Source organism: Pezoporus flaviventris, unplaced genomic scaffold (genome assembly GCF_033815535.1).
Source record: "Pezoporus flaviventris isolate CSIRO_AGI_PZ_B2104156 unplaced genomic scaffold, CSIRO_AGI_Pfla_v1 ptg000093l, whole genome shotgun sequence".
Taxonomy (NCBI): Eukaryota; Metazoa; Chordata; class Aves; order Psittaciformes; family Psittacidae; genus Pezoporus; species Pezoporus flaviventris.
This window is the reverse complement of record NW_026892641.1, coordinates 1,331,443-1,475,621: the sequence shown is the minus strand read 5'-3', so window position 1 is coordinate 1,475,621 and position 144,179 is coordinate 1,331,443. Positions and strand designations below refer to the sequence as shown.

The following is a 144,179-nucleotide window of genomic DNA, read 5'->3' as shown; positions in this document are numbered from 1 at the left end:
TTGATCACTAAAAGGCCACTCCCTCCTATGCGGAGGGAGGGGGGTTCTTCAGTAGGCAACTAAAAAGGAACTGTACGGGGAGGGGAATAACGGGACGGTTTCGGGGGACAGTGTTGCCACAATCCTCTCACCCTCTTTTTTCCCCTCTCTTTTCCTCCATTTTACAGACTATAAAATATACATCGTGCATATTTTCAAAATAAATAGTTTTAAAATAAATAAATTTGGGGGAGGGGATGGGGGGGGGGGATAATAAAAAAAATGAGCCCAGAGCCAAATACAATTCAAATGACTAACAATGTCAGCCTGCTGCCAACTCTGTGGCAAATCGGGAGAAAGCACAATAATTCCACATGCTGAGATGGGAACAACTGGAAAGCAACCAACTCTCTAGAAGTCACAATGAAAACTAGTACGGTGCCCCCACCCCCAGCCCCCTCTGCCATCCCTTTTGGAGTCACCCCCCTGTACCCTCCTCCTTCCAGGGATAAAAAAAAAAAGAGATGGAAAAATAAGCCACTAATGTAACAAAAGGAAAAGGAGAAGGAAAAACAACAACAAGAGCATCAATTGGAGCGATTTAAAAACTCAGGGAATGTTTTATTCACTGGTGATTTGGGACAACGCTCCCTGTGCACACACAGACACCCCCCCCCTCCTCCCTGACATGAAAAAAAAGACACCAAAAAATCAGACAAGTTGCTAAGGAGACTTGTGTAAACTCAGAATACAGGCACATTTCTGGCCTTTCCCCCTATATTCCATCTTGTATTCCGATCACGCACCACTGCGGCACGATTGCACCAATGCACTGCATTAATCTTGGCCTTAAACGGGCTGACTGGCAAAGCAAACTGTGTGTATATATCATCTTTCAAACTTAACAAGTTAAAGGGAGAGAGGGTGGTGGTGGGTGGGGAGGGCTGGAGGGGGGGCGGGAACCTTCGTGCTGAATATAAAATATAGGAGCCGAGCTTAGTAAGGGAATTTTAAAGAGGAAGTGTTATCCAGGCGTGTATATATAAAGCTGCAAGCCTCCCCGAGCTTCCTTGCGTCTCTCCCGCTCCTCTCTCTCCCACTTCTCCTCACAAAATCCCCCATCCCCTGGCAGATGTCTGAATCCCTGCCAGATCTAACAATGTCAGACCCACTCGCTGCCACCAGACACTGGGGCTGCAGACTACCTCATTCTCTCAGCACAGTGGGGTCGTATATACATATTAAACAACCCGCCCGATTTCTTTTTGCTTTCAGTTCCTGATGTGCATGTTCCTAAATCATACATTTAGGGATAATATTTTTGCCTTCTACTTTTGGGAGTAAATCAAAGCCTGGGCCACTCATGTCACTGCACAGCACAATCCATTCCACAATCCATTCCCTTTGGCTGGGACAAAATTCATTCAGCACCTGCCTTCTGCTCGTTTTGTACACTGCATTTCACAAGACAAGGATTTCAATCCTCACATGAGGAATCCGGTAATCTACAAATTCAACAGTGGCACATGCAGGAAAAGCCAATTTCATGGGCTGTGCCTTGGAGCTAGTCCTAGAGCACTAGTCGGCTTTCAGGTCTAACTGAGGGCTTATACTGAAGGCAGCATACTCTTGAAGTGGACCCCAAAATGCCATGATGAGCATCATCCTCACTTTATACCTGGGTCAGCAAAGGCACAGAGGTGAATACATTTGCTCAGCCTCAAGAGGGTTTCTATGCCAGAGCTGAGAGTGGTCCCTGCGTCACTTCAGCACAGTCAATGTCACATCGTGGTGCCTCCCATCCAGAAGCATCATCACGTGTTGGGCATACAGGGTGAGATGCTCATTCTCTGCCATGGTACTTGCTGTTCACGTGAGGGACTTGAACCCTGCACTATGGCAGGGGTGAGGGTGCTGAACAGCCAAAAGTCCCATGGGCTTTGTCTCAGCTTCAGCATAAGATGCAAACAGATAACTGTGACTAATGCTCTTGACAAGGCATAAAGGAGGGACAATATGGAAATCTGAAAGAAAAAGTATAGCTGGACTCTGAGCATCATGTGGAGAAAGGAGAGGCTGGCCATCAAGAGCAGCTCTACTGGTATCTTCCACTTAATCTAATGACAGTCTCACTCTTTAGACTATTATCACAGCACCCATTGGGGCCAATTCTGGCAGTGTGCTTTCCTTTCAGCTCCAAATGACAGTATGAGGGCATTACTAACAGAGGAGAAATTTAGAAAGTTTTAATCACTAAATCCGGGCTCCAAAGCAAGTGAATCTGTGGCACTGCACAGAAGTTAGAGAATGAAATATGCATCTTAAAGTGCCTCTCAGTGGGTTAATGCTCAGGTGGTTATAGAGCCCTGAGATTCAGAGGTGCCTAGCATTGCCTCCACTTGTCATTTCTCATTCCTCTTCCATAGACCTGCTGGAAAGTGAACATTTGACTCACCTGACTGCTTATCTTTGTTTGAGAAGAACCACCTGAAACAAAAATATCAAATGAACAAGTTAAAACTATTCATTTAAAAGAAAGGTTTGGCTTTTGCCCCAGCAGATAAGGAAAAAGTGGAAATCATCATAAAAAAAATATTTCTCATATATTAGTGGTTTTCCAAGTTAAACGAAAGCACAAGAGAGAAATATTTCCCTTTTCCTAGGTTTCTCAGTTCCTTTGTACAGTGAGATGCTCCAAGCCCAACAACGTGGAGCCAAAGCATCTGCCCCGCAGGACACCAAGAGCTCAGGCCCACACACTCTGGAATGGCTGAAATGAGGTTTAAGATGATGTTGCACCTTTACTGCTTCTGAAGGAGGTTATCGCTTTGACAGCACAGCCAGGAGAAGGGATCATGCCACAGCTTCTCATAAGCGTCAATGAAAAAATGGGTGATTTTAACTTCAAACCAGCAAAGGAGATGGTACAGACCTAACCAGACACTGCGCTGGGTTAGGAACTGCTCACACACTTCTTTCCCCAGGGTGAGCTGCAGCGGGGAGAGCTGCCTGCAGACATTCAGACCTTCAACCAGTCCAGTTGAGCTGGGAAGAGGATATTTGCCTTCGCCTGTAGCAAGCCATCTGTAGTTTGCCTTTGAAAGCCTCCTACTGCAGACACATCCAGCTCTGCTGAGACTGATTTAGTCTTCCATCACCGAGGTAGACAACTGAGCCCCAAGCAGCCCTGCCTAAAGGAATTACGCTCAATACTGGGTAAAGATCCGAGTGTACTGACTGCACCTGCACCGCCGCTGTCAAAATCCATATGGGCTACAGAGCAAGCAGTCATGTGTGCTTAGCCTGGACACAACTTGAGCACGTTTCCAAGGAAAAGAGAATCTGTAGGTCTCAGACCATTAGACAGATACTAAATACACCATCCAGCCCAGTAAGACAAGGTATTCGCAAAGCATCAGAATGGATAGAAAATTGGGAAGTAGTAAGGCAAGATAGAAGAGGCAAAAATAGGCTAAAGCCACTGCATGAGCAGTACCATGTTCTTTACATGCTTTTCCAGCTCTAGGCCCTAAGGTTTTCAGAGGAATTTCTAGCATTGAGGTTGACTAAGTGGGGCTACATTTTTGTTTTGGTTGCAAATTTGAAGGTACTATTTTTATCCACAAGTCCCCCAAAGCATCTGTTTCTCTCTAGCTGTTTAAGACTTCCTTTATAAGACCTAGTTAGAGGTATATCATTATTTTTAAATGCTACTCTTTGCAGTCACACTTACATTTTATCATCATTACATGTGTCATTATCTGTGTATTTGAACTGTGTAATTTGAAGATGAGGAGATAAAATCCTTGCAGGGGGTCTGAGAGTTACTTCCCCTTGAGCAAATATTTTGGGATAATACCTCCCATTTGGTACAAGCTAGTGCATTCCCAGTGAAAGGAGAAGCAGTCATTTCACAGGTCATGCTTTAAAGGCACCTAGAGAAAGAAATGGTTCGGAAGCATCCACAGGGCAGGCTAAATCCCCAGCAGAGAAGAATACCCAACTCATTCCTAGGTTGTGGTCAACACACAGCCATCCAGAAAAATCTGTACAAATATTATCTACTTTCACTGGAAACACTGTATTCACAGCAAGATCCATTTCTCCCAAGGAGTAAGAGATGGGAATATATCCAACTGTTTCAGGGTTGGACTCTAGGACAGAAGACAGTATGTCTTTTTTAACGAGCTACATGGAGTCACAATTACAACAGACCTGTCAGAGTAGCAGTTTTGGGACGCTTAAGGGTTCGTATAATGTGATGTAAATGCAACTCAGGTCATTTAACTTAGGAGGCCACTTTTTTTTTGCTGTTTCTGTAACTGATCTACTTTGCTGCTACTGATGGCTATGGGGATTTTTATTGCCTCATCACCGCTGTCCCCAGGTGATGGGCAAGTAAATGAGACCCACTCCAATCTCGTCTTATAGCAGACAAAAGATACACTCTTGTTACCTGACAGGCAAGGTACATCCCCGGGAGACTGTATGGCACCAACAGTGGGATGCTGCCTCAACACTGGCAAAGCACCAGGAGACCTCTGGGTCTAATCGGAGACACAGACACTTTCAGGAGTGATGTCTAAAGCTGTATTTCAAAGGGAACTATCAGATGTGTCATGCAACCAGCAACAAGACATGTAGAATTCCAGTTCCTGACAAGCAATGGCCCCAGTGTGACCTAAGGCTGTGTTGGACTTGATACTGTACTAGGATCAAAAGCTGCTATGCTGTCCAAGAGCGGGTCAAGTGCACAAAGTGGTGAACAGTCACATGGTTTGGGTTACATTTTTCACACCTGTCAAGGTTTTCTAGTAAGAAATTTTGTCTTTATACACCCTACATATAGGTATAAATATATATATATATATTGCTAGGAATCCTAAGAAGAAAAAGCCTACCTTCTTCCACCCTGAAGTCAAAGCTGTAACGAAGAGACCAGCCAGGACAAGCAAAGGCAACTTTTAAACAGAGCAATAGTGGTTCACTGGGAGTGAGAACAGCTTTACACAGTTTGTAGGTGAGCAAAACACAGCGGGGGACAAATTCTACTATCCAAACCCAGTTCACAGCTGCTTATCCAAAAAGCAGCTGCCACGTGAAAGCTCAATAAGGCAAAACCAACTCCAGGGTCCTAAGCTGAATAACTCACCCAAGGATCTGCAGGTTTGCATTATGGAAGCGCCACATCATGCCAAGGGAACACTTCAGAAAGTGGATGGAACATATTCATCAGGCATCAGCACACCCTGGCTAACGCTGGGAGACTTGCAGGGCACTGAGACCACAGCGGGTGCACACGCAGCTCACCCAGGCTGCCCAGCCCTACCCAGAGCTGCCACTGCCTGCCGTGTGCCCCCCGGGAGAACGTGTGCACACACCTACACATTCCTTCTGCATTATTCCATGGAAGGCTCATTCCTTTGGCCACTAATTCACTGAGCTCCGAGCAAAGCAGCCCTCTGAAAGCCGGTGCAAAGGCAAAAAGCTTGACTGGCATCTTATCCTATTTGAAAGTCAGGTATAAATCGTGCAAGAAGGACATTTTGTTGTACGTTGCTGTCATGTTTTATATGACTCCAAAACTTCAAACAAGAAACACTACCCCCCAAAAGAGGAAAACTGAGCCTGTGCATTATTCTAGACACACAAACCTACAAGCAGGTACAAATAAATTTAGTATGAAATAGATGCTGACACACCTAATGGAAGTCTCCAGTAACTGTCTTTCCTCCCTCCTAACATGAAGCTGACAAGTGTCCAAATCAGGTATCAGGGAGACAAACCTTCAACCCAGTCTTTTCCATCAGATTTTGACTGTCATTTGTGAAGCACTTCTGATTACTGGAATCCACTTATTTGGAGAAGTGCTGTGTTTATAACTTACAAAAATGTGGGCATACAAAATCTATTCTTTTTCGCCAGCCTTTTAGCGCTGCTCATGGACATTCGTTCCTTGGGCATCTAACTGAACCCAGAGAAGAATGTACCCTAATTTCATTTCCTAGTGCTGCTCCTCCTCAACCACTCTGAACCAGGCTGTTTCTCACTGCCACCAGGCTGAGTAAATAGCATTAATCATTGTGCCCTTCAAACTTGGCTGAGCTTTTGTGCCCTTACGTCCAGATTCTAAAGAGCTCCCCACTTGTAGGCGCATGGGGCTAGAACACTACTTTAAAGTTAAGGCTTTCAGAAAATTACCTGTGTCATCAATCAGGAGCTTTCAGTGTTGTAACTTCACTACTGCAATCGGGAGAGCGGAGCTTGACATTATACAGGCAGGGAATGGAAGCATGGAGGGAAGGAATGATTTTCAGAAGCCGACAGAGGAAGTGCACAACAGAGCCTGGAATTTATCTCACATCTCTTGGTTCCAGTCCAAATGCTTAAACCACAAGATCATCCTTCAGGCCTAGGACACCAACAGAATCTTTAACTCTCGCACTGGAAGATCCTGAAGCATTTTCAGTAGTTGTTTTGCAGCAGAGGTGGCCTCCAACCTTGGACAAGAACTGATCTGAGTGCCCAGGGCTCCAAGAGAGACAGAGTTTGGGACCTGTCTGTTGGATGAGAGCCTACACTTTATAATATCTGATTTGGGCATTTCACACCCCCAACGTGACATAGCACTCCACATATTTCTGCCCCAGCTGTGCTATGACAGTTTGCTGGGATCCAAAAATGGAGATTTTTCCAGATACAGTAACTTACTGAGAGTGTCCCTTGCCACCCCTTCCCTATACAACCTCAAACGGGGGGGAAATGAAACAACCAGAGCTTTGGGGATACCGTAAAGTAGTGAGTAAAATTGTAAAATCACTTGGAAAGAGAATATTTAAGCACAAAACAAGTTTTCTTGGAGAAGATTTGCAGGGAGGAAGAAGGGAGGTTTTCTACTGTGTAAAATATTGCTTTTCAGTATGAAAATACTGTAACCCCATTTCCCTTCAACACAGAACCAGCCAGAAAATAAAAGGAAACATGTTGATCATCATAGCAAGAGTGATGGCTAGGAGGGAAAGAAGGAGGGATGAGAAACATGTGTCTACATGCTCAGTACCAAAGCAAGGAGACTTGAAGCAAAGTAGATGTATATCTGAGAGGAGCCCGTCTTACTGGAAAGGGTGAACATGACCCTGATGGCCTCTTGTCCATCTCCTCTTTGGCCTGAGACTAGAAAAGGGACAAGTGGAACAAATGGGGTCACAGCTTAGCACTTATCATAGAGCCACCTAATAGGGAAAAAAAACCTGCCTCTTTCAGTCTTAACTGACTTAAAGAGAAATCGTTCCACCACTTCAGCTTTTTTGGCTGCATGTCCCCTTAGAACAGAGTGCAGTGAGCATTTTATCTCATCTCCATTTTCTAAATCTAGGTCACCTCAATCCGTGGCTGTGCTGCTAGTGATATGTCTATGATTTGCCACAGCCCTGGCTCGAAGGAACTCATCAGCAACTTAGGAAATGCTAAATGGCAAGCAGCATCTAGCAAATGGAGGAGGATTGATTGTTATAACCCAGTTTCTGCACAGTTACTGAAGGAGATGGATCACCCACCTTTGTAGGCTCACTCAAGGAGGAAAGCCTCAGGGCCCACAACCAAAAGCCAACGGATCTTCAGCTGCTGGACACAGCAACAGGAAACTGCATCATTCGTGACCCCCATGCTATTCCAGTATGGCAACAAAACATTTGCCTCCAGTAAGAGGAAACAGGGATGGAACAGACTGAGAAAGCTGTTCATGCACTGCTGTCTAGCTTTCTGGAGGTATCCTCATGTCTCTGAGATACTTGCAGACCTAAGACCAGCATAATTGAAGCCTCACAGGTCAAGAAATGGAGCCTTTTTCCTTTCCTCGCTCATGTGGGACTGCTCCATGAAAAGGCCTAATGGATGAACCTGTAGGAGATGGTCTTCTTTGTCATAGCAGTGTCTATTGCTGCAGACTGAAAGAGGGAGAAGTACTTTCAGACCTGCTTTAGATTAGGAAGAGACAGGAGAAATAAAAAGAGCATCTGACACCAAAATAAAACTATTTTGGTCACTGCCATCTCCCTTATTCTAAATGAAGCAATTGTGAGCTACGTTTGTTTTGCATTCATAATTAGCAGACAGAACAGATGGCAAAGGCGTCACTTAAAGCCACACGTCCGACAAAATAACCCAGGCTGCCAGTGCAATTTTTCTCTAGGAACAAGGAATACTTTCCCCTCTTCTTCCCATTGAAACATATCCCAAAGAAATGAGGCCAGCAAATGTTTGCATCAAGTAGGGGATTCACCGCAAAAAGGAACCCATTGTGTTGTGGAGTGTGTTGATTACTGGCTGAGTGAGGAAGAAAAGGGCAATAGCGAATGGATTGCTAAGAGAACAAAAAATAGGAATGGAAACTAGTGATACATTGCCAGCAATATAACAAGGGGCTCAAATAAACATATACTCTCTCCTCCCTTCGGTCTTGTGGTTCAGGCATAGGCTGGAACTCAGGACATCTGTGTTTCATTTAAAAGACAGCTGAATAGGAGGATCTTTATCAGTGAAGGTATCTGGTGTTCCACACCCATACCTGACAACTTTTGTATTAAATACATTTATCCTCTCAATACCTACTTCCACTTAAGGATACTGGAATACTCACTAAGAAACAAGAAAGGCACAAAGTTTAACGCATCAACCACTTCATGAGGACAGTTCTATGGCCAAGAGAGACTATTTCACTAGAAAACTAGAGTGTAAAACGCACGTGTGGCACTTCTATCCTGTTTCCTCTGCCACAAACACAGGCAAGGAATGAGATAAAACAACCCAAAACTACATACTACTTGCTGAAAGCATTGAAATGCTGACCCTTGGTCTATTAGACGGACTGTGTTTGGCACGTGACATCCAGAATGCAGGCATGTGAACATCTCAGAGGAAGAACTCCTTTAGGCAATCTCTCCTGAGAGCCCATCTCGTGTCACCAAGTCCCTTTGTTAGGTTCTCAACCTCCTACAAAGCCCAACACTTTAATCATGCTGAATATCCCTGCCTGTTGGAAACAGGAGAGACAGATACAAATATAGTTTTGTTCCTTTTATAGCCTTGTGAGGTCCTTCGACAGCCTTGCTGATGGACTACAAGAGGATTTTGGCACACCGTTCTCTGAGTACTATGGATAAGCTGTTCCTAGCATGCATGGCTGAGCAGTATCAGGACACAGACTGATGAGCAATATAATAAACATCATGAGCCTTGCCTCACTCCTACTGCAAATGCGCTAGTAATCATGAGCTTCCATAGCTACTGCAGTCTCTAAACCTTTCTGATGCTATTAAGATGCTAATAATTGTGAGTCTTGTCCAGCTATCACAGCCACAGGCCTCCTCTCTCAGATACTGCAAATGTGCTAATAATTGTATGCCTCAATAGCTACTGCAGCGCAGAACTCTGCTTTCTCTGATGTTGTAAATACACTAATAACAATGATGCTCAATACTCCTTTAGCCTGCTCAGCTGATCCTCAGCAGAACAATGCCTAGAGAAAGAGCATAGATCTCTGCAAAAGAGCACAGGCTTAGGGAAAAAGGATAGGTGCCTAGGAAAGAGCACAGACCTAAAGAAAGAGAGTTAAGTCCCTAGAAGTGCATGTAACCTAGGACAGAGCTCAGCAGGACCCAGCGTGCTGGAAGATGGAGCACAGCTCCCTGTTATGCTGCCTATGGCACTCACCTAGCAAAGGGGAAGCCTGGGCTCCCATCCCTGCTTCCAGGACTATGTATACATTCTGCATTAAACAGTCAGCAATTAAAATGCACAAACAGTCCTCCAAGCTGTGATCTCAATATAAATAGTCACTGACATAAAACAATTCACTAGTCAAATCATTAGTACAATCACTGGAGGAGGTAGGAAGGTGAATACCCGCCTTAAGACGTAGCCTCTGTCAATACTTAGTTATTCATGCAAACTGGAACAGCGTTGGAGGCTGGAGCTTGGCACACGTTCCTGCACGCTGGATGTGGTTCAAATTTCCTTAAGGTAGGGGGAGGTAATTGAACCGGGGTGTCCCACATCTGAGGTGACCACATGAACTCCTTGATGAAAGGAAGGTGCTCCTGAGACTGCTGCTGCTTTTGCTGCTGCCTACTACTCTTCCTTCACCTGGTCAAATCCAGCCTTTAAAGCTCTGCATTTTGCTATGTGAAAGCTCAAGAAAGACATATTCTGTTAAGCATGGGGGGAAAATGGTGTGGGGGTAGAAGACTCCCCTTTTTGGGGAAGGAAATGTAGATTTTTTCCCCCATAACTCCCCGATTCTGTCACTGATCTCCTTTACTCCCCCTGCCTAAAAATAGCCCATTATTCACACAGATTAATCCCACTGAAGCCAAGGGTAGTTATAAGATTTCTGAAACCTTGGTACACTTCTAATTTGGGTGCCAATAAATTCAGCAGATTAACAGGTGTCAACATATTCATGCACAGGGTTTAATAAATGTCAAAGGCATTTGGACCCGGAATTCAACAGTAGCAGAACAAAGCTGGTATGCTTATTGTAAGCATGAACACAAGTTATTCATCAGTTCACAAGCCATCTTATCATGCTATCTACACCCAGATGTGTTATTCACTATGTTACACCATAGGCATATGTGTGTTCAATATTTAATCTGCAATAGCACTTGGGGACATCAATTAGATGTGCTATACTTTTAGAGCATACTTAAATAGAGAAGGAGAGAGGGATTAATCTTAATGCAAAGAGAGGTATTTCAAATCTCTAAAGGTGAAGCCCTTTATAAGTGGATTGATTGGGTCAATTCACCGTTTTCTACAATGCTGCTGTAAGTCTTATGCATTGTCTGTTATGTGGCATCTGACCATTTCTTCATGGTGGGAACTTTACCTGGTGTGTATAATACCTCCTTCTTCCACAGCGTTAACTTTTGCCCATAGGCAAGATTCTCACAAGTGCCACAAAGTATGCAGTTACCTCATTCTTACTGTCTAATCATAATTTCAAGAGGATGAGGTAACCAATCTCAACACCAATAAACTTATTATCATTGTTCAGCCCAATTTTCCTCCTTTCTTTTCATTTATTCAATTAAACCTATTCACATCTATGGTCTAGCATTAATGCTATGCATTTATGGCACTTTGAATAATGATTCCCACAGTGGGAGGCAGTTCTGAACTCCATCTTGAATTCAAGTCTCCTGCTGGAAAGACACTAACTTGAGATGAGATGTCTGCAGGCAGCTCATGAAGAAGGGACATGTACTATTAGCAGTGCAGAGGTTCCTGGTAACATCTGGCTACAAAAAGCACCTTCATGGCATAAGTCAGGTAGGCTAGAAGTCTCCCAGATGTGCTTTTTCTTTCTAAGCTTGAGCAAACTAGGCTGAGATACCTTAAAAATGCCCAAGCAATTCCCACAGCCTCTTGAAAATCCAGTTTTCTATTGATTTTTGCATTGCTGAGCATGCCACAAAGCCTCAGAACCGTGTGTTACCAGTGACTTTTGACAATGAGACTGTGATATTGCTTGGGGCTTGCAAAATACAGATAAGTGAGTGCCCTGCTTCCGACATTAAGGCATACTTCTTGATAACAAGTTTAAGATTCTTTTGGCTTTCTTTCATCCTGTTGCTATCACTTCTTGCCCCAGTTTCTCAGGGGGGCAGAACTCAAATGCATTCAGACGTACCCATGCCGTAATATATAAAATAATAATAGGTTAAGTAGATAAAGGCTTTCCATCTTAGGGCAGAGAAAAGTATTAGTTAATTAATAATCAAGTTGGCATTAACTTATCTTTTGGCACCTACAATAAAACGTAAATCTAGAATGAGCAGTAGGGGGGAACAATGAAATTAGAAGCCAACAATAGTTTGGTAAATGGATGACAAAATCCAAATGTTCTGCCTCACTGCTGCTAAATTAAGCACAGTGTTATCAGTGCAAAGATTAAAAAAGGAGAGATTTTCCTCTGAACCTTAAGTCACACTTCTTAGCTGCACCGAACATGACAGCACTAGTGAAGACAAGAGAATTCACTCACCCTGAAAATGAGTGGAAATAGAAAAGGATCTGTTCAGTTCTTGATTTCCCCAAACAGGAGTTCTATAGAGTAGAAGAAGAAAGAAGGACATTAGTTTATTGTACGCAGCAAACAAAGAACTGATCCAGCACACCCCCTCCTAGGCACCATCCAGTCCACCTTCACCTTGCTTCGCCTTCAGCCGCTTCCCCCTGTGAGGCACTAGGCAGGGGATTGTAGCCAACCTGCCCTTTCTTTGATACTTCCAAGTAGCAAGTGCTGTACTGAGATCCTGCCTTTGGCTGAGTATTGTCCTGAGAATTGTTTTAGTGTGAAAAGGATGAGAAAGATTGTTTTCCCACCTTCCATCAGAGGCGCTCAGCTGCTGAACGGAGAGGAAAGATCCTCATAATAAGCTGCCTCTTCTCCAATTGATTTTGTTTAGCTTCCTTTTCAGTAAAACTCACTCGGAGAGAGGTCGCTTTCGTATACACATGCGTAATACTCAACGTATGCACCAATTTTAGTATTAAGGGATGTGCATGATACCTCTACCTACAGCCGAACTCTATAATATATACACACTATATTTTTATAGTATTATTAATTACTATTAATTATTACTATTACAGCAGATCATAAACTCAAGTCAAAATAGACCCAAAGCCCATCCAAGCCAAACCACCTCTGCTATAGACATTCTCTGAGATTGTGGACCCCAGTTCCTCATCCATTAAGGCAAGACAGAAAGCACTGCTCTAGCTTCTAGTGCTGTGGGGTGCCTGAGTACTATAGACCCAGAAGTTTTCTAGGCACTAAGATGGAGAGATATGCTTTGATGCTCTTGGGCTCAAAAGACAGATCTGCTCTAATGGCTTCTGGATTAAATAGGTAATCCTAGTCTTTACTATTGATCCATTCTTGGTAAAATCACTTAATCAACCTCTATCACCATCTATTTCTCAGTTAAACTTGATGATACAGTCCCCTCGGAAGAAAAATTGTGAAAACAATTAATGTTTTGTAAAAGGCTGTTAAAAGAGAAATATCACATCTGTCACTTTCACCCCAAAGCCAGATGAGAACCAGCAAGGGAAATGATTATACCCATTAAGGGAAGTGATTATACACATTTCTTGCAAAGATACAATTCATAAACATTCAGTTAGTTCCATGTCAAACATTTTGCAACCACCTGTGGGTGTTTATTTGATCAAAGTAAGCATGCTCCTTCCTGCCCAAGCACAGGCAAATCACCTCCTGGTAAAGGAGACAGTAGGATGGATGTGCGCACTGCTCCTCCAGCAAGCTATTTTATTACCAAATGAACTGTGAATATGGGAAAGTAGAAAGACATCCTTAAACTATCTTTGCACCTGCCTTTAATTCAACATGTCCTAAACTCCATTTGCTTACAAGAGTCTCCCAGGAATCCTGCTCTCCTGAGTCTATAAACCCACTGTTGCCAGAAGGAATAAAGGCACCTGACCCAAGGCAGCTCCGACAGCTGTGTGACACCTGGGGAAATCATGGTATTCCACAAAGCCAGCTTCCTAGATGAAAATCAATGTACTTCTAATCAGCAGGGCAACTTAGCCCACAGCTTCTAACCCAACTGAAAACTTACTACTTCTGTAGATCCATCTATTACCCTTTATATTCTCTTCCCTTCTGTTTCCCTTTTGCCACCAACATGATAAGAAATCCAGCAATTCAGTTCTAATCAAATGCACAAAACCCACCAAGGCCTGGTCTTAGCCACATCAAAGTCCATTCAGAGGCTACATTTTCCCCCAGCTTGTCCAGCCACAGTGGCTCACACATTCACAGTGAGGAGAGGTAAAATGTTTCTGGATCTCTAAAGCAAGGGATGATTTTTTCCCATTGACTCTTGCATTCATTAATTTCATTTCAAGAATGAAGTCAGCCTTTCTTGTTCTTTTTCTTGTTAATGTGGCTGGTTATTTGACGAGTGAAGCATTAGATTTGCGAGTTGTTCTGCAAGCCAAAACATGCTCCCTTTCATTCATAACACTGAGCTGCTCTGCGTTAAACAGCCGATTATCATGAATGAAGTGGGTGTAACTTCCTTGAAATCCTCCAAAGACCTGTCAAAGCAGAGCTACTGCAGCTCAGTTTTCTCCTTGAAGCGTACAGATCATTGGTTTAATTGTTCCACACTGATCTTGAAATATGCTTTCTTGGTTCAAAGCGTTAGGCGGTATCACTTTTTGGAGGAGGAAAAGGGAAGGGTGGAGAATGGTGCCTCAGGATAAGAAAGAGAAGTGGGTATATGTCTCAACCATCAAATTTAGATTTTCTTTTGGAATCTAAATTGAGCTTCATCCATTTAAAAGTGTGTCAGACAAAACCTCACAAATCAAAGCCCTGGCCTGTTTTGCATGGATAATCAAGAGCCTCTGGCTCTTTTTGTAAGTGGAAATGCTTAACCCTAAAGAGAAGAGGACTGATGTTACGGTTAAAGTGCTGGCCAGTGATTTAGAAAGTTTCAATTTGACTCCAGGTCTGCCATTCTCCATTCCATTTCAAACCTTTTGGTGCTATCCCAGTGTTATCACCTTTAGGTAGGAACCTGCTGATTGGTATTTATGAACTGCAGAGGCCTTTGAGCCTGAAGACTGAAAGACTGCACATACAGTAATAAATGTCTATGAACCTGTTTAATATAAAGATCTTTCCAAGGATGGCCATTATATTTAATAAAAAGACCTGCAGCGTCTCAGCTCTTTCTCTTATCACACACCAATGGATGGATTTGGCCAGTAACTAATTGTGATAGCACCACTGACTTTGGCACACCCACTAAATACTCTTCCCTGTGAGGGTGCTGAGGCGCTGGCACAGGGTGCCCAGAGAAGCTGTGGCTGCCCCATCCCTGGCAGTGTTCAAGGCCAGGTTGGATGGGGCTTGGAGCAAGCTGCTCTCGTGGAAGGTGTCTCTGCCTGTGGCAGGGGGTTGGAACTGGATGAGCTTTAAGGTCCCTTCCAACCCAAACCAATCTGGGATTCTGTGAAATATCTGACCCATATCTGATTTCTTGCCTAACATTTTTAAAGCAAGCTAATGTTGACTACGGGAAGCTCAGTAAGGAAAACCATGAGCAATAACACACTTCACAAGGGTTAGTTTTGGGAAACACTAGGGGGAAAGCGGCACCAGTGAAAGCTATTCAAATCTTTGTATTTCAGCTCAGATTTTCTGCTAGGTTTCATTCTCTCACCCACAACTGAAACAACAACAAATCTTGATGGTAGCTACACGACAACAGTTTTTACACATCTCTTAGCAGCTATAACACTAACAAAGGCTGGTGCTTTTGGAAGAAAACCCTAAATATTTGTCCAGCATTTTGGGAACCTCAACCTTAGTAACACATTGCAGCCAGCTCCAGAGACAGTGCTGCTTCCAACCTGCTCCTGCTTCCTTTATCACCTCCCTGCAATGAGGCGATACCCACCTGGCAGCATTCACATGTGATTGGAGACTGTACTGTAATGCTGCCCCCTCTCCTTAGGGCTCCAGTGATGCAAACTAAAGGTGCCCACAGCAGGGCAGGTACTCTACCAGCTCGCCTCTGTAGAAACCCACATCTCTTCCTTGCTTATCAGCAAATGGAAATCACAGGACCATATCCCGAGGGATTATTCTGCTCCCATTAAAGTGAGCAAGAATTTGCCACAGGTTTAAAAAGCAGCAAGAGCTGGCTGACACACAAGCAGGTCTGACAGGTTGCATTTTCCTTCTCATTACTATTACAGGCATGAAGATTCATTTCTATTTATCTTTAGCTGGCATTCGGTCCTGGACTTAGACTGCATCTGTGGTTGCATTGCTGTGAAATGTATCACTACTTATGACTCACGCTGCAAAGGACATATTTGTAAACTGACCCACCATTGACAAAATCCTCTCTTTCTTCATTTGTAGGAGGCGAGATGAGGCATAGGTTCCTCGTCTGATTCATTTCCTGAGGAAATTTTTACTCTCTGCATCTCTTTCAGTCCTTATTCAGTCAGAGAGGAGTGAAGTGATTAATACAAGATCCAGGCTTGACACCGAGTGCAAGGAGGATTCATTCAAATTCTTTTAAAATCAGCGCTTAATTAATTGCTCAGAAAAACAGCCCATTGCCAAAAATGTGTGGGGTTGTTTTCTGCCTTTTCTTTCCTTTTTCTTTCCTTTTTTTTTTTTTAGTCTTTCCCACTTGAGAAAGCTTTTCCAGTTGAGAAACTAATTACAGGCAACGGCACACAGCAAAATGCACGAAAAGACAAATCTGGCACCTTTTGAAACCAACCCCTTCGGAAGGAAGAATTAGCAACCTGGACAGAGCTCCAGGCAACTCCAGCTCTCCTGCGGCTGGGGCTCGAGCTAATTCACTTACAGCCAGCTTTGGTCCTTTCTCACAGCACTGCGGCAATCCTAGCAGAGCTGGATATCTAACGCCTCTGAGAAACACAGAACAATGATCAGACCATTAAAATTGCCAGAAAGAAAAAGATAACACAAAGAGAGCCCTGAGGAAGCTGCAGTAAGTTTTCTTGACAATTTTTATCTACTTGATTATTCATACCAAGGCAGTACTAACCAAGTCCAGATCGGGATGGGGTTGTGAACAATCCCTGGGGCTTGGAAGGCTGTGCAGAACTTGGCACTCGGGATCAGGCTCATTTCTCCGTCCTATTAGGGTGGACAATATTAGCCTACATGATGAGGGAGGGAAATGAGTGTGTCCTTTCCCTTCGTTTCTTCTCTCTCTCTCCCTCTCTCTTTCTCCACGTTCTTCTCCTCTTGTCTTTTTCCCTGCGAGCACTGAATGATGGGATTTTTGACATCAGAGGAAAGTCATCCCTTCTCCACTCCCCCAGCTCCTGTCCGCTTCCTCCTTAGACACGTCTGTTCGTTTGCATACTATATCCCCACTCAAAGAACGGGATCAGCTGATCCGACCACAGCTTCATTTAACTAAGCATCCTAAATCCTGCCCAAAGTAGACCAGACTGACTGGTTCATTCACCCTGGCAGCCTGCTTCCAACAAGCCTTTAAAGTACATTTTGTAACTGTTACATAGCTGGCACGGACTATAGCAAAGTCATTGTTTAGTCAAGGTAAAGTGACCTCTATTTACTTAGACAACTCAGCTGTCTGCAGGGAATAACTGGATTTGAGAGAAGTGAAAACTTGCTGGGAAAGTTTCACTTTGGCCGTGCTGATGGCTACTACAATAAGCTGAATGTTTGGTCAGTTCATGCCCTTTCTCCTGCAGTTTCTTCAGCCCTTTGATTTATTATCTGCAACTAGACAGCAAATGTCCCCATCCAATTTCAGCGAGTCTTTGGCAAGCCAAAGACAGATAAGAGATTTGTTCAAAGAAGGATGTTTTCTGATCCCAAATAAATACCCTGTTGATTATCGTAAGATGCCAGGCACCTGCTATAAGCTGTTTATTCACGTATTATAGAATAGCATTAATTCAATCAGGTCTTTTTCCATATGCAGCTTCTCATTTCCCCCTCACATAACTCCCGGCATCAGTGCAGGAGGGCAAGTTAATTCCAGCTGCACTTGAGGGGACGGTGACCAGGACTGAGTGCAGGGTCAGGATAAGGGCTGGTGTGAGCCGAGCACCACCCCAGGAACCGCGTATGCAGTGACTCAGGCATGACTCTGAGTCACGGCGCTTCTCCTGCTTCCTCCTTTCTGCGGGGGGGCGGAGGTAGGAATTTCCTGCTGGCCCGTCCTTGTAAATCACAACGTCCTGTTGCAGCGATGCTGGGAGGGTCAGTGAGTGGGAGAACTGGAGCCAGTGGCCGGTCCACCTGCTCTGGAGAAGAAGAGATGGGGCATACTGCCCCACTTAAACGCGTACACATCACGTATCGCAGCAGGAACCAGGGTCACCTTGCTCTTCATCTTGCAGAACAGCCCTAATGCCTTCAGATACCTAACAGCTTTATCCATCCAGCAATCCAAGAACCCAGTTATCCTCTTACAAACGAATGACACTGATATAACCCAGGTAATTTCTCTGCCTTTCTTCAAGTCAGCACAAAAAGGAAGAGGAGAATCAAGTCCTGAATGTCTACATAGCATCCCCTAAACCTACGAATTTGAAGGTGAAACCCAAGATGTTTGGTAGAGGTTCTGGGACAAATAGAACCATTAAACACCACCCTGTGAAAGTCTTCCCAGTTGTCCTTCAAAACAGCTGAACTAATTACAATTGCAGCTGGAAGAATTTCACTACCACCAAAGAACTCAAGCCCATGGATGAGCTGTGCCATGATAACCCTGAGAAAAGCCAATGTATAACTGTGAGAAAATGGGCCATGCATAATTAGGAAAGGAAGAAAATACATTAGCCTTGTGAAGACTGATCCAGAATAGCTCTAACCTATCTACTGGTGAAAATCAGTGTTTGGAGTAAGAAACTGAATGATGGTAGAGAGAGATGCTGTCAGAGCTGGTACTACACAGAATTTCTGCTCATAATCCAGGGATGGTGAGGCAGGAACAAGTCTACCTTACACCAGATGCATGTGCAGGAGAGAAAATGAGCTCAGTACCCCATGTCAGTTGTTCTTTCAGGCTCTACACAAAGAACTGGACTGACAGCCAGCACTGATTTACTCCACAGGCTCACCTGCTGCACACCCATATTGTACAGTGTTTAATCAATTTATGTAGAGTAACTGTGAAGTACCACACAGTGACAAATAATACTACACAATAACGTTAATAGCACCTACCACAACAGGATTATGTCCTTTCAATTGTTCTGGTGTAGTTATATGACCCACCACCAAGTGTGGGCAGAGTGGGTGGGACTTTTCAACCTCTCTGTATATATTTTCAGTCATGCACCTTTACACTAGTCTAATTTCATCCTTTCTAGAGCTAACTTCACTCTACCTATCGCCAGGAAAAGTATCACAATGTTCAGCCAATGGAGACACAAATGCACATGCATGTAGGGAGATCACCACTTCAGACCAGGACTGTTAAAAGCACTTTATGACACAGCATTAGAGTCAAACCTGAATGGATTCTGGCACATTCTTTTAAAAGACTATGTTTTCTTGAGGGAGATCAAATGGCTCCAATCTGAATTTCACATCTGGGAGATGACAGCTCTTGGAGCATCTTTTGGAGCATATCGTATCTGGGTATCAAAGACTTCTACAACAAATTTTCATGAGAGCTCTTCTGTCTACAATAGATGTATAACCAAACGCAGTGACAAGGAAACGAAAGCTAAGTAGACCTGACCAAAAATAAGACACTCATTTTTAACAGCCAAAGGCAATTAACCCCTGGAAGCGCTTCTGAAGGACAGTGGATGGTTTGCCATCACTCAGCCTTTTAAACTCAAGGATAGATATTTTTTATCCAGACAGATGCAGTTCAGACAGGGAAACCTTATGGCCAGCACGGCACAGAAGGTCAGAGCAGACCCTGATGAGAATCCTGGCTGACTCCATAACCTCCCCAGCCGTTTACCTACTGACTCCCCAGCGCTGTTCTTGCAGCACATAGCCTTGTTGTTCAGCCAGTCTGTTTCCCCACGGATGACCAGACCTGACCCTGCTTAGATTACAAAAGCTAAAGGGTTCAGAAGTGAGGAAAACAGGAAATCCAAACAGTGAAAATCTCAGCAATAACGTTTCCCAACAAAGACCTTCAGATCTCACTCTCAGCCAACAGCTGTCTTCATGACGTCCGAAAAGGACGATGTTTAGCATGGTGTACACTGTCTTTCTGCCATTTATTTCCACCCTGTTTATTTTCCTATACTGTGACATTTTCCTCCTTGTTAAAGTCTTGGTCATAAATGAGGGTGCTAATCCAGATCTAAAATAACATACATGAGCACACCTACTCCATACGCTTCAATTACATTGGGCTCACAGGATAGAATTCTCCCTGCAGAAAACCAAACCAATACCTGCGCACCACTTAAATTCCCCTTTGGGTCACAAAACAGGATTGAATGCTGCAGAGCCTTTTAATTTCAAGCAAACTGAAATGAGATGACCTGTAGCTCAATTTATTGCACCACAAAGTCTGGGGCTGCGAAGCAACTCAAGCCATTACCCTGTGGGAGAGCGTGAGCCAAAGCTGAAGAGTGAGGAAAGCTTAATTTTGAAGGAAAATGTCATGTTTGCTTGCTTTACTGTTTGTGCACTTGAAAACTTACGCAGATTTCCTGACTTAACCTCATATACATGCAAACCACAAGTATGGCTGTGATATATCCCTGTGAGGCCCAATTTGTGGGTGGCATAAACTGGTGTAGCTCCTAAGCCATTGGGCCATAAGTGAAGACCTTTCATAGGTCTTTACAAAGCCCATTAGAGGAACTTAAGGAGGTTGAAGAGGCATTTGAAGGTGTGGTTGTTTTGCACTCAAATTTCAAATTTCAGCCAATTTTAGGTGAAATTTCACTTTTCTCGGCGGCAGTGCAGGCAGGGCAGGTTTTTGCCATTGCACTGCCATCTAGTGATGCGACTTGGCAAGGAGAATAGCCAGCAAAAGATGGCTGACCACCAGCAAGTGCCTGAGTCAAGTTCTGAGAGGATGGTCCAAAGCTAAATTAAACTCAATTAAACAAAAATAATTGCACAAGGAACACCCAGTGGTGGCCCTCAACCATCTATGGCAAAGAGAAGCATTATGCTACATAAGATAACAAAACGCTTACAATAGAAGGGGTTGTGAAGAAGCTCATCCGTTATCTGGCTGTTATCCATGGTAGGGGACAATCAGAACACGCAAGTTTGCAACTACAAGTCTCAAAGTCCATCTGCTCAGTAACAGAAGCTGCTACTGCTCTACCAATTTATAACTGCCAGGCTTACTTCAAGCAAAGCCTGCACAGACACAAGAGCAACACCTGCAAGAGCTTCAATGCCTTTGGCTATGTTTCTTCCAGCTTTAGTGGATGTGCTCCTCAGTATAACTCCCTACTGCATTCAGTATCAGATCATCTGGGCCAAATTTACTCTCTCTGTAACTGATTTCAGTGGTTTCCATTTTGACAGCCTCTATCCACAGCCATTGCTATGGTCAATCACCACCCAAAAAGGATTCACTAAGCAAGAACATCATACCGCTTGCAGAAAATCCCCCTTATAACCCCCATGCTCAAGGACTGGACACAGCAAAATTAAGGCTTAAACATACGAACCTAAAATGAACTGACCTTTACGAGTTGAAATCCCAGTCCTAATGTTTTACTCATCTTGAGGATATTTGTCCTCAGTGGTATGTGTGTCAGAGGGCGTGAAAGTGAGAGTGTCTTGAGGTTAACAATTGTTCATACTCATAGTGGATGAATCATATGATAACACCACAGCAACATCCTGTATAATTGTTGGGAGCCTCTATTTCTGGCAGTGTGTCCCTTGTCTGCCTCATGAGCAAATGTTATTTGTGCTTTACTATATAAAACCAAAACCAAACAAAATTATACAATAGGACACTATTCTGCAGGCACTAGCCAAAATCACAAGTGCCTAATTGGGCCTTCAGTTACCCACCTCAGTGATGAATTGTGTGATGAAGTTAATAAGGCTGAGATGGATATCTCTGTTCTTCATCTGATTACTACATGAGCAACTCTCCACATGTGAGGAACAATATTTGTGTTTCCTTAGCCACAATTGAACTCTGTGGGACTATCACATACGTAAAGATCTGGGACATTGCTTGTGAAGCAGTGGGTGCTAAGGGAACAAGCATTGTATAGCAGGTCAGAAGATTTATGTTTTCCTTCTGGATGACTACAAGCAAGTCACTCCCCCCTTTTCTCCCTTTTGTCTCTTCAGACCTCCAGCCTGCAGGCTTCACTGCTCTGCGAGCAACAGATATGTGCCAAGAATACACCAAACACCCAATCTAAACACAGCCCTACCTGTGGAAAGCAAAACACAACTCAGCAGGCAATACCAGGGCATCCCAGCAAGTCCTGAGATGCAAGCAAAATACTAAGTAGTTATGCCACCCATAGCCCAAAAAGGCACCACTCCAGCTTGTATCCCCTGTGTTGGCTTTTCAAACACCTCACTACATCCTAAACACCAGGGGCTGCGCAGATAACATACGTGGCTCCTTTGGGGCACATATATGGCTGGTGTCATGCATTCCTCTGTTGGGAAACATTTGCTGTAGGCACTCTTGTAATACGCACACTTAGGGCAGAGGCCAGCTCTTGTTTGTGTTCGTAAGGTGATGGCAGGATTTTGGCTGTGGTTTGAGACTCCGGTTCCGAAGCGCTAACGCAACACAATGCACTGACAGCCATCATTAATGCTTTATCCGCAATCACCGAAGCTTCACTGGGGGAAAAATCAGGCTAATGGTGCAGCAACATTTTTACACGGAATAAAACTTACTTTCAGTGTTTTAACCACACCTCACAGCAGAAATTTACAGGATATTCCCGCTAATAAGAATGAGACTTTTAAAACAATCTAGGGGATTTGCCACACGTCTTCCATTAAAACTAAAATACCCTTGACTGCTTTATGCTCTCTTGAGATTCCTTTTAAGAAATTCTATTTAAAATGAACATAGAAGTGGGCCAGTATTAGAGTGGATCTGAAACCCTTTTCATTGCAGTGGAAGCAGATGGGAATCTGTCCATGTGCAGCACCCGAAAGGCACTGCTCCGTGTTCTGAAGAGACTTTATACTGTTTGTGTCCAAGGAAAAAACAAACAAGCAAACTAAAATCAAACAAACAAGCAAATGAGAGCAGCAGAAAGGCTTCATGAGGTCATGTTTACTATTCTGGCTTCAAATCTTGGGATCATTTGCTGACATTTCGCTGCTTTCAAATCCCAAGCCTTCGTGTGAACCTCGGTCTAACACAACACCACGTTCAGACACCACCTCCCTGGGCCAAGGGTTTCAACCAGCCCCTCGCTGCAAGACCATTCCTTGCTATAAAGTAAGGAAAAATCCCTTCAAACACAGAAAATATCTCCACTGCTGCCTCCTCATTTCCTGGCTGCAGCTGAGACCGGAAATAGCTACATTTCCTGAGCAAGGCCGTTCTCCAGGGAATGTCAGTCCGTCTGCAGCGAGCAACGACTGGATACTAGGGCTGGACTACGGCGTCTCAGAGGACTTTAGATCTGAGCTGGAACACCAGCATTAATACTTAGCTAGGGACACCTAGGAAGATAAGGAGGTGGAAGGGAGGGAAAGAGGGAGCTATAAGGGGCAAAACAAGATGGGAATATAAAAATGTCCTTAAGGAAAAAAGGCATGTAAAAAGAAAGAGAGACAGAGGAGAGCATTATCAACAGCTGGAGTCTGTGCTCAGTGAAATCAGATGTAATTCCACAGCCCCCTGCATTTTAAAAGAGGGTCTCCGCAGCCTGTGTCCTGTATATAGGGTACCTATTTGGTCCTGATTACTCTGAAGTGGGTGTTTTCCTGCAAAGCAGAGTCACGTTCAACAAGCAAAGCAATTTATTAAGGCAACATAAAGGCTTGGTTTTAGTAGAGTGGGAAGAGATTTAATACCCCAGAGGGAGGTGGGGGGAAAGATGGATGAACGCAGATTACTTCTGAGAAACTCTGCAAATAGGTGGAGCAATTCACAATCCAATAAACCCCTGAGGGAAAGCCGTATCCTTCCTTCCCGCACTGGAAATCCATTGTTCCTTGGTGCTTTGCGGCCAGGCAAGTCTAATTATCCAGAGAAGTGTAAAGTCCAAAAGAGTCCATATACCTTTCAGGTAGTCATCTTAGATTGCTCTTGTCAATGGAGAAGCTAAACAGGATTTCAGGGTTTTTACCACATTGTCTTTGCAATGTCTAAGGGAAAAGAGTGCTCCTGGTTACAGAAGCTGAGAGGCAGCTTGAGTCCTGTTCATCTTTAAGCTGTACCCATCTAAAACCTGGGTTTCAGTTCTCGTTTTCTACGTACTTTACACCACAAAGAAAGAGAAACAGACACCTGTAGGGGCAAATCAACCAGCCCTCAAGCATTTCCAGTAGGGAAATGACAGACACTACCAGTTATTCCCTTGAGTAGTAGCTTGGTCTAGAGACAGCTAGATTTTAGATGACTGAATTTAATCGAGAGAAATCACAGAGGGGCAATTTAAGGAATAATAATGATAATAATAACAACAAATAGACTCACACACACATATATAAGGGCCTAACTCCCACTGTAATTAAATAGTAACCTCAAAAAAAGGCTGTCAGTGACCCAAGACCACTAAATAAGTTTGTAGCTGCAAACAGTGAACACCTGAGCGCCGGTCCCTGAAGAAGCAGGCTTGGACTTGACCTCAGCATCATCCTACAAAGAGGACATCAGCTGATAAAACTGTGCTGTGTTTCATTGTTGGAAGTATCAGCAAGACCAGTACTTAACCCAGTGAATCTGCTGAGCCTTCACAATTTCTACCCACAAAACATCTTTGCTTTGGTAATTATCAATCACCCTTATGCAGAAAGGTTCCTCCAATTTTTTTAACTACTCAATCCTTTGAGAGACAGATGAATTTTAATGATTTAGATTATTAACCTAAAGGTTGATCCAGACTGGGAGGAACAGAATAATTTGTTTAATCATTATTATTATTTATAATTATTTAACATAAGGGAGAAAAATATCACCTTAAATGTCATCGTGATGCTTTTTAATTGCCTCAGATGAAATTCAGAATAATCATTACTCTGTAAATGTATACAGATCTAATTTTAAATACCCTAAGATGCTGGATATTTATCTGGAAAATGCAAAGAATGCATATTCATGACTGGATAGGGAGTCAGAAAGACAGAAAAGAATTGATCAATCATTTATTGAAAATTAATTCTTTTCCCAACTCACAACTGGGCTGAAATTTAACATGAAGCAGAAAAATAAGCTGAGCCAGGTAATTTTTCTCAGTCATTCATTCAAGGACTTTAGTGCATGTCCTTTATGAGGAGGCATGTTTTATTGATGCATGAGAACATACTTTTGTGTGGCTATAATTTGTAATACCTGTGTTGTGGAATTGGTACCTCCCAGTCCACCCTATTCATTCCTGCAGGGAGCAAGGGTCTGGGATCAGTTTATAGCCTTGGTTCTCCTACAGAGAGGCAGTCTCCAAGGGCACACTGTGGTACCCAGCACCATCGTAAAGATGCACTCCCTGACAGCATCTCTCCACTTGAAAGAATAGCCTTCTTACTGACAGGAAACCTTCTACATTAAATAACAACTAAACAAAAGGAAGAGATAGCAAGTTCCCCTGGAAATTAGTAAAGGATCCAATGGGTCCAGTGCAAGGTGAGAGGGTAATGGGCTTCACTACAGAAAAGCCCCTGGTTTTGCAGGAGTTCCTGTAGGTACCCTACGCTTCGCCCTTTTCTGCCTCATTCACACTTCATTTTCCAAAGCCCTTTTGTTTTCTAAGCCGAGTTAGATCAAGGCCTCCCCATTTCCCATCACATACATGTCTCCATGCCCCTGCTGCTGCTATCAGAGCTGGGGCACAGGCACTCCGAGTGCCTCGTCTGGGGGAAACATTTGCATTTTCATTGGCACAGGTACAGCATTCAGAATTCTTTCAGGCCAGGCCAATTAAAACAAGCCGAAAACTGCTGAGTGAAGCAGTTTCAGCACGGATCTGCTTACATTCCCCCTCTGAGAAAAGCAGGGGGCCCACTTTCTGTAACTCTCTCCCTCTCTGCACAGCGTGGGCTTTGCTTCCCCCCCAACCCCCCCCTTTTTCTTTTCTTTTTAAGGTGGAATAACTTGTGCCCTTTACACAGGGGCTCTAAGAGATGGATGGCAGGACTTGGGAATGCGGCTTCATTTTAAAACCAGTGCCCAGTCTGTAATACCAATGTGAAGCATGGGAAAAAAGAAGGAAAAACACCGAGCCCAAACCTGGTAACCCTCCACAGCTTAACACACTTTCCCTCCTTCACAACCCTTGCATGGTATTTGCTTAAAAAGGAATAGAGCCACATAATTAGCAATCGCTTGAAGCCTAAGGCTTTTCTACCACCACAGAGACTATTCAATGCGTACTGGCTCTACTAACACAGTCTTATTACTCTTGGGTTTCTTTTTGGACAGCCTCTTTCAAAGCTCGGATGTGTTTTAAATGCATACTGACAGGTTAAAAGATACCATTTTTATACCCCTGAGAAAAAAAAATAAATCCCCTCATCCTACTCGTGCTGTTTTAGTTTGGATTGGGGATCCTCAAGGTGTGAGGTTCTGGGAGCAATGAACCATCTCAGAGAGACCCAGGGAAGGAAGGACATGTGCTTCCAAAGTTGGGTTTCTGCTTACACCCGTTGTCCGGGAAGGCTGGCTAATGGCAGCAGCCTCACTAGACACAGTGGCCACTCTTCCAAACATCTGCATGCCAGGACTCAACGTTAAACAGCTACCACAGAGAAAACACCTGCAAACGCCTTTGCATCAATCTGGGAGGGAAAAAAAAAAACCCAAACAGGGTAATCCAGCAGAACAATCCACAGCACATGGATTTGCATTTGTTTTCATCTCTGAGAATGAGGCTGTGTCAGTCTTACACTGGGGCTGAATTGATGTGAAACATGTATTGCATGTAAAATTCAGATCCATTTAGAGTTGATCTGGATTTCAAACAACCGCAGGACCCAGAGGAATCTGAATCCAAATTTCTTTCTACCCACTTCCACTTAAAATGATCTCACCTTGACAAAGCAGCACTGAGTTTATACAGCACACAATACAGTTCCCATCAGTGCCTGTACACCCAGGAGTTGCTACAGTACTACTAGAAGCTAAGTCATAATGCAAATTGACACATAACCTGCTCACCTAATCATCACCGCATTACTAATATGTTCATAGGAGAAGCAGAGTAGAAACAAAACAGGTGACATCTGGAGTAAACAGTGAAAGGTTTGAGACAACAGAAATACCAGATTTCTTAGATCATCCCTCAGAGAAGACAAATCTCTTCTGTTCTTTTCTTTGCCTTCAGAGCCCTGTTCTAGGAACAAGCTGGCCCAAGGGACTAAGAAACTGGGACACCCTGACTATTCTGGATCAAAATCCTTTTCTATTTCAAAGGCTGCCAGGATGCCCTCTTCAGTGACCTCAACTCATCACCTGCTACACAGGTGACTACAAAGGCCATTTATTGATTTAATTAGGGCAGACAAAGAAAAGACATAATCAATCCCTGAAGTCCCTGGAACATGCCATGAGCATCCTGTGATCCCTGCTCTGCCTCTCTGGAGAACGTGGGATTATTGATCTTTCAAAGCGTGAGCAGATCCCCAACTTTCATAATAATGGATAACAATATCTGATGTTCACATGGCAACTTTTATGTTGGAGGGTCCCAAAGCACTTGAAAAGACCCACAGCCACACACATCTCCCTCCTGTCCTGCTCTACAGCTCCACCTTCACAATGCTCTCTCTTCTCGAATAACCTGCAGGTCGAAATAACTCCATCCCTTTGTCCCAAAGCAGTAATGGTTTGTATTTTTTAGAGCTCTCTCTTACTTCCTTTCCCTCACCAAAGAACCTCATCTAGTCTCCATTTTGATCCATTTCTCCACAGAAAAAGCAAACAGTAACAAGCAAATGTGTATTAAAATGTCCCCCGTGCAGAGAACTCCTCTCAAGGCGTAAGGAAGGACTGGACTGAATAAGTGGTCCTCAGTGGAAATCCAGGTAGCGCAAAAAGGAATATAAAGGAAACATTTGCAACCAAGCTATTTTGGAGGGTCAAGGTTACCACCCAGCTGGGACACTTGGCTTTCTCGAGACACTTCCTAAGGGCATAACCCATGCTGGCATTCCACCAGTTGTGCCCTACTGCTTATCCTTTCTTCCTGGCCCACAGTGGAACAGAAACAACCAAAAAAAGAGGGGATCAGGAAACACTCACTTGGTCATGTCCTGAGCAATTCCCAAGATGCGAATGAGCCCAGGCTTCCTGCTGTCCCCTCAAATATGTTATTTTCCACTCCCACCTTTCTTCCTCCCACTTATCTCCCTCCCCCCCTTGCCTTCTGAGGCTGACTGAGTCAACTAGTGCAGATTAGATGCCAAGCAATGCAGTCTCTGTACAAAGATTCAACTCCCACAGACAGACTAGAGAGATAAAAACAGTCTGGTCAAACACTGTCCAGAGACAGCACAGGGAGAGCTGGGCTCCCAGCGGCTCTGGCTGGGTGATGTCTTGAACTGGTGACACTCCAGCAACTGAACTGCTAGCACTAGAGGCATAAGCATGCCTTTTTCTGCTGCCTATGCTTCAATACAAATGAAATGGGTCACATTTTCCGAAGTACCCACTCTCTGGAGACAAGATCGACTGATGGAAACCCTTATTCAGACATCAAAGACCTGCTGCACAGAGGTGTAATGCAACAGTCTTCCTTTTCACTCCAACCACTTCGCTGGGGCCAGGCACTCCCTGGCAGGTAATGACAAACACTATGCCAGGTACAGGAATGCTCGCATTCCCTGGCTGTTGATATAGTTGTATGCAAACACACCTTTATCCAGGGGTAGATACACAAATCCATTTCCCCTGCCATTGAAGGGTATTCATTTCTACAATGCAAAATGAAGCCAACTTAACAATGAACATGCACAGTGCACAAAGCCACGGTTAGTGTTAGTGTATCTATCTGAACCCACGCAGAGAATCTGTGCAAGTTTGGAAGGTAATGTCCCACAGGAAACGTGGACAGAGCCTACCTCTGCGAAACCTGCTGTAACACCACATACTGTGGGTAGGCAGACCTGCCAATCTGCAGTCGTGCCGTTCAGTCTACCCTTGCAATGCTCTCCTAGCATTTCAAACAGTGCTGTTTCTCCCTTGAATGATACACACAACATCGTGGCATTTGTCAGGGTAAACAGCTCAGTGGCAAAGTGCCTGTCCCATCTGTGAACCTCTAAATGACCCTGAATGCAGAGGTACAGAAAAGCTTTCCACGTTCATTTGGTCTCTCTCTGGTTACATGATAAGAAATGAAGTTGACACAGCAATATAAACATTATTACTGACAACGTTAAGATAGACAGTGGGTACAGGTCAGGCCACGGTATCCAGGGGATACTCTATAACAGTAGCTGTCATATTTATCTCTGGTGTCTTCAGAGCCAGTTTTAGTAGTCAGAGACAGAGCACACAAAAGGACTATTCAGTGCAATCCATGGTCTGAAATAAAACAGATGCGTTGTGGAAGTTTGCAAACTCCCCAGCACAGAAGGTTGGCAGATCTCCGCTCCGTAACGAGGGCCCATCTTCTTGGCAGCATCAGGAGCCCTTCCGTAGCCCTGGTGCCAGTGGTACTGCTCATGCTGTTTAGACGAAGGACAGTCTGGAGGACAAAGCACTTAGCTTGGCAGTTAACAGGGATGCAGAACTAAACCTCAGCTCAGAGGCCACCCGAGCTTTTAAACACTTCCACCAATTTTGGCTGGTAAGGTTTCTTCTAATTTTTCCTCTATTCTGGCAAATTGCCGAGCAAAATTGGAAAGCTTATTGCAGCAAAACCAAAAATCTGGTAGTTTTACTCTATGTAAAATACCTGAGATGTCAGGGTGCAAAGAATGTGTATAGGGGTGAGCTTTCAGAGACTGCAGCATGGCACAAAGCAATTGTGTAATCCAGTAAAAGAGGATGCAGTAAATCAGGTATAAGAACAAGGGCAGTTTCCTATCTGGAAATCATAAGGGAAGATTCAAATGCTTTAATTGGGAAATAAAAGCCATCCCAGTTCAAAACAGATTTCGTACCCATTTTAAGACCAGCCCAAAATGCTTTTGTTTGTAGCTGGTATTTCAGGAATGAGCACAACCAAAGGCACCTGGTCTGGTTTTTACGGACTGAAACGTTTTTGGAAAGAAATCAGATATGATTTGGACAAAAACAATGGAGGCCCAGACACAGAGGCTGCCCTGGGAGAGTATACCAGCTGTCTGCTCAGTTTCAAACCTCTAATCATATTCTTGGAGAGAAAGCAAGGGGACCTGTTAGGGGTTGCTGAGCTCTGTGCTGGGGCCAGGTCCAGACGGTGGAGCCAGCGAGCATGAGTCCTCCCATTGCAGCTCCATCGCCTTGGACTTGAAATTCTGGCACCAGGACAACAGCAAATGAGACCGAGTCTCTGAACAGACACCAAGGGCTGGGAACGAGGCGGAGGGATGGAAAACAGCAGCACGGGCAAAGATGAAATACTGGAACTCAGGAGAACAGCGGGAGGAAACTTGGCAGTGCCCAGATAGGCAAAGCACCTGCTGGCATGGGATGGAGAGGACTGCATTTAGGAGGCAATAGGTCCCACCGTCAGCCAGCATCAATCAGCCCTGCTTCTCGCTGGCAGCCTGGCTGTGCTCAGACACAACAGTTTCACGGCCCCGCTCCAGCACTGATGGCTTGATCCCACAAGCAGAGGCAGTGCACCGCCTGTATTAATGCGATGGGCAGAGGAATCCAGGCTAGTGGTGGTAATGAGAGTGCTGCCCCAAAGCGAAATACATCCTTGGAAAGAAACATAAAACTACTGCCATGCACTTTCCTTCAACTCTAAACCCTCACCAGTGCTTGCAAACTACCCAGCAGCATTCAACAGCCAGCGCACTGCAATCCCTCTCCCCTACAAATCAATTCTGAGAACCCGCTATTCTCCTTTTCAATGCACTTGGGCTTTGTGTTGTCTCACTGTGATGAGCGGACACCACATCTTGGCTTGCATTCATGCCAACCAAGTGCAGGCAATTCATTGAGATGCCTGGTTAATGGCACAGTCTTCTTGGGCTCCACAGAAGATGAGCAGCATCTCCAAAGGTGACACAGTCCATCCCATGGACTCTGAGAGCTTTGTGCAACTAACTTAGGTATTGGTGTTAAACACCAAAAAGTAGGTGGCATGAATTAATCCAGGCTTGTGCACGTGTGGCTCTGATCTCTATACAGGGCTTCTTGTTGCTGTCATTAAGTAGTAAAATGCCAAACATGGCTCATACCAATTCCACCTCTCACTAATATGTTTTGTCAGCTCATCATAATCTTAAAAGAAACCTTTAAGTGCTGGGAGGCATCCTGGTTTCTAATTAGGCTCAGTCAGATTTTGTGGCCTCATGTGCCTATTTAGTCAAGTTAACCTGGCTCATGCTGTTGCTAGCTTCAAACGTATGTACTTGAGATTAGTTTTTCCACTCAGAAAAAGATAAGGTCTACGGTTTCCTCCCCTCAGATAAGCTTAAGAAGAAAAGAAAATGAAGTAATGCCCCTGCCACCCAATATACATGCAGTTCTGTATCCCATCTCCACAACAGCTCCCAAACCAGGACACTCCATACAGAGATATGGCATCATTCTCTGCAGCATGTTTCAAAGCCTGCACAGCAGTGCCCTGAACCCATCCCCTTTCTGCTACGCTCTCAGCTCTTGACATGATCAGCAAGAGAGATGGACTCTCTCATAGCAGTATTCAATCTGCCTGAAGCTTGAGCTGCCTTCTGCACCCATTTATTCCTCTCCACTCACCCTAAGGTATGCGGAGAAGCCAGGACTGTGTCCCAGGCAGCCTAGCCACATGCTCAATGTTAGATAGAACCAGTCTTCAACTGGTTTGGGGTCTGGACAGTAATACAGGATATTCAAGGATTTTGCACATACAAGAGATGAGAATGGCTCTAGTGCACTTGCACTATAAAACACTACACACCTAAAGAGTTTTCAGTCTTAGTGCCACAAATATGCAGTGTTAATGGCTTACACTGGCTTCTCAGCAGCTGAGTATACATAAAACCATGTTGAAGGAATGACCAAAGCACCAGGAAGCCACCAAAAACTGAGTCCTAGTTACAGGAACTGTAAAGAACTTAAATTTCTAATGAGGAGATTCAAATCCTGACTGCCAGATTAGGGAATAACTTCTGAATTCATCCAAGACACAGGTTTGAACCAGCCCTACCTGACCCTATCTGAAACTCTTCCAAAGAAATCAAATTGCATTCAATTTCCTAGGAACTGCCCCAGTCTTAGGTACACATTACTGGCATCCAAAGGCAGAAATCAAAGAACTGGGTACTTCAAGGGGTGAAGCAGAGAGTAAAAGAATTCAAGTCATCACAAAAGAGTTTGACAAGCTGCTGTTCATTGCCACTGTTATTATCTGTACTTTCAGAGATGTCACAGTGTGCTCAGCACAACAAGCATTCACAGATTTTTCCTACCCGGTCAGGTTGAGGCAAAAACCCAAAGGTCATCCAAAAAGGCAGAGAAGTCAAAGCTGACTCAGTCTGCCTCATCACAAAGCACTTTTGGAAACTCCTTTTCATCAACCATTTGCATACTATAAAACATTCCATCTAGCACCATTTTTATCACCATTAAATCCGTATGCAGGGGCTAAGTTATCATGGATGCTACTCACAGAACTCTGACAGTGACTCGAGGGAAAAGGGACTGACCTGTCGTGGTGGTGACATGTGTATTGCACAACACTTGTGTTCCCTTTGAATACAATGTGAACCTTGCCTCAGTAATCCTTCCTTTGTGGTGGCATTCCCTTCTCCTCCAGCTGCCAAAAGGAGATCTGAAATGAACATAATTAACATCCATCAGTTATGGCTTTTTCTTTTCCTTCCTGCTAAGCATCCAAAACCATATCTTGGATAAACAAACAAAACAAAACACTTGGCCTGAACCAAATCCTAGCTCCAAACAAATCTGGAGGAGAAAACGGTGGTTGGGATCTGTCATGTTAAATCAAGTGAAGTAAATTTACCTCAGATGTGTCCATTACTATGATATGTGGACCCCAAACCATTTTGGTGGGTTGGGTAACGTCTTTTGGCATCTTTCAGGATGCAGTTCAAGAGTATATCTGCATTCCAGTTGTGTTTGAGAGCTATTCCAGAGCCAGAAACCTGAGCAGCACAGAGGAAGATGCAGTCTGGTTGGTTTTAGATTAGCAGTCTAGCAATCAGGATCAGAGCATCTCTGTGACCTTGTGCTGTGGCTAACTGAAGTCAGGACTAACTTTGGGATCCCTTTCTCCCCATGGATGTGCCCTTAGGCCTGGACACATCTAACTTTAGGGACCTGCCTGAGGTAGTTCAGGTGAGGGACATCCCCAAGACATTCAGGTAATCAGCATTGAGACTGGTACCTTTGGACATTTCCATCTCTCACCATCAGTTACAACGCTTTGGGGCAATTCAAGCCAGCCAGTGCCTCAGACCTAGCTCTTCCTTTGTGCTTGGTTATCCTGGCTGCTGTCTGGCTCACACCCAAAAATGCAGCACCTTGGGAAGCCTGCATGACAACCCAGTCTTTCCAAACAGCACTGTCTGTAAAGCTGTAAGGACACACGTATATCTTCAGTCCCCACACAGCACATCTTTCCTTCCCACTGACTTCCCATCACTGCTCTAACTTCTAGGAAACACAAGGGATTTGCTCTGGCATGCGGGACTTAAGGGCAAGACATATTGCTAAAATCAAAGAGGGTGAGAGGCTGCAGGGCTCTGAATGGGTTGCCTTGTCTTTGCAGTTTCCACTGAGCTTGAATTTTGCCTAAAAGGGATTAATTAACACTGGACAACCCCACAGTGATTCCTCATCAGCTCTGGAACAGAGGAGCCCGTCACTATGGTGATACAACATTAAAGGGCTGGGTCCAAAACGTTATTCTGGCAGGAAGATGCATGCACCAGGCCAGAATCTGAGATCCCGGGTGAGCTGGTTGTAACTCTGGTGAGATACTCCAGGCTTACCCTGGTGTCACTGAGATCAGCCCTGGCCTGCAGCCTTTGAGGAGAGCTCCATCCTGTCGTGCAGATGGTTCGCCTTCTAATTTGGAGGGGCTGAATGACTTTGCAAACCTTTGATTCCTGACTGATGTATTCACTTCAGGAGACACAAAAGTACAAAATCTCAGCATGGAGTGACTCCCATGCTTTCTTTTGCTTTCCTTCCAACCCCCTCACCCCCACCCCTTGTCTTTTGCTTTTCTTCTCTCCATGGACAGTTGTATAATTTTGGCCTGTGGCCAGAATGTCTGTCCTTATTAGCCTGGGCTGGCTGGGAGACACCTGCAGCCCATTAGAGCAGGGGGATGAAAAACCATCACTTGTCATAGGTAAAGTAATGACCACTTCGCTCTTTGTTTTAACACACAAGAGGGACAATCAAGAAGGGAAGCAAAAGAAATTACATAGCTTCACCATCACACCTGCCATTGACTGGACTCAACTGTGGGCACTGGGTTGTATATTTCTGTGGTAAGTAACTCTAGTGAATTGTTGTCACTTCACACCAGCAAGGATTTCAGTTCCTTGCATGTGACATGCACTTGCTGCGTTTGAATAGTATCTCGTGCACCTTCTTTTAATTTACGTCTTTATTATGAACTAACTAGGCTCTAGAAAGAAATCTCCCTCTGGGCAAGTTATAACTAGACTGCCTACTGGCATATCCCTCCAATATCCCAGCTGGTACTGGCGGCAAACACTGCCAAATCCAGCAGAGCCTCCATAATGGCAAGGCAAAAGGGCTACAGGATGGGACACAGACACTGCCTCCACTAGAAGGGCTGCGCATCCAGAAGACTGACTAGAGTATAAGCACTGATGCAGGAGTGGTACTCAGGCTATTGCTGGACCTCATGGCTTTATACAATATAATAAACACAAACATTTCCATGATGCATCTAACACAGCAATGCTGGTGAGACAGTGAGAGGCAATATTTGCTCGCTCAGCTCCCAGCCTACAGAAGTCCATCTTACCTCAATGACCAGCTAATAGTGCGTCTGCAGGGCTATCCATCTGGAGATGAGCCCTTCTTACGATTACAGAAATCCTACTTCAAAAGATGTATTTGTACACAAGGATGACTGTTACTCAGAAGAGGTGCTGCGTGCCTGCTAGGATGTCGACAGTGAAGAGATCAAAACGTTCTTCAGATACCTTGCTGTGGAGTAGTGCCACAACCAAAACATACCTGGACTGAAGGAAAGGCCACAATCAGACCTCCTGATGTAGATGTCTCAACTGGAGGTGCATGCATGTTGTAGGGGATAGCAGGGAGAGTGGATGTGGGAGGACAGCTAGAGGTCTAAATAATTGATTATGCTTTTGAACTATGACTACAAAGTAGGCAGCTTAAACACAGCTGCAAGAGTTTTGCTACTGAAAGCGGGCTCGCTCTCTAAGGACTAGATGGTATTTCAATCCCAACAGCCCATTCAGTGAAAATGCCACAGTCAGGATGTCACGAAACCCAGAGCTCCTTCCAAAACTTTGCTGGGTTTTAATCAAACCTACTTGTCTAGCTGCAAGGCAGTGGAGACATTTACCCCAGCAGCTGAAGTTTTCAGTTCTGCATCAAGTGGAGTGCAGCCACTTATAACGAGACAAGGAAAAAAAGAAGAAAAGAAAAAACTTGTGACCACAAGGGACCCTGCCAAATATTCCCACTGCTGTCCCGGAGCATGGAAAAGTGACTCTGCTATTGCACACAGGTCTGACTATTTGCATTTTTAATAATTCAAGAGTTTAATTAGTATCATGGCCTTAATCAGAGGCTGAAAATACAGCTGAAGTCATCAGAGCTTAATTAGTTTTCATAAAGAATTCTGCAGTCTGAAAACGTCTCTACTAACAGGAAGGTTTCTCCTTAGCTTGATGCTTTGGGGTTCAGATGAGGTTCTACCTGTTGCTTCTGTACCAGCGCACCTCAAAATCACCAGACAATATTGAGTCAAACCCCTGTCTATCCCTACAGCTTTATTGTACTGGATCCAAAATAATTGACCGGACTGAACAGAGCATCTTAATGTGGGTCTATCCCACAAGCTGCATGGGAATTTCCCCTCTGAAGGAAATACAACATTCTTAGAACATCAACAGTTATCACTGGATCTTCAGTCAAGTCAGCAGGGATGCGGTGCTGAGGGAAACAACTATGCATGGTCAGAAGAATCGCCATTTAATACTGGGACTGCAGAAGCTGCTCTGTGGGAGCAAACACTGGTCCCTTGCAGCTCAAGACGGGTAGTGAAACACAGGAAGTTTGGTGCTGCTTCCCTTCTCGAGTGTAAGGGATGGATGTAGTCTCAAGGGGAATTATCACCTATTTTGGCTGAGGGAATCTCAAACCCTGGCAACAGCCATCTATTTACTCACTGGAGAGATTAACAGAATTGTACAGGACATCCTGGATGAACTCTTTCAAACAATATGTGATTTAATGGTGGGATTCATCATCACCCAATGCTGTGGAGGCCAAACATTATAAACAGGTTCAAAAATGGATTAGCAAAATTCATGGAAGATAGGTCAATCACAGACAATTAAATATGGTAATCCGGATACAACTTCCACTTCAGGAAGTTAGTTGGTCTAATGCCCTTCCACCTCTGATTTACTTGTTAAAAGGAAGCCAGAATAATTCTCCCTATGCCAAAACTGTCCCTTGGCTCCAAGCATTAGCTAGAATCACAATAAATTCTTCTTTTTGGCAGGGGGAGGGAGATGCATTTTCTTTCAGTAATGATATTACAGCATGTTATTCATTTCCCTCTGCAGCTCCTGAACCTCTGTGTAACCTCCCATCTCCCTGTCCCCTCAGGAATAAATTAGTGGAACCTACTGGAAGGTGATAGCAATCACAAATACCACTAAACTCCATTTAGTGAGGAATTAGGAATCCAATCACTTATGTACATAGGAAAGGTCTGGCTGGACCATCCTGAAGAAACACTGTCATTGGGAGTACTGGAGCAGGGGAAGGTGCTGGAAACTCAAGATGGAAAAACAGAAGTTGGTTTGTCCACGAGGAAAGTTTGTGGTAACCCCACGACATTTACTGTTGGATTTATTTCCTGACACATGTCTCTGTAGAGGCTAGTTTTATTTATATAAAATAGATACACATACAGTACATTTCATACTGCAGTGTTATGCATCCCCATCCCCTTTGAATCCTGCTGAACTCTTGCAAACTCGTGACCCAAAGAGCAGCTTATGGCATGCGTTATCTGCTCTGTGCTCCCTTTTCTTACCTGCTGCAAGCATTTCTGCCCATTGTCTGGTTTTGAAGGTGTTTAGGGGGTTTGCTGTTGAGCAGAGGACAAGATGACAAATGAGCTAACACACAGCAATGGAATGTAAGTGAGTCTCAGCTATTTTTAATTAAGAAGCGATGACAGCTGACTAAATTCCCTGACACTGCAGTTAAAGGCTCCCTGACCCAGACATTATTGGACACACTCCTAAGACCAATATATATTGGTCCCGACGGTGCTTCTATTATTGTCCCCGCCGTCTCGACAGATGCAGGACTAACAAAATCTATGTCTATTATCAGCATGCAAATAGCGAGATAAACGTGTGCATGCTTATGAGCAGGAGGAGGCAGCAGGTGAGAGGAGGACAATGAAGGGCATTTTCAAGGAAGTGTTGAAAGTGCCAGTGTTTGGCTCCAATAAATGTTCAAAAGGTTTGGATGAATTTAACTGTCATTTTCATTTTTGGTTGGTTAAACCAACGAGAGATTGACCATGAGAGAGGCAGAGAGACAGAAAGAACATTTCCTGCTGTAAGGCAGATGAAAGATAAGAGGCAAAGCAGTATGGTGCCTTGGACTGCCTTTTCTCAGCCCACAGATCACAGGGAGGGCTTAACTGAGGAATCTTTTCTTACTAATTCCCAAACCAGCAACACGACAAAGTGATCTGGATTTTGAAGGATAGGGATTCACCCAGCTTCATATAAGGACTCTTTAGCAGAGATGAAAATACAATCAAGGTGTCCAGCTCCCACTGTCTCAACAGACTGGCAAGAAACTGACTGTTTCAACACGAGACTGTCTTGGAAAGATGTCAAGAGGAAGATACCAAACACAAAAAGACAGTATAAAACTCACTTTTGTTCTCAGGGCTTGCACAGCAATGAATCCAGCAGCAGAGCCCTTTACCTTGAGCTCACTAGTTGGTTTTAGATGGACGGACAAAGGAAAGATTCCCTTTCAAAGGACCATGGAGAAAAGGGTGAGCTGGCACACGCGGCAAAGCCACATACATCACGTACAGACTTGGCACGAGCGAGACAAATACATTAAGGAACATCACCAGGAACTTTCCAGCATGGCTGCAGGGTGGGAGGGGGAAAGAGTTGCTTTCTGCTGTTGCTAAGACAGTTCCCCCACCCTTGCTCTCTCCCAGCCCAATCCACGGGCTTTCTCCTCCCATTGGCTCACCAGCTGCATCGAATGATCATGACAGGTTTTCCTCCTCCCCGCACTATTGGCTTCTGCCTATGGCCTATTATCAGGGGAGAGCAAATCAGACACGTAATCAATAGTTTGTGAGAAGGAACGGGCTGCGCAATGCTACATTTGCATTAAATCTCTTGCTGCCTATGTCTCTGCATTCAGATAAGCAGGGATTAGCTGCCCTGGCCACACTTGCAGAGGTGAGCATAGATGGCAGACAGATAGCAAAGCAGCACTGCAGTGAGCTCTAGGCAAAAGGCAGACGCTGCACGTTCTACTCCTTAACTTCAGACCAGTCTCTACCTGATGAGAAGCTCAGACCCTGACCTCGCAGGCAAACCAGCATGACTCAAGGACCATCGGTGTCCCGCGCGAGCACTGATCTAGATGCACAGAGCAAGCTTCCCTTCTGGTAGCCTGTCTGAACCAGTGTCCCCAGCTCAGGTACTCATTAGGGCATAAAGAAAAGGTATATAGCAGGGGAAGAATCTTCTTTCCTGCAGTACCTGAACTGATGCCCTCTCCCAGCAAGCTTTAAGAACCTTGTTTGGTCTGAGGGCCTTCTAGGGCAGGCAACGAGCATGGAAACACTCCACAAGGCCAGAGAAAGTTTCCCTGGCTTGAACCAGGATGGCCGATGCCATTCAGCTACCATAACAGTGCTGCTTGGTCACTGCCAGCCTTCAGGCATTCAGGAATAGTGGTTCATTTGTCTTGTGCATCCCTGACAGCCTGGCTCTTCCCACCCCACCAAAACCCCTTTGTTGGGCAGTGAAATAGAGCAGCAGTGGCACGGCTCCCAGGCGCTACCGCAGACCAGGTCAAGACCGGGAGCCAGACGAAGCAGAGGCAGATGAGTTGGAATGTGCTTCCAGCTACGAGCAAAATGGGCTTGTGTTGACACCATGCACCAGTGAAACACCAATGCAAAACAACTAGCTGTTGCCAAGAGCTTCAAACCAAACTGGGAAATAGAACTCACTTATCAGTGGTGGGGACCTCAGACACCAAGGCACCAAGCGCATGACCAAGTGTGAGTAACTACTGAACTGGCCTCGGGCCTTAAAGCTTTGCAGTTCAACTTGCCCAAGTAAAGCAGCTGATGAAATAACCCCAGGCACTTGGGACACTGGTGAAATAGCAACCCTTTGGCTATTTTCTTTCACCACACAGGTGAGTCAGCATCCGGACTACGGAAGAAAAACTGGTGTTTCCTTTTCTGTTCAGGACTGCAACTGACTGGCAGCAGAAGGAACTCAGTCCAGTTTCTAGCCTGTTCCTAATAGACATGTATCCAGACTACAAGAGGTCAGTGAACCCAGCAAAGCCATCCACTGTGGTTGGATGCGCATACATGGATGTTTGCTCTCCCTAAATACTAGATCTTCCTAGCCTGGACGGTCCCCTTGCTCGCTGTCTTTTACGTTATACAGAGGTTCAGTTAGGAAGAGTTTGAACTTGAACTGTTGTAAAATAATACCATTCTGAGGCAAAACGTAGGGAATTTTTTAAATGGAAATTTCCACAGCCGAATCATTTGTTTATATCAGGAATGGGGGTGGTTGGACACAAAACACTGGGTCACTTGAAAAAAAAATCCTAAGTGTCTGACCTGGATAAATCCAGTTTTATGAAATCCACGGGGACAGTTTCTTCAGTATAAGCTGGAACTTCAAATTAAAAGGAGGAAAGAGAAAAAAAGAGCACGCATAAAAATCAGGTTCAAATCCCTGCTTGGCCTCACTCAGTGAGGACTCCGAATTAGGTCTACGGTTACTTAAACAGCTTCAAATATTTTGGGATCTCTCTCCAGTTCATATGATCTAAGTTTCATCCTGAGGCAGAACAGGAAGAATGTTTTGAGCTCTCAAAAATGTCCATGACTTCGGACAAATACATTAGACCCAGCTTCCAAATAAATCTGTTCTCTTTTTGATCTTACGTAATGGTCTGGATGTCTGTGTTTTGATTCCTCCCAATTGTGCGCTCAAAGTGGTACAGAGCTCCATGAAAGAAAATTAATGGACTGGAAGGAAACCTACACTTCTTTTCTATCTCTAAACCGGGTGCTTCTTTTCCAGTTACCTTTATGGAGAAGCATAGCATGAAATTTAGCACCAACCAAGATGATGAAAATGAACTCAAGTAAGAACTCCTGTCATGAGTTAAGCCTGCTTCAGCCACTCAAGAAAATAGAGCCTATGAACAAAGCCTTTTTTAATCAATAAAAGCTTTTTAAATAAAATGAAAGCTCTTTCAGACGAATTCAAGAAGCAACCCACAACGGAAAAGATTCAGTCCCTGATGGCCTAGGATCTTACCTGTTTTCTCCTTACTCTTAGTGCCTACACGAAAACATTTCTCTGGGCCTATTAGATTTGCTGGAGATGGAAAAATAATTAGATTCTTACCATGAACATGTAGGAAATATCCAACGGAAAGGCAGAGCTGGTATGTAATAACTTGTGCTGCTATGACTAGCACAGTGCTCGACTGCTCGCTTCACCACCTGGGGAGGAACGTGTACTGGCAATATGCTCAGTCCTGAATGACCACGTTGTACCTATCCTTGGCAGGAGAGGCAAACAGCATGTGCACTTCATCACCTCCAACACTCAGCAGGCACAACCTGGAAAAAGAGGAAGAAGAAATACATGGATATAAGGAATAATATAATTGATGACCTGACAGGAAAGCCCAAACCCAAGCAGAGGAAAAACTGTGTCCATGGCTCTATTTCCCCATCCTGATTCTGCTTATCATGAGGTAACTGCTTCTGGTCAAGGGCTTAGGCCTCAGGGCTGCCATTCACCACCTGCCTGGCATAGCTGATGAAGAATAAGGAGCCAAGAAACCTGAGAGCTATTTCTGAGCCCACAGCCTGTGTTCCCAGATTTCCAGTTTGAAAGATTTTCATTATTCCTAATGTGTTTCTTTTTAGATTTGTCTTGCCTTAAAAACTACAGAAATATCAACTGTCTGCTTGGTTTTTGTGACAGAGATGAAGCTAGTTTCCATATGCATTTCACATTGTTTCATAAGAAAAAAACCCAATGATACAGCCATCTTTACTAGCATATTGTGTAACTGTCCATGAAAGGGTTAGATTTCTGCCTATCTGCTTCTGGTTTGTTTCTCAGTTCCACTTCACTAATATAACTTCTCAAGAAGTTCGTATCATTAATAAAGCCAAGCCACAGGAACACTTCTCATAGCTGCTCTATGTCTCTGATGCCAAAGGCTAGTAAAAGGTCTCGAAACTTCAATTTCATCTTTAAATAGCTCTGTGCAAGGTAACTCAATGTTACTAGTCCCATTTTGCTATTAAATAGAGGCACAGAAGAGTGCTAAGAATTGTCCCAGGCCATAAAGTAAGTAGAAAAGGACAACCAAACCCTTTGTTCTTGATCCATAGCCTCTTGCTCTGTCCCAGTGGGCAGCATTCTTTCCTATGATTACAAAAAATATTGGGGTCTTCTGTGAAATAGACTGGGATACTAATTTTTGAGCTGAAATGACCAACCCAGCATGGAAAACCATATAAGTGAATATAATACTCTCAACTTCCTGAACTCTCGTACAATAAACAGCTTAACAACTTGTTTCCCACAGAGACACCTGTATTTTAGTAGCAGACAAGAAATGACACACGTATATATATGCAGCCATATGTTCCTTTTTTTCTAGCTATACAGACATATCTATCCATATATGCACAAACATAAGACACATGCATCTATATGTATAGATCAAAGTTATTAAAATTAGAAGGATCTTTGATGTGGGACTTGCCCTGGTCTGGAAAAATGCTAATTGCACCCCAGCACAGCTGTGGGAATGAACTGCCTGCTCTGCACAGCACTCGAGGCACATAAAATGCAAAGACCTCTGTGGAGGAGAGCACAGAGCCAAGACGTTTCCCACCCATCGCACCTATCACCTGCTCACAAAAATGAACTTCCCATGTCTCCACTGGTTAAACCTTGACCCCCGTCCCTGAGCATGAGCCACCCCACAATACTCAGTATCACCACAAAACCTGCCCACCCAACAATTACACTTTATGTAATTGAAGTGCGGGCATATCTACGCAAGCCGGGACGAGATGGCTGGATGCCTTTGGTACTAACGCCAGTGCTCTTATGAGTGCTGACTCTTAAAGCAAAACAAGTGAAAGAAAATGAGTAAACTAACAAGTTTCTGGACTCATTTGTTCAGAGTGACAGATCCACAAACACATTCCTTTTTTTCAAGCAGCTTTTTATAACCCATAACCCAAAATAAGCCCTGACCCGGCTGCGGTGCCATGTTAAACAGTAATTACTCTATATAAGGCTGACCAAATGGGAATATTTGTGGGCCAGTGGAATGAAATTATTTTAGGACTTACACAAACTTTTGCTGGGAGTGGTGAGACCGGCTGTGGGTAATGTGGCGTACCTAGGGAACAAGTGGACACAGGAGGGGTTTTTTTCTTCCTCTTCCAAGCCTCCATTAAAACTCACTAGGTGACATTAAATGGCTTGCCCGAATTTCTGCTCAAAGGAGACAAAATAAAGAAGTAGAAGTGAGATTTGTTTGTCCCTCTGTAAAAGAGGCTTCGCTATATCACTGTGCACATTTTGAGGTTCTCCCTCAATGTGGCTAACCGTCTTGCCTGCTAAACTCTACCCAAATATATGGCAGAGCAGAAGTAGGCAAAGGTGCAAATCAAGACCCTTGTAGTATTTCATGATACCCACCATTGAGGTTGCTTTACCACAAGCTGCTGTGCAACATCAGCCACTGAAAGGCCCGTCATCAAGCATGTTCCTGGCTAGGACTGCCACAAATACCTCTATTCCAGGCCAGGCCACATGCTACACACATGGTTTCTTGCCACCTTGCTGCCATAAAGCCAAACCTATCATGGAGACCACCCTCATGGAAAGTTGGACTTTTCTGCTTGACCTTTACTTGCAATGATGCTAAACTACATCAGTACACACTGCAAAGTCATTTTTCATCCTGTCTACCCTAAGGATGCACTTGCAAGCCTGATCTTTTGGGCTATTCAGTTCCTCATTTCAAAGAGCCTGATTTTGAAGCAAGTGGGGCAGCACAGCCTACAGAGAAAGGGACTGTAACCCGGGGCATGTCCTGCCTTGTAGGAGGGCGAGGATCTCTGTGGGGAATCCTAGAAGAAGAGGCTGACAGAGCTCTCAGAGTGGCAATGCTCAGTTCAAAAAACCTGCAAAAATTAGTGGCATGCCATTCTGGTGCAAGTGGCCGTTTTCCAGCTTCCAAAATATCCCTTCTCCTTATGTCACGGTAAAACAGAGCAGAAATGGAAAGTGGTTTAGCAAGCAGGAACATTGGAATTCAAAATAGAATAAGAGAGGATGAAAGCAAATACCCAGACTGTTCTAACCTGTGTTTACAGCCCAAATACTGTACCAATTCCTGTTATTTTCAGGGGTTTCTTCCTGTGTTGTAACATTCTCTCTGGGCTTAAACTTGGCCCATGCAACATCTGACTCATCTGACTAAGCTCCTGGGCATGTGTTACAGGTTTTGCAGATGCTTATCACTAACAACCCCTTCTTCAGCCTCCGAGCCCAATGCAGCACATTACACATGGCTTTTTGCTGGAAGGGTAGGAAGAAAATGACAGCATCTGTCTAACATGAAATTTTCATCCTTAATTAAGGACTTCATAAATAAGTCCATTTTCTGAGCAGGATGGTGGGTGGAAAAATAAAGTAAAGATACTTTTTAATGATCTCGATGAAACTCAAGTCCATTTGCTCATTAATATGCATCTTTGCACCCAGGAACTTCAAGTTAAAAACTCGTTGCTATGGAATTCATGTTATCTGCAGCACTGAGCACTGACAACGGCCGAACTAATCCTGGGTAGGACTCCTCTGCCTTCACTGATGTAAAACAGATTCACTGTTTTCAGGTTTGCTTTTCATTCTACCTGACTTCCTGCATTCCAGAAGATAACTGCTTTTTATGTCTGTCTCTGATTAGTTCTTTGAATTACCTCCATGCTACATGATAATTCAACACTAAGTCCACCCCGCCGGTCTTCATTCTCCTTCAGTGCCCCACACAGTGCCTGTACCATACTGATACTCATTTAGAAACACAGGAATGCCTTTAAAGTTACGGTGTTAAATGCACAGGTGAGATCAATTTTAGCTGCAACAGATCAAAAGATGTAGCAGGAGGTAACCCAAAGAATAAAAAGTCACAGAATAGAAAGAGAGAAAGGAGAAATAAGATAACCATGCAAACGCAATGGGCTTGTATAATACAGTGTAGCCTTATCGTACCTTGGTACAAATACTGTACAAATATAGCAACAGTTTATAAAGCTTCTGAGCTCTTAATTATCAGTTCAATTCACAATTCTTAAGGTCCTTCTAACAGAAAGGAGCAAAAAGCTAATTGCTTCCGTTGATGCTGAGCATCTCACCTATAAACAGCTCCTCCTTAGGCTGTTTCTGCTGTGTGGTTGACAGAAGGGACTTCACCGGTGTTGGTAGATCCTGAAAGAGAAGGAAATTCACACTCAGTAGTGGAATTAGATGTGATGTCCGCATTTTACTGAGGCATTGCTTGCTGGATAGCCCAGCTCTATTCACATGCTGAAAACCTGATACATGCCTAAATAGAGAGTCAGCCTAGGCCTGGAGAACTGAGGTATTTCAGCACATTGGTAAGTGCATGAGAGCCCAGCTGATAGCAGCGGACATGCTTTTCAGTACAACTTGATCAAGAGCCAGTGTCTCTCAACTGAGATCAGGGTGGGCTGCGTTACTTCTCCAGTGTTGGTCTGCTGAAATCAGCAGAGGGACAGCTAGGCACCTCAAGGTTCTTGTTGACCTTTAGGCATATGCCTTACCTGTAGAGAAGCAGAGCTTCCTAACACAGAAGCTGCGAGCCTTAGCAAGAGGCTCTGCTGACTGTGAGAGGAGCCAGGCTCCTACAAGTCCCAATCCACTCTCTCAATGCTCCACTGGCTAAGGACAGCTCCACAGTCATATTTCTACTTCCACTGCCTAAGACTGGCCTCACCTAAATATCATATCCTTAGTCTCTCCTTCAGATACAACCTTCCTTTAAACACAACCAAGGTAAGCATGACAGGAATTACAAGGTAATTAAAGAGAACTATGGAAAACAAATACACATACCCTTTATTTGACTGGGCTGCTTTAAGTCGCAGCGCTGTGATTTATTCCTTCTCTCTCAGTCTGTCACCAACATGCGGCTACATGGGAGAAAACAAATTGAAATTAAACTCAAACGTTGTGTCTAGTTTATTACTAACAACTTTTAAACAGTGCTGACCCCTTACATAGACACTTTTGTGCTACAACCCCAAACTACAGGGCCAATAAACCCACCATAACCGATAGCAGTTACAGACCTGGGCTATATTCTGAATTAAAATACAACAAACAGTTAACAAAAATAGAAGAAAAAAAAAACAAATAAACAGTTGTGGGAAAATTACTTAACTTCCCAAGCCCAAAATGGTCATTGCAGCCTAAATGCATGTGTGTGACAGATGGCTGCTCCTGCAGTACAAGTAACACACCACCTTTGTACAAATACTGTATTACACAAGTAGCCATCAGTTAATTTCTACAATCTCTGTGTCGGGTAGGATCATTAACACTGCCCCTAATTTTAATGATAAGAAGGTTGAGACAGAAAGGTGGAGAGGATTGTCTAAAGTGAATAAGTAACAATGAGAACTTCAAAGCATCCTCCCATCTCTGAGCCCATTAAACAACAACAACCCCATAGGGTTGTTTTGCATTAAAATCAATATAAAACCTGTGGCACAGGTTGACAAAATGACAACTGGAGTTTGAAGACTTAAGAAAGCAAACAAACAAGGGACGTCAGCTTGCAGACTAGGTTTATAGCTAATGAAGCATTAATGTTACACTAAAAATGTGGCTTAGCTTAAGTATCCATTTTTAACTATCAGCTAAAGTGAAAACATTAATTCACACAAATCAATGTTCCCTAAACAATAATTTTCCCCCAGAATGTTTCTTCTTTTTCAATTCTTATCTAACATAACCCATTTAAAGTATTAGATCTGCAGAGTTCAGCAATTAGCTCTGGAAATTGTTTTCCTTGAGTGTATGGAAGGTTACATTACACAGTGAAATATAAAGTGTACGCTACAGTGAATGAAAACCTCTCTTTGAACGATGATTACCTTTCAAAAAGGCTGGGATAAGGGCCAGATTACCAAAACAAATTCAAGCCAGCTATTAGAGTTCTACTTGCACATCCAAAGTCCCCTGTTATTTCATGCAAGTATCCGCTTTCAGTGCATCTTTGGGGGTTTTCAAATGTAATTGTTTATGTGTAATACCCACAGACTGTGTTTTCCTGAAAACATGGCAGGAAAAATCCAATCTGAGGAATAAACAAGCAAGCAAATAGGGAAATGGGTGCAAAGAAAAGCACACAAAGAAGGAAGGGACAAAACATAAACCAGCCAAATGAAGGCAGGGGATGGCACTGAGGGTACTTCAGATGTTATTGATGGTGCGGATGGAGAGGATACACTTCGTCTGTCCACTAATCCAGAGCAAATCCCTGAGAGTCACAGAGATATGTGGAAGAGCAGGGTTTCACGTGGAGGTTGTAAAAGACTGTTGGAAGTCACCTCAGGCATCCTTCTACTCAAAACAAGGCAAACCTCAAAACTGAATCTATTGACAGAAGATTTTTCTTCAAGTTGCTTCACTCAGCTCTTCCTCTCAATCAGGTGGTTCATAGGAGATGCCCACCATGACACCCTCTTTGTGGGCCTCTGCACAGCTCCTGATCCAGAAACTCCTCAACACCCACTGCTACTCCTCTGCACAAAATACAGCCCTTGTTTTCCATGTATGTCATAGTCAAAGAGCCGTGTCCATCTATCCATTGCAACACTGCAGTTAAGGGAACTGTTCCACCATGCCTGCCATTCCAGCAAACCTTGCTTCACGCCCTTAGTGCTATGGTACTAATTAAATAAAAGTACTGCTACATACACTAGGTGAATCAAAGCACACAGACACTCAGAGGGCAAATTGCTCAGCATCAAGTGTCAGCTCTGAAGACAATATAGGAACCCAAACTCCTCATCTTACATGTTACCTTTAGCCTAAACAGCCTTTGATGATGCCCTAGAGGGCCAAATAAGAAAAGCTTCTCATGGAGAACAGGCACATGGGGCCAGATGCTCAGCAGATAAAAATGCACTACTTTCAGTGCAGCTATGCTAACTTACATCAGTTGATGATGTGACCTATATAATAAAAACTAGCTTGAAGCAGCTAAGGAATATAACCTTGATTTATTCCAAATACATTATATTTAACGCTGTCACTTATCTTTTACATGCCAACATACAAGCTCAGGAGACAGACACATTTCGATACTCTCAGCTGGGAATCGTATTCTTGCAACACTCCTAGATGATGCACATACTGTCTCTATTTGTGTTCACCCTTTCAGATGGCATGGTGCCCACGAAACAAGCTGATTAGCACTTGCCCTGGGCTATCAAGGCAAGGCAATGGTATGTTTAGATCAGCAAACTGCATAACAATATAAATGTCATCTATTCTACAAGGAGCTTTGGCAGTATTTGCATCTTGTGCTTCGTTGCACGTATATGCCAAAAAGAAACTCAAAAGACTTGAAGAAGAAAGACAGGCATGGGATTCGCCAGCCCTCCCGGATGCCAAAACATGCTGTATAGCAGTGGGTGCCTCGTTACAATCCCCAGGGAGTATCTACCGGGTGTCAGATTGTATGTAACACGAACACTACTGGTACATATATACATATATATACAGCCTTTTTTGTTCAGCCAGGCTCATAAGCAGAAAAGGAACCACAAACAGCGTGTCTGGCACAGTTCAAGACATGATCTGTACGCTTGCCCAGAAAGGGTGGCATCCAGCCTAAACAGAATAGCTCTGGGTGGTCAGTAGCTGGTTGTGCAACATCTTTGCTGACGGGGCAAGCTGTAGCAATACCTAGCAGATACAATGGATAATGGGCTAAGGACAGTGAGTTTAGGACACTAGCTGGAGTGCATGCCAGGCCTCTGATGGCCTGGCACTCATTAGCATTTGATTGTTGCTGGAGACCTATATGACATGAAATGATGGTCTCACTCCAATTCCTGGTGAGCAAATGTCAGCACCATTATCACAGTAAGCATCTATCTTAGTGGTCTTCCCAAAGAAGCCAAGGACTGAATGGGAAGAAAGGCTGATCTATGTCTCATTGTCAGTGGAGGGGACTTCCCAGGACAGAGCTGGGGCGAACTAGCAGGGTTCAGAATTGTTGCCTGTACAAGCCCCACTTAATACTTCAGCAGATGGGACAGGATGCAGAAAGAGGAGATGTAGGAAAGATGCACCAAAAGAGAGAGAATGCTGTCAAAGGTAGGAAAGACAACCCTGCAGATAAGCAGAAAGCTGATATGATATGGTATGGTATGACATGCTATGGAAATACCAGAATAACACACCCAGAGCATGAGAAACAGAAAGTGCATTGTAAATACGTAACTAAAGAGGACAGGGTAGCAAATTCAATGAACGTTTATGAACAGGTCTTTCTCTGCAGTTTACTTTCTGTTCCCACCCTAGAAACCAATAGCAGTGTTAAAGGTAAACCCCTCAACGTCTCTGTGCCAATTAATCCAACAGCCTGAGGCAAAGCTCTTAGGGCTCTGCAGCCTTCCAACAGTCTCCTTCAACAGCAAACCCAAGAGCTTTCTGCACAGTTTGTAGAAACTCGCAACCAAATGCTTTATCCTGACTACTTATTAATGACTATTATTCACTTTATCAAAGTTTTATTATCATGACAAACATGCAAACCACTTGAACCATTGCTCCAAATGCTGTTCATAAGTGAGGCTTCCTTCTCTGAGGTTCTCCTTTGTTATTCTGTATAACCCCACTGCATTTCCTTATACAAGTCTTCAGTCAATTCTAGAACCATAGCATGGCCAGTAAGGCTACAGAGTGATTCTTCTAAGGAGATAATGCAAAGTGTCACTTAGCATTGGAAATGAAAGGGGTTTATTCTTAGTTATGTTAGCCAGAATCAGAAAAGATATTTGCTACTTCTGCTATTAAAGTGGAGCCCTTAACTTTTTGAGAATCCTTAGTCATGCCCTTCTGTTACTGCACATTCCTCCTAAATTCATATTTACAACACTTTAACAACTTCTTTGTTTTCTGAAAGCAGAAATCGCTCTGAAATGCTTTTGTTTGATTAGTACTTTCCAGATGCATTAAACTGCTATTACATAAGGGGATTTGTACTTTATACTCAAGTTTTCAGGAGAGAGATATTTAAAAGATTGTGAAATATGGTTATGGGGAGAAAAAAAAAGAATGTTGGAACATATCCATCAATATTTCAGTATAAATTGTAGAAGCACCAGAATTACATGGTGCAATTATCTTGCAGAATGTATAGCTCCTAGCACTGATCTTTCTGCTTTAACAGAAAAAAAAATGGTTTAATTCTTAGTAAATGAATGTTAATTAAGATGCTGAGGAAAATGCTGTCTTAATTGAATAATGAAACTAATGCACCTTGTGCATGTGTTTAAAAGGTCTCTGCTACTTGGTCTGTATCAAGCATAAGTGGCCTTTTATGTGATATACTTGCCAAGACTAATCTTCCTACGAAGTCCAATTCTTTCTGACTCGTGACCATAGGTCAGATTTGGACTCTCGCAGCCAGCAGTGCCGTAACTTTAACAAAGCCAGTGGTCCTTAAGAAGAGCCTGACAACTGGAATCTGGCTCCAAGAAAGCATTATGTAAAAAGACTTGGATCTCTCTCAAGGGTTTTGTTTTTTTAAAGGAAAAACAATGACAGACAATTCTGTTAATATGTCACAGAGTCAGTAACTTCGGTTTGTGTTTTTTCTCCCCTTATATCCAGCCTTTTCAGTTGCTTATCCATTGATTTACCTATTTTCCAGTGTTTGAGGAATCAGCCTGGGTTTGATCACATACCATGTCAATATGAGGTCCATTTTTGGCATGTATATTTAAGATGATAAACAGGGCAGGTTTTGCAATGGTAATGTGGGACATATGAAGAGCCTAGACAAAGAATCCCATTGACATAGCCGTGTTTTGGATCAGGCCCACTGTGAATTTGAAGACGGAATAAGAAGCAGGATGGCTATTCCCTTCCAGTAAATATGCAAAGTTCTCTTCTCACATACAATGGCAACAGTTTTACACTGATGTAGATCATGGTCCATGGATAATCAGCCCACTATTCACTTCCCCAGCTTTGCGGAAGCGTAATCAGGAAAGCATTATGAAGAAAAACCTGCCCTGCAGGGATAGACTTGCTTTAATAATGTTTATGACTTGTCCATATTGTAGTTATGTCTGGAAGTTGATTTCTTGGGTTTTCCCACCCTTCCCCCACTCTCAGCCCCCAAGACAATTTGCAAAGCTGAATCCTCCACTGGGATAAATGGGGGGGGGGCACCAGTGACTGATGGACAGCATCCTCCTCTCTACATTGCTCAAGACTACATCCAAAAATCGCGCTTGATTTTCTCTAACACACAAGACAAAGCTCACCTTTTCTTAAAGTGACTGGTCCAAAACCAAGCCCATGCTTCACAAATGAACAGGTTTGGGCTGAAAGTGTAACACTTCCTGGTCAGCTGCTGGCCTCCTGTCACACTTGTCTTGAGAACAGTCCAGATTCATGCCACAAACAGCAATAATAGAAGAAAATGATTGAAGGCTTCCCCACTATCTGCCAGGCTCACCATTTTTAGTGAGCCTTACAAATGCGGCATCAATACTAGTCCTTTTAAAGCCATCAATCTTAGTCACCCAAATCTATCACAGGAAACAAATACCAGAGACAAACCAATCTGCAGAGCAATTGCAGAAAGACAGGCTGTGAGCAAACCCATGCAGAGATTTGCCTCGCCTATGCACTCTCAGACACGTTCTGCAGGCAGAAATCTGCTGGGATTGCTTTTGCTGTGTTATTCCTCCTTGATTTCACTGCTGGCTTCTGCAAAATCTGCCTCAAACATCCCCATTTTCCAATGCTTTCAGAAGTCACCAAACATTGAAGCTCAGTTCAGCTTCTGTGGCAGTTAAATTCAATGGCATTCAAAGACGTGCACTGAAATGAAATTTCCAGTGCAGAAGCTATACGGGAATTCATAGGTTATAGGAATTTCTTGGGCTTTTTGTTACGTTTCACTGTTGTCAATGTGCTTTGACTCCCACTGCTGTAAGCTCTGAAAATTCCCAGGTCCTGCTGATTTTGTAGGTGCCTGTTCGCTTAGATCCAAAGCTGACTGTATCCAGGGATGGCTGCAGACATCAGACACAAAACCTTTCAGACGCATCCCCTATCCAAAGGGCTACTGGCCTCACCTGGAATGCAAGTGATCAATACAGCCCATTTTAACACAAACCCCCCAAAATGAGACAAGGCCATCTTTACCATGTTTGGACCCAACCTATGCTGCAGCATGGAGCATGTGTGGGCTCCCCAGACTTCAGGCTGCTCCGTGGCTCCTTCTAAGCTCCACACCAGGCTCTTGCTTGCACACAAACACTGCGAAAAGCAGGTAAATCTGATCCTGAGAGTGTACTGAGCATCACTGCAGAGGTCACAACCAAAACGAGAAAGATGGCTTTGTTCATGGCCTTGGGGCACTCCCTGACTTCTGCAAGGAGGTGGAGCAGTAGGAGTCGCTTGCAATGGCTGTGATGACCTCTTCTTGACATTAAGTGTGTGCATGTAACCAAAGGCAGGTGGAGGGAAGCATCTATGGCTCTTGTGCCTAATAGCTGCACTGAACTCCAATCTTTGTTCCCTTTCACAACACTAAGGTTCTTCTAAAAGGCATAAAATAAACAAGTAAGTCATGTTTTCACTCTCCTGTGCACCACTCAGCACCCATATTTGCCTGCAAGAAAAGCCCCTGAAAGCCACGAGGTTTCATTTTTATTTACCTCTTTTATCTTAGCTTATTTTCTATGAAGGAAAGTAACCCAACCTTGGCTTAGTATAAACCCAGCAAGAAACAAAACCCCTCTTGAATTCCTCTTCATTATAAATGGATTGTCAATGTGTTAAATAAATCAGTGAAAATGGAAATCCAAAAATAAATAGCCATCCTGCTGTTGCTATGACAACTCAAATTTTTTACCTGGCCAGAGATCTTCTGTTTCACAGTTAGTAATCACTGAAAAGGAAGGTCACGTTTTTTGAATCCTGGCACATTTCACCACCTCCCCCCGATAGAAAAAAGGGCTTATTTTTGGTTACTTTTTAGCAAATGAGGGAAGATCAAAGAGAAAAGCTATTTCTCATTCCAGACAGGGGAGATGAGATACACATACCATTTACAACAACGCAGCTTAGAACATCTACTCAGCCCAGAAAGGGCAGAGAGCACAAAACATTACAGTAGGATTTCAAAGGCTTTAATGCGGCCCTGCTATGCAAAAAGCACGGCATGAATAGAATAAGATTAACGGGGCTTAAAACCATATTTTGGCTCATGCTTTAAGGCAATTTTACTATGGTAAAAAGCAACAACACCTCAATATCAGCAGGAACTTGTGCCATCCTTCACGCCAGTGAAAGGTGTGTCTAAATGACCCAGCAGTTAAGGCTGCAAAGTTAATACACTGCTTAGTCCCTCAAATGGGAGAAATCAACCCAGTTCTCTCAATGTCCGTAGCTAGGGAAGGAGTGAAAAATCAAAGCACTGAAGAATCACGGCCCCTGGCTTCTGAGTTCTCTCTGCCATCTGCAATGGGAAGAAACACTCTTGTCCTCTGGGATGGCAAATAGAAGGAAATTCAGCTGAGAGGCAAGAGCCACTAAGGAAACCCCGGGTGTCACAGGGCTTTGAGCTGGTATCACCTGGGAATCCCTGGCCAGTCTAGAAAAGTCACATAAAGGTCTTTGATTTCGTTTTACCTGCCATAAATAGGCTACTTAGCACCTCCTTGTCTGGAGGCTGGTGGGTGGATTCACTGCTCAACAAGTCAGATCACAGAAGTCTCCTGCCTGGTACACATTTGCAAGCAAGCCTTTCCTTCACCCCAAGAGGTGAGAAAAAAAAGCCAAAAAGCCCTGAAAAGTTCAGAATTTCAAAATGCAGTTAAAAAAAATCATAGTTTGTTTTTTTTTTTAAATAATGCCACTTCGGCATGTTTCCATTGGCCAATGTCTTGGGGAAATGTTTACAGTAAGAAGATGAGTTTGCAAAACAACATTGTCTCAACCAAAATATTTCCTTCGGCTTGAAACTGTGTAACTTGCTTCCAACAGTATTTATGATTGGGAGTAGGGAAGAAGCAGCACAGCACCAAAGACTCCATAAACCAGCACTGCCCACAGAAACACCTTTTGTCTTGACCTGCGTTTAATGGAATTGATTCATCCCAGTCAAAATCTAGTCTCAGGGCAATACAATGCTAAACAGTGCCCAAATCAGACACAATATAGAATCATAGAACACTTAGGGTTGGAAAGAACCCTAACACCATCCAGTTCCAACCCTGGGGAGTAAATTGATATATTTGCACAGAATCATACACAATATATCTGACCATATGAGACATCTTTGCACATAGTTTTGTTACTAATGTCTGTTCCTACTAGCCCAGGTGTGCAACCAGTTACTCTTATTTTATATAGGGATGTATACACACACACACACACAGTGATTGTGCAAGCGCTCTAAACAAATATGGGTGTTTGCATCCTGACTTGCCCGTAAAGCAAAGCAGACTGTTCAAGCAGCAGCCGCTGAAAGCAAGCATTCAATTCTACTCAGCGGCTCGTTTTCCTCTAAATGGGCCTCTCAGCCTCAGTGACAACTCTTCGCTGCCTGAGAAAAAACACTGGAATCAAAAAAAAACACAACAAAAAGAACCTATTTTCCAGTGCAAAGTAATCCCTGTTCCATTGCCATGGCACCAGACATCCGTCTCTTTCTTTCATTGACCAGACGAGGTCCTCCTCAGCCCCTCACTTCTTTTACAGGGGAAAAAAAAAAGGACATTTTTTTGTGTTCATGCGTGTGTGTGTGTGTGTATGTGTGCCTGAATTTGTTTCCTTGGTAGGAAAAGGAGTCATTAAAGTATTAGTTTAGGTTGATTGATTCTTCGGGGGCAGAAGAGGGTTCTGGGGCTTTGTAAGCGCTGACACGATCTCAAAACAGAGGCTCTTCAACATGATACAATATTGAAAGAATAAAAGGAAGATGCAGCTTGCGCCTCGGGAAGGCAGACAGCACAGTTTACAGGCTGGAAGTCCAATCCTTCCCATAACTTTGCGATTTCTTCGAGGTACAGGGAATGGGAGTGAACTAAAGGAGCAGTACAACGTAATCCCTTTTTCTTTTAACTTCAAGCCAGTTCATACACTGGGTATGATTCTGAAATGCCCTCTACCATGGCAGCAGCTGAGAGCCTGACTGGGGATTGCAGCAAAATATAGAAAGAGAAGAAAAGCAAAACCCAAACAGTTTAAAATGAAAAAGACAAAGGAAAAACTCTCAAAGACAAAACAGTGCTAAAATACATACAAATCCTGCAGAGACTACCAAAACCATCTTAGCTCTGCCCCCATATATTCAGATACCCTCCTATCCTCTCCTACTTCCCAAGCCAAGGAAAGTCAACCCATTACCAGCTTCTCTGGGTGAACAGAGTAGTACAGAAGCGCTGGGTCATGACTCAGCATCTGTTGCTTTCTTTCAGTAGATTATTGTATTGGGTGAGACTAAAAGATGTATCTGATTGCATCCCAGTGGCTCGAGGAAGCTGCAATTCACCCTGTAAGTGGGAGATGTTGCAGGTGCTTGGCATGATTCAGCACCTTGGCAGGATCAGGCTCTTTGGGCGGCAAGAAAACACAAATGAAACCAGATGTGCTGTGTGTGCCGGCTTTTCTAGAAGGGAAAGAGAACCTGCGCTCACTGATTTTATAGGGAAAAACAAAAGAGAACTTGTCTCTCACATAGGATACATCTCAGGCTGCGATTTTTGTGGCCCTTTATTAATGAATAATTCTGAATAACCGCCCTGCGTGCCTTCCTTCCCTCAACCAAGCGCCCTGACAAGACAGACGGCTCAGAGCTGCCTAACGCCACGGCTCACCTTTCTATTCCATAAGGAATCAATTTGCTGTGGCATCCGCAGGCCAATGCGGGAAGAAGCAGAGAAAGGGAGCAAATGTATATGCAGCACACACACGGACTGCGCTGCTGAGGGCTCACGCGCCGGCACACACCCACCCAGCATTGATTCCCCGTGGCTCCTGCAGTCTGATCAATTCTGCATTCAGTGCAGACCTACAGTGAATTTATTACTCCTCGGAAACTTTCTAGCAGAAAGGGGGATGGATCCATTATGGCAGAGCCCAGGGTTTGAGTCAGACACATCTCCTGCAGTCCCCCTGCAGCTTTTGACTCATCCCTTTCCCCAGTGCTTCCCCTGAAGGTAAGAGGGCACCTGATTGAAGCCAAGCAAGTTCAACAGCAAGGGTCACACCAGTGTTACTGGAGTTATGGCATTTCCCAGAGGTGCTATTTGGTATGGGAGACCCATTAAGCTACACAGATTTCAATACGTAGATTGCAAGACACAGCAAGAGGAAAAGGAGAAGGAAAAACAGGGAGGAGAGGTGACTTAAACACACTAATAGCATCGCCGCGAGACATCTGAGTCTGACCCATTTGCCAATCTGCAGGCCATAACCAATTCCTTCTACCCAAGAAGACCCTTTTCTTGGACCTGTGGGACAAAGTTACCTTGCAATGATCTGGGAGCTTTAGGCATTTACATGCCTCAGAAATCATCTCCCACTGCAGGAAGGAAAAGATGTCTCCCCCAGTTGACGCAACTGTGAAACTAATTTCTGCATGACACTTCCGTGTCTGACAGGAGCAACAGAGAAAGCCAGAAGAAACCTTCTTCTGTGATAGGGCTCCACTTCAGGGTCAGGGTTTCCAGGCTGCTAGGAAATGGAGGGTATTTTTTACTCAAGGAGAATCTGGGCTCATTTCATATGCAGCACTAGGTTCAACATCCATGTTTGATCTCTTTTGCCACGTGTAACCAGGTATTACAGTAAACTGAGCCCAGGAGGGATGGAAAAATAGAGAAGGCTGTTCATCTCACTCTGCCTGGAAAGGATGGGCACAGTAAGGGAATGCTACTTCCTTAAGCTGGGGGGAGGCATGATGTGATCTCTCTTCACTTTTAGTTCTCTCTTTGAATTAAACCCAGTTTGCAATTCAATACCTTCTCTGGAATATTTTCTTGCCTCCTTTAAAATGCCTGCGTAGAGGTTATGAACTCCAATGTGATTACTGCTGCAAAAAGGAAGAGCAAGATGGCAGATGTTAGACAATTAGTCAGGAACATGTTTGTAGCTCAATGACCTTTATGATTAGATGCAGTTTCTGGAAGATGAGGCTTGGATATGGATGTAAAGCTGGCTGCTTTATATCTCTGCTCTGAGCCAAGCAACTCTTGGTACCTACACCCAGAAAACTACTGCAGTGCTTCCAGTGCAGAAGTTTCAAACCTGATCCCTCATTTCATTTCCTCACCCCACACAGTGATGGATTTGCTCTTTGCTATCATCCACGGCGGACAGACAGTGAATTGTTTCGCCTGTTGTCTACTCATGCCTCACACAACCCCTCCTGAGGATGCTTTCAGGTTGGCTCTTAACTGCCTTCAACCCATTATGATTCTTACCTAGACAAATATCATTTAAAGCACTACCAAATCAGAATGGCAGCGTTTCACACCTCGACTTCTCATAGGCACAAACAATGACACCAGGTGCCAGACAGGGGAGAACCAGTCATCCCCCCTGTCAGTCCTGCAAGACACACTAAAAATACAGCCTCAAGTAAAGCTGAGCTGCAGTCAGGCGCACACAGGTACAACCGAGCTCCCTTATGCAGAGTGCAAATTAACACCAGCAAATGAGTTACACCGGGGTGACTCCTACAGACAGTGAAATCCCATTCTGCCATGTAATTCCACAAAGGTCTTTCACCAGGATAATGAAAATGATACCCCTGCGACCACGCTTGCCAAAGTCCTATTGTCTGAGCTACTCCGCAACACTTCCCTCCGTGGCCAATTCCGCAGACTACCAGAAGAGGGGGATCACATACAGGGCTGACCAAAAGGCGAGTTTTACCACCAGAATCCATCAATTCTCCTTTAACAGATTCTTTTTATTATTAATTTAATGTTGCCCTTTCCCCTTTCCAATTCCCAACGGTGACAAAAAAAAATAGTAAGGAAAAAAGCCTCTCCTTTCCGAGAATCCCATGTGAACAAAGCTGCAGACAGTGAGGTAAGGGGATAACATAGAAATCTGTTGTGGTTTTAGTAGCAAAAGTGTGGGGTTTAAGTTAAACCACGCTAAATAACATAAATATATAAATAAATGTTTAAATTCTGAGACAAAGTAATAATGGAACAAAAAGGAATACTAATGGAAAATAACAGGCTTCTGAGCAGCTTTTATGGACCTGGTTCAGGTTCCATATACAACATTGCAATGAAGTACTACAATGCCAACACAGCCTGGCTGCAGGAAGGTGGTGCAGAAATCAGACCTATTGACAATCTTTTCCTGGAGGGAAAAGGCAAGCCAGCACACAGAAGGAATTGTCAGGCACTTTACGAGTACTACTGAAGGGGGAAAGAACTCAGCCCTTGGACTGGCCACACAAGCAGTGAAAGTCTTAAGGCGTACCATCAGAGCTGAAGAGAAATCTTAGAACTCAAGGCAGAGCCTTGAACTCCAAAGCCTCCAGGAGACAATGAAGAATTTATCAGCACCCCCTGCCCCAGGTTGCAGTCTCATGAGTCATCCTTGGAGTAATGTGTTGGCTAAAATGAGTTCTTATTCCCTCTCATCTGCCCATCACCTGGCCCTATGCCTGTCTTCCTAACTGACATGCCAGGACACAGCCCCGCTTCTCCAAACAGCCTGAAATGCTCACTGCAGCAGCATACCCACAAGGTACTCCAACGCCCTAAAGGCACTCGAAGAACTGCAGTCATATTGACAGGGAGGACTCTCACTTTAGTTTACAGTGATTTATGGTTTTGATTTGAAGAGCAAGATTGCCTAATTTAGCAGATGCTGGCATGAGAGAGAAGTGGATCAGGCACCCAAATGCTGTAGGCTGTCACGCAAATCCCTGTCGTAGTCTGTAGCATTTTCCCTTCTAGCAGGTTGCTGCAATGCACTGCCATGCAGCAAATGAAGAAAACCTCTTTAGACATTCTGGGAGAGATTCTCCACTGGTGCAAATCAAACCCAAGGAGGGATGAATGTCAATTTAGTCAAGGTGGGGCTCAGGTGTCGCCCAAAAAGAGCTACCAGAAGAATGAAATCTATTTTCACCCATTTACTTTCACAGAAGAAAGAAGCCAGAAATAACCCAGCCGGACCCCTGGGGAGAAGGAGGAAAAAAGGCAAAGCAAACCAGGCTCCTTCTGGTGCTCACAGCAGCCGCAGTACAGACTGGGAGCAAGGGGAGGGGGGGGCAAGTCTGGCCCAGGCAGGGCTGGGAGTGGGGAGCCCAGGCTGGAGGGGCACACCGGCGAACAGTCGGATGAGCAATCTTTGTCAGGAACAAAAGACATCTGCTGAGTAAAACAGGAATTGACTCGGAACAAGGACAAAGCCAGACAGTATCACATGATGCGCCAGTCTGTTCCAGCAAGATGCCAGGGTCAACGGCAACTAATGCACCCAATAAGTCAAGAGGAATCAATAATGCTAAACAACCTGGTGTCTTCTGTATGAAGCAAATCAGTGCAAATGCAGTTAAAACTGCACGCTGCAGACTGAAATCTGATTGAAGCCCATCATGTGACACATCAGCATTGGCAGTCTGAGGTCCCCACAGCTGCGCTAAGATGTCTTTTCAAGCTTGAGACATGCATAAGGCAGGTTTGAATATGGATACTTGTCATCCATCTTTTTATAGATACCTAAAATGGGAGGAGAGCAAGGAGGCACTGGATTTTTAGGAGCGCATACATATTGCCCACGCAAAGAGGCTGTTTAATAACAAACCCCACTTCTAAACCACCCCCTCACCATTAAAGTATAAGCTTCTAAATGCTGTCTGTGCATTATTTGTATGTGTATACTTACACATACAAGAAATACATGCCTACCCACGTCACCCATCAATAACCAGCCAATGATACAGATGTTGCAAGCAGAAATGACTGTGCCATGAGGAAGGTCTGAGCCTGCAATTTGGAAGGCTCCTCGTCTGAGTCCCTGAAATGCCATTATGCTCTGTTTAACTTTGGGTCAGGTCACTTAGCCCCTCTGTGCCTCAGTTTCCCATTTGTAAGACAGGTCACCACCACGGCATCCCACCTTTGGGATGCTATGAGAAGAATACATTAGCAAAATAGGGCACACCCTGATATTACAGCAATATAGGCCAGGTAAGAACCTATATTTATGTGAGAAGAATTATCATATGGTTTAACCCAATTATTAATAAACCATCTACTCAAAGTTAACTACAATTCAAGAAAGTATTAAACTCGTATCAACGTTTCAACAGGTCCTTGTCTTTTTGCATGGCACACTTAGCACAGATGATTTAGCATCATCATTACACAAAATGATTTGGAATCAGCAGGTGATATCCTAACTCTTGTCCTCAAAGATACCATTAAGAACAAATACCCCCTCCTTACTTTAGATTATACCCCTTAGGGAAGAAAGCTCAGCTCCTCACTGAGTAACTTGTCTGACCACCTGTAATTCATCACAATGACTCCATCATTGTGCATTGATAAAAATGAACATTGGTTTTCCCTTATTAAATCTCATAAAGCTGTGGAAAGATGACAAAGTATGTTTCACACTTTGGGATGTGTTCTTTAAACTTCATTTTCCTTCTAAAATCACTTGCTCCGGTTGAGGAAGCTGGCAAAGAATACAACATTTAAAAGCTTTCACTGTCATTTTAATACCTCTTCTTTTATCAGTAAACCTGCTATGTGCATCTTTCTGTTCGTGTTCAACCGTTCCATCCACCTTGGCAATGGAAGTACAATGTGAAATCACAATCCAAAATACACAAACGACTTCTAATCATTTCCAACCCAGGACTACAGGAAAGGGAGGCGATGCAGAGGGAGGCACTGCCCAGCAATCCACATCTAAGAAAGCAAGTGAACAGAAGTGATCTGAATTAGAGTAACAAAATAGCATCACAGCACGTGTTACCACTTTCCCTGGCTTCTCCCTCTCAACCATCTAAATGGTTCATTTAACCTGCTCCTAAGTGCCTCTGTGGAGGAAAATGCAAATTTCCATGCAAGTAAAAATGAGTCATCATTTAAGCAGGAGGATTTTAACACAAGTCAGCAAATAAGTTGAAAGCGAAATCAGTAACTTAGATAAGCTGCAAAGCCACGAGCAAAGATAAGCATACATCAAAGGCATGGAAAACACACCTTAAATATGTTAGTGAGTGCCAGAAAGTCGTGTCTTGGCCTGAATGAGTCTACAGTTCAACAGAGAGGCCTCCTACCATCACAGCAACCAAATCCAGAAAGGTGGATCTCGGCAACCTGCAGCACAAAGCCTCCTGTGGGAGAACAGCATGATTCTGATGGAGTATTGCTGTCAGGAGAGGACAAGGCAGGAAGGGTTGGCATTTCCCCCTTCCGATTTCCCATCCCCCCCATCAGCTCCACTCTCAAATATCACAGAGCATGGCTGGCCTTGGTCACTCCAACACATTTTTCTACCCCGTGAGCAACATAAGTTCAGGTAGGGAAAGGCAGGTGAAGGCTTCTTTACACCCCAGACACAATAAGGTACAAAACACCACACAGAGGCTTTTACAGAGCAGGAGAAGAGAAGGAATTAGGAAAGCTAATACCAAAGAGGCCCCAACACTACTTTGAACTCTGTAAAGCAGCTTGGAGAAGTATTTCAGAATGAACAGGACTAAGCACAGATATTGTTATTATTTATTATATAACATCTCATATTGCTGCATTTCCAATTCACCCACAACCACCTCCTGGAGCACTTACACTGTTCTTCTGTTGCCCTAGTTCTCCAGCTTTCTTCTAGCTAGGTAAATATAGAGGCCCCATCTCTGAAGCAGCTGAGTACCTATTATATCCTGCTGTTTCTCCCTCGCACTTATCCTATTATGCTATTACAGCTGGTGTAGGGTCGTGTGTTTTCTATTTTGTGACATAATATTGTGGGCCCAATTCCACCATCTCTAATACACCAGCACACAGGAGTGCTGGTAAGAGCACTTCATGTGGCAGGAGTCAGGGCTACAAATGGCTGGACTGCTATCACCCAGCAGGAACCAGGATCTGATCATTCCCACAGATACTGTTATGCCTTCCATATATATATTAATTACCAATGCATATACAAAGACAGTACTGATCTAAAGTAACAGCCATAGCAAATGCAGCCACTTAATATGTGCAAAGAGAGACAACTTGGATGCATATCAGAATGAATAACCTCTCTCTCTGCCTTTTAAACAGAGGAAAACATCTTTTCAAGACTTTTGGTCTTCTCAGCTCCTTCCACCTTCTGCAGCTGAAGGTATCTGAGCCCTGACCAGCAAGATGGGAAGTGAGCTGTGCCAGTGGTATATAGGTCTTTCCCTTTTGCTAGACTCTTTGTGGAGGGGAATTTTTGTGTCCTTAATACCTCCACTGATACTTCTGTTCTTGGAATGAAGTCACAATGACCTTTTGGGATGCTGTGCAGTGGTCACTGCATGAGGCAGCAGTTCATTGTGCCATTTGGAGACAGTATCCATGAGGGTTTTGAGCCTACACACACTGGGCACCTGAGGCCAGGCTAAATTTCAGCCTACTGCCAGCTCAGTACACTGTGGGTGCAGAAGAGCTGATTAGGAGTTGCTCCAAGCCAGATTAAAAAGCACTGAAAAGAGATGGGATTTAGCAATTCAGAGTTCTCCACTAAAATAGCAATACTGTTTTCAAGCCCAAGCTGGTGTCTCCTTGACATCTGGTCATGCAGAACAAAATATTAACTCTCTGCAGTACATTGAATACCTGGAAGTAGCAGCTACACCACCGAACAGGGCAAAGCCAAAGAAGGTTGGATACCTGTGAGCACAGGTACCACATGCAACAGCGCAGCAGGGCTGAGCAGAGAAGCAGGATTTCATGACAGCAAAGACTTCAGACCTCCATCTCTGCCTGAACAAATATAGCACAGGCAATGAGTGTGACCTGCAAAATAATCACACAGTCCCTGTGGCCCATTCCATATATATCTAAGGCTTATTATTTCTATTACTACACACGTAGAAGGTGCCAAGCACAACTGGGTCATTTACTGAGCTCAGTATCAATAAAGAGGAAAAAACTCGGAAAGCTATGGGAATTAATTGCCTTGAATTACTACCATCTTCTAAGCTGAAACATATGTTAAGAACAGAGTAGATTCCTAAATCTCTTTCCCAAATTATGGCTTTCAGGGATTTGCCTGTGGCCCCAGAGAAAAGCCACTGCAGTGTTACCACACCCAGAGCTTCAGCTCTGAGCCTTGGCAACAAGAGCAAAGGTCCTGGGCTAAGACTGACATCATGGTCAAGGAATAATGAGCACATTTCTATTCTGTGTCAAACTATCAAATGATTTCATAACTATTGATTCTTTACAGCCTTTTGTCAAAATCTTCATTTTTTTTTAATAAGGACTATAATGAGAATAAAAGTTATATTATGAATATTATGTTGAACCCGTATCTTCTGTTATGGTTATAGCTAAACAGCTTATCTGAAAAAAAAAGAAGAGAGATGCAAGCTGATGAAGAGCAAAATCTGCTTTTGGGTTCCTTCTTCTCTGACTTCTAAAACAGGTTGCTCTAATCTGTCTCCAGTGCCACTGAAACAGGGAAATAAATCAACGAGGCTAGTTCTTAATACTGAAGAATATGGAAGCTATTGAGCCAAAGGGGACCAGAAGAGCATTAGCAGAAACTAAAAGGGAAGGAGGGACATTTCAGTACTCAAGGCCGTTTGCTGAAATCAGCCCCATCCCTGAGCTCAGGAGATTATCTACACTGAGATCATTCTGTAAACTAAATAAAATGATAAGAAAGCCCTCCATGATTTCAGTTAAGTGCTAAGTGAATTAACCACCATCTGTCTGGACCAGACTAACTCAGGGAACAGGCTGAGGTATTCCTGTGTCTCTTCCTGTGAATGCTTTTGCGGACTAAATCGAAATGTGGCTCAACTCTCTAGGAAAACTCAATAGGAAATGAATGCTGTTGACCTGACAGTGACTTTCCTGGCATAGCTGAAATAGGCTCACTGAGTAACAGTGATGCAAAATGCAGTATAAGTTTACTGAGAAGTATTCCAAGGAGTCCAGTGTGTTCTAAAATAACAAGATTATCACAGGGAGCTCACTTTTAGTCTGCTGTACCATTTGGTGGCTGATTTCAGCCAGCAGCTTCTTCTTTAGAGGGGTGAAAACCCCGCTCTAAATAAGTAGATATAGGATAATCCACGTATTGGGAAGAGTTTGATCCAAAATCCATTGGAGCTACCCGAGAGACTCCTACTAGCTTGCTGGATGCTGAATCATCATCCATGAAGTTAAACCCTTCTCAGCTAAGACCCTTAAGAGAGAAATAGATTTCTTAGCAAAGATTGCCTGGATTTGACTGACGTAAATGATGTTTAATCTCGTGTTCTTTTATTCAGAACCATCCTATTGGCAGCAGTGACACATATGGAAAGTAGAGTCATTCCCCTCAATAACCTCATACACCAGACAGTCAGCTGTGTTCAGCTGATTTCAACCATCAGATCATGGGTGAGCATCCAGCCCAACACTCTTACGGCGTAATGCTGCTGAGCTTTCTCCACAAACCATGCCATCCTACTGCAACATCACAGCTTAACAACTTGTACCTTACAGAGATCTTGACATAGATTTCCCATTCTTCTGGTTTGCACTTCTTGCAAGTGTCAGTCTATCTTTCACTAAAGCCAAAATCGGTTCCCAGCAGACACACCAAGCTTTGGACTTCACTGAAATCCATCCAGGAGACATCAAGAACAGATTCATAACGTAAAGTAATTTCCTAACTTGAGCATCTTGTGTTTTATTCAACACGTAAACTGAGGAGCAAAATCTGCACTGCATTTTAACTGAAGGACTCAGTAACAGGACAATGAATAATGCATTTATAGAAGTGTCTGCTGTAAGAGCAGAGACTTTAAACCTACTTAGGCAAATGCCAGCTTGCACAACCATCCTGTCTCTTGAGCTCTTTCTCCATTTTCAAATTCCCCATAACCTTTGTGGGGGCTGTGTGTCACTCTGATCCACTTTCCATAATATCATACATTCCTTTGCAACTGCTCTTATATTCTTGTTTTATAGCCTGCAGTGGAGAATCCCACTGAATTGAAATGATGTTACAATGAGAAACAAAGCATTGAGAGACGAGAATTAGGATTATTGTTTCTATTTCTCTTGTAATAAAACCAGTTAACATCATAATCAATGCCCATCTTTATGGAGGATTAGTTCATGAAGACATGTAAAGTCACCTCTTCTCTTATAGTCAGCCTATAATGTCACAGAAACAAAATTACATTAATAGTTCATAAGCTTTTTATCTACAAATGTGCAGCCTCAGGCTTTTTAGCTTGCAAGTTACCTAGTCCAGCTAACTTGGGACTGCACCGAGGACCTCCAGAGTTAAAGCAGTAATCCTTTACAGTCTGAGCTGTGGAACCAAAGTCCAAGAGCCAAGACAGACTCAGTTCCTCTGGGATATTGGCACTCAAGGGATGCAAAATGCATACTGACCAACAGATTTATATAGCCTTCTCTGATCAGTAGAGATTGGCACGGGAAGCTCTGTTGAGCTTCCACTAATTATGATGGCAACAGTGTTGGCAAGAACACGCAAGGAATTATAACTTGACCTAGAGTTAGGAGACTTCGAGTAAGTCTCCATTAGCAACTCTGCGTCACGTATCTGAGATAACTGAGATAACTATGCCTACATACCTCAGCACTGCTCCAGGGAGAGAGATCAGCTCAGGACCTAAAAAGTACAATGCCACATTAAGCTGGCACAATTAGCCCCTGTGTTAGCCAGGCTGGTCCTACTCTACACATCCGAACTAACCTGTCTGCAGTTAGCTCTCTCTCTGTTACAGATACCCACAGAGTGGAATAGCCAGCTGGTGAGTTCAGGGGCCAGATCCAGTTCACGAGGCAGAAAATGTGGTCCCTGGGGAGGGCTGGCTGATCAACAGGCCAGACAAACTCCTATTTCTGTGTGCCTGCTTAAGTGCGTGAAAGGGCAAGGCACAGGTCAGCAGCACTTATTAAGCTGCCAGTAAACCAGGACACACATCAGACGCATACCAGTGGGTTACACAAACACGTGTTTGCAGAGCTTGGCTCACATGGAGTTTCAGTGACTTCACATGAGCACAGTCACACGTGTGCAGAAGTATCTGTAGGATTATGGACTAATTATGTGCCTAGCCAGCCCCCATATGATCTGTACGTTAAGGGAAAGATTAGCATTTGATGTCTGTTTCAAATCGTGAGCAGCCCTGCTGCAATTAATCACAGCTTGGCTGATAAAGCATACTGCACTGAAATGACAACATGCATTCTGGGAAACTAACGCTGTCATCTTTAGCCACAACAAGTTTATTTTAAACCTCAGAACAATGAAGGTTTGTCACTGAGCCCCTTGTCTGATCTACTCATTCTGAACGCAGCTTTCTAAACAAGTAAGAAGCAGATGGCCCAAAAGATCATTTACCAAGGTTTAGTTTTCTCTTCTGGACAGAAGCTTCCAAAACAGGGATGTGTGTCCTCAGAAACCAAATACTGCTTTAAAGACTGAAACTATCAGCTCAATATATGGAACACAAACATTAAGGAATCCCCATTTATCAGCACTCAAACAAGAGGAATATGTGCGCTACATCACTGTACATAATTGCTGAGCACTCACAACATGATTTTATTAACTGCTGAAGTAAACTGGATTAATTACTGCCTTTAAACTCATGCTGGCATTTCTTCAGTTGTCTCTCTCCCCATTTAATTCTTCCTTTTACAGCATCTTGCCCACTTTCCCTACAATAGTTAAGTCCATCCTGGAACATATACAAAGCTATGTAACCATCTTTTGTAAATGACATGTAACTATGTGTGCTTTCCCCAGCTTTTTACAAACTTAATCAAAACTGAACTCTTCCTCCTTTCCTTGCAAGCAGATAGTAAAATCTCTCCCAGGAATTAATTCACTAACCTATTAGTTTCTGAAAGAAAAAGGTACTCCTGAAAAACTCCTGATCAGTTTCTGCTTTAAATTCAGGTCTTAGTTTTTATCATGGGCTTATACCAAATCCACTGCTAAAACCTGCAAAACTATTACAGTGAAGAAATGTTCCATGATCTAGGCCTATTTCCAGAAGTCTGGCTAATATAGATCATGCAAGGGAAAGATTGGGCAAGCTTCTTCCTGGAGGAACAATGAATCTACAGCTTATCTCACTGGATTTTGGCTTGACCTCAACCTCCCACAACAGAACCCACAATAGCATCAGCTGCTTGTCCATCTACTGCATCCATCAACCTGGAGCCTAATGAACAGTTGACCTCCACAACAGTTCAGCCTCACCTCAGCAGGTGCAGCTACAGTTGTGGGTATTAGCCTGGATCACTCACTCATACCAAAAAGATGAGGCTGCTTCTTCAGTACACTAGACTGACACTATACACTAATTCAGTGCTCACACGTGAAACCTATCTGCTTCTTTAACAGGCTCTGTGTCAGAAATCTGCTCCTTCCACTGTCCTGAGTTCATGGGTTTGGACGTTCATGATTTTTGAGCATCGGGTCACCTACATTCACCAAATCATAGGATAATTCAGGCTGGAAGGGACTTCCTATTCAACATGTCAGCTCTGAGATCAAACCAAGTTACTCAGGGCTTAGTCCTGTCTCTCAACCACACTGTTGCTTTCAGCAAGACATAATCTTACACTAGTAATCATCACCACTGTTTGATTTCCATCGCCCACTGTGTGTTGCTGAATCTTAATGCCAACCAGGCGGTTTTCTGAGCTGCAGCTTGTACCTGAATTAATATTTAGGGCTGTTTTGCCACTCGCCTATTATTTATACAGAATTCAGAATGTATAACAAGAATAAATGAAATCACTTGACATGATGTCCTAACTCAAGCAGTTTAGCAGCTTATTTCACAACAAAACAAGCAAAATGAGGATGGTAAATAAATGAGGGAAAGAACCATGGTTACAGTGAAAATCTCACACAGCTTAGATATGTGCCTGCTGCCTAGCTCATCTATATACAGCCTTGACAAATTCGCTGATATGTTCAAAGAATAAATCATTTCGTGTGGTCAATACTGAAGAAACTTTAGGAGGGATTTGCATGTTGAGAAGGTGATGACTTGGCAAAGACTGGAAGGATTTTTTGTGCACAGGCAGGAATAGGACCCAGAGGTGGGTATTAAAGTAGGTATTACGGGGAGAGATGTAACCAGAAACAGTCTGAGGTACATTCTGTAGGACAAACATGACTTGCAACTGGTTTATTGCTCAGATCAGCATTTAAACCTAACATTGGCACATTCTTTAGGCACTTCAGACCAAATCACACCCACGTACAGTGTCCTCTCAGCTGATTATACCCTCTTGTTACAACAGCATATTACACAGTCTCTTAATCTCATTCCCTTATTGTTTCACCAATACAAGATGAAGCGGGACAAGACAATGAAAACCTGTGAAGGACAGGAAGACTATTAGCAGTGCAGAGCTTGATTTTTGCTTCAATAAAAGCTTGAACAGGCCCCTGAACCCTACAGAAATGACTGCACATTCTGCAGCAACTGGAAAAGGAGACCAGGACCTACAAGGCGACAAGTTCCTTCCATTAGACTTCAGTCTCTTCTCAAACCACAGACAGAAGTTGAAAACCCAAAGGAACAAAAGGCAGGCAGAAACACAAGCTGTGTATTGCCCTTTTTCAAGCTCTAACTCATACCCAGGTTAAGTTCTTCGTCACAGTCAAAGTCAAGGTAAAGAAACAAAACAATGCCCACAATTTTTGGCATGTGCACAGTATTCCCATAGAAAAATGTATTCACATCAATAAAGGTGGGAATTCCACATACAGATTGGAGAAAGCAGTTGGGTAGATTTTCAGCTTCTAAATAAAACTGAAGTTATAGCGCGTATAATTGTCCTACCAAAATCACTTTGTGGCAAAGTAATATCCTGCAAAGCTGAAATTATGTTCCGAAATCTGAATTAAGGCTGATGTTTCAGCACATGAGGCACTGCTGACACAACATCAAAATATAGCAATTGCCCTGAGTTAGACAGAAAGGAAGAGTTATTAAAAGATTCTTTGCTCTTTCTTGCCAATATTGTCACATGAAAGTTTTCTGTTGTGCTAACATCCCAATGGCATTCAGAGTTCTGGTTTTGCTAAACTATGTCACATGTTTTGAATCAGGAAGAATGAAATCTGCCAGCACAAAACTGTCTTAACCTCAGGGAAGACCAGACCAAGCAAGACAGAGTCCCTGCCGGTTTTACACAAGAACTTCAATCTGCCTCACATCCTGCGGTGGAAACACATCTCCAACTGATGTTGAACGCTTCATCAGATAAGGGTCTGTCCCCTTACACTCTCTGTATTCAGAATCTTTTCAACAGACACAGTTAACCACACATTTGCACTGATTTACTGAAAACCAACATAATCTTACCCATTAGCAGAGTAATTGCCTGGCTAGTCTTTCACTCCACACTTCTCTCCCAGCTTCCTATGGCTAAATGAGTCCCTCCAAACAGGCTTTTCCCAGTGGAAGACAATGTGTTCTTCTGTGTCTTATTTCAGATGCCTTCACTTTTAACAGGGCTGTGACCATCCTGTTTTCTACCTGTCAAGCTGAAACCACTTTACCCCTATTCAATAATACCTAATTCTATAAACAAGCATATGGAAAACAGTGACAATCCCCAGGGAAGATGCTGCCCATGACATGCAAAGCCTACCTGGACACAGAAATCATTGCAATGGCTTGGTTCTGTTGGTTTGTAAAACTCAGAAGGCCAGTAAATGCAGTGGATTACCTAATCAGTGATTTATAGCGACAATGCTCTACCTACGTGCACCTCAGGTCATAACAGGATATGGATTTGGAATTAATAAAATGTTAATAATCCAATGGCTCATCTTTTCCTGATTCACTAGGGATAGCTCTTCTTGCATTTTATATAAACCTGTCAGATTCATAAGCCTGTAAAGTCACATAAACCAGTGGCAAGGTGTGAAAGAACACATTGGTTTACAAGAACCTGCCCTCTGATTCATGACAAAACTTTACTGACACTATTTATGTAAGAAGCAAGCACTTCTATGGACTCACCAGTGAACTTCCAAGCAGGAGAAAGCAATACTTGCCTGAACCTCAATGTGGGATGGAGTCTCTGAAGAAGAACAGCAGGCGAGATCCTCTTCTTGTGTCATGGGTAGGTCTTTCATGAAGACTTCTGTCCTTGACTCTTACCTTCAGAAGAATCCAGATGATTTTTCTCTTTCTGAGAGCAATTCCCACTGAAGTCATCGTGTTAATCCTATAAGAGGGGAGAAAAAAAAATAGAGAGAAATTTATTCCTATGTAGAGCAGGAATAGAAGGGTTGAGCTTCACTGAAATCCCACAGGGAAAAGTTAAATAGGTGCCTGGCTCTTGAGCTGACACTACACACACAGCATTTCAACCTCAGATCACAGAATGGATCTCGCAGGAGGGGAAAAGCCTTTGTATTTTCTAACATTAAAAGCAACATGAACACAAGTTGTGTTCATAAGCAAGGAGATAAAATCCATTCAAAACAATTAAACACACAGCAAAGTTTTCCCTTCGCTACCTGAAACACTCCTCTCTCAGTCCCAAGGCTGTAACAGCTCCCCAGTCAGTCCCCCTGAATCACTCTTTCTACAGCAGAATACATCTGTGGGGACAAACATGTCTGCTTTTGCTCTGAGTAAACTACTTTTTCCTCCCAGGTAGACCTAATATCTCAGCCATCGGATTCCCACTGACACTGTGGAATGTCCAGACATGCCAAATTCCACCCCGGCTCTTTGGAGAGGATAGTATTTCCCTAACCCAGACCTACCTAAAGAAAGCACATGAAGTTATTCAAATATTTATCCCTAGATTCTGGGAGGTCAGACTGATATCACTTCTACAGGCGTGAGTCTGGAGCAATGACTGAAACTCAGGATTTACACCCGTGTGTTTGCAATCAGCACGAAGTCACTCAGTGGGCATCTCTCACCAGAAGTGTAAAATGAGAGCTTTGCATGCATAAAGCACTGCAAGATAAGCCCACAGTCTCAAAAAGCAAAGAAATGAGCCAGGCCTGATTCTGATGCTGCATCAGTATTCAGCAGTGGTTTCAGTGGGGCAGCTCGATATTTACACTGGAGTAAGGAAAATCAGGATTAGGCACCATCTGTCTCGGAGAGTCAAGCGACCAGAACTGCTCTACACATTAGAATCCTCTTCCCCATTTCTTTAATCTCTTACACATTCCAGGTTTTCCATTCAGCTTCAGTGACAAAAGATTTTACAAAATGACAGTCCAGATTGAGAGCACAGAAATGACAACCTCTGACAAAAGAGATTCCAAACTTTTATCAACGATAAGTGCTCCTTGCACACAGACACTGGTCTGCAATGGCAAATATAAGGCAGATGTCGAATGGAAATTAAACATTGTGCTCCCAGGGTGGCCTCGGCTGCATTCAGTTTGATTTAAAACAAGGCCAGAGTTCTTTCATCATTTCTTCAAAGTTTCAATTTTAAAGATATTCCAAACAGACACATACTTGACCTAGAACTTGGCAATGCAAGACAACATATATGTGTAAAAAAGCCTAATACGGATAATAAAAGGCACAGCAAGTTGCCTGTAGGATGGACTGAGAGAATTTGTTCATCAAATCACTTCTATTTCAGTGTTCTGAGAGTTAAAAGTGAATTCAGGTGAAATATCTTTACCCATTTCTTTCAAAGTAAATTCACAGCAAACACTTATAAGCTGGGAGGCTCAGACAACTAAATATTCTTAAACATAAGCAGAACAGTAGCCTAACTATTCGTTAGTTTAAGAAGTATTTCACTGTTAGCTTCTTTGAGACTTAACCCATATTTACATCTGTGGAAGCACTCTGCCTGTTATTATTAGAGATGAGAAAATAGCACTAGACATTTGCAATGACTTAGATATTCAGACTCTAGAAGCACACATTTGAGCAGTCTGTAGTGTTTTCTTTTTATAATTTCTGATAATGCAATAACTCAGTGGAAATAATGTAATAATAGGTTTTTAAAATGAAATTCCAACCTGCTAAATATACTGTACAGTTAAAGTAAATATAAATTTAAGGGTTGAAAAGATGCTCCTATTTACAAAAGCAGCTAAAAGCATAAACCAAATTACATTTGTTTCCCTTTAAATTTGACAGATATTTTAAGACCAAAAAAATCCTAGAAGTGCAATTACTCGATTATTTACACCTTGGATATGTAACTATGTTTGTACTCTTCTTGGAAGCCATATCTTAGAAATCAGTTCTTTCTCTAGACAATTTAATATCAAATGCAGTAAAACAAAAAACTTTTGAGGCCATGACTTTGTAACCTCCCCAAAGTTTTGAACACGGGAAAAGCTGGCCTGTTCACACAAGACAATCAAACACATACCTAAGCATCAAGTCATGTCCTGTATATCTATTTCTCCCCCCCATGAAAGGAAGAAATTGTGACAAGATTTTACTTTTAGATGACCTGACACCAGCACTTCCTGGCACGAGCAGGACGGTCATCCCCCCCTTCATTTCCCAGTCCAAGATTCAATCATCTGAAACACAAACCTCAGTCTGCACTGAGAGATTTTCGAACAAACCCAAGTTGCAAACAGTGTCTCTGGCCCTTTTAAAAATCATTTTCCATTGCTTTAAAACAGAAAATACAGATGGATGGATGAATGAATGGACAGCTAGAGAAATGCTTTCAGTCATGCTTCCTCCCCCCGACACCCCCCCACCCCAACCCCCCCGCCTTAAAATTGAAAAGCATCAGTATCCAAATAGCAACAGGAAATTTTTACCTTGTGGCTAAATAGCTCACTGTTCACTTTGCAGCTGCCTCTATTTTTTGCTGGGCAAAAAACACCAATACAAAAGTCTTTCCTAAGAAACCAAGCTTTTGACATAAGGGCAGCGACAAACGCAAACCTACAAAGAATTTTTTCCCCCCGTCCCGTCGTTATAATTCCTAATTTTGTGGGATGTATTGCTGGGCTGTTTATCATAACAGTGTGCAATAAAAAGGACGACTAACTCTTGCAATTTTCTCCCTACTCCTCCCCTTGACAGGGGCCACTGATAGGGAAAGAGGCTCGGAAAAGCAGAGCAGTGAAAGGCTAAGAAACAATAGGCAACCATGGCTTTGACAATGCAGCCCTGAACCCTTTTTGCTCCCGCTGTGACACTTGCATTCAAGAGCAAGGGCGGCTGCCATCATAAGAATGGACAATGGCATGAGGAATACAAGGGAGAGGGGGGATAAAAAAAAGAGGAAAGAAGGAAATCAGATGAATTCAGAGCTAAGATGGCAGAGCTCTCACCTTTTCCGCTTTTTTTCGAGTAATCTGGATGGAGACGTCCCGCAGAGAAGAGATAAAAAGGGTGTGCTGAACTGTTGGATGGTTCTGAAGACTTCTGCATTTGCAAACGCATTTTAGAACTATTTGTAGGGGTATATATGCTGCATGCCATCTCTCTGTCTCTGTCTCTCTCTCTCTCTCTGTGTCTCTCTCTCTTCTGTTTTATGTCCTGCTATCTCCATCACACACCTCTAATAGTATGAAGACTTTCTGCCCATGTAAGTAAGTGAGAGTGTGTGTTCCTTAATGTTTGAATCAAGACACACGTCCGCATGCATTTCTAATCTAAGGAGCCTATAGCAGTTACTACAACTATCAATTAGTCAGCAATAGCTTGAGATCCCCATGTGTCTGGGTGAACAAAGGTGAGAAACACATGCAAATAGTACTACAGCACCTGGGTCACGTACAGTAACTTATCTCGCAACAAATAATTGCATCTGTTTCTGCCTTTTCGGTGCTTCTTGCTCATTATTATGTAAAGTTACAGGTTATTAATGTGAATACTAACACAATTAGACATGGCATTGTATATTTTCATTTGAACACCACAATAGAAGGAAATTAAGCTTAACTAGATAGAAATAAATGGTGACTTAAAGGCTTTAAAATAAAAGCACTCTAGCAGTGCTTCCATTTTTTTTGATCAATTGTTCCTGGGTTAAAGATGCAAATGATGTAGATGTATTTGGTCATTTCATATATATTAGATAAGAAACTGATTATTCCAGAGCAGACAGAGTGGATGCCTAATTTCCTGAAGTTAAGTCCATAAAGAGGGTAAGCTCATTCTGTTCCTATTTGTTTTAATTAAGCGACTGTTACTTTTAAGATCATTTTAAGGGTGTATTTGCAGATGGTTTAGACTTAAACCAAACAATTAAGAAACAAGATACGGTACCTTTTACTCCCTCCTTTTTTATTAACCTCCAAAAAAAAAAAAGAGCCTTTAAAAACCATCAGAATCAAAATGAACTAAAAAGATAAAAAGTGCCCTGAACAAAATCAGAAGCAATAAAAAGAAATAAGCTCCAAAATCCAGCTCCACCCTGACTCCACCACAAGCAAAGACAGAGCTAGGCTGCTGTCCATGAGCAGAGAGCATTTCAAAGGTGACAACACGGTCTATGGACAATGTTATTTACACAGATTTGAGGAGAGCGACTACGGCTCCGAACTGCAATTCAATTCTCAGGAATTATACCCCCTGTTTCCAAGTGCAGGGAACGCCAAAAATCAAGCGGTTTGACAGAAAGAGTTTGGAGCTGAGAAGTAAGCAGTTTTTCCCCACGTTCAATATGCTCAGAGTCCTGCTGCATAACCCTCTATCGTTAGCTCCCTTTCTACTTATATCAGCTTCCATGGGAGGCTAATTAGTGACACCAAAGGAAAAACGTTCTTCCCAATACTGGGCTCCAAGAAACTGTCAAGTTTATTTAGCTTTAGACAGCATAAAGAGGAAAAAAACCATCTTACGTTTAATACAACAGAAATACCTCCTTAAAGAAATCACTCCCCAGCTCCCTCACCTTTTAAGAACAGGCTAGTGGCTACAAGATTACAGCCGGCCACTGCGAGCCACATAGAAGGTGCTCACAATGAAGCCAGATTAAAGCAAAGCTGCAGCAAAACAACGTCTTTGCCCACAGAAGCCCTGAGTGCAAGCGTCCCAGAGCTGACTGTACACCGTAAAATAAAGCAGTAACGGGCTTGAAAAGAAGCGGCGCTCAATGGGTGTTGTGCTGACCCGCCATGCAGTTTCATTGCAAAACTTAGCTGTTGGGAATTGCAGGCGCTATGGAGACAGAAGATTTCCAATGTGCCAAGCGCTGAGTTTACCGTAGGCTCTTTGCTCTCTCAAAGACAGGCACCGCATAGAGGACTAGCACAACACGGAGAGCAGTGGCCGGCTTTGCAGCTCCCACCAGACACAACCAACGCGCGCGGTCCCTTTGCCAGAGGTCCTATCAGGCAGACAAAAGCATAACAAAAACTACCAAATAATCTCACCCTTCGCTGAACAATGAGACCTTAAAATATATGTACGCCAGGATATTACATGCAGAATAGGCAGGGGGAGGGGCGGGGGGGGGGAGGGGGGGGTGGTGGAATGAGAACAACATTTCCCATCAATGCGTTTTATTTCTTGGTGTCTGAAAGGGCTGTTTCCCACTTTAATGTGAATTACTCATCTCTTTTATCGGGCCAGTCTGTTGCCTGCAAATGTACATCCCAGGTGAAAAGGGGCATTTGTTTAGGAGTTCAAACAGAAACTAATCGCTCGATACTTATCTGGGGTTGAGAAGTAGTTAAATTGGATAGTAAAGGCTGTAATCATTCCCGTGGCTATCTATCTGCTAGCAGCGCTTGGGCACGCAGGTCCGTCAGATGGTAGCTAAGGGAGGAAGGTGGTTAAACCAGAGAGCTGGGTATTTTTACCACTGTATTTTATGCCCAGTTCTCCTAGGCTGAGTCCTGATACTGCTGTTCCTTCAAACATAGCACATTCTGATAAAATAAGCCAGCTTTCTTTAACAAAACCAAACCACAGATGAATAGACAGCACTAATCAGATGTAATGTAATCGAATGCTCTTCTTCATCTAATCTGTCTGCTCTGTGTAATCTAGCTATTCTACTAGCTCCAGCATTTGTAATAGGCATGACATTGATTCAGATCTCGTATAATGTTATTTCAGTATTTTATTCTTAAATGAGACTACAAGTTGGGTGGCTGCTTTGCATTCAAAACTCGCCATCAACTTTCCACACGCTAGCATGTCTAAAGCTAAGCTGATCTGCACCTTTCTGCTCCTTTTTAATTGCTGCATTTCATAAGGTTGCAGGCAAGCCTCAGAGCGTGGCACAAATTTTGAGACAGACAAAAGAGCAACAGGAATTTAACAACAGAACTGCCCAGGATCAACAGGGAAAAATGAAACCCGCAAAGCTATTTGATAAGATCTGCTTCCAGGCACAAGCAGGAATAGATGAAACCTTGTCCGCACACAACACTCATCCATTTTTACGCTTTCTAAAATGCAGAATGAGCTCCTTAAAACCAAGCATTTAAACAACATTTACCTGGAAAAAGAAAACCTCCTCTTATTTTACAGGGCACAGATTAACAAACAAGTCAGTCTGCTTAGGTAAATGACAACAGTGGAAAGAACAAACCAACCCTCTCATACAAACACATATATTTGAATGCAATAAAAACGTTGACAACAGTTATGTGATTAAAGCAATTGTTTTCTTCATTTAAGGCCTTACCATTGGAATAATTCAAAATTAAGTGAGAAACATCAGCCCCTTGGGTTTTGCTAAAGAGATTTAATTTGTAGAAATAGTTGGGTTTTTTTTTTTTTAAACGTAGCTATTTTCAACGTTGCAAGATAAAGCTCTCCTCTTTTTTTCTGATTTTATTTTAAGAATAGACCCCATTTAGGATTTCACATTGTAAATCTCCCTATGTCTGAATGCTGTTACAAGGTTTGACAATGAAAGAATAATTCATGTCAGACAAAAAGAGCCCTTCAATCAGCTTCATGCAGCTTTTCTCCTGCAGGGCTATGCCAAAACGAATGTGGAATCCTGAACTGAACCATCCATCACATTTCCCGAGTCTTTCAATTAATGACACTGCAATCAGATCGATGGCGTGTAATAAGAAAAGAGCTTTGCATTTCTATACCTATTAATTCGCTGAGTAACTCCAGTGGTAAAACGTGACCAGAAAGGGAAAAGAAAAGAAAATTTCATCCTCCTAGCAAGATTTTGGGTGATGTTTAAGCCACTCTGGATGAGCCTCAGTGCTACATTCCCTTCTCACCATAAGTCCTGAGAGCACAAAGCAAAAAGCACATAGGCTTTATTGTTTAAAAGCAGGACAGTCTCTCTCCCAGGCAGGTATTTCTGCTGTGATTTCTCATCAGACACTCTTGATTATTAAGAGGACTCCATTTTTCTTCCAGGCTCAGGCTGGTCAACCGCCACCACGCTCCTGTTAGCCAGAATGTCCTGTCTGCAATGCGAGCCATGGAGGAGAGCAGTCACTTACAGGGCAGGACTCCACAGACTGGTCCTCTGGTGTGAAGCCTGTAATTAGCGACCACATTTCCAGATCACAGAACATGCCAAGGATGGAGTTACCTCACGCAGTGATTAACCTCCAACAAAACGAGGTGGGGGATATAGCTGGGCAGGGGGTGAGGGCAGCTGGGACAAAAAGAGCCTACCAGCAGCCATGGGATGAAACTAGAGTGACCTCACGCCAGTGAACTGGCATCAGAGCTTGGATCAATGACAAAAATCACCGAGGCTTTGCAGAACGGAGCTGCTGAGCACATTGCAATCCCCTTATGCTGCAAACGTTGTGGGTATTGTTTGGGGAAGCCCAACACTACAGGAAAGAGAAAACTGTAATTAACCAGAACATTGCAGTTATTAAAAGGATTTCATTTGGAATTGTCTTTTTCTCCCAAAAGGTAGCATTTTGGCCTCAAAATGCTGCACTTACAGAATACCCTGGCTTGGAATATTACTCAGCCGCACATTTCCTAAAAAGCTACGAGGTCTCCCCTTTCTGAGTCATGCAGAGAAATGAGTTCAAGGCAAAAGGCTTTACCACCTTGAGCCTGATGAGCAGTTTAGAAGGAAGGAGTGATTTGGAGGATCTTGCAGGAGACAAGGGTGGGTCACAAGTGATGAAACACACATCTTGCCTACAGAAAGATCCTCTTGTGTTGCCTTGGACAGGAAACTGGCCATAAACTGCCCCTACCAACGTTAAGCTTTCCTTTGGATCAGATGAAGCCTTCAATCTCCAGCGCTGACACTTAGCAGCTTTGGCTTTACCTCAAAGGAAAGAAGCTGCAGCTGTGATAGGGGATGGAGCCAGGTCAAAACCTACAAAAAGGCCTTCTTTTGGGAGCAGCAGACCTTCAGGGAGGTTGTGTATTTTGGAAGTCTCCAGCAAATGAAAAGAAATCTGTATGACAGAAAACAAGAAATGGAACCACAGAAAACAAGGGAGTTTTCTGAAGTTCACTTCATCAAACCTTTCAAATATCAGAAAGTGCTTGTAAAGGATCATTTCTGACTTCGCCTCTTAACATCATCTATGATCAAGTCTCAGCAGTTCTGAATTTTAGCAGCACCTTGATAAACAGATGCCTTGTTAATGCTGCATCTGAACATACCCAGCCATGCCACACATGCAGTCAGACACAGGCTGTAAGCTTGTGGGCCTAGAAGGGCAACTGAGAGCACTATGAAAAAATGAAATGGGACCATACCCATGAGCTGAGCTGCAAAACAGCTGCAGCTAAAGCACAGTGAGAGATGCCCACAAGAACAATAAATAACTCAATCATGTAGAAGCAAAGACAATTCATTTACAGTTAAAACGTAGGAGTTGAATGCATGGTAAAGAAATAAGAAAAGAAGAAATCTAGGATGAGAAAACTGTAAAACTCAAAGCTTTGACTGAAGCTAAATGCAAAGCGTTTATACTGTATGTCGCTGTATCCTACCCTCCCTCTATAGAGCACACAGGCATCAGTGTTTGGGATCCCACCACACTTCAGAGGAGCAGGTTTCAGAGTGCAACCAGCACTCAGGCTAGAAGTCAGCCCAGGTCACCTCACTCGCCTTGCAGGACACATTACATCGACAACAATCCCAACTAGCTTTTGTGCACAAGTCAGCATCTCTGCCCAGGGAGGTGTCTTAAAGCCCAGGGAGGTTGCGGGAGTTGAGGGGAACATTTCTGACATTATACAAGAGCCTCACAGCAAATACGTGACTGGAGATTTACAGCTCTCAACAGTGCCCTGCACTGTCCAGCTGCAAAGCACAGTATGTGCTCCACAGCTTAATAACATACAAATGTCTTGTCTGCTAGTAGGTCAGGCAGAGAGGAGAAAGGGGTGCCGCCTCGAGCCATTATTTCAGTGCTGGCTGCCTTCCAGGAACTAATAGAGCTTCAGAAGGCACGGGCAGGCTTGCTTACATCTGCTTCCCTCTGCTGTAGCTGCAGACAGACTTACACACTGGTATTTTCCTTCTTTGGAATGGGTCTGTACAAGCTTTCAGGAGGTATCCTTAGGGTTCTTTATCTCATCCCTCTCATAGGAGCTCTGGGAGTGACCACTGCAAATGAATTTGATGAAGAGAAGGCTTCTATAATAGTTTGTCTTGTTCAGTGCCAGCATCTGGCCTTGTGGTAATGCATCTGTCTACAAAAGCTGCAGAGCCTCTGTTAGCCCCTGTCACCAGAGAAAGTCAGCTACCTGTCTTGTTGATGTACAAGCAGGCACACAGAATTCCACCTGTGCTGCTCAAAGTCGTGACCAAATCCGAGCTCTGGGAGTCAGACCTTCTCCCATGAGGTGGGATGCAAAAGTCAGCCACAGAAACACAGAGCTTCAGCTACCATGGTCCGGGGTCCAATCCCTACTAATTACAACGTTTAAATAGTCATTATTCAATTTCCTTCTTTCTCCTGAAATAGTAACTAAAAAGACACCTCCACAACGCTCCTGGTGCTCCGGCACATGATTAATTCTACAATTACATTTCAGCATTAAAACAATCAATTCAACAAGGATGCTGCAAGTCAGCCTCCACCTATAAAAACTCCCCTGTGCCTCCTTACCTAGGAATCCTACCCTTAGCTGTTTCCAAATCCTTATTCAAACCGCAGCACTGCAATCACTCCTTTCCATCAAAATGAAAGCAGGTATATTTCATGCCTGCATTTCACAAATGATTATCTGACAACACAGTATTATTAAAAGGTAGATAAAGGAAAACATGAAGGTAAGTGAAATCATAGAATCAGAGCATGGTTTGGGTTGAAAGGGACCTTTAAAGATCGTCTAGGTAATAAAATCCTCTGAGGATGCATATGGGATTACAAGGCTGGAAGAGGTCAGGCATGGTTTAAGTTCTCAAGTAAGGGTGGAGTTTTCCAAGAGGCAGGGATGTGTATCGGGACAATTGTACATTTCCCAGGCACCTAAATGAGACAGAGGCACAGGATCCTTTTGAAAGGACAGTGTGTTTCAATGGAGTGCAAAAAGGATGAGGAGCACTGGTTTAGGAGTCAAAGATCAGGGTGGAGTGGGGTGATCCCAGCTTCACATTCCTCATGATGCCATGGAATAAAAAAAACCAGAGCACTTCAGTTTTGTTCTGGGCTGATCTCATCCTCAGATAAAACAATAGAATCGCATATACAAATATTGGCAGCGCTCAGCCTTGTTTTTCATTGCAAGCCCAAAGGGCAGGCAGCAGGGAAACTGCAAGCTCTTCTGAGCATGTCTAATCAGCTCTGCCTGCCAGATTCCCAATCTCTGGTGGCCAGTTCTGTTCCCAATTTATACAAGAATGCAGCTTCCAGTACGCGTGGTGCTCTGAGGACAAGCTCCGGTCCTCAGGCCCATCTGAAACAGGAGAAGAACACACACGGAGGGAGCAGGCAAAGAAAGGAGTTTATTAATTGGTCTCTCCTGATGTCCCTGCTGGGATCTCTACTCAAAGCCATGGGGCTTGGTGAAAGCTCTCCAGTGGATTTAGTTTTCCACTGCGCCTCCTGGAGGTATAGCAGACTGAACCAGGACTCCCAGCTGCTCTACAGGTCACAGCAATACAGAGGCTGCCCCATAGCAGAGAGCGATAACCACCACCCTACCCACTCATCAGTCCCACCCAGCTCAGAAAGGAGCAGACACTAGTCCATCATCACCTAGACAGAAGCAATTAGCTCTTGCTCCCTCCTCAGGGGTGTTTTCTCAGTTATTTCATTAACAGCAACAAGACTGGACCTTTATCTGCATCTTTCAACAGCTGAACAACTTTCAAAACAGCAGCATTGCACTATCTCATATAACTCTTAACCAAAAAAGCCACTTGCTGACATGTTTCAGGTAGTCCCCCTCTACGGTGAAGAGAAAGAGCAACATATCCGACAGGCAACTGACTTCTTCCTAGCTCTAAAAGAGGTAACATCATTCACGCTCTGGACATGCCCCTTTCTCCCCACTGGTTACAAAGAGATTGGACTGACCAGCATAGCCTTAAACTACTAATTTTTAGGCATATAAAATTAGACAAGAGTGATCCTCTCCCTAGTAAGACTAACACTGGGATGGAGCAACCCAAACCTAATAAAACTCTTTCATATGCTATGTAATTTGAAAAGAAAACATCTCAACTGGCAGTATCTCAACTGTCCCACACAATTTTCTGACATACAGACTAACGTCTCATGCATTACTCTAATATCTCAGGAGTGGAAACTTGTGAGAAAGAGGTTATGGACGATGTTATTTATGCTACTTAAGCAAATGTCTTCTTTATGTCAAGTGCCTAATCATTTTCTTGTGTCTGTTACCTTTGTTCTTACCTTTTTATTGTTCTTCTACCTCTACTACACACACACTCATATGTATATTTGGTCTTGGAAGATACGGAGATGACTATTATAAGGAGTTTAATCTTAAATAATGCCAGGATACAGAAAAGAAGAAATCTCTTTACACTTCCGTGAGCTAAGAAATAAGTTATTCATGCAAAAGCTGAGAAGTGGGATAATTTGAGGTACTATCAGATGCTGATCAGATTTATGCCAATGGTTAGCGAGCCTTAACTGCAAACACAGACGTATCAGTGTTCCTGTAAATAAGCTGCTGCGTGTTTTAAATGGAAGTCACCTCTTCTCCGAGAGCACATTAGTCACATGTAAACTGTTGAACCTGGGGAAATAAAACTTTCCTGATGGTCACAGTAGTTGCCTTATGGAAGACTTTATTACCCTTACATTAGCTTGTAAAATTACCATTATTACTGAACTCAAAACTAACCACTGGTGTTTTGACTCAGCAGCCTTCTGCGGCAGAGTATGACAGGCTGACCATGCACTGTGTTATTCATACCTTCAAAAGCAGAATATAAGGATTACAGGCTGCTTTAGCTCACTGTAGGATGTGCATGAGTTTAAATACCTGTGTATTATTGCTCCAGAGAAACAGGGTTTTTTTCTTCCCCCAAAGTATTCTGAGACCAACCACATTCGGTCTTGAAGTGGATTTATCAAAGCTTTATATTGTAGTGGAAATCAGAGAAAACTAATATTCTCTACACAGGTTTTGGCATCTAAGCCCCTCCTGAGACAGAAAAGAAGACCCTACAGAACATACACAGTGAGTCTGAACTCTTCAGTTTACCTTGAGCCCTTACACAGAGACCAGAAGCCAGCTACACTAGAGAAGTTTGATACAACTCCACTGCCTGTTTCCTGGACTGTTTCAGCTGGTTTTACAAGCACCAAAATTGCTACTGGCCTCTCATCTGATTTCCCAAGTTTTACAATCCAGTTTCTTTTAGGAATCCACCTTCAGAATGCATGGTGAGAAGATGATACTGCCTAAATAGCGTCACAGCTCTGTAACTCCTGTTACCTATGAGCTTGCTCAGACCTCAAAGAAAGTGCCTGAAGAACCCCTTGCAAGCCAAATTTAGCCTGATAGAAGTAGGTGGTTTCACTAGCAGTAGTGAGGGTTCAATTGAAAATCGGGTACAATGAAGCCTGCAGAACTGATAAAACATATACAAACCGTGATCAGAGACTTAGGTTTCTAAACCGTATTGAGGTTGCAAAAACAAATTGACATCAACATATGGGGAAAGTCTGAAGTTGCAGCAAACATTCACATATGTGAGACACTTTGGCATGCAAGAGTCCCCATTAAATTCAAATATACAATGCACAAGATTATAGTTATTCAGAGGCATTAGTGTTTGCAAGATCAGACCCCGAGATTTCTGTGTGTAGTAACAGTTACTTTAGGTTTAATCTGTTATTGCATTAATATCTATAAAGAGCATATATAAATACAAATCAGATGGCAGCTGCAGTCTTACTGAAGTAAAACAAAAAGATTGGAAGGCTAGGGGGGAATTAAGATTTCCATGATGGCAATTGCCAATGCCATGTATTTTGGCATTACCATCCTTCTCAAACTGCAGCTGGTTTTATTCCATACACAATATAGACACACACACACACACACATATATATATATGAGAATGAAAAAGACAAATTCATTTGAGAAAGAAGAGAAGGACAATCCTGATGGGGGAAATTGCTTCCAAATGGACAGATTGCCCTTACACAGGAGTAAGTGACAGTCTTAAGTATGGCGACCCCCCTCAGATTCGTGTGAAAAGCCTGATGTGCTCTACTTAACACTGTAGAAAATTCACTAGGGAATAATGACCTCTAATTTATTTTGTCTACAGTGATCTTCATCTGTGCTTCTCTTAATCTCACTCTGAAGATTCCAGGATACTTTTTAACTAGAGACTGACTCATTCTCTAGCTGCCTAGTAGTTAATCTGCTCAGATATTTCCCCAAATAACCATCTGCTCTACCTTGTATTTGTTTCACTCTTTGACTATCTTGGTTCTGGGTCTGGCCTGCTGGCGTATTCAGGACTCTTTAAATTTCTCCTCTGGCCTTATGTCTGGTTGCTTACGTTTTGGAGAGACAATAGAGGTGATACAGGCCATTATTCATGAGAAGCTTCAAGTGTAACGTGAGAAACATCTCATCTCCTGACCCCTGTTAGCATAAGAATTGCTGATAAAATTCTGGACTGAAAGAGAAGAATCTTCTGGGAAAAATATAGGCAAAAGTTTCACTTGAGAGATGTGTTTTGTAACAAGGATCCAGATTAATTCTCTGCCCAAGGACCAGATCTAACTCCTAATGCAGTTACTGGGAATCTAGAGAGGTAGCGTACGGAGACCTTACTTGCTTTTGAAATTTTAAAGAGAAGAATATTCTTTACATGCCTACAGCTCTGTGTTCTTATGCCTGTTTTTCTGTGTTCTTGCATTTTTTTTATCCAAGGATCATGAGGTGATTTGCAAAACTTCAGTGAATTAAGCCTCACAACACTCCTGGAGAGGAAGGAAATACAGTTCTTTTTGATTCTACATCTGGGTCACCTATGCTAAAGATTGGCAAGATCTCCTTGGATCACGCACCATCAAGTTACCAAATTTTAGCCAGTTTCAACTGCTCAGATTAAGTCCTCAGTGCATTAGACCTTACTGGCTTTCTCCAGTGTATTTGATTCAGCACAAACTAAACCAATACTGCTTTAAAGGAAAAAGTATTAAATAAATGGCAAACAGCAAACCAAATGGGCAATTAATATTCTTGGATGGATTAAAGGAAAAATCTACACGTACATCCTCAAACTATTCCAAAATAAAATCTAAACATACTGAGAAATGTTTATAGATGTGCAAACCGCTAATGGCATGCAAGAGGCTTATCTTTCAAATATCATAGGTCAGTGAAAAGGAATATGCGAATTTCCAAATGTTCCTTGCTTGGCTGATCCATCAATATGATAACTAATACATACTTAAACTCCTCAATGTACTCCCTGAAATTAAAACAACCAGATAGCACAGAAAGAGCTTAAATAACCATTATCAATGGATTTCAGATAAAAATCAAGACATAATTTCAGAAAGATCACCCAACACAATCAAATGAAATAGCTTTGGAAATGGGTCAGGGAAGTGTGAGCTGGCAACCCATTACATTTCGTACGCAGAGGAGCTCAGTAACAGGAAGTCACCTCAGATTAAAAGCTTGACGAAGTTGGTCCAAGCTACACTCCTCACTGATTGATGGACAAAAAGCCTTGAGTAAATTAACAACCTCAGCTTACCAATAATGTTGATGACAGAGTGGATGTTAGTTCAGAGATAGGGTTCTTGAAGAGACTGCACCTCTTCTCTCCTTGTTTTGGGAAATCAGGAGTGGCGAGATGTGCCCAAAAATGACAGCACCGGAGGTAGGACATCCTTGTGCTTTCAGCACAAACCCAAAACATGGCCCCATACTAGCTAGTAAGGAGAAAATTAACTCTCTCCCAGCCAAAACCAGCACAATGGGTTTTCAAGTCACCAGCAGTTTAAAGGCATTTAGGGTCCTAAAGATCATGCTAGGGACCTCACTGAATGTTCTGCAACACTGAAACACTAAATTCCTGTTCATTTCAGAAGTCTTTCCTTTGTGTTTGCTTTCACCTCATTTTTAACCTATCCCTGTCATTATCAACTGAATACCTTTCAAGTTCTGACCCTTCAGCACTGTTTTGTTTAAAATAGGAAGTCCAAGGCATTTACATGCTCTTGTAAATGCTACCTTGCTCTCAAGCAAAGTCCTAGAAGACTACAGCATGGAAAAGAAACAGCATGGGAGAAACGAAGGAAACCCATCAGGGAATCAATGTGCTGCCCGCATGGCAACACTTTGCAGGTTTAATGTATGGAAATGCAGAAACACTTCCACTTTCCATTATAAATGGTGGCGTCATGCAGAGGTTCCAACTAAAATAGGGTGCCTCAGTGCTACTGACACATTCGCTCTGCAATCCAGGTTCTTAATACCAAGCATTACTCAATTCACCACAAAACCACGTGAATGAGGAGCACTGGAAGAGCAGTCTCACAAATTAGTTCAAGGAAGGGCATGTCAAAACAAGGTAACTGAAAGCACGGGTCAAGGGTAGCAGTGAATTCACACACATGAAGTCGGAGAGGAAGAATGCTTCTCTCTGGGCGTCTCTTCCTGTTCGTCTTGTTTCAGTGCTGGCTGGCCCAGCTACCTCTCCTGCTCTCCCTTCTCCTGGGTGGAACCCTGCAGTTCTTTGATTTCCTTTCGTATTTGCAGCTATGTCATTTCTGGCTGACCCTTCCCAAACCTCAGATGTTTTCCTCTTGGAGCTGCGGGAGCATTACGTGTGCTTATCAAGAGAGCAGCCTGGAGCTGGGCTAGTTTTAAGGTTTAGAGGGTCTTTAGCAACTTTCTGGCTTTGAGAAGCTGGGAAACCAGGAGGAAAGATGGGAGCCATCTTCCCCATAATGTTAGCTTTTATTGTGCTTTCTTCCCCACATGCACCCAGAAAGATAACACCACACTTTCTTCTGGCTGTAGAGCTGTTACTGGCTTGGATAATAGGACTGTTGCTTACCAACATCATCAGTTACTGGAAATCATGTACAAAATCGTCCTGTCTCCACTTCCTGCTCCTCTCTTCCACTCCACACAGTCTCTTCTAAAAAGGGCACAAATAACTAACATTAAAGATGAAGCTTGTGGCTTGTGAAGCTTTGGCTGCTTTAAAAATCAGACAGACCGAGTCAGCTCAGCCCAAATTAAACCCTGGAACCACAGGAGATGGCCAGGCCACCATGGGCTTTCACACACATCTGCACTACGGTTTGAATCCTCACTGTTTCATTTGGGGTTGCTCCCACCTAGATTATGTGGTTAAGCCTCTTCTCCCACATGGAATTTGACTGCTCTATGGGTGTTGCTTCGGGGGGTTTATGGGAGCTACCAGGCTACATTTTGGTTAATGGGTGAGAAACCCCTAATATTTAGGATTCCCACAGGATGTTTCTTTATCCTTCCTGCTTTCCAGCATGTCAGAAATACCTACCATCTTAACAGCAGCTTCTAAAGAATCACAGCAACCCACTCTGCTTGTGCAGGACTGGTCGACAGTGCCACACAAGAACCTCAGCTGGCAACCCTATACACACCAGAAGGCAGATCATGCACAGATCCTTGAGGTGCCACACATAAAAACCTAGAACACCTTCATTTCATAAATGCCCTTTCTTAATGTTACTCAAGCTTATTCATTTAAACATGCCATCATCCATATTACACTCAGAAGCCTACCGATACAATGCAAAACCACCACTTCCAGCTGCTTTGAAGGGGCTGGAACAACATAAATGAGTCCTAAACATCTTGGATTTTCTGAGGAGAAATATTTCCATGGGCAAATGAAGAAAACAGACTCCCAGGGCCCCTCATAAATTCTGGCACAGAAAGGCATGTGCTTCCATTGAGTACATTTCAGAACAATATTTCCTGAGGCATTTCTGAATGGTATTGATTTACATGCAAAAGATTATGTCTGCAGCCATGCAAAAGGGCCTGGACAACAAAGGTGAACGAACAATGTATCAAGAAACAAATGTAGACCTTTTTTCTTCAAGTTAATTAAAAGAAACCAGGTCCGATTCCCTTTGTTTGATACCAGTAGGACACTATTCACTGCTGGGGAGTTAATCCTGATTTAGTGCAGCAAATCAGAGCGATACGCGCCCAGCATATGAGCCATTCTAAGTTGCACTCAGACAGAGACTTCAGCACAATGCTCCCCACATCTGCAACAAACTTGGATCAAATTTTACTAATCACCTACCTCTTTTCAATCCATTATGTTGACCATTAAGATAATCATGTGAATTTGTAAGTCTGAGATGGGGGAACCATGTGAGCCTCCATGGTTGTGTTTCTATGGAAACAATTCCCCTGGCATCTTCGGTCCACATTCGGTATTCCTGTCTGTTCGCCTCATTCACACACTCAAAATCCCCATTTTCCAAACATTCATTTCAGGAGGGTGTGTTTTCCTCTTTTTCCTATTCATTCATCAATCTGGATATCAAAGGGATGATGAGGGATGTGGCAGGTCACTGTGTCCCACCCCTGACCCAGAGAAATCAGGATGAAGGCAACAGAGCAGCACAGTCTCCACAGGTGACTCCTTTTTAGGGCTTTTGCTTTTTTTTGGTGCAACTGGAAAGACTGCAAATTAGTCCTATTTATGTTTTAGAGCTTTGGCCACTTTCATCCTCAGTGAAGATCACACGTAAGTTAAAATGGAAACTAATATCTGTAACAACTTCCATCCAGAAGCTACCACACTCCCGTCTTCTGCTCCTGGCAACTTCATCTATCTCATAAAAGCAATCACTTATGTGAAAGGTGTGAGCTCCTGAACATCATGTGCAGCCAAGTCCCACTGCACTTAAGCCCTGGGACAGAACAACTCCCTCCCCAGCTGGAACAAGGAGCATGCAATGGAGCCAGAAATTAACTTCACTGTTAAAATTTGGCCATAATGCTTCAATTAACACTCCATCCTTATGGAAAGTACCACATCCCAAGCAACGGGGCCTCCATCACTTCCCTTCTGAGACTATTTCACAGCACAATGAGCTTCACACTTAATTTTCCTAAGAGTCAGCCCACGGTTTTAATTGCTCAGTCTCACTGTAATTCAATCCCCATGGACCATCGGGAACAATCCGCTCCTTGTGTCTGCAAAGTGGCCACCATCTTGATCAACTCAGCAAGGACAGAACTAAGGGTTTCTAGGGCTGAAAACATGAGCTGCTATACTCTACTTCAACTAGCTGCACTCACTAATTGGGGTATTTATAGACTGCTCCTCTGTGCAAACGGTGCACAGAAGGAGGCACGTCGTATACATTCACTGGTGGATTACACCTGCAGCTTCTCTGTCCCTCCATTCTCTGCGGCTATGTCCCTCCATTTTCTGGGACTATGTTAGACTTTACTGACTTAAAAGCTCCCTGTATTTCTGTGAGAGCATGTGAATCAAAATTTAACAGAGGGTCCTGTCAGTCCATCTTTTTGCCAATATTGAGCTCAAGCATTAAACTCAATTTTAAGCTTTCTAGTACCAGCTCCGCTCCTTACCACTCTTGCCCCAGAACAGCATCAGCAAAGGCAGAGGTTCTACAGAAGGAAGATGTCCAAATATCCTTTTCATTTATGCATTCTGTACTCTGAATATACCAGGAATTAACTTCCAGGATTTACACCACCAAACTACTGATCCCACTCCTGCTGTTGCCTGTTTTTAAAAGCACAAGGGCTGCGTTTTCAGACAGTCTCATTCGGCACAGATCCCTTTGCCCCATTGTTTTCACTGGAACTGTGGTAAGTTACACCAGAGGAGGATATTGCTCTAAAAAGGTTTTGCTTTAAAACAAACACACAAACAAAAACAGGTTTAGACAAGAACGGGGATTTTGAAGCTGCATTCCTCTCTCCAGAAACTTCCAATAACTTGCAGTAGTCTTGACTTCACCAAGCCACAAATTTGTAATGCCTTTAATCTTCCCATGTAAGTCAGTTCCTCTATTCCCTTAATTGTTTTTGTTGCTCTTCTCTGAATTGTGTCCAATTTACCACACAGTACAGACTACATTACATCTGAAAGGCCAGAAGTATGGTGTACAGAAGCTCGTTTTCAGATTCCATGACCTCAATTCTTGGGAGGATTTCAGAGACCAGACACCAGGCTATAAATGAAGAATGTGTGCCCGTATAACTGGGTAATTTAAATGCATTTTCTGTGAATAAATCTACTCGGGACTTTCTTGATCTGTACAATCTTCTGCCATAGGGGCCTAACATAAAAATACTTCAAAGGCTCTAACAAATTCCCTCAAGATGTGATCTTCAGCATTTCAAAAGCTGAAAGACATAGACAAGGTTTAAAGTGATCACGATATATTTTCAAGGTAACACTCTTCAGCAACTCCTGTTCACCCATTTATTGAAAACGAAATTCTGTCACCTCTCTCTATATCTATCTTTCTAACATATTGACTGTCTTAAGAACAATGCAAAGACAAAGTGAATTTGACTTTTGGTTAGGGTTTATTATGCCTCATTATCTTTAAATGAAGCACAGCAATGCTTCCTTCCTTCAAATACCTACTTAGTTCCAAATGGAAATCCTCTAGCCACAGACCCTCACCACTTCCCTTGCCTCTTGCAGCACTAAGTTTAGATTGGGATTCAAGTTTCAGCCCCAATCTCTCTCTCTCCATGTTGAGCTGAAACAAGACCCTGCGTAGTAAGACTTTAGTGAAAGGCTGTTTTTATGTTACACCTCAGTCCCATCTCTGATATTAATTACATAGGTTGAGATTTAAACCGAAAGATATAAAGTGGCGCTCTTGGCTGCAAGCAAGACTCCTCATGTACTCCAACTAGTTTCATAACAAACTCTCCTGGACTATGGCATATTTAATGAGAATGCAGATGATCAATTGCAGCCCGCCTTGCATGGTTAACTCAATCAACAAACTACTAATGACTCCAGCATGTTACAGCTTTTTTGGCTAATGAGAACCGCATTGACCAGATTTTTCCCGTTCTCCCAGGATCAAAAGCCAATATGGAACGAGTTCTGGTACAACTGTAACATTAGCCTGCAAGCAAAACGCTGACCAGCAATGGCAGGACGCAGCCTGAGTGTCGTTAGGGAGAGAAACATCTCCCAGCCTTGTGGGCCAGCCTTTTCTGAACCTTTCCATAGTGCGCATGTGTCTGGTGTAACCAAAGCCCCGAGACAGAGAGCTGCAGCAGGGCTTCCACCTTGGTGCATGGCATTTTGAGCCAGAAAAGCCTTTTGTTCCCCAGCGTGCTGGCTGCACAACCTCCTGTCCCCACCACTCCTCCTCCTCCTCCTCACCACATCCTGATGCAGGGTAATTTGGAGCAGGTGAGAAGTAAATACACTCTGCTTCCTCTTTCTTCCACTTCTTTGCTGCCTGTTGCTGCAATTTGCACTCGCCTCCATTTCTTCTTCCCTCCTCCTTCAGACAGAACTCACTTGACCATGGAAAATCCAGCAGCTGACCATGCTCTAAGTGAAGAGCAGTATTTACTGCAGAGCCTGAGGACTGAGATGGGAAACAGTTCATCAGGTGTTATCTTGCCTGTTACCAACCACTGTTAAACAAAGATTTGCTCCCACAGAAAGCAATGGAAACAATTCAGCGGCTTCAGTCATCTCTGGACTAGGGCTTTGCTTCCTTACAAAATAACCTCCAGTTCCCAGCACTGTCTGATGTCTAAAATGAGCAATTTCTGAAGCAGACTTTCCATTCTGTTCCCTGGAGAAAATGCTGCCGTCTGACCAATTTCTCGCCACCAAGAGACCTTGATTGCATTTTCAGTTACACTATCATTTTGCCGGGTGACAAGTCACTTCCTTTCCCCAGTCCTTCACTTCCCTCTGTCAAACAGGGATAACACCGAATGCTTTGTCCTCTAGGAATTAAAACTGCTGCAGGTATTGGTTTGCTTTTGAGCAGCTTCACACTGCACCACCTGAGAGCCGTGCATTCTGCCATTCCCTGGCTGCAACCAAACCAAAGCAAAAGGGAAAACACACTGGGTAAAAAGGGGAGAGAGAAGGAGTAATTAGGACTTGTGAAGCAACTGGAAAGCATCAATTCTCCAAAGCTTCTTTTCAGACTAAGCTAATTTGTTAGTATCATTTTGAACAAAAATCATGTAGAATGCACACAGTTCATCAATAGGAATTGTGTTCCTTCCTCTTTAAAAGGTGCTCCCTAAACAGCTCTCTCCACTTTAAAAGGCTTAAATATTAAATATCACTCAGTCAAGTCATAGTGGGGGTCCACACTTTACCTCATTCCTCTCTTAACAATGTCCTCAGGCCAGCTGCCAGGAATTCAGACACATAATAACTTCCCTGGGCTGAGAACTCTTCACCTCGGGCATGCTCTGCTCTTATCTGCAGTGGGAAATGTTCCCATTCATTTCATGGTCCACTCTGACCACAGCACTCCTTGCTTCACTGACTTTCCCCCTGCGTTATTCTCCAGGTTCAAACTTCCCAGCCTCACCTGCAAGCCCATGCACGCCCTTATTCCAGTTGCTTCCTCCTCCCTCTTAATTTAGGCTTAGCTTTCACCCTACAGCGTCAAAACTGTCCCCTTCTCCTTCCCACGTCTTCTCCTGTACCACCATTCTCGCCCCTGCAAAGCCTGATCCATGGAGCTCCCTGCCAGCATGGTTAAAGGAATGTCCAAGTCATTCCAGGCTTTATTCTCCTGGGCATCAAGAAGCCAGGTCTTGAAATATGTGACTGGCAGCTCCTGCGTGTGGCTGCAGTCTAAAGTAAATCAGTTAGAGCAAAAATGACTTTGCCACTGCTCTTGCTTTTCTTTTGTAAATGAAACAGGGCATTAGCACAGCCAGTTTTTATACTACAGGACTCCTTCCTCAGATTGCTTTTAAGTTCATTAAGTGCCAGCTTCAGGAAGAAAATGGTAGCGTTTGATTTATTGGTACAGGGGGAAAAGGATGAAGTAAGCAATAAATCTAGTAACAGCAGAGTTACTCCAACTCACTGCAAGCTAGTCCCAAGGAGCACCTAGATTGCAGTCCAAGATGAGCACATATACCTGATGTCTGGGGCAAAACCTTCCCTTGCTGCTTGCCTCAGTTTCCCTGCTCAGAATAAGACGATGCTAACTGTGAAGCTGAATTGCATTACATTTGCCAGACATACAAATAGGAAATCATTTACTCACAAGTGTCCATGGAGACAGTGTTATCAAGCAACACACCTGTATATGTCTCTAGGATACATAGAGAAGAACCAACGTGGAGACATTCAGGTCGTCCTACAGTTACGACGCTGCCTTAGCCCATGAGTTATTTTGTTCTGGTACAGACTCCCTGTGTGAGGCTGGGCAAATCATCAAATCCTTCCCCATCTGTACAACAGAAAACCAATCCATCCTTCCCCATTTGCTTTGTTGTCTCAGGGCTACCGGCATTACAAGCTCATAGGGCCAGAAAGCGATTCCTTCTGGATATGCTTACAAAACTGAACTGACAGAGCCTCAGATTCAGCTGCTGCACTACCAACACAAGTAATGGGCCACCAATACATTCATGTTGGATAGACCAAGGCTTAGTGGCAGAAAAGAAGGAAACTGCTTACCAGGAATGGATTATTTGTGACTTCTGAAGCAAATATGAGAAAATCGATTAATTTTCTGCCTGATTTTTTTTGTCCCTTTTGTTTGTTTCCTTCCAAGAGCAGAGAGGAATGACTAGAAGGTTCTCTGCACAGATCAATGGAACTAACACCCAACAAATGACCTTTCCTCAGTGTCTTATAAGTACCTGTCAACTTCAGGAGTGCCACCACAATTGAATGGAGAGATTTAAAGCCAGACTATTCATTAGAGAGCAAACTATTATTCTAGAGACTTAAATGAATTGGCTAGTGGCCAGCCTTCCTTACTGTTTAGGTACCACTAGTAAAATGGAAAGTGGCTGCCATTTGGTTTGCACAAAAGCACAGAAGAGAACAAAGTCTTTGAAGAGGAACAAGAACCGGGCTGTTCAACTGATGATGGTGTGACATCCTCACAAGATGGTACAAAGGGGAAGCAGACATACAGCATAATCAGGGAATCACCCAAACTAGCAGAAGTCTGTAAACACCAAGTATAGCCTCTATTTTATGGCATCACTAACAATCAACCAACTAAGCACATTATAATGAATGCCTTCATGAAATAAAGAGGCTGGGAGGGTGTCTCAATAACTCCAATTTTCTTCTATACAATAGGTACTACTGACTTGCCATATACAGTTCTGAATTAGAAGCCAAAATATTCTCCTCTGTGATGTAGCTCACATTTGCATTAAATGCTAACATTTCAAAGTAGGAGTTACAAACCTCACCATTAATCATCTGGTTTGTATCAAGTGATGTGTCACCTTTATCTCCCCCGAGCCCTTTTCTCAGGATAACCTTCTTCTCAAGTTCCCCTTCATTTTGCATGATTTAGATTGTTATTTATGATGACTAGGACAAAAATAAAAGGGACTAACACGAGATCTGTTATACAACACCCCACGTATCTGTACAGTACCACCAAGAATAGCACTTCAGCTCTTTATGCTGCTATAGTACAAGTATCACCATACTGGGCAAGAAGATGTCAGCAAGAGAGCATTTGTGCAATGTAATCTCCTTATTTCACTGGCGTCTAAGATGATGATCAGCTTCATCAGGTCGTTTGATTCTAACGTAGAGAACTAGTAATCAAAATCCTCAGGCACTTGGATGACTCGAAGCCCCATGCCTTCCAAAACATTTTCTTGGGTGAAATAACCTCCTTCTGCAGATGGCAAGTTTTGAAAGATGGAGACCATCCCATTACTTCATCACTGTATCTCTCTACAGAACTTATCCAGATCCTCAACACCACCACTACACAAGTCTACTAAATTATGACCAAGATGTTCTTGCTACTATGCATCCAAGTGGCTCGATTTTGCATTAAAACCTTTCCATACCCCATTTCTTTGCCAGTGCCACACAAACTGCTGTAAGCACCACTGCCCTCTTCCTCTCCCCCACACTGCAGGATTCTGCAGATCACAAAGCAAATGACGCTTTCCATGCTCTGTTCCTAATGTCTTTGAGATGTATGGGCTTCATGTCCTGCCCTCCACACTTAAAGTGGCTGGCTTTCCTGCATTTGGGTTGTGTTATCCCAGCATAGGTGTTTTTCACTTCACTTGGCTGGGAATAGGCACTTACGTTAATAAGGTCTCTGACAGATGCCATCTTCCCCTTTGTTTTCCCAGAGGTTCCTGCCATGTTCCTTCCACTCTTATTTACTCAGCAGTCCGTTTGAAAACTTACTGTTCTCCAGCACTGGAGCGGAAGCTTGTGGTTACTCGTGGCTTTCACAAAGGAAGGGTGCATTTCAGATGACACACAGTAAAACAGTCTGACCGTGTGTAAAAATAAGATTATAGCTCATAGCCCATGGTTCCAAGCAGTCCAGCTCTGCCGCAGATAAGGCAGGCTGAGGAGGCTTAGGATGCAAATTGAGCACTTTTCCTTCAAATCCTACCCAGCTGCTGAAGATGCAAAAGGCAGTTTTAGGATTAACTTTCTGGTGCAATTTGTTTCCATCAAACTTTGCTTGTGATGATTTCGCTGAGTGGGTCCAGAGTCTGTTACAGTAGAACAGGTAGAAGTGGATATGGAAAAAGATACTTCCATTCTTCAAAGGCAGAAAAACAATTTTTCCTCTTTTCTGACTGGATACAGTTAAAGAAGATTACAGCTGGGTTGACTGCTTTCAGCAGCTGAGCGTTTGACCTATAATGCTGTAAAAATATAACTAACCCCTTCATATATTGACTGTCAAGAATTTTCCCCTACATGCTTTCTGTTTTTCTTAAGTCTCCTTTATAAGGAAAATTTGCATATGAAGATTGCTTGGCCTACTTCACGATCAGACAGAATAGATTGTACTAAATAGAATAGAGATACAGTTCAGAACTATGCCTGGTCATCTTAACCACCCAAGAGAGCGTGCCTTGAAAACAAACAGGGTGAGGAAAGGACATAAAAGGAAAGATCACGTCTCTTCCTTGTGTCCAAAAAGCTGAGAGAGCACTTAAGTGGCCTGTGTCATTGAAAGATGCCAAACAGCAGCAACACCACACATTCACCACTTCCAAAACTGAATCCATATTGTAAGAGCACAAATGGGGAGGCTGCAAATCAGTCAGTCCGATCTGCCCTCCAACAGGAGACAGCACCATGTTTTGAGCTACTGCAACATGATGCACAACAGCACCACATTACAGAGCTGCCTTCCTCACACATGGACTTTTGAAGCAGAGGGAAACGTTTGTGCAGAAGCCCAACCTAGTGTGAACGTGTTGACAAAGCTCAGAGGAAACAGCTATCCCACATAGAGACTTTTTACTCCCCCTGCACCAAAGAAGGAGGAAAAGAGTGCAGGCTCTGAGAGGTTCCCAGTGCTGCTGCTTTGTGCAACTAGCAGCTTTCACTGCAAGCACAGCAAGGTAAATTAACTCTCTCATGTCCATATATAAGGTTCTACATTAGCCTTGCACATCACACCAGATGCAGCACGTGCTTTGGGCAGTCCCTAAAGTACAGATAGCCAAGAGCCGAGAGGAGATTTAAACCCCACTTTTACACAGTTTTTCCCTAAGCACGTGCCACTTGCCACTGCCAATGCCAAGGCTACAAGGCAAGGACTTGGTGCTGCAAACCACGTTGCTTATTGCTGCCATCACCGCTGCAATACAGAGCAGCTGTACATCACATCCTAATGTGCCACAAAAAACAGTCCTACTCAAAGTGAAGGTCTCCAAGATCCAGGTCCCACATCAGTCCAGGGAGATGCATCCTGGCTTTCCCCACCATCAGGGAGTAATCCCTGCCTTTCCTCAAAAGGCCTTTGTTCACATACAGAGCAGCCTCAGCATGGCCAGCTAAGAGCTGAGGGGAGCCCAAAACCACACACAGACACTGGGATTGCCTTGTGATTTTTGGTGGTGAACTGCTGATGACAAAGAGCTTGGCACATGAAGGACCAAGTCAACGCAGTTAGGCACAGAACAGGTCCTGTGCAACTCCTTACTTGCCACTTTAAGTTTAACTTTGCCTGTTTACTTTTAATTTAATCTATTCTTTTGATCTCTCTTCCTCTCCTTCTCTTGTCTCCCTGAGTTTGCTGACACAGTAGAAGCATGACAAGCTCAGACAGGCTAACCTACTTTTCTCTTTCTCTCTTGTACATGTTAACGCTCCCGCTCTTCTACCTAGCATATGAAAGCATATTGCAACTATCATTATAATGATACTTCCAGTCCCCCTGTGAAGTAATTCCCCCAACTGACAGGTGAAGAAACTCAGAGACACACTGAGCTCTTCAATTACTTGCCCCTCCAGCTTAGAGGAAGCCAGCAACACAAGTGGAAATGAAACCCAACAGAGTTCTGTTTTTCTTGGTCCCAATCTATATAAAATTGTTATAACTCTACCCATCACAGGTCTGTCAAATACCTGCATTTCTAAATGCAGTAGTAGGAGCAAAACTTTAGATATCCGTTACACGGACTTGCAAGGAACACTCATCACCATGTCCTGTGTGCCTTCACTCTTTGCTGCTGCCTGCTAGTTCAGATTCATGGGGTCCGTGCTGCCTCTAAAGCTCAAGATGTGTGTTAACAGAAAGAAGCTGCAGGTACCCACTTTTGGCAGCCTAAAGCCTCTGTACTGCATGGAATAGTTTGCTTACATGTTAAGCCATGGAATGTGCTCCATTTTTCCTGTTTTTAGCCTGAACTTCCCCATGCTCTGGACTCAGCTCCCTGCGTGTGCTCACTTTTGGGAGATTCAGCTGGACTTGGCCATGTTCAAACCAATGCCTAACTGAATTTCATCATAAGCACAAACATCACTCAGCCAAGCTATTTTCCCTCTACGTGTGGAATAATTCAGTGGTAAGCCACAAGCTCGAGTTTACAGAGATTAGATTTCCAGTTAGGATACTGAGTAAAATCCAATATCCATCACTCCCTCCGGGGTACTGAACAATCTTCAGCACTTACAAACACCAACATCCAAAAGCAAGTACACTCTTAAAATTAGTCTCAAATTACTTGAATTCAGATATTGACACCCTTGGGGTTAATATTCCCAAAGGTCTTCTCTGCACCAAATCATGCCTTTATTTTATGAAAGCTGAAATTAGCACCTTATCTTGAAGCTTAGTCTGAAAGACAAAAAATCCAACTACTGCTAGAAGCAAGTGATAGTATCCAAAGTGGAGTTTGGACAAAGCGTGTAACATATAGCAGAGCACTCAAAAAACCTGAAATCATATCAATTTTTGAGGTAAGTTACTTGAGCACCATTTAAATCCCTGTATAGGCTTTTTACTTCACAACCAAAGTGGCTTTAATGAGGTTGCACTAAATTTAGTTTGGAAGCGAATCAAGTTTAAATGAAAGGAAAACACTTTCACCAGGAACAAGAGTGACCACAAAGGGGTTCAGTGCAGTTTAACTAATGCATTTTATGTATGCATCATTAGTTTAAGACGAATTAACTTCTGACTGTTCCAGGGTAGACAAGCCCACAGTTCTTTACATCTAAATGTGTAATAATACTCCCTTTGTCTTGTCAGTTCAAACAGTGAGCTCTCCGGAGCAATTGTATTAAACACACAAGTCATATTACACTTAGGCCGGGATCTGCTGGGATTCAGATCCATACAGCTCCTGCACGTAAGCAGTAAGTATCCTCTTTGGACTACTCTTGTGAGTCAAGTTATTCGCACACATACCTGCAGCATCAGGTATGACAAATGAAAACCTTAAGCTGCGTAGCATCACAAGCAACACATTCTCACATATGCACTACTAACACCAATAGCTCCATCCGTGGTCTCCCACACCAAAACACCAGGGCGGACCTGTGTGTGAGTATTGCAGTTCTAATGTTTAATTATCTTGAACACAGTGATATCCACACCACGCTAGAAAGAAATCAATTCTCCCATTGCTCTCAGCTATAAATGCATGTATTCCGTAATCAGCCTAACAGAACAGACATATGGGATTGTACATCTGGGAAGCATATGAGAGGTCTTCTCATATATAAAATTATGTTGCAAAGCATCTCTCGCTGACACAGCTTTAGGTACTTTTCCTTCATTTGCACGCTGGAAAATTTGACTGATGTTTTTGGTTTATAAGATATTAAATAATAACCACCAAGTTGCATTTCTGGGATGCTTTTCACTCCTAAAATCTCCCACTACACCTTATGCATCTTATCTGCAGTATTTCTTTGACATGCTTGTCCTCTCTATTTCTGCCATTAGCCCTGGGACTCATTTCTGACAAGAGGCTGCCTCTGGGGTTAAACTGGGCACACACCCTTTTAGGACAGATATTAAAGGGTGAAACATCACAAGACCTCTAGAGCAGCAAGCAGACATGAAGGAAATGAACTGGATTCATACATGGCTTCAGTGCTGATGGTCTGAGGGGTTTCTAAAACCAGAGGAGGAGAATTCCTACTGCAAAGCAGCTACTCAGGAAGGCACTGCCAACACCAGTGGCTCAGAGAAGACAGCAAGCAGAGCTTCATCACTGCCTGGTGACAGACTCCAAAATGATGCCAGCACATCACAGGCTCATAGTGAACCAAAAACCATAGTCATCTTCCCACCCAGCATCTGATTTTCCTTTCCTTATTCCACTGGCGACAAACCAGTATGGATCAGGCACCCTGGGCTATTAAGAAATCAGACCCCAAGGTATTGTGCTCAGTCACAGGATGGCTGCACCATACTGCAGTTAAGCACTTGTATTTTTCCCCTTTCTCTCCCAGTTTTATCTTGGAGGCCCAAAAAATCATTTATAGGAGCACAGGGTCTCTTCTGTGCTGGAACTGCTTTCTTTTCCTCCCTCCCTCTGTTTTAGGAGAGTGGCGATGCTATGAAAAGACCGGATCTTGTTTTATTTTATTGCTATTAGGGGCAAAGTAAAAAGAGTGAGACCTATAAACACAAAGATGCCAAGATACAAGGAGCCTCCATGCTTGAATGCCCAGCCCTGGCTGCTTTGTTCCGTGAGTAATAACCAGCACGTTGGCGGAGGTCATATATATACGTGTTTGCCACAGTGCAAGAAGCGGAGGTGCGAAAAGATACACTTTATGCCAAAGGATCATTTCATTTCCTATGGCACAGCATCCCTCTGCCCCCTGCACAAATCATAAACCTTCTTTATATTCACAGCTCTCCTTTGAATTGATACCTCCTGTCCCAGTTCTTCTTGTCTCTACAGCAGTAGGTGCTACAGAAATGCTTCCGAGTGATTCAGTGCAGAAAACATTTGGGGGAAGAACAACATTTACGGCTGTGTGACATGGACCCACTTAGAACCCAAATCACACAGCAAGTAACAAGACTTAACTATAAGCTTCGAATTCGGGCCAGACCGGTGTAAGTTTCACTGCATTCAGCCATCCCAGGCTAATTTAGAGCTTTCTGTGGCAGCAGCTCCCAGCAAATCACCTGGAAATCTCATACACTTCAACTCCAGAGCCCTCTGCATTCCTCTGAAGCCTGACCTACCCAGCTGGCCTCACTGCCCTGACCCACAGCAGCAACCCCGGGCCAGGTACTCCTGCGTCAAAAGCGCTGAAGTATGAGCCCTAAATTTCCTAGGAAGGCAGTAACTGTGCTTTATGTGAAGCTCGTGTTCTGATATAGCTCCTTAAAGCTGCCTCTCCTCTGCAAGAGGACAAAATCAACTCAGACCTGAACACCAAACTTTGGTCTGAACTGCAGAGTCCAAACAGTCAGTCTATGAAACCATTCAGTAGCATCATATTGGAGAGCCAGGGTTCGCCTCTTGGTGCTTCCAGTTTCACGGGACTCATTGGCTATCGTTCACAAATCCAAGGTGGGAAGAGGTGGGTCTGTAAAACACTGCACAGTGTATCCCAGGGCTCGCATGCATCCCGAGGACGTGGTGCTAAGTCCAGGGTTTTCCAACAGATTTCCCCACAACCCACTGAATACACAGTGCTCAGCCTTTCTGTGGGGGGGAACTGGGAGCAACATGTTTGCCCTAAAGAAATCCTATGCTACTGATGAACCATATGGGGCAGGGAAGACTTCAGCTACACAAGCAGGTCACGAGAATACACCCCACTTATTTCAATAGAATAATGAAAAGGGCCCAGTGCTGAAGCTTAGTATTTGTGCTTACACATCATTTCAGTTTCACGTTATTGTCTATAAAAAACAAAGAGGAAAGAACATGCAATACGATGCAAAATAAAATACACACGCAAAAAAGGGAATCCATCAGCCCCACCACCGTTATGGTCCAAAATGAGCTTTCAGCACAAACCCTAAGTCTTTGTCTATCCACATTCCGCGACACAAATTTCAACAGATTAAAGCAGCTGTGCTCAGATCCAGAACACTTCTAGGCCATCAAGGTGAGACTTTTCATTCAGGCTCATAAACTAGGACGTCATTGGAAATGCTTTAGAAGCCTAGCAAAATGGTAATACACATGCCAGTATGTGTGACCAAAGGGATTACCCCAGAATGGCTCACCTGATTAGTTATACAAATGCCTTCCCCCCCCCTTCTTTTTCCCCTCTTAATCCAAGACCATGCAGAATGCCAAATGAGAGCATGGAGCAGGGGATGCAGTGGAATGTCTGAAAGCTACAGGCTTGGGATTTATATTCCATGTTGAATTCATTGTTCTCTCTCCTACCCCCGCTGCCCTCTAAAATATGCTGCAGCCATGACAGAAATAAATTAGCCTGAGGTACAGGTCACACCTTCAAGGGCAGTAAGCATTCTGGGTAAAATCAATGGAGAAGATGGGAGTCTCTAACAGCTGAAGCAGAAAGAATGATGCATTGATAGCTTTACATATACCCAAACAAAGGCACTTTGGAGAAACCCTAGTCCCTGCTGCCTTGTGAACACAAAGCTCATTTCTTCAACCACCTGAACCCCAACAGCAACACAGGGGCGATTCAGAAAGGCACCCATTTCCCTGGGGAATTTGCATAGTGATGCAGAAAATCCTATTTCTTTGCATGTCTGCCAAGGAAGGAAGGGGATCCAAATGCTGAGTTCTGGCCCAGGTTGCAACTCCCAACTACAGAGAGCAGAATCTGCACTGAACTTCAGCTTAAAGTTTGCAGCACTTTCCAGTCTCTTAAGTGGCTGAAACTGAACTCAGACAAAGAATCCCTGAACTTCGGTGAAGACAGAAACGAGTCCAGGAGGCACCAACAGACGCTAATACTGTGCGCTGTATTCATCACTTTCTCTGTGATTTTAAAGCAACGGGTAATATATTCAAAATTACCCATTGAGAACCTTAAACTCAGGCTTCAGTATCTACGAATCACAGTTCCTCTGAAATGAGGTGATACCAAGACATAGGACATAGGGAGATCCATGCAGAAGTCCAGTGGGTTTTGTTAATGCCCCTACGGTAAGTTAAGTATTAACTCTCAGATTGAGGCACACAACCTGTTCAGACACTTCCTGGATCCCACGGGGTTCCTACCTGTGTTTTCAGGTTCCTGAAAGCTTTAAAGCCTGATCTAATCTCTCACAATACTCCTAATAATAGGACTTCAACACCTCAGTCCTGCAGGAGTTTCTGACATTGCTACCCAGGGGGTTCTCAATAGACAGAGCTAAAAGCTTTTCTCCTCTTCTGTCCCTCCCACACTTCTCCAGAGACAACTTTGGCCCCAGTGCAACAGGATCTAAATCCAAATGAACCCTGATGTTGTGCAAAGCCAGCAACAAAGTGTTGCACATGTAAGTCTCCTCTAGGCTCCTTGTTCGGTTGGTTTTAAACCACTCGCAACATGAATGCTTATTTGATCATTAGACTCACACTTTCACCTATGGTGAAACAGAGCGCAGTGTTCAGCCGTGTTTGTACTTACATTTGTGGAGTCTGTGAACAATATGATAAATAGAATTGCTTTCATTTCCACTGCTACCTGCAAAAATAAATGGAGGAATTCACCATTAATACCAGTGCTGCACTGGAGGATTGTCTTTTGCTTACAGTCCCTTTTCTCTATCCCAGGCATGGTTGCATGTGGCAGTACCTGCAACATCTAGGAGAAATTACACTAAAATCAACAGCTTGAGGAAAAGTGCTCCTCAGAAATCATCCATGTCTTGCTGCTTCTGCTCTGAACACCTTTGCATCTTCAGACATCTACCTGAACCCACCAGCACACAGAGAAAAGAAAGAGCTTGCTTCACTTTGGTCAGTGGAGAAGAGGACGCATTACTTAAGCGCTTCGTAAGAGTAGAGCCCTGGCCCTACAGTAACCCTGGGTGCTGAAGTTCCACCTGTGGCTGTGACTGGCTAAGGAACAGACCTCAGCAAGTGGTGACCGAGGGGACAGGTCCAGATGCGATTCCTCCAGAGCAGTGGATCTGTAAAACCCCACTGGTAGAAAGGTGTTACTTGTAGATAGGCAGCTTCCATCAGAACTTATAGATGAGGGAATCAGTTTTACTGTTAATGTGTAAAGATGTTTTTAGAAAGACAGTGGGCTTTCAGCTCCCACATGGCTCATTCCCTGCAGCTACTTTCACACAGTACTCTTGGGGTCAAGGAAAGTAGGGAAAGAAAGGCACATTCGAGATCTTCCCAAGAATGACCCAAGATCATCTGCCTCAAAACAAACATTAGACAGAACAGCCTGCAGTGACTTGCCCTGCTGTTCCTTGGTTCTTCTCAAGGACACAAGGGCAGGTTACTGCCTGAGGTACCATTATTAGCTTCTGCCTTGCACTTCTATGCTAGATATGAAAAAATACAGTTGCACCTTCTCACATGTAGTGCAAACTCTGTGATTCCTCAAAAGAGAAGCAATGTCATCTAGTGTAGCTTTCTCTAAAACAAATCATCCCCTATTTGTTTTATACTTCACTGCCCGTAGTGATACAGTTTTGGAGAACATTCCAGTAAGCACAAGGGTACATTATCTGAACAGATCACGTTTAGCATCTCTAGGTCAAGAATGACCCATTACAGATAAACCCATTTGGGGTCTGTTATTCTATTGCAGTGCCAGACACAAGCTGGCTTACTTCGCTGAGTGACTTAGCCAGGGTGTTTCAGATGGGTCTTGACATCCTGATAACTCAAAACGCTCTGAGCAACCACCATCTTCAAAAGAGGCCTTGACAGGGTGTCTCTGTGTAAGCACTGAAACAAGGAAGCTGCCACGATTAACCACTCCAGAGACCCAAGACCATCGTGCTTCTGCTCTGCACGTCCTAGACAGGAACAAACTCGCAGCAAAGGTAACCTAGTGCTCAACAACATATCCCATTCCTGCACTTCCTGCTTTCTCTATTCAGATTTCACCTCTGCCTGTTGATTATCGCTGGTTTCAGAAGATATGTTTCCATTTCAGAGAGCAAGATCACACGTGGGACCTGGAGGAGATGCATTGGAAGTTTTTCCCCATTTAAGTTGTTCAAAAAGCCAGGATTCAACACACAAATGAAAGAGAAAACCATGCTACACACATTTGCAGCAGCTTGCTTCATTCTGGAGGTAGATGAAAGCTTAGGCAGACCCAGATATTTCCAGGAACTATGGAATTCCCCTCCTCTGTTTTAAGAATAAAGAAGGATGTAAATGAAACAAAGGAACAGTATTGGGCTTGCCCTGGAATACCTGGGAAGGTGAAGAATGAAAACAAAGACAGGGAGATGCTAAATAGCTTAGTGGCCAAAACCTGGCCAATACTCATTTAATGGACCATTTTATACATCACAGGTAGGGTTGTTACGATCTGGGCTCCATGGCTTAAGAGTTGTTTTCCACTTCTAACTTCTGCAAGTGTCGAAACTGCAAAATCTCAACCCTAGGAAGGGAAATGAAATAATCCAAAAACATTTCCTGTCCCTAATTACATTTTGCACGTGAAGCGGATTCATGCAAAGCTGCTGGATTTGTATACCTGAAAATGAACAATAGCACAGGGAATGCCATGTTGTTCTCATCTGGATAAGGACAATATTTTACCTTGCTAATGTCATTAAAAGGATCTCAGCTGAATCTGCGGGCCTAAAAGTTAGCATTCAAAACTCAAATCAGGATGTGCAGAGTTGCAGCCTGGGCTTATCACTCCTCTGGAAGCACAAGGCATTTTCCTTCCATAAATACACAAAGTACCTTACAAAAGACCCTCCCAGTCACCCTCCCCATTTCACAGCTAAGGAAATGGAGGTGCTGCATGCAAAGAGGGGAGAGACTCTGTCCATCTGCAGCACAACCCTGCCTGCCTCCTTAATCCCCTGCAGATTGCTAAATCAAAGAGGAAAAATGCAAAGAAATTTTCCCAGCCTCCTCTCACCCAAAACTTCCTTGGATCTCAGGGGATAAACGTAAGGAAAGATCAGAGAGCTTCAGCTTTGGTCATTTGCAGATTCCTTCTGCTTGGCCTAGCTGCTCCCCGTCCCTCCATGTATGCGCCGCAGGTAATCCCGGTGGGAATCAGACGAGAGACCCAGTGTAACCCAGTCACTTTTGCTCTGTTCTCACCCTTTGCAAAGAGATGCTGAGCTTTCTTTTGCAGAGCGGTGAGCAGCAGCAGCAGAACCTATTGTAGTCTGAGAAGATATGCACTTCTAATCCTGAAACGAGGAGTATGCGTCATAACTAACCTGATGCCCTTTATTCTTTGCATGGGAAATCAACTTCCAGCTTAGAATAACCAAATAAGAAATACAGAGCTTTTCAACACACCAAATTGATACATCTGCATGTATAGCTTTATCTTTGGTTATCTCAAGTTTATAACACACATAGAATTCAAATACTGAAAGCTGTATAGAGTCTTCACACTTACAGGATTAAATGCTAACTTTTGATAAGCAGGAGAACCATTCTGAAGAGCACAGGACAAAATTCAACACCAGAAACTGCCAAATGCCGCTGGCCTACTTCAAATAATCATTAACTACAGACAGTTTCTAATGATTTGAGTCCATTTCACTTCTTATTCAGTGGTCACTTTGTTTCTTGACCATTTGGCCTATGCTCAGAAAAATCTTCTTTAGGCAGCACTAAGTCACAAGAAAAAGTTATTCTCCCCCCCCCCCCCCCTTCCTAAGGCTGGGAATATTTCAAAGCCTCAAGAGACAGGAGTTCGAAATACGCCTTTCAAACCCAAAAAGTAGAGAGCACTTACAAAGTTAAAAGCGCAATAGTCTGCTACATTAAACCACGCTGTTATCAAGTAAAAATTGCTTTCTCTCACCCCTCTCACAGTTTTGCAATTCATTTTCCAGACAGAACTGCGAATGTATTAAAAGGCAAACCATCTCTGCTGAGGCTGGAAAAGATCACATGAACAAGCCACAAGATTTTGCTTGATAACATACAGAGTTTATTATTCAAGAACGAGTCTCATTTTCAGCTCTAAGGGAGAGGGCGGGGAGAGAAGCGGGAGCAGTCTTTTAAAGCACATACCCGCACGCTGGAAGCAAAGGATTGCATTTATAGGAACCACTGAAAAAGAAGAAAGAAAAGGGAAAGGAAAGAGAACGAGCCTCTCCGCTAAGCAGCAGCTCAGGTTTTCACAAACTAAGCTCAGCTCCCCACAAACCTCATCACGCTTTCACTTCGACCAAGTTTACCTTTAGCAGAGAGGCTGAACAATCAGAAAGCTGCTAAACTCTGGCAAAGTTCAGCGCTGCTGAAGATGGGAAGGGGATACAGGGGAGCAGGAACCAAAAGCATTAGTTCAAACTCAAAAGCTGCTGGGAAAGTTAGTTTCTCTGCACCCCTTTACTGACCTAAGAAGTCTTCATTTCACAGGTAGCAAAGTTTGTCTTCCTTCTCCACTGCAAGATTCGCACTTGCATGCAGGCGCACTGCATTACTGAGAGTGATCATCAAAAGAACAGTGTTTCCAATCTTCCGGTGACTAAGGAGGGAAAGAAAAGTGCACTCCAGCCAGGTACTGTTTCTTCATGAAAAGTAAATCCGGCGTTCTGGAATGAGTTCAAACGTAGAGCTTGACAGGCAAAGGAGAAAAGCTTTTTCACTGAGCATGCTTAGTCCTGCACTGCCTGCACACTTAATGAACATTACTTCCTTCCCAGTGGTTACTCCTAGTAGAAATCCACACCCCCTACTCTTCAGAAGTCAGGAATGCGGCTGTAACCAAAGTCCAGAAAACATGCCCGACACCCAGACAAGGCCCCACAGATCAATAAACTCAGGTTGTGACCCGCAGGTCAGTTTGTCAAACAGGACATCAGGGTGAGTTTTTTCTACACTTGGTATAGTTTGCTTTATGCTTCAGCTAATGCTGCTCACTCCCCAGAGAAAATAAAACTGCACTGGCTTTTAAAGAATGATTAAATGCTTCAATAACAGATGGGAATTCTCTTTCAAATCTTGTCTTTCCAAACCTGCTTGAAAGTGAGGAAAGAACGCTGCAGAAAGAAGTTTTTCGGATAAAATTAGGTCACTAGATTCCTGAACAACAGTGATTTGAATTTGTCATAGGTAAGGAGTATCTGGTGACCAAAAAAAAAGGTGCCTTTTATTTACTTAGGGCCTAATCCTGTTCCGTTTGCAATCACAGAGAGTTTTGTCATTACCTTCAATGGGAATAGCGCTGGGGTTTTAGATTACAAATGCTTTCAGGCAAGAGCTGTGTCTACTTCAGTGACCTGTACAGGACGGACTGGTTTTGGCACTTCAATTTGCAATTTACTCTATTGCTGTGTCTGAGTGTTCCAGCAGACCCCCCCCCCCCCCCCCCGAGACTTCACAGGAGCTGCTGAAGAAAAGCAATTCTACAAAATTGCATGTGTTATTTTTAAAGCTTTCCATTATATTTCGAGCTTTTCAGCCGCTTTCCAATTTTTTCCTTGAGGTTACACTTAGCTCTCACATCTCAATTCTCCTCCGTAATAGGACTTAGAAATTTAGCCTTTTTGTAATGAAGCCTATGCTGGCCCCGGCTGCTGTGTCACTGCCTTCATAAAAACACCAAGTGTTGTAAGAATCATAATGAAATAACAAAAGCCATAACGTTGTCAGAGGAAGGAGCACTAAGCAGAATTACAACTGAATGGACCATTATCGCTCTAAGACCTCTAAGATAATGAATATTGCTCTGCATTGTAAAATAGGTTACAACTCGATCGTGACCTCTGCGTCTGAGTAACTCCAGACTTCACAAGGCTGTGAGTCCCGATTTGAACAGGACAGACCATGACAGAGATTAAATCTCTGGATTCCAAACGACCCAGACCTTTAGAATATATACCCAGTTTAGGTTGCAAACTTTAATAGTGCACATTGGGACTGCATTCACGTGGATAGGTTTCAGAAGCACTGTGGGTCCTTTGCTCCGAAGTGCAACCAAGTGGGTTTGGGGTTTTGGTGTGGTTTTGGTTTGGGTTTTTTTTCCAGTAGTTTATTGCTCACACATCCCTGCTCTTCCTGGTTTCATTCAAGATCATAAAAGGAAAAGCCTCAAAAGTGCATGACAAAAACAAGCCGTGCTGTTATTTGCAGCATCCTGAACTTGAAGAGATTTTGGAAATCCCCAGAGAAAGTTTCTTGCAGTTTGGAGAAGCAGCCATGTTAGGCTAATTGAACCCAAATGCACTAACCAAAAGACTTTGGTACATTTCCACTTCATATCCCAAAGCTTTCCTTTAGTCAGGAATGCTCCTAAGAGGCAGATGAACTGGAATTTTATCTCTGGGCCATCTCTGCACCATCTTTCAGACACTTTTGTTGGCTGTGCCATGAGCTAAACCTATTAGGTGTTCGTTGAGCCTGAGACATTGAAAGCAAGTGTGTAGTACATCTTATTCATAACTAAACGGAATTACCCTAAAGCTCTGAACTGGTGAAGCCATGTTCCTTTAGCAAACAGTTGTGGTGATTTTAGACGCCCGTATCTCCCTCAGTTGCTCATTACCATTTCTGCAGCACAGCTGGATGAGCAGGGGATGCGCATCCTTTGACGTGGCATCCAGAAGCTTGAACTGCCACCAGAAGTAGGGGCCAAACCAAAGGACACAGCACTGGTGCACCTCAGGAGCATGTGCGTGTGCGTCATCACCTTGGCATGGCTCTGGGATGGTAACTCGCTAGAGAAATAGTAAGACATGAACACCACAGCTGCCCTCAAAGCAAACAAGTGTTTCAGCCTCCCTGGCTGTATGGACAGATACTGAAGCCGTAACCCCACACTGTCACCCCACATCTCCTCCCTGTACTCCTAGTGATAGAGCTACTGAGTACCTCAAGGCTGCTGTAAGCTCGGGATCCATTTTCCTTGCGAGTACCACAGCGCTGAAGCCCTGGAAGCAAAAGGCACATTGCAAATATGCCGTCTGTGAGTCACACCGGAGGGAGCAGACTGCCGATTCCCTTCATGCCTAATTACCCATAAGCGGTTGGCACGCCGATTTATTTAGCACAGCGTTGGCCTAGCTTTCAGACGAGCCCTGTGTCCAAATGGAAAACACTCTACTTCCAGTTTCCTTCCTAAAAGAAAAACCATGCGGAGCATTCAAGTCCACAGAGTTATTCCCTCCTGTGAGGGAAAACTGTATGGACCAATGTATGCCAAAGCTGCAATGCCTGTACCTCCAGACAAGCTCAGCTATATATATATATATAAATATGTATATATGCTGTCCTGACACAGGATTACTGGTTTCTTTGAGGGAAACAGGGATCAGTCCTACCTGTAACTTCAGCTGCAGGATGACATGCGAGGTAACAGTCCAAATCGAATTAAGTGGGAATGAGGCACTTAAACACCCTTTAGGCTCCGCAATTAGGGCCTTGAAAGGGCAAAGAGTTTGGCAAAGGAGCAGAAAAGATGTCCTGTGCCTAGAAGCTATTAGGTGACTCCCAGATGGACCATCAGCAACAGGGAGAGGAGAACACAGTCCATGAGTCAGGACAAGGACTGGGGGAAGCCTGGATAAGTGAAAAGCCCATAGGGAATGGCACAAGCTTTGGACAGAGGAACTACTTGAGGTTTGGGATGCTGCCCGCATATTCTGTTTAACCAGTAAGCTGTGCCCTAAGGCGCAGACCTGAAACAGACTTTGGCGTGGCAACAGTCCTTCCCAGGGTGGAAGACAGAGCCCACCAGTGCACGTTCACCAAGATCCAAGAGAGAACTATTGTACTTCAGATGTTGCCACTTTTAATGAGAGCCAAATGGCTGCCCCTCCCAGAGCTAACAACTCCAGCTGGGACATCTTTGCTTCTCTTATCCCCGTAGGATGCATAAAATGCGTTTTTGCTCTCCTTCCTGACACCAGAAAAGGCTGGATTGCTTCCCACTGTACTGTGAGAGCTTGAAACTTGGCCATGCTATTTACAGCATCTTCTTTGCCCGTAGGAATTGGAGACACATCATGATTTTTCCACCATATGCAAGCAGCAGGCACCACTGCATGTGCCAGCACTACTATATGGCAAATTCTGCCCTACCTGTCGATGCTTCCTCATGGCCATTTGAAGCACTACAGTGAGAAAGAAGAGGATTTCCCAAGGGATGCTGTCTGCTGGCTCTGATCTTCATTGTTCTTGGTGTTCAGATGCATCCATTCTTCAACTCTTAATGGGAAAGTACAAATGAAAGAAAGACTGTAAAGGGTGGGGTTCCATTTCTGGTCCTCCTAAACTGTAACATTAGCTTTTGGCTATAGAGCAGCTTTCCAAAAGGATTTAAGTGACTCAAAGGCCTCAAATCAATTGGGTTTCAGTGGGAGTTGGGCTCCCAGGTTCTGCTGGAACTGCAGAAAAGCATATTCCGCCTGTGAGCTGGAAAACCACCGGACACTCCCCATTTAACAGCCCCAGGAGATGCTATGGGCATGCAGGGGAGGTCTGGCAGATGGGGAATAACTCAAGAGTGACTTTTAGAGCCTGTCATAGAGGGTGGACCTTGGCCAGCTTCCAGACACCACTCAGCTGCTCCTCTCACTCCTTCTTCGAGGGACAAAGGGAGAAAAGTCAGATGAAAAAGCTCATGGGTTGACACCCAGAGGCTGCAGTCCTGAAGGATAAACCTGCTCCGGTATGTGATTTCTATCAGGAGACTGGACTCAGAGGGATGAAATCAACTGTATGTTTGTATACAAAGAGTGACCAAACTGTCTAAATACCCTGTCCAACTTCAGAATGTGCTAAAAGTGAGGGGTTATTGCATTTATTTTTTGACGAAACATTAATCTGAGTTGCGTGCTCTCATACCACTCACCCTTTGCTTCTGCAGCTCCAGGTGAACTGACTGCAGGCCTTTTTTGCAGCATAAGCATTCTCAAGCAAGCGATTCAAGCTAAGGGCAAGGGAAATGACCACCTCAGTGAATTGTCTCCCAACAGAGCAGGAGACTACCTGCCAGAAATGACCCCATCACACACACGGCTCAGCCTGCTACAAGGGGGTGTAGTTCTGCAAAGGTCAAAGGGGGTGGCTGCAGCTGCACTAGCTGAGCCAGCCTTGGTCAGCAGTCCATCATTTGGACTTCACAGCAATCAGGAGCTGCGGTTCACGTTCCCTTCCTGACTTTTCCTTTGCATTTCCCAAGAATCCGGACTGATTGTGTCCTCCTGGCCTACGATACTTTTCATTTCCATGAATTAGATTTATGATGATTTTTCAGAGTCTTACCGTAAGATAAAAAACAACAGCAAGCATTTCCTCTGACAACCTATGGTTTTATATTGCAGGCAAGATAAAGTTGATTGAGGGAGGAGAAAAGACAAACTGCACCAGCAACAGCATTGAGCTCAGGGAATGTAATGTTTCCCCTCTCACAGGAGAGAGCTGTCTCAAGGCTAAATGCTTTGTGTGCGTAGGTACATATGATAAATACTTGTAGAGAGATGTTGAAGTGCAGTTGCTCTGAAGGAGTTGAGCTACATCCTTTGTGCTATGTCTCTAACCTCAAACCAGCTAAACTTCAATAAGACATGATGCTTAAAATGAGAGGAAAAAAGGAAAAAATAAAGATTTGTTAGAGGTTTCTGATGTAAAGCAGAAAAGTTTAGAGTTTTGCTTCTAATCAAGTATAACTAAAAGCCATTGCATCTTACCGGATGGGTTGGATGTGTTCTTGCCAGCATAAAAAGACTTGCCATGTATCAATCCCTACAGGATTAATGAGTTTGCTGGTACCTAATCCCAGCAAAGGCATCGGTCTGGTAAAGATGCTTCACTTGAGCAGAACATAGTGCAGTGCATATCAGCATCTAAACATAAAGTTAAGATAACCACCACAAAGAGCAGGACTTTTCAGTCATAGGAATAGGCATAGGAATGAGGCTGGATGCTAAATCTAACTGTAGCTCCTACAAATCCTAGACAAGGTCAGGTGTTTGTTTTTCTGGTCCCCTTGATCAAACAACCTTAGCAAAGATGGAAGATTTCTTTGAAAGCAATTGCTCCACTCCTCTGACGGGCTCTTCCAACGTAAATTAAACACGTGTGGTTAGCCAGAATTAGAACCTCAGTCTACCAGTTCCCACATGCAAACCTCCAGATTTAGCACTTCCCAGGCACTTTGCAGGAGCTAGCAGTAAAAGTGAGTCCATAAACATCTCAGATTAAAATGACAACTGTCTATATGCACGACAACAGAGCCAAGACATTAAAAAACAAGGCAATAATATCCATCTCCTTAATCACCTCCCTCAGCTAAAAGCCTGTACAGTCTGCCTTAAATTTCAGCTCCAAGTGCTTTTCACAGGATACGCATCATCCCCATGAATCAAATGGATCCATTTCATATTTTCCACTTCAAAGTCGCTGATGAGTTCAACTTTGGCACTCCAACAGAAGAAGTCTTCCCTGCCAGCAGGCACAGTGCTCTGGAATCAGAGTGGGGCGAGAGGAGTGGAAAGTCATTTATAAAGCACATCTTGCAGCACCTAGAGAATTGCTAAGCTTTACCTCTGGATTTTATACTGCATTTCTTGATGTATCATTGTGTTTGACTCAGAACAGTCTGTGGCAGAGAGTGGGGGAAAAGGTGACAGGTTCATTCTCTCACTTCATTTTTGAGATTTGCAAGAACAGACCCATATCAATGTTTGATTGTTTTTAATGAGGCTTTGCTGCAGTTTTCCACATATCTGGGATTGTAACAGCTTGCCTCTGGGGATGTCACTGCTTTGCTAAGGGCTCCCCAAGCACTTTGCAAAAGCATGGAACAATGCAAAAGGCAGCAGACGCCTCCAAGAAGTGATTTAGGGGGTCCCTAAGTCTTGTAAGCTCTACAGTAGCACATCATACCCGAAAGAGCTCATGGAAAACATCACTGAAGCTAACTTTAATTTTGGATATGTTGACATTTTACCATCCAAATTTCTTTATCCAGAAATTCCCTCCTAGCTTTAGCTTGCACCAATTGGTTTTTATTTTTCACCTGAAGACATCCGCTGTTTTGTTGGGTTCTTTTGCCATCAAATACCCATTCCCTCCCTTTTCAGGCCACTGCTTGAGAGCTGATTTATTCCAAGAACTCTCCTTTCTTCTTAATGTCTCCCTTAGCCTTTCTTTGGCTGTTGGCAGCTTGTCTTAGCTTATCCTGCTTAGGTAGTTTGCAGGGTCAAAGCGAGAGTCGTGGTATGTTTGCCTTATGTCCCATGAATTCCGAAGTACTCTGTCCTGCAAATGCTGTTGTCTGTTTATGTGGCTATCATCACTGCTTTAACCATGCACTACTCCACTGCACATAACATTTTTTCTTCTGATCAGCCCCTTTAGTGATTTAGTAGTTTTCAACGTGTCTGAATGAATTCACATATCTCCACATCACTCCAGACCTTGAAGCAACTACCTCAGTACCTGCTAGGGCAGCGAAAGCCTTTCATCTGTTACCCAGGTAAATGCAATGAATACACAGACGTCTGCAAAGCTTTCATGCAAGCAGAATTTTGTCTTGTGTTTACCTGGAAACCACTTTGAGATGTACTTCTGCCATAAATAGGTGATTGTAAAAGAGTCAGCAGGACTAAAAGTGCTGGTATTGAGTGCTACACCTAGTGGTAAATGTTTGGAGGATTTGTAGCTTTTTGACATTTAAACAATAATATAAAAACCTCGTTTGGAGAAACAAGTCATAATATTCGGGGCAGGAGAGGAAAAAACATTCCGGAATGCTTTCAATACTTACACAGGGGGCTTATTCTTCTATCAGCATGCAAGAGATTTATGCAATTAAATTATAACCATTAATGAAACGCGCCTACGAATGTAAGCCCAGCTTCTCAAGATGCAATTTTATTATAACAAAGCAAGAGCAATAGATGGTGCTCTTCTATTCAAATTCCATGGTACAAAGCGCTGCTATAGTATGCTTCCTTGTTTACCTGTCTGGTACCACAAAGGTAGTTACCACGTGCAACCAAGAACAACTTACAAAGCACACAGTATTACATACCGGTGCGGTTTAAAACAGATTTCTATCTTAGACTTGAGACGTGCACAATTGTCAATAAAGAGGGAATGCACGTTCAAAATGCAGATATTTACCATCCATATGCATTTGAAAATGCAATAGGCTTAATTTAACCATACTTCTTTTTACTTTGCATTAAGCAGCCATGGCTTAACACCAAGAAAAGTGCTTGGAATGGGGTCTGGCACCAGCATCTCCCCCTCATCAGGGGAGTGTCACTACACTTGGCTCAAGAATCACATTTCCTCTTGCTGGATTAGTGACCTTTAAAACCTCTTCTGTAGAGTACACCACCTTCCGCAGGCAGGCAGAGCATGGAGTCAGCTTAAACCCGAAGTTCTCAGCGCAAATAACTTCTTAAAGAAGAAAAATGATTTCAGGGAGGGGAAAAATCTCTGCCTTCCTGCTTTATAAGCAGCTTATCTTCCTTCTGTTTGAAGCTTCCAGGGGAAAACAACTGTCTCCCAAAGGAGCCTCCTTCAACCTGAATCTGTTTCACAAGATCAGTACCCATATAATTAAAACAGCACAGTGATGCAGGCCTCTCAGGTACGACACAAATTGTACCTGCTCTCAGCCTGCTCCATAAACCTCAGTTAAGAAAGTGTTATCCTAAATGCTTACCATCTCCAGCTGGTTCATTAAAGCATGTGTAGATTGAATGCTCCAGTTCCTGGGGATGCTCCGGCTGTCTGCCTGCCCCTCACCTGAGCTGGTGGAGCATCAGGTGTTGGAATGTCACTGCTTGCAGCATGGCTTAAATGAACCACCAGCACCTTTTGCTGTTAACTGAAGTGGCTCAGCACAGAGCTCACGCATACCAGAGGGTTGGGGCAGAGGAGCACACAGACAGCTGGGAGCCTTCACTTCAAGACATCCCAAATACTTCTGCTCCCACTCACAAATGAGAGTCTGCAGTTACGCACCCAAGGTTATGCATTGAAATCAATGGAAAAGATGAGAGCATAAATCAGGAGTCCCAGCTTCCAACAGCAGTCAGGCCCACAGCATTCACAGTCAAGATGAGACACATGAGAAGAGAAGAGGTAGAGGGGAAAGCTTCCTTTCTCTGCAGGAAGCAGGAAGCAGAGTATTGCTAGAGAACTCAGCACAGCAGACCCACGCTGTTACATGGTTAGCACTGTTCACTCGCCAGTTGGAAGGAGACACAACTTTCAGGGGTCAAAACTCTTAAGTAATGCTCCAGTTTCCAGCTCGTGTCTCCTGAGATGTGCAAATAGCATCCAGCTCACTGTGGCCATCATTTCCTTTTTATGTTTCTCTATTTTCAAATGACTAGGTAATACAAATGCTTTTAACAGCCATTTCCACATGCTCCATGTACTCTGAAAAGATTTCCTAATAACCCAAGCTTATCTAAATCACTTATTGGTGGTGTTAACCTGCAGAAGTTAAGCATTTGATTAAAGAGGAAACAACTGTTTGGCGTCTGATATGAAACGAGCCTCCAGATCTCAAAGTATTGAGCAAGTTCCTGTCTGTATCAGAACAGAAGTGAGCGGCAGGTTTCTGTGGTCTCCACCAAGAGGCCACGGCTTGGGTAGACAGGGAGGGTAATTCCCGAGTATCGGGCTCCTCTCAGTTCTCTGGGACGCTGCGCTCCTTTCCCTTTACGTTCTACAGCTAGAGAACAGCTCCATTTATAAAGCTCCACATACAAGCAGCTAATACTTGATTGGTCCATCCTTAAACACATAAGCATTTCAATATTAAGCAGTAAAGAGTTTAGCAGGTCATTTTGTTGCTTATAACCATTTCTGACATACACTGCATGCTGCTATTATTCCTAATGCGTCCTGCCTGTTACCCTACAGTGAGGGATACTCTGCAAATACAGAATCAGAAACAGACTGGATGTGTTTGGAGCAAAGACTACCAGTCGTATTCACACAGCCTTATATCCTCTTTCTGTTTAACGTTACCTCTTGGCTGGCTGGCTCCAGGTGTTCAGAGGAGCCGGCGCTGACAGAAGGCACTAGCCTCAGGGTCTTTGGTGACTAGATGTGGCCTTTAGTCTAACCATAAGAAGAAGAGCAGGGAAGACAAAGATATTGATGATGACATACTTGAAGTGTAAGAAGTGTAGGGAACAGTCAAATGCTGCTTCTGAGCCTAGACCTTATCTTTGTAGTGGGCAATAGGGAAACACAGGCTCTGACCTTTCCGGTGCAGGGCCATTGCCACAGTCTGCAAGCACAGGTGTTCATGTGTTGTGTTTCCTTCTCGCACCATTAAAAGCCTTTTAACCTGAAACACTCAGCAGAGGCTGCTGCCACTTGAGTTACAGGCATAACTCCATTGGCTGCTAACACATAATATGCCATTATTCCTTAACCTGACCAGCCATCAAAGGCAAATACACTTCACATTTTCACTGCATTGTTTTTTCCTTATTGATAAAGAGATCAGAGATTTAACCCAATTTTTATTCTTAATCTCACACTCCCATGTATTTTGAGAATTACAGAAAGGTTTAGTGCCAGTATTATCCTGACAGATCTCAGCCTGAATTCCAGGCATCCTATATATGAAAGAAAACACTGCTGGAGACATTTAGACAGCTGACACTTCAACATCCTTAGGCATATACAATCATCACCACTTCAGGCAGTCATGCTTTTCAGGCAATAAACCATGGTTTGCCTTGTCCTTCACCTGCAACAGTAATTTAATCCACTTAGTGATGATCCTATACAAAGAAGAGCTGGAAACGCAGGTAATTCATTAAGAATAGAGTTTGAACTTGTACTGAAGAGGGAAAGCAATCCTAAGTAGGTGTACAACATTATCCAAAATCTAAAGTTTCTAAACTACATGCACTATAATGGTGGGGGAAAAGCAATCCTGTTAGAAAAGCATCCCTGGACAGTAAGCATTGCATGCACACCCAATACACATACAAATGTGTAACAAGATTATGAGATTAAGCACTCCACAGTCAAAGACTTCAGAAAGAAATGGCTCCTCTCACAATAATAATTCAGCCATATTTTTATACCTCTGATGGCTGATGCCAACATTACTGACAATTAATACACCGAGATTTGCATCCCACAAGGCAGAGAGGAATGGGAAGCATTGTACCAACGACACACGGTTGATTTCCAATTGCTAAGGTAATGCTAACTTTCAGTGAAGTCCATGACTCCCTTTTTTCCCTTGTCAAAAGGCGATATTGCTCTGAAATTTCAGGGGAACCCGAAGAACCTTGTTCAGTTGTAGTGATTGAAACGTGGAAACCACGTGAATTTCAGGGCAAGCTGCACAATCACTCCAGATACATCAAAGTGTAAGAGATATGGACGAGTTTCACATGGAGTTCTGAGGTTTGTCCAGTACCAATGGTTAACGTTTCACTGCTAACTCATGCCAAGCAGAACAAGCCTTGTAAGATGGAACAGCGGAGGAAGCTGCTGAGATGGCACCTTGAGCAGGTCCATCCCTGCTCTGCCACTGCAGCTTCCTACCGCTCTGCCATCACCCCAAATACTGACAACCTCAGCTTGGGGATGAATCGAATACTTGGGAGAAAAATCTGAATTGACTTGCAAATGGCTCTTGGAAAAGGAAATCCATTATCTCTCAGTTACAGTAGGTGACAAGGTGCCAGCGCTTATGAGTTCTGCAATACATATTCAAAACAGCCAGGGAAGAGAAAACAGAGTATATTAACCCAAGCAAAGTGCTGCCACTCTGTTTACTGGGTTTACAACTACAAGGACCCTTCAGTGGAAGACTACAAATCATTAAATGAGAAGGGTTAATGACAAGAGGTGTGGTGATGGTAAGTTCCTCAGAGCAGCATCCATTTCTAGGTACAGCTGTACACACAAGAGCAGGGGCTCTTGGAGAGAAACTCCTTCTTGGCCCAAGAGCTTAATACCTTTATACATAGGGATACATTTGCACACAGTCACACTCCCAGTTTTATACAGGATGGTCATCCAGGTGTGTCATGGAACAGAGACACCCTGAGCTGGCCCCCATTCCAGCACAGGTCTGGTGGGGTAAAGCCAAACGCAGGGCTCAGCAGTCATCTGGAGCAAATAAGCCCACTTGGAATACAGGGACATGCGAGCGGTACCATCTTCAGTCTCAGACTGGATCTGGTCAAGGTAGTGGAAAATCTGAACTAATGAGCTCCCCTGCACCTAACTTGCTTCTGCATGCAGCCATTCACGTATTTCTGCTCTGCATCCTTTAGTAACCCTATTATCTGCGTTTTCCCATTGTCTGCAGTTTCAGTCGCCCCATTATTCTGGACAATGGAAAACAGCCTGCACTATGGTACCTTTTCTTGCCATTTTAACACCCACCCCTTTCCTTTTCTCTTGAAAGAAAGGGCAGAACAAAGTTCAAGAAAGAAAACGAAATAAACCCCGTATCTTGGGGTCTGACCCTGCGCTCTGATCTGCTTGGGCAGCCCGACTCGCTAAATGACCTGCCAAAGAACTAAATACACGGGTATGCGTTGAGCTTTTATTTAACAGGCAGTGAATTAATATTTCTATAAACACACACACCTCTCTTTGCACGGTGCTGTAAGTCAGCACATTTTTTCCCCGCAGACTCTTGTAGCCCCTTTTCGCCCCCCCCCGGCCCAAGTTTATAATAAAGCCCCCAAAGTTCACATAATGTCTCGCTATTGTTTCTCTAAAAGAGGAATTCTCCTCCCCGCCTCCTTCTTTCTCTGTATCTCTGAGGCACCACATGGCACAATAAGAGCCCTTTCATGTTCAAGACTCGAGTCGTTGCTGTGGCAACTCGCCCAGCCTCACCGAGGAGCCAAATAAAGAGTTAACATTCAAAACTCAGAGCAGAAACCCGGCGGCTCTGGCTGCAATCTTTACCGTGATGGCTTCGAGGGACATTGAGAAGCAAAATAATAACCTTCTGCCCAGATCAGTCACCTAAAAAGTGTGGATTATTGAAGACAGAAGGACATTTGTGCCGTTCCAACAAGTCTCTGCCTTGAGACGGGAGCACAAGACGCAATGCAGAGCACTAGTAGCCAGTGGCATTAAAACCACTTTTTTAACCACTTGCAGACAGATTCCCCTTCCCCTCCCTCCCTCCTGTAACAGCTTTGGGATAGAAGGAGAGCTCATCGAAAGCACGGAGTGTCCTTAATTGCTACCTTGCAGGAAACGCTGCTACAAAGAGAAGCCCGTGCTTTCCGTATGGAGGGGAAAGGAAAAAGGGGGAATTTCCCCCCCCCTTCCCTCTACATGCTGAGACAAGCCACCGCTTGAGGCCCCCAAGTATCTGCTATTATCAGTTAAGTCACGTCTAGTGCCAGGCAAAAGGTCATTTCAGGTCATTCTGGAGATGAAAGGAAGGGGTAATGTATGTGAGAATGCCTGAACTGGCAAGCAACGAGAAAAAAGGGCCAGGGGGTGAGGGAGAAAAAAGGGAGGAAGGAAAAAGGATGCGAGGAGAGGAAGAGAAGGGCAGAAAGAGGGAGGGAGAAGATGAGAGGATGATATCAGCCTAAGAAAGGAATGTTCTTATTGCCAGGAAACAAATGAAAGACCAAACTGCAGCACCTCTGCTGACACGCTATGAACTTGATTCCTCGTCAAATAAAAAGGCTGCCACGTTTTCCGGGGTCATCTTTTTAATTCATTCTTTCAATTAGGTTTGCCTGGTTCTTTTTTTTTTTTTTTTCCTTTCCCTTCTTTTAACCTTAACTGCTGAGAAAGGCAAATGCTTTAGGGAGAAAGGGCTCTCCATTGTCTGGGGTGTCTGCTTCAGCTGCCTTTGTCTGGGAATTATAAGAGTGGTATAAGGCTCTTTTTATTTTTTTTCTTTTTATGCATCTAAAAAAAAGGCAATTTTGCATTTTGCAGTGAAAAAATAAAACCTCATGATGCTACAGCAGACATCCTCCATTCGCCTTTTCTCACTTCTCCCCCTTCCACTTCTCAGCCCCCCCCCCCCCCCCCCCCATAAGGTAGTAGCGGGATAAAAATTCCACTCAAGCCCATCAGTCATTCCTGAATCCATTCCAAGGTTCCCCCTCCACCCTGACTCCTTTCCACCTCCCCCTGCTCTCAGCTCCGGCTATACTTGTCTAACAAATCATTTTTGTAGGACAAGCGACTGGCTCATGCGGAGATTGCACACCCATAACCCAGGCACTGCCGACAAACTGTCAGGGGAGGAACAGCCTTAGTGGAATGTGTTTAGATCCTTTCTTTGTAAAAGCATTCCTGGTCTGAGCTGCTGCCCTCCTCCTCCTCCTCCTCCTCTGCGCTCTCCCCCAGCCACTCCAGTCTCAGGCTGACCACACTGATGTTGCCTGAAGCTTCAGCGGGTTGCAGACCGCTTTGGGAATTACATCACTTAAAAAGGAGCCTTTTATCAGTGTGGGGCGGCGTGGTGGGATCCCTTCAGTGTGCAGCAGCCTCACCCCGCCTCATAAAAACATCTTCTTTTGTGCTTTATGCCTGAGAATGGGGGTTTCTGGCCGCACATGCAAAAGGTGCTGTTCTCCCCCTCCCCATCCTGCCGTACCCGCACAGACTTAGTGCTTCCTAAGGCTGGCGAGAAAAGTACCTGGGGAATGACTACAGTTTTCTTTGTTAGCAGCAGGACGCTCTGTTTATCGCACTGGGGAGGGGGGGACCGTTGTTAAACTACCTGCAGGTCTGGGGGGGGGTGGCGGTGCTGGCAGTCTGGGTGGACCGCAGCCAAATCCACGGGGGACACAAAGCTCTGCCCAGCCTGGAGAAGGCTGTTGCCACCCCGCTGGCCATCTCCTCTGTTATGAGTGCCAATGAGAGCCCTGTGGCAAACGCTCGCTGCCTGCAGCAGCGGGGATGCGGGGCTACGCAGGCTGACCGCCCGCAAGGGCGAGCACGGCTCTTTTCAACACACTTAAAACTGCAGTGCTAAACCAGCTCTGGCCATGCAGAAACAAGCCCGGGTGAAGCCGCTGTAAAGTGCTGACAATGGTGATGTCCCCACACGAGGGGCGTTCGGAGGGTTCTTACCGCAGACATATGAACCGATCAATTAAAACTCATCTGAAGAGTTTCATAGGCAGACCCCAAAGTCCTCTGAGATAGCCAGTGACTCTGCGGCTAGAGCTGTGGAAGCCCAAGGTTTAAGTCCCTTACCTAATTAATTGGGATGAATTAGGTTCACTCTCTCCTGCTGATGGTTCTTCATTGACAATAAATTACCCTGTGCATTTCTTCCGTTCAGTCATGCTAAGTTTCTAGCAGACACAATATTCCTCCCCATTTGTCACTTTTATTATAGCACTATCTTAGACGCATAGTTGTAGACACTTAATCAATCCTGCTGAGCTGCTACGCCTCTTTGCAACTTGCTGCAACTCTGAAGATGATTCCTACATAATGCAGAATCTTCACTAGAGAACCTTGAGGCTTTTTAATGCCGAGAGTTAATGTTTCCTAGTGCTATTTGCCCCCTAAGAAGAGCTCGCTGTCAAACAACAGTCACTCCCTACTTTTGCTTAGGTGTCAGCTCCTGAAGAGTAGGGATAAACCAAATCCAAACGTCCCTTGTTCACGCACAAATCGCTCCGAATCCAGGGATCTATTTCTCACATATTGACATTTCTCCAGCTGTGGCCCTCCGAAGGGTTAAAGCAATAGCACATTTGTAGATGAAGAGGACGCTGCAGGTGTGAGTGCACTAATTGGATAACTGAACAATACTGAAAGCAAGAACAGGGGCTGGTGGAAAGGGGGGGTGAAGGAGACTGAACAATCACAAGTGCAAGTTTCTGTGAATGCAGATAAAACCACAATGAATTTCAGTGGCTCGACACTGCCCCACACCAAAAGCACCAGTTCCCACTGAGCACAAGGGGAGTTACACCACCAGCACGTGCAGTTCCATACATCCCTCGTTTGTTTCCCACATCTCTAGAAGTACAAACAGATCTGTATCATGTTCTGCTGACCAACATTACTTTGGGCTGTGAGCCCAACCCAGGCTCCAGCTGAAAAGGGACCTGAATATTTGGGCTTTGATGGAACAGCACATCATAAGGGTTAAGCCAAAGCCCTGGGTGGGGGGAAATGGTTGTAGTTTGGCTCCCACTTCAGTGCTAAGGCAACAAAGGTAAATATTATCAACTACTACAAACAGGTAGGCAGAAATACCAGCAGTGGAGGATAAAAGTAACATCCCCAACCACGGTTCAGTCCAAGTTTCTTCCCATAAGCCTGGCTCTATTCATGCAAGAACCACAACAACTAGAAACAGCAAAGCCCTTCCAGTGAAATTAAACATGCAAATGTATTTCTGATATCAGTTTCAGATTCCTTCCCCCCCCCCACTTCCTGAACATTAGCGTATAAGCCTCTGCCACCAGATTTCCAAGATAGCTTCCTGTAATAGGACGGCAGGCATATGCCATCAGCACCTGAATATTACTTTGTTGTTAGGGACCAGCCATATGTTTCCTATTTAAAAAAATTACTTTATATCACAGGAAGCCTCTTTTTCTAGCAACAATAGCAGAGGTTCTTGTAACCGTTTCACCCATAGAGGGGGAAAAATAATGACTAACCACCAACTACAGCAGCTTTGTCAGAGTCACGAGCGTACCCTGGTTTTTTGAGTCTTCATATTCAACAAATCTTATGTTCTGATTAATTTATTCAGTGAAATGGTGCTATTCCAACAGCAGCCAGGGGAAATTAAAAGACTTCAGGATATGAGCAACATGTTGGAATAGCATCAGCTTCCTCAAGTCACTGAGCCTCCTGCCTGAAACAGAACCTTGGCTTTAGAGAGGGGCAGAAAACCTTAAACCTGACAAAACGTTTGGCTCTTTGGCAATGGGACGCCTCTCCACCGTGAAAACTGAGACCCATTCACTTGACATTGGATTTCCAAAATCATATTAAAGGTAGTTTCTGATACTCCACACAGCTGGAGGGTGGGGTATCTGGAACGAAAGGCAGATGGGAGTTTGCCAAAATTGTATTACCTTTTTTCATTTGAAAGGAAACTTTCTTTCAAACAACATTATTTGCAATGACAGTGATTTCCCTCCTGGAAAACATCCCGAGTACATTTCAATTTGATAGACCACTGCATCACTCCACGCCTGAGATGGGAAGTGGGGAGCATCGTGGGAAAGGGACCAAAGCGTCTCCTATATAAAGAGGGACCGAGAAGCATCGCAAAGAGAGTCCATAAGACACCATGATGTCTTATTTCTGGAAGCTAAATCATTTGGGTTTTCAGCTACAATATTTAGTGTTTGATTTGTAGCGGGAACAAAAAAGATTTCTTCCTCAGCAGCTCTTCTGGAAAAGCTCCACATCCCAATGCCTCCTCTGCCAGCTGGCCAAGCATCCAGAAACATGGCACTAGGCAGCAGTTGCTTGTGGGTATTTATTTCCCTTAGATATTGAGGTAGACGTTTGATGCGTCTCTTGACAGACACTGAAAGTGTAGAAAGTTTCCAGGAACAGTGACACCGATAAGGAAAGCTTGCCAAGGATGCAGGGTTCAATACTGCAGTGTTTTCAAGGTGTTTTGATGGCAGCAGGTACATGTTCCTCCTACTTTATGAGGAGAAAGGTATACGAGTCTCAAACTGCTTTGCAAGCAACAACTTTGTTTCACTCCTCACTCGATTACAGCTGGGATTCTTCAGTCGCCAGTGTCAGAAGATTCCCAGTCAGACGCCGCAGAGTGCTAAAGCTGGCTCCTCACTGAATCTAGGTTGTCACAACATGTATTTGAATGCGAGTTGAAATTCTCATGGTATTTTTGGGGAAATGAAAATAGACGACACACTCTGCCTTGCTCTGAATGCAAGCACTTTAGGTTTTATACCCCAATCTAAACTTCCTCCTGAGGAGTTAAGTACCGCTCATCACGTAAAACTCTGGCATGGTGCAGTCTATCCTGGTCCTGCTGCACTGTAATTCACATTGTCCCTTTGAAAGCCCCACTAACTCAGTGAGGCTCAAGATACCCTTTCTCTCAGAGCTTTGCCTGAGCTTCTCTCAAGAGATTTTGGTGTTCCTAGTCCTAGATGAAGCCACACAACTCCCAAATGCCTGAAAATTAACACACAAATCTTTAGGGTTAAAAAAAAAAATTAAATTATTATTGTTTTTCTGCCAAACAGAGATTCTGGACAAAGATTCCAGTTGGCTGCGGGTGTGTGTGAAGCGATTCAAAGTGCCCTCTGCATTAGAGACAGTAATGGGATGTGATAGGAGCACAGACACAACACGGCAAAGGCAGCTCTCCCTTGCTCGCGCTATTGTCTTTCAGCCTCTAGGAGCTCTGCCTGCATCTGGCAGAAAAGTTGATCAACTTGGGGTAGCTAATCAGGCTGCTGCAATTTCCGGCCCTTTCTTTCCCAGATTCCTCAGATCAAAGTTCAAGTCCCAGAATTATTATTCCCCGAATGCTTAATGAGCTCCAACCGAGGGACACCAAAGGCAAAGCTAAAACATTGACCGTGCACTTCATTGAGTTTGGCCAATGTGCCTAAAAACAGGAGGGTGGGATCCATAGCCTCCAAAATCACAATATACTGATTTGTATTTTAATCCAATTAAGATTCCTATGTGCAAGCTGGGATGGCAAAGGGCTTCAGTCACTTTGTAAAGAGACGTCTGCTTTCCTCATTGCTCTCCCCATATTAAAATCATGCAAAGGTAGAATTGGCCTTGTCGTCAATCATTTCCAAAGAACCCTCTTCTGGGAGAGCAGCAGAGCCCCAGCAGCACAAAAGCTTCCTTGAAGACTAAAGTTCAGGATGTTGAAATGCAAAAGTCAGATTTTGCCAGGAGGCACGATTTCTGAAGCCACATGATTCCACCTCAGATTAAGTTATTGAAGATCTTTGCATGCAGAAGCATTTCTTTGTTCTGGCATACACTCCCCAAGTTGCCTATTCACAAACGTGACCCCTAGGAAAGCCAGCCAAGATTCCTTTGCGTTATCGGGTCAGAATGTTCAGGGCCCAATTATTTTAATAGTGACAAAAAAGAAACCCAACAATGGTTCAGAACGCCAGTGAGAACAGTGTTCAGGGACTTAACAAGTCGCTCTAACATCTGGCATGCTCTTTGGAGAAGACTAAACGCATGGAGAGTCTTGCTGCAAAAGTCAATGGAAAGGAATAATAATTGCTCATTAGAATGCCTCCTCCACAGGTTAGTTTTGATTTTCCCTGCTCTTTCTAATCACGGTGCAGGCATCAGATGATACTCAAAAGGGTCAGCGCATAGGTTTCACCTCTCCAAAAACATCCTTGTAACAAAGCCTTTTCCTGGAGCCGAAGTACACTGATGGCACCTGTTTTGGTTTTGGACTACAAGCAAGGGCCCCAAACAAAATACTCCCGAAGCTCCATGTCCCCAGCCAGCAACCTAGATTGCAAAGGCAAAGACACGGGGTATAAAAATTGAGAGCTTTATTTTCACCTCTGATGAAGACAATTGTTTTCCCTCTCCCTCAGCTTTAAGAATCCCGTGCATGGGAAGAATGCCAATTCTAATGCCTTCTGCCTAAATGCAAAGGCATCGGAAGATGCAAGACATGGAGAACAAGGGTAAAGACCTAGTATCAGGAGTCTGCTGTCAAGAAAGCAATAAAGCAGAAGCCACAGAGTGTCAAATGAAGCAAACCAGCTCTTCATCTGCTACTGAAGGAAGAAAAATTCCGGCTGAATTTCCACAGTGGTTTTCACTTTATGTTTTCATAAGGGCTGTAAGTCCTTTGCATTCTTAAAATCAGTGTTACCAGAACATACCCATGAGCGTGCAAAGAAGAGACAGCAAACTGGTCAGGTCTGCACACTGTTCTGGCAAGGATGGACTGTGTTAACCTAGCTTGGCAGGGACACCTTTATATCCTTAGCTGTGTGTCCTCTGCCTTTCAGGCAGTGCAATGCAAAGCCATCTCAGCTCAGCCCTGCCTAAATGAGTTCAGATCTTTTTGCTGAACCCATCACCATAGCATCTGAGCCTTTGTAAGTGACACAAAAACTATTTGCATGGGTCACCCCACTTCCTCTCAACCTAGTTACAGAAAACTTCTTTATTGTTTTTTATGGGGTTCAGCAGAGCATTAGGAAAAAGGGGAGATTCTTTGTGATGTAACATCAAAGACTGCACACAAGGAATCTTATTCTGAAGCCTCTCACCAGGAAAAGCCAAACGAATTAAAAGCTCACATCAGACAGTTAGAAGACACCAAAGGCAATGGACCTAGAGGCACAAGGAAAGCTTAAATCCAGCAGTTTACAGCCAAGGCTCAGGAGGCTGTGTCCTTATTTAAGGCTTTTTAAAACAGCAAAAAGCTGTTTGAAGAGGAACTAAAGGACATGCTCATAATGGGCTGCAATTTGTTTGTTTATCTGTCTGTTTCTAATGAAGGAACCACAGAGCCTACTGGAGAATATTTGAGTTTCACTTCTGTCATTGTCCCAGCCATTCTCTAAAAGCACTGCGACCACATCAAATAGCTGCCAGAGCTCCCTAGGAATGGGCCTTAAAACATGAACAAAACTGAGCCCTGGGGGGTGGCAGTGGCTGGATGCTCCTGGAATGCAAATCTTCTTTCAGCAACCGTACCTGACCCTGACAGTAGCCATGCAAGCATCCCACTCTGCTCCTGCACCAACCTGCCCCCAGACCACCCTGGAAGGATGAATTGCAGGCTGAGGAATTGAGATCAGGCATAGAGGGCTTTTCAGCCTTGATAACTGAAGCGGAGCTGCCAACAAGGAGGCCACCTGCACTGCAGCCACATGTGCACGCCGGGCTGTTGGACACCCTCCGCTCCAGCTGGACCACGTCTGCCAGACCACTTCACCTCCACCAAGCAGCTGGCTGAGGCTGCAGGGCCAAAAGGCAAGGCAGGGATTTGGAGGAGAGAGCCTGCAGCTCGCAGGACCACTTCCGAGCTGAGACATCTAGTGTCCAATCCACCCTGCGTCCGCAAAGGTGTGAAATCCAGACCATCCCGCAGCTCTCCTTTATCTGTGACAAATCCCTTTCCCTTCCAGGAACGCATTCCTCACTTAGCACGGGGTTTTGCTGAGCACACAAGTAAACCAGGGGGGCAAACTACCCAAAAGTGCCCAAGATGAATTAGCCCTGCCTTTGGGGTCAAGTTTTCCTCCAAGGCCACGCTGGCTTTTTGCAACCATATCCACAGTGCAACACTGACCTCCTGTGGCTGCCACGACCCAGAGCAGCAAGAAGGTTCTTTCCTTCCCCAGGCACCTGATTATTTAGACTATATGGGCAAAAGAGGCTGGAAAACATCCCCTGTGCACATCCCTCTACTTGTGGCATCTTCCATGCGCCTACCACCACAGAGAGGATGAAGGAAAGCTTGCCTTTACTCAGCTCCTGGCATCAGTTCCCAAAGAAAACCTACCTTTGGGATATAAAGCTAGAACCTGGCAGAGGGACGGAGATGCATTCCTACAAAACAAAGCTTGTGCTGTGCAGAGCCCTTGTGAAGGCATCTACAAACAGATCAATCCCACCCCCAATTCAGTGGCATTGTTCAAGTGATTTCTGGTTTTTCTCATGACTGCTTAAGTTGAAACAGAAAAGGCATCTTGCCAGTGTCAGAAGGGGGTCTCAGGGAAGCCAGGATGTAGTCATTCCCATAGATACTGCTCTCCTAAGCAATAGAGCGGGAAGCAGCTTGCTCAGGTTTGTATGGTTGTCACAGCTACCAGGTGTTGAAACAACTTCCACAGTGTGTTTTTCCTTCCTGCAAGCTGATGCTCCTCTACCACAGGCAATATGAAAATCCCTTCTGGGAGACAAATGCAGATTTCCATAAGCTTCCACCCGAGACGTCACACTGACCTGCCATATACAGCTCAGAGCTCACAGAAGCAAGGAATCCCAAAGCAAAGCCAAGTGCTTTTAGAAGGTCACCATGGCAAAGACTTTCAAAACCTATGCCCTGCTCAAAAGATGCCGGGCTGCAGTCACGGTGCTACCTGCTTTAGTTTCAAAAGCTTCCTGAAGAGCTCTGTCTTCTGGCTGGCATCACTGCAGAGCACATTGGGAGTGGGGAGAGCCTCTCAGTAGCACGCTAATGTCCCCATATGGTAGCCCCAAGACACGTGCCTCAATTCTCCAAGAGCTCAAAAGGAAGAGGGCTCTGGGATCACCTTGCAGGAGGAAGATGACAGCAGATCTCACAGGGAATTTCTCCATTCAGGACTATGGTAAGCCTGCCTATACACAAGCCACGCTCTCAGATACCCTCTAGGATGCTCAGCAACACCCAGCCCTGTACTGCATGACTCCCGTGCTCACAGGAGTCGCACACATTCCCCGCAGTGCCTCCAGGTATCACCAGACACCTTTTGCTGTTGCTGTTCCTGCCTTGCTTCAAATACTTTAAGATCCTCTTTATAAAGAGGATCCTATTATATCCTATATATATATATCCTAATACACCCTATTAAAAGACTTCAATACTAAACAGCAGTAACGTCCCATTCAAAGGCAAGCTGCCTCCTAGATGCAACTGGAAATCAGCAGGGACCACTGTGTCTCACTGTGAGGAATTATACCTGTTGGGTTGCTCTGGGTCACCCCAAAGCCTGACGAGGTCCTGTAGATATGGCTTGGAAGTTCAGTTCAGGAAGCAAAAGGGAGCCGAGAACCACTGCCCTTGCCAGAAGCTGTTACTCAGTGGGCTTTTGCCCTTGTGCAGAGCAGTCGCTTCTGCTGAGCTGAGAATTATAAGCCTACATTTTCACTCCCATCTGCCCCCAGCCTGCCCCTCGCTTTGAACATTGGGTTGTAAATGATGCATGACCCTTCTGGGCCTTCTGCCTGGGCACAGAAACCTTCCCATATCGGGGGAATTACAAACTAGGTTAAACATCCTTGTCACTCCAGTAAGTTCCTTAAAGCAGATGCTAAAGACTTTTTTTCTGGTCACTTCTCATTAGAGTTTTGTGACAAGACTCCCTGCAAAGGCTCGAGGTGTTCGGTCAGAGCTGAAACACAGCAGAGAAGGGCTTATGGTGGCCCATCCCTCTGTGTGTTTAACAGGATTGCTCTCCAACAGCTGTCAGGCCTTGCAGAATTTGTCAGGGTAAAGCCATAAAAGTCATGTAAGAGATGAAACTGACAGTATACCTGAGAGCACACATTCATTACCCTGAACGCTTGATCCTTAACTGAGCATATTGTAGCTCCACCACCCATAAGGAAAGCCGGATGGCAACACTGATGCTTGGATATGAAGCATCCCAAAGTACAAAAGATCAGGTTACCACATGGGGCATCTTCTCTGCCAGCTCCGCACTATTTCAAGACAAGGTAGAAGCATTCAGAGGATTCTTTTTTAAAGCTCTGCTCTCAACACATGGTGTACATGTCATTGATACACAATTAACTGCATGCGTGCAATGACGGAGACATTGGCAGAAGAAATGTACATCTAAAGGAAAAGAAAAGCAAAGAGACATGCCGTGACATGTTATCATTAGGGAGTCATAATTTCCTTCCTGTAGTCATACAACAGCTGTCACTAACATCTTGAACACAGACCATGTATTAGAATACCATAGCAAATGCCTTTTCAGGCAAAAGAAAGAGAGGGCATGTTAACTGGGTGAATAGCAGGAAGAATATTTTGACAGCTTGAATGCATTAACCTCGCTGTAGAACACCCACAACCTTTGCTAGAACTTGGCTTGGGAGATACCTTCCACATGCAAAGGAGCGAGGGACTCCAGCAGCTCTATCACAGGCACACCCAGAGACCCGCTTTGGTAGGAAGGGGGAATGCATTCACCCATCATCACCTCTGGTCCATCTCTCCATCTCCACCCTCCAGCTTTGCACTTTTAGCTTGGGTTCACAAGGGCCAAAGTGAACTAGAATGTCCTGTCTTGTAGACAGAGGGAATGATAGCACAGATTGACCTTATGCATGAGGATACATCCTCCAGCCTTGTCTTCAGGAGGAAGGCAGGCATTTTTTACCCTCAAGCTATGACTGTTAACCACCACAGAGGACCCACCAAGGATGCTATAGTTGCCATTTCACGTCAGAAATAATTCAACCTAAGCAGCTAGATTTCTTATGGTTTCTGCCTCAATCTTCTAACTTCCAAGAAAGCTCCACACCACCATCTTCACCGGGAACCCACCTTCTCTTAGTGATAATATATCAGCCAACACATTTTAAGAACACATTTTCTCTTCGTGGATGAGGTCCTCAAGGGTTACTGCGACAGGACCATATTCAGGCACCTTGAACATTTGCCATAGCAGTCTATCTAAGGCAGAGTGATTATTAAAGCTTCCAGTGCAGCTTTTCCAGGAGCAGTAGTTCTCATTACAAGGCAGGCAGCAACAACTCATCAATCTTGGGCAAAAGATAATTAATCAGCACCCAGAGCCATTTTTGCAAATACAAAGACTCATTGAAACAAACCAAAATAAGGGGAGGGGGGGGGAAAGGGGGGAAGGAGAAAAAAACATGACAGAGCTGTTGGCACTTGCCAACTCCTCTTGATTAAACTTATTTTCACCTCCAGGTGCACACACAGGATGAGTTTTGTTAATTAAACCTGCCAGTCACCTCATTATGCATTCAATTAAAGAAGCCCGATGCCTTGATTTTATGCAGCTGGCAGGCTGCACAGTGACAGGCCGTGTTGTTATAGTGCATAACTTCTAATGGGGAAGGGAGAAGAGACGCTCCAAAATATGGCTAAGTGCGATATTTGCTAATTGGACATCCTCTTGGTGTTTTGTCTATGGATGCTGTAACGGATGGGGCTGTTTATCAGCCATACAGCCTGGCTGTGTAAAGTGAGAGTGGAGGCAGAGAGTGGAAGAGCGTGTTCATCTCATTTGGAAAGCCATATAGATGCTCGGAATATTCATGATAGACTCTGGCAAGGTTAAGAGATGAGGAGAGTGGCACCTAGATGCCATGGTGATGAATGCCATGTGAATAGATTAGACAGAGGCCCTGAAGCTTCTATAAAATTGTGGGGTTTTAATTTAGATGAAAGATAGCCTTTATTCTTAAGGCATCACACTGAGACTCGGCAGATCTGGATGCAGGCCCTGGCTCTGCTACAGACTCCTTGCATGACCTTGAATACATCCCAGAGGACCACGCTTTAAAGGTATCTACAGTTACATCTTTCAAGTGGCAACCCTTAGCCACCCCTGTGTTCCTCATCTACCCACCAGTAAGTGAAGGCTATTGCTTCTGCCGTGCCTACCACTCTCTGAGCTATTTATAGCCAACTTCTTAAGAACAGACAATATCTCTTGTTATACACTGCAAGGAAGCCTGTTACAATGGATCTCAGATGACAAGGAGAATGACAACCTGCAACATTGGTGTCAGAAGAATTTGTGGTTACATGCAACAGTTTTATAGTTCTCTCACACTGTGATTTCTAAGGCTGCTTCACGCTGGCCACAAATAGCAGAAATGACCTACAACACAGTGACCCATCTGTCATGCTCTGAGGCAGAGAATTAATGTCTTTTCCACTGTTTCTGTTGTTTCCTTCAGGTTTGCAGGCTTTCCATGTAGCTGCTTGTACAGACAAGGCGCACCATCCCAGTACTGTGTTAATGATAAGGAATGAATGAGATATTCTGTGGAGCCCTCTAAACTACACCCCTGTCCTAGAACTGACGGTAAGTGTGAGGAACTGAACTCTGACCAAGGAGATCCCTTGAGTCTTGTATGTTTTATCAGACCATGAAACAGAGAGGGTTTTGTTATTATTATTGTAACCTTCTTTGCTATCTGGTTTCATGCCCCCTGCAACTGCTGGAAGCAATGACCCACGTTCACAAGGATGTCCAAGGACAAAAGAGAGGCACCAAATACTCGTAAATCCCAACAGACCTCGCTAGTGACCTGAACCTATTGTCCACCAACATATGAGAATTGGTCCAAATCCAGAATGAGTGTTCCAGACTCCAGCTAAATGCAAATCCACTGTCAAAGCCTCTCTTCCCTTGTGGGTTTTTCTTTTCCTGTTAGCAGCTGTGTCCCCATCATCAAAAGTAGCAAGGCAATTTGTGGTTGGCAGTAGCTATCACAGCTGCTCTGAATTCTTTATTACAGCTTCCATTGAGAAACACTAGTTTGTCAGAACAACACAAAGATGTTGTGGAGGATACTGGGTCAGATATTCTCCGTTAGGACCAAACCACAAGTCTCAAGACACACTGACCCCTATCCAGCCAAATACCCTTGTGACTGAGTCTGTTGTTTGGAAAATAACATGCTTAGGTTTAGTTCTGTTTTCTGACCCAGACTTGGACTTCAGCCCTTCACATCCCAGGTGAGAACCTGCCCCACTGGGCAGCAGCAGCTACTTTGTTCAAGGAGTCTTATTTCCCTATGAAGGCTTTCTAAAAATCATTCTTCAGCCACACATCTGGATGGAAGGAAGTGATAAAACTTCAGGCTTATTTAAGCAACCTGTCATTCCTGAATCCCAGCCAACCATAGATGTTTATCACCTTTTCCAATAGATGGCTGTTCGCAGTCCCACCCATGTGTGAAGAGTTTATTAACACATCCTAACTGCTAAACAGCCTTAAAACAGGACAAAGTTTTCTGCCTCTCAAACTTCCAAAACAGCTAGGTTTGCATGGAATATATCCCACCAGAGTTATGCCCGTTTCATGTGAAGGCAGCCCAAGTCAGATGCTGCATCCGGCTCTCCCAAGATACACAGCGCAGGCAAGCATGTGTGCTAATGTGCACATGAGGGGAAACTATGCACTAAGATCAATAGCCCATCCAGTCCAAGTATGCTGTATGACCATGATGCTAGGGAAGAATACAGGATATGTACATTACTGATCTACAAGTAATTGCTTTCTTCCCCTGACCTGGAAAATACAATAACAGTTTGCATTTCTATAGCTCATTCCAGCCAAAGATCCCAAAGCACTTTGTAATCACTTATTAATCACTACTCTCCAACCCCTGCAATGCAGGTAACCAGAGTGCAAAATACTTTCTACATGCCTGGATATGCATGGAAAAGACATGGCACAGTCACAAAGAAGCATACAGCGAATGTGACAGAGTCTCTCTCACCAAGCAATAAGCTACATACCCAGTTAAATGGGAACAGCCTCTCTCCCCTTTACTCCCCTGTTGACTAACAGCACAACAGAAGGTGCATGTCCCCCTTCTCCAAGCTGGAGCAGCTCAGGACAGGATCCAAGCTCTAGCATCCATGAGAACAGCTTTGCAAGGCTGTTCCTTAGGTCCCTGTAAAACACAACAGTTCCCTCTGTGCTGCTCATCTCTCACCCGACCTTGCTCTCCACTCTATGGACTAGAGAGCAGGATGCTGTGCAAGTTTTATGTCACTTTTGCAATGAATGGGGACACCCTGACCCCATACGTTCAGCTATATGTCCAGCATACCTTCCCAAAGGTCAGCCTTTGGGCCACTGGAAATTGAGCTCAGGATCTGAGAAGGGAAATGCAGGACATGTCCAGGGTCGCTGTACAAATGTATCTCATTATAAGAGCCTAATGTTGTTATTTCAGTTCCCTGTTCCTGCAGGCAACAATTGGAAATACCACCCTTGGCACAGGTCATTGTCAGCAAATTACTGCTTTCTGAAGATGAGGAGGAGGTGACTTAAGCAGCAAGGGAAGATTAACATAACCAGAACAAATCCAGAGTTTCTGCACTTTATAACGGCAAGTCCTCGTTCCTATTTGAAACACTGTTATTACCCTTACGGTGTATTGTGTCCAACACTTAAGCAGATTAAAAGTATGCCTGAAAGAAGACTATCTGTTTTAGCATATTAGAGTAAATGAAATAATAATTGTTCCCTTACTACTCTGACTTTTTATTCAAGAACTGTAATAATATTTTACATGTATTAAATTAAGACTCAATCTCTGCAAGGCAGGAAATATTCCCCCTTGGTGGAATCGAGAGACAAAGAATCGGCAACTGTGCATAATACCACAGCCTCTATGCACTCTGCTGGGTAGGAAAGACACCTGATGTGCAAGTGTTAGTGAGTCATTAGCAGGGTAGGGAAGCTTTGGAAAGCGCACAACTGAACTGGGAGCTCCGGTTCTGTTTTCGGAGGTGTCTCAAGACAGTTCCTGTTACTTTCCAGTGACAGCAGGGTCCTTAACATGCTTTTCAAGGTGAAGCTGTACCCCAGATCCACACCTGTAAGACAGTCACTATCCTCAACCCCTGCACTTCACTAACTACGCAGTTTGTTCCCTCTAAAACCCTCTACCAATCCTCGATCCAGATGGTCCTTTAGTACAAACCAACCTCTTTTTGGCTCCGGAGCTTTATGTCTTAATAGAATTCCTTGCAAGAAATACCCTTCTCTCTACTTGAGGTCTGAAAATGGTTTCTCCCTCCTGGCAGATGGCAGAGCTGCCATACAATTCACGTCTTGGCACCGCTACAGGCTGGCCTTGCCAGGGGTTTTCTGGAGCACAGGACCATTACAAGCTCCATAATGGTCCAGAGAAGTCTGGAGATGGGTCAGTGATGCAGAGGAAGATGGAGAGGAGCCTTCAGGTCTCAGACGCCAGTTCCGTAATGGTATTACAAAATACAAAGCAATGGTGAGGTCAGATAGGGTATTTCAGGCCTTAAGTATAGTTATGGCATTCCCAAGAAAGCAAGGCTAATTTTGTGCCAGCATTTTCATACTTCAACCTGGATCCAAGTGATTTACTTAACAATTAAGAAAACCACTTTGTTCTTATTTATTCTCATAAATGCCAAGAAAAGCCCCATCACACACTAAGAGTCCCCTTGCACCGCTTAAAACCTCAACATCAATAAGTGAAAAGCCCTTAGCATTAGCTTTTTAAAGGAAGGACCTTCTCCAGGTGAGAAATAGCTGTTCTGGAAAAGGGATGAGAAGGGGAAAGACCTCTCCAACCCATCACATGAAGGAGAACAGCACACAGCACTGATACAAAAGCTGCAGCCCAGGAACAGGGATGTGACCAACTTGTCCTCTCCGCTTCCTTCCAATAACTGATGCTCTGTGTGAGACCTGCCTCTCTCTGTGCATTCAACATGTGCGAGCATTGCTCAAACAGCCTGAAGGCAAAGCTAAAACTGGGGACTGAGAGCTGCATTAGGTAAATTGAATGCTGGGATTACAACTCCAGGCTCAATACATAGTGTACCCACTAGATGGGGCAAAAAGCTATATTCTGTTATTAAAACACTTCCAAAACTGCTCCAAGCTGGAGCAGCCCAGCACCTTGGCCGTGCTCCCATACTCCCTATATATGCACTGACCTGCCAGGCCTCAATTTCTACAGCCAGGAATGAAATTACCCAGCCAAACACAGCCTGCACGTCAAAGCTGTCCCTTAGGAATGGGATCCTCTGACAAGGAGCTCCTCTGCTCCATGACATTGTGGAGGATGGAAGGACATGATCCTTTGAAGAAGTGCACATCCATGATGCAGAGCTGCCCCAGCTGACAGCTCAGTGTGTGGTAAGTGCCATGAACCCCACATAAACCTTCAGCTCTCAAGAAGCTGAAAGTAGCTGGAGGAAACAAAAGGATCTTAACTCTTTCCGTGCCAAACACTTCCCCCTTGCACCAGCATATCACACAGCTTAATGCACCAGGACATTCATGAGCAATTGCTCTGAGAGCTGCACTTCTCCCCCTTCAGCATCACAACTGTATTTGCCTTTCACAGGATGAACAAGATATTCTAGACAGCGATTTCAGACGCAGAATAAGAACTAATTACATACATTCACTACTACTGCACTAATGAGCTGCCAAAGCAAGCAACCTCCTCCAGTTTATATGCTTCTAGGATGCAGGAATTCACACACAGCAACGTGAGCAAGCAACACATTGACATGGTGAGGCCACGAACACAGAGTCCTGATCCAAAGCCCATTAGAAGTGAGAATTACAGAGAAGCTTCCACTAATCTTCCATGGACCATCCCGGAAGAAACTCCGTTTCTGGCACTGTGAAAGGGGTCCTTACTGGAAACCTTCCACGTGGGAGGATAAAGTTCAGCTATCAGGTAAGTTTTGCAGGCTGAAATCCTGTTACCAATTACACCACAATCCCAAATCCCTGTAGCTTGTTCAGCACCTAGAAATCAGTGCTTTCCAGTAACACTCATCCTAGCAATTCCTGCATGGAGTGGGCATTAGACCCCAGTCTGTATGTAACAAAATAATGCCAGTACTTGCTATACCCACGTACTACAAATGAGGTTTCTAATCACCACAGTCCCCTCTCCAATGGAAAAGCCACTAACCCACACCCAGATTTAACAGCTGACTAATGCAGTTTTCCCACTCCTAAAGGCTCATTTTCTTCTTCATGCTTTAACAAGCCTATGAGAAATGAAATAAAACCTGGCAAACCTCCACCAACAAAACCTCACTTTGACTTACCACAAGCTTCCACTCTCCAAAGCCAGGAAGATCTGATTCACCAAAACAGTGGCTGTGCCTCTATAGTCATCTTTATAGCAGAGCTCTGGGCTCTGCTGAGTGCCTGATGGCTCATTACTTGTTATACCGAATACCTGTGCAGAACCTGGCCCAAAAGTTAACCCTTTGTCTCTTTCAACTCCCCTCCTGCATTGACTCATGTCCTGGTATTCTCACACTAAATCCAAACCACAGCACTGTACCAGCTACTGGGAAGGAAATTAACTCTATCCCAGCCTAAGCCAGGACACTCATCACTTCCAAGAGACCTCTTGAAAATGACCCATTCACGTAGAAAAGCCTGATTCAGCGCACAAAGCAGAATGAATCTGTACTCGTGTGTGTCTCACTACTGAAATGCAGCTGCTCCTGGTCACAAATACACTCCTGTTTTAACAGGGAAAAGTTTAAGGTATAAGAATCTTCAGTCCTAACTCAGTGGGACTGACTGAGGCTGGATGCTAACTCCCAGCCTGAAGCAGAGCACAGATGAATGAAGCCAGTTAATTCAGTCTGGGTTTCTTCTACGCTGAAAGCTCTCATGCACCTCCAATTCATCACTAAGACAACACATCCCTTCCTCCACCGCTACCAAAGCACCTTGTACTCTTCGAGGCAGCACGTGGCTCACAATCCCATTCCAGGTGAATATACTAATGCAGTCCCATTAAAGGTCTCACATCACGTCTGAAAACCTCATCTTCAATCACATAGATACTGTACCTCGATTCATCTTTTCCCCCTCCTTGTTTTGTAATAAATAATTGCCAGGCTTTCAAGGAGGAGGATAAATGGAAACAAGTCATTTGAGGCCTGCATTAAAAACAAGTGCTCTCCTCATTCCTTACCTGACCTGCTGGCAGCTTCCTCCTCACCCCTGCTCCAAATCAATAGCTGAGACCAGCATGGCGCACACTAAACAGCATCAAGCAAACCTACTTTGTATGGGAGGAATAGAAAGAAAGTCCATACTTAAATGCCCTAGAGGAACTTTAGCTGGACAGGTAATTGTATCTCACTCCCAGTCTTTCGAAGACATGACTGGAAAATATTTCTATACAATATTCAGTGTTAGAAGTCCCTCTCAGCATAGCTAAGGGAAGCTGATCCCAGCTCATATGTCTGCTTTCCTTATGGTGTCAAATCCAGAGCTGAGGGAGGAAGACAGGCATCTGTCTGTATATACTGTGAGGATGCCTGATCTTGTGAGCCCCATCTGCTATCAAACTATGTGTTTGGGTTTGCTGAGGTTCTTTGCTTTGTCAAAAAACGTACCCAAATCTTGTCCAGAATGATGTAAAATCTTTCCAAAACAAAGCAGAATTTCCATGTACGCCATAGTAGCTCCCTGCTCTGCAATACCTCTGTGGAGTATTGGTGTATTCCCTTACATGGACTTGTCCCAGGGCAACTTGTGGCCTCAGCTACATGGTGTACAAGGTAGCCAGAATTATCTTGTGCTGTATTCAGCACACAAGAACAGGGCTCCTGCCTCAGGGGGGGGAAATCACAAACGGCATGGGGAATTAGGCAATTATTCCAGCAATTCTGAGGAAATCGAGGAAAAGAGACTCAAGGAAGGCTAAACATCCATTCACCAGGGGCTGGGGAGGGACAACTGCGGAATGTGAGGCTCTCTGCATGCCTTGCAAGCAGGCAGGGAGGAAATACAGTATTAGCAGCAAACGCAAGAGGGAAGTGCAGCACCAAAATCCAGCCACTGGGAGCTCAGGCTGAGTTGTAGTCACAGCCTCCAAATACCTACACAAACGCTGTCGTTAAAACCCAAGGGTAAATTCAATTGGATTGCACGAAGGCACATTTGTAATCATCCATATTCGTGCTTATCTAAACTCAACTGCTTCATCAGCCGCTCTGGCAGGATGCCTCTAAAAAGGCAACTGTACTGCACCCTAGAGCACGAATCTGAATCCAGCCACTAAGGACTTTGTCTTCAGTATGTCCTACCAGATTTACTGGAGATAATAAGCTTTCGGACTGCACTTTGAGCCAACCACCACAATTCCCCATCTTCATGACGCCACGGAATGATTCAAAACCCCTTTGTCAAACAAAATCTGCAGGATGCCTTTGCATTTCCAGATAAACCCGACATCACACCTCCATTCCCTTCCCTTTCCTATTTCTGAGCAGCTCTTTGCTTTTCTAGGTGTACAGTAAGCGTCAGCCCCTGCACCAGGGTCTATCTCCTCTATAAACTCAGTTGTAGTTACTCTGGGGCTGCTTTTAGCTCAGAGTAACAGCAAGGATTCCTGCAGGGCCACAGGCCATCTACACAGATCTGAGTGAAACAGGAATCCAGTTCAGAAGTAGGAAGCTCAAAGCATTCATCCAGAGTTTGTGTTCTTTAAGATGAGATGTATACAGTGTGGAAATGTTCCCCGGAGTCAAACAGAATGAGAAACAGATGGAAAACTATTTGCAAACAGGAACTCTTTTCTTTCCTTGTTTGCTTGCCTTGTTTTGTTTACCCCTCAAAATCCTAACAAGAAACACAAGTAGGATAATACATCTGCAAGCTACTTCATGCTAGCAGAGGTGGAGACACAAAACAAGCATTGACAAAGCAACACACTTACGTTTATGTGCTGTATTGAGTAAAGCATCAAGTCTTACCTTGGGCCCCTGGTCCAACCTGACCCTGATGCATGGACTTAATTTCATTGCTGGGAGTACAACGAGGCTATGCTGAGGGTAGAGTTAAACATATGTGTACGCTTATAGGACTGTGGCCTTAATGAGTAAATCTTAATTACCCTTTTTGTGGATGACAAGGGCAAGGTTTATGCTAAGTATTATTAGTAAAGATACGAGTTTTGACTGAGCATATTTAATTCCCTGCATCCTTCACTCACATAAAGACAGTAGCAGCTCAAATCAAAGCAGCATGTAAATTTACACTCCAAGTATGAACGTAACATTGCAGTAAATGATTGCAAAGAGTTACACATGGAGCCACATGCAGTGGAATTTAATTTACCGAGAACAGCCGCTGTCTCTTAGCCATTTATGTAATGAAGATTTGAATATAAAATAAATTGCCAACACTTGCAGCTGAAGCAGGATGTTGGATGATGTTCATTCATATTGAAATTACATCTTTAAGTTCCTCTCAAGCTACATAAATATCTCTGCAGCAGAGCAGCAGACATACACGTGCATGTAAAACAATCCTCTTCCCTAAAAAAACCATGTGCATTATTGAAGTGCTGGTTTCCAGATACATTTCTTACCAGAAACATTAAAAATTGCTCACTTATGTTCTGAAACACGTTTGATGACTACATTAGAAGCTTCTTTTACACGTGTTGCTTATCTCCGCTATTGCAGCTTTAGTGCTGGTTTGTTATTTCTGTTGCACTGAGCTTAGTGATACTTGATTAATCGTTTTCACTTTTGCTTGTAAACACTTTCACTCTTCTCCATTCAAAAGCTGTGCCCATATCTGAAGAGAGGAAAGTTAAAAAGCAAGAAGAACTAAAGAAAAACAAGAAAAGGAACCAAAGCAATGCTTGGTGTCACTCCACTGATTTTAGTGCGTTATTGTCTGAGACCAAACCAAATCACCACTATTCATACCAACAGTCCTACAAAGGAAGATTTCAAGCGACCACAAACACCCCGTTCCCTTCCTTTCCAATACTATATCCAAGAAATGCATCTTTCTTGAAGTAATCTGACCAGAGCCCCTTTAACGACAGAGGAACGCAGCCAAAGAGATCACACCAAGACACGATTACAAGAGCAAAAGCCAAAAAGAAAGGCCTTTGCAGGAAGCTGCAGACTTTGTACAACCTCCTGCAGCTCAGCGTGTTTTACTGTGTGTGGGAGCGGGGGAAATCCCAGCAGCTTTCTATTGTATCTTGTTATTTCTTGGCTCCTTCCCAAGCAAATAAATAATGGCAGTAATAAACTAGATTCATACAAGTGTAGCAGAAACAGCCATGGAATCCAATAGATAAGATAGCCAATGCTCAAGATGTTTCTTGCACATGGGCTCCAAGTTGGGAGCCTATTAATCTTCTGTTTGCTCAACTGTTCTCCCACTAACGGAGACCAGGATTACAAAGAGCAGACCACGGCAGCAACCAGCTCACCGTGCTTCTCAAGCCCAGCCTAAGTGGGTTTCATACCGACATGCTAATTTACCGGCTGGCTTTAGCTCCCTTTGAAACCACCTGTGTTACCGAGCAGACCCTGCAGCTTCCACAGCACGTTGTACATGCATTCACCCTGGTCAGCTGCGCTGATGCAGCAAGTCTGCAAGGAGAAGCTAAAAGGAAGATGCGTGCAACTATTTGCTGTGTATATGAAAGAACTCACTGCTGCACAGGTTAGGAGAGGGTGAAGGCTGTCTTTGCAAAGCCCCAGCTACTCACTACTCCCACATCTGTGGTTTGCTTGGCTTTTAGTGACCCATGACAGGCCATTCAGCTAAGACTGCCAAGTGACGCTGCCATCCCTTCCAGCAGGCATATTGTGCTGTCACTTACCCCAAGTACCCTCTATGGGCCACCAAACTGAGAGGAACTCCAGAGCAGAAGAGTTAGTGCGTGCAGTAAATCATTTCCTAGCACATCCAGCCAGGACTCCTTCCTCACACAGAATCCCTTGTTGCCTTCTAACCAAAAATAGCTCAAGCCATTTGAAAATACATATGTTATTTTATCCTTCTTTTACACTGGGCTTGACAAGCAAGCTGCACTAGATGTCATCTGCTGCCCTCTGCTCTCCAAAGGGAAATATCTGAAGGACGCTTTGCCTCTTAGCTCACACCTGACAGTCCTGCTTGGCCCCACAGCTCTGTGCACAAATGAAGGGATTATGATGAAATTAAAGTGGATTTTGTTTGCAATGAGGAAAATACGCTCCAAATTAGAAGGAAATCTGAGCTAGAAAAGCAAATTCTCCTATGCCTGTGGCCAGCTCGCATCCTCCAGGCCAAGCCCCAGCTGCTCTCTAATGAAGCCAACAGTGCTGTGACCAGCCCTGGGCTGAATCCAGCCCCACACCTCCACGTCTGCAGCAGAGTTTGGAGATCCAGCCTCAAGGCAATAAAAGATGGAAATGGATAAAATATCCCTGCTCCTCTGGGAGTCCTCTGCAGCCCTAATGCATCCTCCCAGAGCCCAGGTCTCATGATGGAGATTTGAGATAAGGTAGATAGGGTGAAGGGTGAGAAAGTCCTTCCACAGCCTTCTGGACAAAGTACAGAATACTGTTCTCCTATAAACCAGCTGCTCTTTCTATTTTCAAATACTCTGGAGGGACTCAAATATTGCAGTGATGAGAGAAGAGGAGCTCCTGTAAGTACCTAGGCAGATGGATGCTTAGCAAAGGAAGGAAACTACCCCTACGGGTGGGAACCACAAACAAATGCTCATTCCAGCTCAATTATGGAAGCCCAAACAGGTAAAATATCTGGACAAAGGTGGTTTAGGCTTTAAAATGAAGCTGCTCTCAGGAATGTTGTTCTTCCACTTCCACCAAGGCTTCACGCTTGTTCCGAACATGCTCAGATGGGTGTTATCAGTCACAACACACTGCCCACAGAGCAATCGCCAGCTATATGGGAAATGGGCTGAACTTTGCTGAAGTTTCTGGTCTTAGCTTTGTAAAAACTCACTAATAGCTTTGACTCCATTTTCATGCTGTTTTGAATCAAGTGAGAGGCAGCTGTTCATTTTTCTCTGTGATAAATCACTGTTTCTTGACACTTGGAAACTCGTGAGACAAAAAAAAAGGAGGGGAAAAAGCACTGAGAGTGGACTCAGTTTTATTTTTAATACCCCAAAGGCACTATTTGGAAAATAATCCAAAGGATGGATGTGCCAGAGCAAGATAAGGGGTGAGGCTGCAGCCCTGCTTGCCCCCAGCTGCCAATGGGCCTGAAGTTGCCATGTCTGTGTATGGCAAATGGCTTAAGCATGCAAATCATCACAAGATCAGGCTCCAAGTCTTAGGAACAGTGATCTTGCTGTGTCCTTCATTGTTCAGCTTTAATGTTAGCCTTATGTCAGACTTCTCGTTCCAAGGGAGAAGGGACAGTCTTGCCCTTGCTGCTCCTACAAAGGAGGTGCTGGCCTAGGAGGAGCTCCACATCCTGTCCCTGTCCCTCCCTCCCTCCCCCTGGGGCAACCACGCAATTCAATTGGTAATAATTCAAAAGCAGAGCCTTGAACAGGGATTTTCCGAAAGCATCTGACTCCCTTCTAAAGGCAGGGAAGTTAGGAAGGAGGAAAGCAAAACCCCTGCTCCGTTTCCTGCTGTTGCGCTGTTTATTTCAGAGCACTTCCATTGTTAAGAGAGTAAACCCTTTGCATGCAAAAGCGAGGTGGTAGCATCAAGCTGGGAAGACAGCTAACTGTGGCTCACATTCCTTAGGAGCCTGACCTCTTCCTATTGAAGTATACAGCAACGCTCCCACTTGCTGTCCAGTGTGGCATTTTTAAACCCTATCCCCGGTTAATTCTGTGTCACATTGAAGGAAGTGATATAAATAATCCCTTAAGAACACATTCTCCCATAGGTAAAGGGATAATATTTGAGTTTCACTCAGGAAAACAGCAGAAGAGCCCAGGAACACAGACAAGCCTGTTGCTTTCCTGCTCCTGTTTCATCACTAAGCCTTCATTTTCAGCTTTCAATCAAAAAAGAAATGGGTGGGAGGGAGCATTATTTCAAGGCCTATATTTAACCGTTGGGGGGGAAAAGAAGAGGGCTGCTTCCCAGTGAAGGGGTTTTAATGTAAAGAAAGAACAAATGCAGAGGCACTCAGTGAAGGTATGAGAACACGAGGCGGTCTCTTAGGTAGCTTGGAAAATCATTTCAAGCCGGTATGCAGCCAGTTTCAGTGACAGACGACGGGTTACACACGCAGATGTGTAAACATCCTATTTCTGTTCCTCCTCGCTTGTTGCAACATCTTTGATGCTTCCAGTGCAGTCAGTTGCAGCAATTCATCCAACCACCAAAACTTCAACATGATCGTTTCTATAATGTGGGCTTTCTTGTAATTGATGCTCTGAATCTGTCACGGCTAAAGGAAAGGGATTCTCATCTGGGCAAAGCCCCTGGAAGCTACTTCCATAGCTAATTGCATTCTTATTGTTATTTCCTGATTGAGTAATACAGCTGGAGCACAAACACCACCACCCCCCCCACATGCATGAGCAAAACATACCGAGTGAAGTCAGACCACAATAATCCACACAGATTTCTGTTGGCCCCAAATCCCTGCACATTGATCAGATTCCTCTGGGAATCACCTGCATTGCCTCTCTGGGAGGTGGGAGTGTTAATGTGGGATTTTCACCTTCCCCTTTCCCAGGGCCAGAACTAGCTGTATCCTTATGCTGCTACAAGCACGGCTGGGGATGAGTTTGTCTGTGACAAACACTTCTGGAGGCTCTGGCAATATGTTTCAGTGCAAATATTGTTATTAATAAGCCTTAACTCTCCTCCTCCGTTAAAATGGAATAGATTGGGTGCCTGATCCTGATTTCACAGTTGCAGAATGTCTAACACAGCTGAAATCCATGACTAAACGCTTCTTGGTTTCACCCACTGACTTTAACGAAGTTCTTGCCAATTAATAGAGGGGCTAAACGAAAGAACCAGTGCCTCAGCAACATCAAAGGAGTTAAAAGTGACTTGAAGCCATGAACAACCAGTGCTTTGTGTGCCATCCTTCTGGAGCTTTAGTTTTCATGGTGCTCCTTAGGCCAGGCAGTGCGAGGATGACTTGCTGGCCCCTTGTCCCTGCAGAGAGGAGTTTTTCCTTTCTCTGGTTTCGTTGATATGACAAACTGGAAATGGGCTGTTTGTTTCCCCTAATGGTAATAATAATATCTGTAGTAATA

General features: G+C 43.9%; 2 long non-coding RNA genes across 2 annotated transcripts; both read right to left on the bottom strand.

The window, feature by feature from the left end:
- Positions 1-469: 469 nt before the first annotated feature.
- LOC133280995 (uncharacterized) lies at positions 470-43,319 on the bottom strand. Its single transcript, XR_009747336.1, has 6 exons — positions 43,033-43,319; positions 40,706-40,923; positions 35,345-35,422; positions 32,486-32,610; positions 12,026-12,087; positions 470-2,466 (listed from the first exon to the last, which is right to left on the bottom strand). It is a non-coding gene; the product is annotated as an uncharacterized LOC133280995 (long non-coding RNA).
- A 26,612-nt stretch (positions 43,320-69,931) lies between these two features.
- On the bottom strand, positions 69,932-106,494 carry LOC133281050 (uncharacterized). The gene is made up of 3 exons (XR_009747359.1): positions 106,139-106,494; positions 102,253-102,309; positions 69,932-70,098 (listed from the first exon to the last, which is right to left on the bottom strand). It is a non-coding gene; the product is annotated as an uncharacterized LOC133281050 (long non-coding RNA).
- Between the last annotated feature and the right edge of the window lie 37,685 nt (positions 106,495-144,179).